The 125,536-nt window shown below is 53.6% G+C and overlaps 1 protein-coding gene and 1 long non-coding RNA gene across 6 annotated transcripts; both read left to right on the top strand.

Annotated features, from left to right (window-relative positions):
- Nucleotides 1-71,725: 71,725 nt before the first annotated feature.
- NFAM1 (NFAT activating protein with ITAM motif 1) lies at nt 71,726-108,294 on the top strand. 4 transcript variants are annotated; one of them, XM_042948009.1, is made up of 7 exons: nt 71,805-71,882; nt 81,681-81,923; nt 84,709-85,038; nt 86,234-86,346; nt 92,756-92,839; nt 100,652-100,739; nt 107,928-108,294. In XM_042948009.1, exons 3-7 carry the CDS (start codon nt 84,744-84,746, stop codon nt 107,975-107,977), a joined length of 630 nt encoding a protein of 209 aa, XP_042803943.1. In that variant the 5' UTR covers nt 71,805-71,882; nt 81,681-81,923; nt 84,709-84,743; the 3' UTR covers nt 107,978-108,294. The 4 variants fall into 4 exon arrangements, with proteins under 4 accessions (XP_042803941.1, XP_042803942.1, XP_042803943.1 ...); XM_042948007.1 differs by lacking the exon at nt 81,681-81,923 and having other exon boundaries at nt 71,726-71,882; XM_042948008.1 differs by lacking the exons at nt 81,681-81,923; nt 107,928-108,294 and adding an exon at nt 102,344-102,932 and having other exon boundaries at nt 71,726-71,882.
- A 6,278-nt stretch (nt 108,295-114,572) lies between these two features.
- LOC122223752 lies at nt 114,573-119,339 on the top strand. Of its 2 annotated transcripts, XR_006204457.1 has the most exons (3): nt 114,573-114,754; nt 115,407-115,603; nt 119,008-119,339. It is a non-coding gene; the product is annotated as an uncharacterized LOC122223752 (long non-coding RNA). The 2 variants fall into 2 exon arrangements; XR_006204458.1 differs by lacking the exon at nt 115,407-115,603.
- The last annotated feature ends 6,197 nt before the right edge of the window (nt 119,340-125,536 follow it).

The raw sequence follows: 125,536 nt of genomic DNA, 5'->3' as shown, positions 1-125,536 counted from the left end.
TGTGTATATGTATATACATACATATCTATGTATGTATATATATGTGTATACACACACACACACACACACACAAACACACACACATTTTGTTTATCCATTCATTTGTTGATGGACACTTGGGTTGTTTTCACCTGTGGCTATTGTGAATAGTGCTGCTGTGAACATGGGTGTGGAAGTTCATCTGTTCAACTTCTTGCTTCTAGTTCTTTTGGATGTACAGCTAGGAGTGCGATTGCTGGGTCACATGGTAGTTACGTGTTTAACCTTTTGAGAAAGGGCCAAACTGTTATCCACAGTGGCTACACCATTTTACGTTTCACCAGCAAGGCCCAACGGTTCCAGTTTCTCTACATCTATGACAATATTTGGTATTTCCTCTATTTTTGGTATGGCCATCCTAGTACGTGTGAAATGGAATCTCACCGTGGTTTTAACTCAGATTTCCCTAAGGACTGATGCTGTTGAGCACCTTTTCATGGGCTTTCATAGGCCACTTGTGTATCTTCTTTGGAGAAATGTCAAGTCCTTTGCCCATTTAAAAACATTCTTTTTAATATTTATTTATTATCTTTGAGAGACAGAGTGCGAGTGGGCAAGGGGCAGAGAGACAGGGAGACACAGAATTCGAAGCAGGCTCCGGGCTCTGAGCTGTCAGCACAGAGCCCCACGCGAGGCTGGACCATGAGATCATGACCTGAGCCGAAGTCGGATATTTAGCCGACTGAGCCACCCAGGCGCCCCCATTTGTGCGTTTGTGAATTGGGTTGTTTGGTGTTTTGTTGTTGAGTTTTAGGAGTTGAATATTCTGGATACCAACCCCAGGTTAATGCAGTGGGTAGTCAATAGGTTGTCTTTTCTCTTTCTTGATAATATCTTTTGATGCCCCAAAGTTCTTAATTTTAAGGAAGCTCAATTTTATTTTCAATTTTGTTGCCTGGGCTTTTGGCATCCTGTCCGTGCAAATGTCACATCCACTGTCATGATTTTTTTTCTCTTCTAAGTCTTCTTCTAAGACTTTTTCAGTTTTAGCTCTTCAGTTTTGGTGTTTGACTCCCTCAAACCCATTTTGCCAACTGCCTCCCAGATAAATTTTCCCGTGTGATTTAGCAAGTACTTAAAAAGTAACATGCCCATGATTAAATGTAATACTTTCCTCGTGAGCCCCGAACACCAGTGCACAGCCAATAAAGACGATGCAGGAAGATTTTCAAAAGGTGAACTGATTACATTTCAAGAAAGGCCACGTGTCCCGAGATTATGACTACCTTCCCTTTCTGGTGTTAAAATAGCCCCCCCTTGCAGCAATGAATTAGCTATGGGAGGTCTACATGGAAAGGAATTTTTAAGGTTTTGTTTTTTTTTTTTTTTTTGAAGCAGAACATAATACAGAAAAGTGCTCTCACTCCTCAGCGTACAGCTTGGTGAATGGTCACAAACTCAGCGCATCAGGAAGCGATAGGTGGATCAGGAACCAGAAAAGGAACCAGAAAAGGCCCCCATGGGGCCACTGGTGTTTCCGGCCACCATCCTCCCTTCCAGAGTTGCCACCAACCTGACATCTGACAGCATAGACTGGGTTTACCTGTTTTTCTATTTCATATAAATGGAGTCACAGAGTAGAGATTCTTTTGTGTCTCGCCTCTTTAATTCTTCACTGTGTTGGTGAGTTTCTGCCAATCATTTGTGCGTCTTGTGTGATATGTTCCAATATGAATGTTGCACGATGTACTTATTCTACTGCTGATAAACCTAAGTGGTTTCCAATTTGGAGTTACCATATTTTACTGCTAAGAACAGTCTTTTCATGTCTTCTGGTGAATCCACGTATGGATTTCTGTAGGGTAAATACCAAGGGGTGGAATTGATAAGCCATAGGAGGTATGGCTTAGCACTTAAAGAGTTTTTGGTGTTCTCACTGCTGTTGCTATCGTATTGGCCTCTGCGATCCTAAATCCGAGGACAGTTACTTTCCAGCAGAGGGATTTCTGCAAAACAATAATCTTGCCACGTCATTCCTTGGCCCACAAACCTCCGGGGCTTTCCCATCACAAAGCCCAGACTGACTATCCAGCTTGGCATGAAAGAGCCTTCACAGGTGGGGCCCAGAATATTTCTCCAGTCCCTTCTCCTGCAACACCTCCTGGTGTGGCCCACCCTCCAATCCCACAGAAGGCCAGGCCTTGCGAGACCTGGCCCTGCCCCTCGGTGACACCATGCCTCCCAGTCTCATTAGCCTCCAGGCTCTACCTCGGGCACACTGAGCATGCTCTTCCTGATTACGTTGACCTCCCTCGGGTCTTTGCTCAAAAGTTACAGCTTCCCTGACCCCTATGTGAAGAACAAGCCCCACCCTCACCTGCCATGACCACTCCTCCCTTCCTGGCTTTGTGCCTCTCTGTGGAACTTATTACCACCTGGTATACCCTCATGTTTATGCAATGTCTGTCTTCACAGTTGCCATTTCCAGGCTGAAATTGCATCCGGTATCTAGCAGATGCTGAGTAAATATTTGTTGAATGAATAAAGTTGTGACTTTTCTGACAATGTCACAACGTTTCACTCTCCCAAGTCTTGCGGACCTTACGACGTCAGCCTAGAAACTCCTACTCGACGCAGGAGATCCTCCTTTTCTTTTTTTTGTTTACTTTAAAAAAAAATTTTTTTTTTTTTTTTACTGTTTTAAAATTTATTTTTGAGACAGAGAGAGACAGAGCATGAGCAGGGGAGGGGCAGACAGAGAGGGAGACACAGAATCCGAAGCAGGCTCCGGGCTCTGAGCTGTCAGCACAGAGCCCGAAGTGAGGCTCAGACTCATGAATGATGAGATCATGACCTGAGCCGAAGCTGGACGCTTCACCGACTGAGCCACCCAGGCGCCCCCCAAAAGAGGTGTTTAAAGAGCTGAGAATACAACAGGCTGCTCTCAAGGAGCATAGTGGGTGCTGTGCTGTGCCACCCAGAATCCTTCCAAGGCAAGGCACCATCCTCCAGCTTGCAGGGTCCAGCGTCGCCTGTGACAGATCAAGTTCAGCTGAGCTCTTCCCTGAGACTTGCCCTTCACTGAAGGGAGCCGCCATGCCCTTGGAGTATGTCCTCCTCAGGGCAGTCCTCGGCCCTCACCGGTCCCTGCAGGGTTACAGAGGGCTGACCCCCTTACTTTGATTCAGGGCCAACCCCCAAGGGCTATCTCAGCTGCCGAGCTCCCTATGGAATTGGCTGAGGCTCCCATCTGCATGGCGGTCGGTTGCACTTCTTCTCCGACCCGCTCCCGCGCTGCTTCCTGAGAGCACTGCCCACTGAGCTGGCTGGCTGCACGTCTCAGAGACTCTGATTCGGTTTCCCGGGGAACCCAACCAAAGACGAGAAGTGTACAGCTGAAAGGGGCTGGTGGCCTAACAACTGACGGTTGCCATGGCGATGCGAGCAATTATTCCCATTGCGCCTCTCGGCTTCCCTGCCGGCCGGAGCGATGGGCCTCGCTAAGTTAACGTTTACTAAATGAAAGGTCGGCGGAGGTCAGGGTTGGTGATCAGGCCGCCTCGGGCATAGGTGCGGGAGGTCAAGTTTGGCCCTGGCACCTCCTCCTTTATTGGACCCTCCCTCACGCCGCCCCGCTGCCCTGGAGCCCAGATGGGACGTGCCCCCCGCCCCGCTCGGTTCATGCAACAAGCGCGGCGGGCCCACGAGGTGCGGGCTCGGGTCTCTCGGGCGCCCCCGTCTGGGTCCCTCGGGTCTGCGCCGCACACGTGCAGTAACCACCGCCAGCTGCCGCTGAACCCCGGCCCCTTGCACCTCGCGCCTGTTCCTCGTCTCGGCTGAAAGGGCCGCGCGGCCCCCACGTCGTCTGCAAAAGTCTCCAGGCTGAAGGCGGCGTAGACGCGCAGAGGCCCTTCAGGTGGGCTCCAGAAAAAAAAAAAAATGTCAACCAAGGCCCTCGGGTAGCAACTGAGGAAGCAGGGGTGAGTATTTTCACCCCTCCCGCAGCCCCCGGGCGGGCGGGGGGGTGGGGTGGGAAACGCTTCCCACCTGCTGAGATCTGACTCAATTCGTTTCGATTTTCCCGCCACCCTTCGCCACCCGCCCCTGGCCCTTTGGACGGTGTGGGGGCGCTGATTTGCCTCCAAGTGAGCTAGGGGCGCGGGGAAGCGTGGCGGGAGCGTGCGAGCGGGTACGCGCCCCTCGGGGGCGGGGCCGGGCGAGAACGCGCGGGCGGGTACGCGCCCCGGGTGGGGGTCGGGAGGGCGTGGCTAGTGCCGAGCGCGGTGGCGGGCACGCGCCTCGGTGAGGGGAGGGCGTGGCGGGAGGAGAGCAGGCGGGCGGGTACGCGCCCCAGGGGTCGGTGGGGGGGGGGGGGGTGGTGGCGGGATGGGAGCGCGCAGGCAGGCACGCGCCCCGGGGGAAGGAGGGGTGGAGGTCGGGCGGGGGGTGGGTGTAGGGGTGTGGCGAGAGCGCGCGGTGGGCACGCGCTCCAGGGCGCCGCGGCGGGGCTGTCTCTAAGGGGAGCTGGGTGGGTGTGTGTGTGTGTGTGGACGCGTCCTCGCTGCGCCGCCTCCTCCCCGGTCTTCCTCCTTCTAGAACTTCGGGAGCGGGGCCCATCTCCGTGCTGGTCGAGATTTGTGCCACCCTTTTCCGGCGAAAGAGAGCTTCCTGAAACGAGGACCGCGGGGCGGTGTCCGCTGGTGGCTTGTTGCCCTGGGGGATGGGAAGTAGGTAGAGGAAGATCCCGCCGCTGCCGACTCCGAATTCAGCCCTATTAAGCGGCTCGGGACGGGCAGGCGGTTCCCGGGTGCGAGGGTGGAGGCGGGAATGCGAGCCGAAAGGGGAAAGACGCGGCGGCAAAGGGCCGCTGCACAGTCCGCGACGGCCGGGGGCACAGCGGGACCCCAGGCTCTCGGGACCGCGCAGATCTCGGGCGGCGGGGACCTAAGGCGCCGGCGATGACCCCCTTCCGGGAGGACCCGCAGCAACCCCTGCTGGTCCCCCGCCTGACTGCAGCCCCTGCCGGTCCTGGGATCTCTGATTTTTCCGGAACTATGTCCAAGTGGGACACATAGTTGATAATTACGCTTCATCAAAGTCACGTAAGACAGAAAGGGGCTTCCGAATGTAACCCATTTAGTGGTAAGACCCACCTTACCTGCGTCATTTAGAAGAGCATACTTCTTGGTTGGTCGATAAAGGGCTAGATAGAAACAGATTTCTATTTCCTTGGTCTCATCCATCCAGTTTACCGTTATGGAAAGTACCAGGTAGATAGGAAAGGAGAGTGCATCGCTTGTCTTGTCCTCAGTATTTGATTATATAACATTTAATAAGAAAATAGGAAAACTGTAAGAAACTGCCTTCTGAACATCTGAAGTTGTAACCCTAGTCCCTGGCTCAGCGCCCTGTTTGTTTTCTTGTCCCAGTTTGCAGGTATTTTGTTTGTCTCTGTCCATTTTGCCACTTGGCTGTCAGCTCTCTGGGGGCAGTCAGCAACCCCTAACATTCTCCAGCTCGGTGCCATGCCTGGTGCAGAGCTGGGTCTGAGCAAATGGGGCGTTGGAGGCACGAGCCCTCTCAGAGGCTGTGTGCAAGGTACAACCAGTTTTCCTGGCTCTCTGCACCCCGTGTCCCCTCTCCCCTGGATCACCTCCAATTCCCAGAGGGAATGAGTTCTCCAGACCACATGGAATCTACATTATGCCATCTATCTGAACTGGACTTAGATTCGGCCCTGTGTTTTTTGTCAGGCCACCAAGTGTAAGAGACATACCTGACCTCGGCTGGGCTCTGCCATTGACCATCGGGGTCACACTGGACAGAGCACCACGTCGTCCTTCGTGGCGGGGCATAATAATCCTTCCCTCGTTGGGAATTATTAGGTGTGTGAAGATTGAGATCATAATAGCCAACATCTACTGAGCACTTGCTACGTCCAGCAGGGTTTGTACAACTTTGTGTGTGTTCAATCGTTAAATCAATACGATAATGCCAATAAGGTGCCTGGCTCAGGGTCCAGCATAGAATAAATGGTAAGAAATAGGTTTTTAAAAAATTATTCAACGAGAAAGATTATAGATGGAAAACTTGATAATGCCACATTAGCCAATTGGTGGTAGCACTTTTTTACACAGTCAAAGCACTTCTGTTTTACTACAATTCCTATGTAGATGCAAATTGATGTATAATGTTCAAAATTCATTTTTAATGGCTTTTTAAGCTTCTTGGTGTGATATATTTTAAGACTATGTTGTTTTTATGGTAAGCTGTATACCTTTCATGGGAATATTTATGTTTTGGCATAATTTACAATGCATAGGTATTTTCTAAATCAAGCTAAATACCTAAAAGCTACTGTAGGATTAAACAAAATAATATTTTAATTTTTACTAATTTATTTTAATATGCAATAATTTTCTAACATGTATACAGTGTTTAGCAGTTTTGATATAGTTCGTGCTTTCTGTGTAGCAGCTGTTATTATTATTACCGTTATTAGCTTGACCTCTGAGGTAAACAAACTAAAAATATTCAGGAGATATACAACTTATTTAAAAATATCCTTGGGGCGCCTGGGTGGCTCAGTCGGTTAAGTGTCCGATTTCGGCTCAGGTCATCATCTCACGGTCCGTGAGTTCGAGCCCTGCATCCGGCTCTGTGCCGACAGCTCGGAGCCTGGAGCCTGCTTCGGATTCTGTGTCTCCCTCTCTCTCTGACCCTCCCCCGTTCATGCTCTGTCTCTCTCTGTCTCAAAAATAAATAAACATTAAAAAAAATTTTTTTAAATATCCTTGAATTAGTTAGGGCCAGTAAGTAAATTGTGAAACATGAAACAGGAAACACTAGCTTGCTTGGCATTCAATATAAGACAGGACTGGGGCGTCTGGGTGGCTCAGTCAAACAACCAACTTCGGCTCAGGTCACCATCTCGCGGTTCGTGGGTTCGAGCCCCGCATCAGGCTCTGTGCCGACGGCTGAGCCTGGAGCCTGCTTCGGATTCTGTGTCTCCCTGTGTCTCTCTGCCCCTTCTTTGCTCGTACTCTGTCTCTTTCTGTCTCTCAAAAATAAATGTTAAACAAACAAACAAACAACCCCAGTACCGAAAGAGGTGCATCTAACTGCTCTATGAAGGCGGTAATGTTCATCTGTACAATTGGGAAGAGGTTTACTGCGTCTGTGGTTTCATATCCCGGATGCAGGCCCTCCTGGGGAAAGTTGGCATGTTTCATCTCGGTATGGCTTTTTGTGTGTTTAAACACGCTTTGAAATGAATAATCAGAAACGCTTCAAAATATTTGTTCCTCTTAAGAACGCAGGGTGAGGCTTGCAGGGTTGTAAACTTTGCGGAGGCAAGAAGTCTCACATCTGTGAAATAAAGGCTAGTTTATTTTGGAGGCCGGAGTGAGCCGGTTTTATGGCTGCTTTACTTCTGTTAATCAACAAATTTCATAATTAAAGATAAATCTAATCACGACTAAGGAAGCATGTTTACTTAAATGCCAAATGTGTCCCGTTTCCAGGAATTTGGGTTTTTGTTTAACTTGCTTTTGTTAGAGAAATTACTGAAATCTTCAACAGGCAGCCTGTGAGGGACACCTTTGTGAGGTTTGTCTGGCCCTCCCCCTTTCTTCATCTCCCTCCACCTCCTCTAGTCCTCTCCCCCCCTCCCTCCTTTCTGTCTTCCCCCACCCTCCTTCCCCTTTATATATATTTTTTTGTTTCATTTTCTTTGTGTAGAAACATACCTACAGAAGCTTAAGCAATGGATTTAAAAATTTTTTTATTTCAGGGAGAAAGAGAGCAGGAGCAGGGCAGAGGGGCAGAGGGAGAGGGAGAATCTTAGGTAGGCTTCACGCTCAGCAGGGCGGAGCTGGATGCGGGGCTCAATCCCACGACCCTGGGCTCATGACCTGAGGTGAGATCAAGAGTCAGACTCAGACGCTGGACCGACTGAGCCACCCAGGCGCCCCACAATGGATGTTCTTTATTTGGTTTAAAATGACTGTGCACTCCATACTTTACTTTTTTCAAACATAACAAATTTGTTACCAAGTGACTGTGGATGCTGTCCCCATGTCCTTATGAACAGTCTTGCTCTGCTGGAGACTATGTGGGGTTCAGGCCTGGCTCAGCCACTCACTAGCTCTGTGATCTTGAGCAAGGTACCCCGCCTTTCTGTGCCTTAGATTCTCATCTGTACAATGGGTTTGATAGAGTCAGCAGTCTGCGGGAGCCATGAGGATGGAATGGGTTAATCTGGCGGTTCCTTGCAGTCAATAAATATTACCTCCAATTACTGCAATATTTGTGCTGTGACTTTGGAAAGCATGGCTGAGCATGCTTTAAAACTGACAAGCATAGGGGCGCCTGGGTGGCTCAGTCGGTTAAGCCTCCGACTTCAGCTCAGGTCACGATCTCACGGTCCGTGAGTTCGAGCCCCGCGTCGGGCTCTGGGCTGATGGCTCAGAGCCTGGAGCCTGCTTCCGATTCTGTGTCTCCCTCTCTCTCTGCCCCTCCCCCGTTCATGCTCTGTCTCTCTGTGTCTCAAAAATAAATAAACGTTAAAAAAAAAATTAAAAAAACAACAACTGACAAGCATGAAGGGGCACTTGGGGACGTGCGGCCTCCCCCACGCTGTCCCCAGCCACCGTGCCCCACCTTGCAGTTTTCAGTCCACAGCCACAGTGTGCCTCATCAAAGATAAACCCAGGCGTTAGTTAATATGGTAAAAACAGGTTTTATTCAGTAACCACTGCATGGGCAAGTTCAAGGGTGACGGCGACATTTTAAAGGGAGAATGAGGGAGCCAGGAGAGGGAGAGAGTCAGACGTGAAAAATTACAAAGTGAGAGGTTGCTCAACGCCAAGGCGATTAGGCTGGCTGACTGGTGATTAGCCTCCCACAGAGACTGGGAGACAGGCAGGCATTTGAAGGGGGCTGAGGTCCTCACTGCCAAGGGCAGCCTTGGGCAGCTCGGAACCCTGCCTGTGTTTGTTCAAGTCTTTTAGTGTGCGGTGGGTGAGAGAGACTGTGCTGGAAGTTACCGTTCTTGCAGGCCAAGGTCAAAGCCTGGCAGAGAAGAGGGGTCAGCAGAGCCCGACCAGAGTCACGTGCTGCAGCAGCCAGTAAAGCCACCGCGGTCCTTTTCATGGCCGCCGGTCCCCTGTTGATGGACACGTGGGTATGGCGTGTTGAAGCTTTTATGGACCCCAGCTATTTTCGAGAAAACGAATATTCGCCGGACAAGGAGTTTCCAAAAATGATTAACGCAGCATGTAAAGAAACGGGATAATAATCAATTTGAGGCTGCGTTCTCTTTAAGGCTCCGGAACTATCTAGGACTCACCTCAGGAACGCGTGTGTGGTGAACTGGTTATTACCTCGCGCTCTGTGCCCTTCTGCTTGGGTTTAAATCCTGGCACGGACACTGACGACCTGTGTGGTTGTGACAAGTTACCCTGACCCTTGTTACCTGACGCCGGGTCGCCTCTTGGTGGATGACAGCCAAAAGACACCACTGAGCCAAAGAATAAGAAAAGCGAGAGTTTTACTCACAACTGGGGAGAACCCTGGGGATATTTCCCAAAGCAGTGTCTCCCCCAACAACAAACTGGGGACATTTTAAGTTGAGGATGCAAACATATTCCTGAAGGGGCCTGTGCAACGGGGACTACAGCAAAGAACGCGGGTAAAAGTCATCTAAGGTGACGGAGTCCAGGTCAGAAGTCCCCCCAGGGTTGGCAAGGGTCAGCATTGCCAATTCTCTGGCTCTAGTTAGTCCTTAGTCCAACATCTGAGTGCTCAGAGGGGTTTAGATCCTGCAAAGGTAGCTCAAGTCTTCGCTTTATGATTATTTAAGAAAAATTTTCTATTAATGTTTGTTTATTTTTGAGAGAGAGACACAGAGTGTGAGCAGGGGAGGGCCAGAGAGAGGGAGACCCAGAATCCGAAGCAGGCTCCAGGCTGTGAGCAGTCAGCACAGAGCCCGACGCGGGGCTCGAACTCAAGCACTGCGCGATCATGACCTGAGTCGAAGTCGGACGCTTAACTGACTGAGCCACCCAGGCACCCCAAATTATTATTTTTTTAAGTAATCTCTAGGGCGGTTGGGTGGTTCAGTCAGTTAAGCATCCGACTTCGGCTCAGGTCATGATCCCATGGCTTGTGAGTTCGAGCCCACATCCCCTCCCCAGTTCCCTCTCTCTCCTTCTCTCTTTCTCTCTCAAAAGTAAACATTAAAAAAAAAAATTTAAAATAATCTCTGTACCCAGTGTGGGGCTCAAACTCACGACCCCGAGATCAAGTCTTGGCACACTCCACCGACTGAGCCAGCCAGGCACCCCCAGTCTTCACTTCTGAATATGATTAGGTTATCCCTGGCCTGAAAGAATGTTCTTACATTCTTTCACAAGATGGCCAGGATCCTACAATGACTTTTCTTTTCTTTTTTTTTTTTTAAATTTTTTTTTTTTCAACATTTTTTATTTATTTTTGGGACAGAGAGAGACAGAGCATGAACGGGGGAGGGGCAGAGAGAGAGGGAGACACAGAATCGGAAACAGGCTCCAGGCTCCGAGCCATCAGCCCAGAGCCTGACGCGGGGCTCGAACTCACGGACCGCGAGATCGTGACCTGGCTGAAGTCGGACGCTTAACCGACTGCGCCACCCAGGCGCCCCATCTTTTTTAATTTTTTACATGTTTATTTATTTTTGAGAGAGAGACACACAGAGTGCGAGCAGGGGAGGGGCAGAGAGAGAGGGAGATACAGAATTCGAAGCAGGCTCCAGGCTCTGAGCTGTCAGCACAGAGCCCGATGTGGGGCTCGAACTCGTGAGCCGTGAGATCATGACCTGAACCAAAGTCAGACACTTAAGACCATCCAGGTGCCTCTGCGATGACTTTTCTTATGTCAAGAAAGCTATGTCTTATCTTTTTCCCTGGGGACCCCTAACTCTTTCTACCTATACCCTCTTTTTTTCTTTTTTTCATTTGATTTAATATTGATTTCTAAGTTCAGGTAACATACTTGGACACATAAAAATATTAAAGTGTAAAATTTTTTCTGTTTATATCGGACTTTGACCTCTAACAATAAATCAAAATTGAATTAAGTATCAGAAAAAAAGGTAGATTTGTAAATTTACTCCTTGTAAATTTTTTCTTCTGATTTTTCTACATTAGAAACATCACTAAACTTTATATTCACTGGATATAGTAATTCACTGCATATAAACATTTAATACGATCTCAATCCAGTTATAGTTAAAAATCGCTCATAAAGATTCAAACAGATCCCAAAATCAGAGAACTGCAAAACCATAAATCAAATTATCCACTTTACTTACTGAAGTACTATCAACCTTTTTTTTTTGGATCATTATTTTATTTTATTATTTACATTCAGGGCTCCTGGGTGGCTCAGTCGGTTGAGCCTCTGACTTTGGCTCAGGTCATGATCTCTAGGTTCCCGAGTTTGAGCCCCACATCGGGCTCTGTGCTGACAGCTCAGAGCCTGGAGCCTGTTTTGGATTCCGTGTCTCCCTCTCTCTGCCCCTTCCCCACTCACGCTCTCTCTCTCTCTCAAAAATAAATAAAAATATTTAAAAGAATAAATAAATGAATGAATTCAAGTTAGTTAACATACAGTGTAGTCTTGGCTTCAAGAGTAGAACCCAGTGATTCATCTCTTATATAGGAGACCCTGTGCTCATCCTGAAAAGTGCCCTCCTTAATGCCTGTCACCCATTTAACCCATCCCCCCACCCACCTCCCCCTGAGCAACCCTCAACTTGTTCTCTGTATTTAAGAGTCTCTTATGGTTTGTCTTCCTCCCCGTTTTTTTATATTATTTTTGCTTCCCTTCCTTTATGTTCATCTGTTTTGTATCTTAAATTCCACTCATGAGTGAAGTCGTATGATATTTGTCTCTCTCTAACTGACTTAGAGAGTGGCTGTACCAGTTTGCATTCCCACCAGCCGGGCAAGAGAGATCTCTTTCTCCGCATCCTCGCCAACATCTGTTGTTGCCCGAGTTGTGAATGTTAGCCATTCTGACAGGTGTGAGGTGGTACCTCATTGTGGTTTTGATTTGTATTTCCCTGATGATGAGTGATGTGGAGCATTTTTTTCATGTGTCAGTTGGTCATCTGGATGTCTTCTTTGGGGAAGTGTCTATTCATGTCTTTTGCCCATTTCTTCACTGGATTATCTGTTTTTTGGGTGCTGGGTTTGATAAGTTCTTTATAGGTTTTGGATACTAATCCTTTATCTGATACGTCATTTGCAAATATCTTCTCCCATTCTGTCGGTTGCCTTTCAGTTTTGCTGATTGTTTCCTTCGCTGTGTAGAAGCTTTTTATCTTGATGAGGTCCCAATAGCTCATTTTTGCTTTTGTTTCCCTTGCCTCTGGAGATGTGCTAAGAAGTCACTGTGGCTGAGGTCAAAAAGGTTTTTTCCTGCTTTCTCCTCTAGGATTTTGATGGCTTCCTGTCTTACGTTTAGGTCTTTCATCCATTTTGGGTTTCTTTTTGTGGATGGTGTAAGAGAGTGGTCCAGGTTCATTCTTCTGCATGTCGCTGTCCAGTTTTCCCAGCACCACTTGCTGAAGAGACTGTCTTTTTTCCATTGGATATTCTTTCCTGCTTTGTCAAAGATTAGTTGGCCATATACTTAACGCTCTCTCTGTGTCTAGATGCTCTCTCTGTGTCTAGATCTCATCTGTAAAAGGGATAATGATGTCATAAGGCTGTTGTGAAAATTAAGTTAGTTGATCCATGTCAAGCCCTTAATAATTGTTAACCAGTTTAATCCAAAATTTTCTTACCTCTCACACCCAGGCCTGGAGGAGTGTCAGGTAGGTTCAAGGATGGACGTGTTGCATTTTTTTTTTTTTTAAACGTTTATATATTTTGGGGAGGGAGAGCACACACAAGCGGGGTAGGGACAGAGAGAGAGGGAGACAGAGGATCTGAACCGGGCTCTGCGCTGAGAGCAGTGAGCCTGACACGGGGCTCGAACTCACTAACCGTGATCACGACCTGAGCAGAAGTTGGACGCTTCACCGACTGAGCCGCCAGGGCGCCCCTGCAGCGTCACACTTTCACAACTTCAGTCTGGAATATCTTTCCCCTTTGCATGTCAGTTTCATCTTTCACCAACATTCGCTGGTGATTCCCAACGTACCTGTTCCCTAAACTGCCCGAGAATCCCACTGACTTGCCATTAGGAGGAGCCACATTTGCCTGTGGAAGAGAATTCCTGTTTGGGGTCGGAGGGGTAAGGTGGAACCCAATGACGTGGAACTTTAGAAACTACACGCCTCTTTGGAAGTGACAAGAGATGGGGTACCTGGGGGGCTCAGTGGGCTGGGCATCCAGCTTCTGCTCAGGTCGTGATCTCACGGTCTGTGGGTTCGAGCCCCACGTCGGACCCTGTGCTGACAGCTCAGAGCCTGGAGCCCGCTTCGGATTCTGTGTCTCCCTCTCTCTGCCCGCTCCGCTCGCTCGCTCTGTCTCTTTCAAAAATAAATATTAAAAAAAAAAAATGACCAGAGAGGAAATAGCCCCTGTGTATCTTAAGCAAAGTCCTGGATAATTACAGCCTCCTACCACAAGCGCCTGTATGAGGATAATAAATAAGATTCGTGGCACTGGGGGCCTGGGAATTTTTCATGAGAAGCAAATCTCCTTGTAAGTGTTGCTGAGGTCTCAGTTTGTGTCCTCAGTCAGGAGGAATCGTGAGTAAAATTGAGATTGTGACATGTTTTAGTCTCCTCTTCGTGAAAAAAGCGCTAACCTCCCGACTCCAGTGACATCTGACATTGGCCTTTCTTTTATGGCTGAGTCTCCTCCATGAATCAGGAACCCAGTGCGGTTTCCCTTTCAATCACCCATCGCCGTTACTCAGCAGCTAGGCGTTTGCTCCATAAATGTTGAAATTCTCCTCCGCGCCGGATGCGGTATTAAGGGCAACAGATAAACAGGGAATCGCAATACGTTTTGTCTTTCCGACGCCTAGTGGAAAACTGACCTATAAATGCATAAATAGAGGAGGCCAGGGGTAGGCAGACTCTGTGTAGAAAAGTAGTAGAAGGCCAGATAGCGAACATTTTAGGCTTTGTGGTCGCCTGGTCTCTGTCACGGCTGTTCAGCTCCGTCACTGTGGCATGCAAAGCAGCCGTGGACAATGTACCCAAGCAAATACATGGGTGTGCCTTTACTCATGGACGCTGACATTTCAGTGTAACTTTCGCATAATTCCGTAGACATTTCAGACAATTCTCATGGGTCACAAAATACTCTCCTCTTGATTTTTGTTCAACCATTTAGCAATATAAAAGCCATCCCTCGCTCACAGGCCATATTAAAGCCGGTTGGCAGGGTTGCCCGAGTGGCTCAGTCGGTTGAGCGTCCGACTTCAGCTCAGGTCACGATCTCGCAGTCCGTGAGTTCGAGTCCCGCGTCGGGCTCTGTGCCGACAGCTCGGAGCCTGGAGCCTGCTTCCGATCCTGTGTCTTCCTCTCTCTCTGCCCCTCCCCCGTTCATGCTCTGTCTCTCTCTGTCTCAAAAATAAATAAACATTAAAAAAAATAACTAATAAAATAATATCAAACCAGTTGGCAGAGCAGATTTGGTCCGCGGGCCAGTGTCTGTTGACTCCTGGAAAGAACTGTAACAGACGGAGGTACAACAGGCAAGGAACACAGGCAGAGGTTCACGGTTCCTGCGGCACCGAGTTAGGCGCAGAGGATGCTTCCAGGAGGAGGCGAATTGTACTCAGGTTTTGAGAGTTAAGTCGTTGTTTGCACGAGGCCAGTTAAGGGGGTGGGGAGATGAGGGCAAGCCACAGGGCAGCCGGGTTGCAGACTACTGGAGCAAAGGCACAAAGTCTCAGGCCTGAAGGGCATGGCGTGTTTGGAACCTGCGAGAAGTTGGTGCAGCCCCAGCAACGGCGGCAAGTGGGCAGGGAACCTGAGCCAAGTTTTGCGAAAGGCCTTTATTGCCGCGCCAGAGTGGATTTCATTCGGAGGCGACGGAAGCCTTAGAAGTTTCCCAGCAGGGAAGTGATTCAAAGCCGCTCCGGATTTTACCCAGCCCTGGAGCGGGGAGGCCAGGTTAGAGAAGCGGGCACGGGAACACTGGGTGGGCGGGTGGGCTGGCAGCGTGAGAACTGGGCTGAGGGCCGTCCCCACAGGAGCTTGTGGGCACTGCAGAAACGAACGAGGCTTCAGATGGAGTCCAGGGAGTGAAGCCAAAGGCTGGGAGCCAGAGACATAGCCTGCAGGGCACCGTGGGGGCCGGACGGGGCACAGAACTGTCAAGATCCAGAGCAGGAGATGGAGGGCTGGGGAGGGGGGCAGAGCTGCTCCCCAGCACCTGCAACAGCGACCGGGGTCCCAGGGCAAAAGATATAGGACCGTACCTACCTATAGCTCTGTAGAGACCCGCCTTTTGTCCTCCCATTCCTAAGGGGACTTCCTGTCCACCATTTGGCGTGTGTCCTTCTGACTCCCTGTTCTCTGCCCGTGCAAATACACATATCACGTCTTTTCAAATAAGAGTGAAAGGCATGCATATTTTTATGCAATTTGCTTTTTTTTTTTAATTTTTTTTTTTTTAACATTTATTTATTTTTGAGACAGAGAGAGACAGAGCATGAACGGGGGAGGGTCAGAGAGAGAGGGAGACACAGAATCCGAAACAGGCTCCAGGCTCCGAACTGTCAGCACAGAGCCCGATGCGGGGCTCGAACTCACGGACCATGAGATCATGACCTGAGCCGAAGTCAGACGCTTAACCGACTGAGCCACCCAGGCGCCCCTGCTTTTTTTTTTTTTTTTTTTTTAAGTTTATTCGTTTCGAGAGAGATAGAGAGAGCAAGCGGGGGAGGGGCAGAGAGAGAGAGGGAGACACAGAATCCGAAGCAGGCTCCAGGCTCCGGGCTGTCAGCACAGAGCCTGATGTGGGGCAGCCCATCGTGGGGTTCAAACCCATGAACCACGAGATCATGACCTGAGCCAAGGTCGGATGTTTAACTGACTGAGCCCCCCCCTCCTGGCGCCCCTGCTTTAACCATTTTAAATGGACACTTTGGTGGCACCGTGTGCATTCCCGCTTTTGGGCAACCGCCACCACCATCCATCTCCAGAACGTTTCACCCTCCCAAACTGAATCTCTGTCCCCAGTTACACACCAGCTCCCCATGCTCCTGCCCCTCCTTTGCTCGCAGTCTTGTCCAAATAATAGAGCCGGCCCCCGGCTTCCTGGACCCGTTTTCCCTCCCCCTTCGGTAGTGTCTGCCTTTGGTGTCACCAAAGGCAGACGTTTTGCGTGCCGTCCACACGACGCCTGGTGCAGGTACTCAAGACACAGAGGACACACTCTGCCCTCAGGTAGCTTAGTTTTAGCCAGACGGAAACACACGATAAAATGAGATTTATGTGAAACTGTGTGTTCGTTCAGAAAATACTTGTTGACTGCCCTCCCCTCGCTTATGCGCACACACATGGGCGCTCTCCCTCTCAAAATAAACAAAAACAAAACATTTTAAAGAAAGAAAATATTCGGGGTGCCTGGGTGGCTCAGTCGGTTAAGCGTCCAACTTTGGCTCAGGTCACGATCCTGCGGTCCGTGAGTTCGAGCCCTGTGTCGGGCTCTGTGCTGACCGCTCAGAGCCTGGAGCCTGTTTCAGATTCTGTGTCTCCCTCTCTCTCTGACCCTCCCCCGTTCATGCTCTGTCTCTCTCTGTCTCAAAAATAAATAAACGTTAAAAAAAAATTAAAAAAATTTAAAAAAAAGAAAGAAAATATTCATTGAGTGTCGTTTTTTTTCATTGATTGTAAAATGCCCGTTTTTTTTTTGTTTTTTTTTTTTTTTTGCAGTTTAGCATCTCTTAAATTGGGATGCATGTCACTGTCAATGGATATCATAGTTCAATCGTCAGAGTTTTCTCTTTCTTAGTGGTACATAAATTAATGGTGCATTTTACAATCAAAGGCATCTTAGATGTGATGGAACACAGTGTGCGTCAGGTTCTGTCCAAAGTGCTGGAATCCAGCGGGCCAACAGGAACAGACCAAAGGGAGCCGGGAGGGTGGGGGCCATGGGTGAAATAGTTGAAGGGAAGGAAGAGCACGCTTTTCGTGATGTGCTCAGAGCAACGTACAGAACTGTTGTTCAATCCCATCGTGAGGGCGCCTGGGTGGCTCAGTCGGGTAAGCGTCCAACTCTTGACTTCAGCTCAGGTCACGATCTCTCGGCTCTTGAGTACGAGCCCCCAGCTGGGCTCTTCGCAGACAGCGCGGATCCTGCTTGGGATTCTCTCTCTCTCCCTCTCTTTCTGCCCCTCCCCTGCTCGCTCGCTCTCTCTCCAAATAAGTAAATTAAAAATAAAAAAAAGAATTGTTCAGTCACGTGATATTGTACCCCTGAAACTAATATAATGCTGTCTGTTAATGATACTTCACCAAAAAATTAAAGATGAAATTCAAAAAAAAAAAAAAAGAAAGAAAAGAAAAATATAAGATTTATAGGTTTCAGGTTTGGGGCAGTCTGGGATATCTTATGTCAGAGATAAAGGAGGATTCATGGGGTCATATCAAAAGGATACAGCTTGAGGGGCGCCTGGGTGGCGCAGTCGGTTAAGCATCCGACTTCAGCCAGGTCACGATCTCGCGGTCCGTGAGTTCGAGCCCCGCGTCGGGCTCTGGGCTGATGGCTCGGAGCCTGGAGCCTGTTTCCGAATCTGTGTCTCCCTCTCTCTCTGCCCCTCCCCCGTTCATGCTCTGTCTCTCTCTGTCCCAAAAATAAATAAAAAACGTTGAAAAAAAAAAAAAAAGGATACAGCTTGAGAGGTGCTTATGTATTGAACTTGAGAAATTTTGAACCTATAATTATTATAAATAATAGGTGAAATTAATGGTGGAAAGAAAAACAAGGGAGAGAAAAGTGGCGAAAAGCATTTATCACCACCGGGGGTGATCAGCAAACCATCTCCTTATTCCAAAACTTGGTAGTTCAATGGAGAGAGTTAAACATCTGCTCTGACTTTTCAGAAGCAAGCAAAAGCCTTCTTACAGGGGTGCCCGGGTGGCTCAGTCAATTGAGTGTTCCGAATCTTGATTTCAGCTCAGGTCATGAGATCGAACCCTGTGTTGGACTCTGCACTGAGTGTGGAGCCTGCTTGGGATTCTCTCTCTCCCTCTCTCTCTCTCTCTCTCTCTTTCTCCCTCACTCTCTCTCTCTAAAGTAAAATTAAATTAAATTACATTACATTAAAAAGTCTTACAGAAGCATACCAGCTAATTAAAAAAAACTGCCACCAACAACATAGACAGAAAAGGACAGTGAATCATACGTAGCAGGCACTCACCAATCTTTGTTCCTTCCTTCTTTTAAAACACTGCAAGGGGCACCTGGGTGGCTCAGTCAGTTAAGCATCCAACTTCGGCTCAGGTCATGATCTCGCGGTTGGCGAGTTCCAACCCCGCGTCGGGCTCTGGGCTGACAGCTCGGAGCCTGGAGCCTGCTTGGGATTCTGTGTGTGTGTGTGTCTCTCTCTGCCCCTCCCCTGCTCACGCTCTGTCTCTCTCTCTCCTTCAAAAATAGATACACGTTAAAAATAAAAATTCAAAACTAGCAGGTATGGCCTGGCTGGCTCAATCAATACAGCATTCGTGACTTTTGATCTCGGGTTGTGAGTTCAAGCCCCGTATTGGGCATAGAGCTTACTTTTTTTAAAAAAAGAAAAAACCGGCTACTATGTACCTAAAGCCTCGGTAGGACTTTGTAGGCGACTGTTCCCCTCTCCGCTGATGACTCAGCGTGCTGTCAGCCTCAGAGAGCTCGGAGAGCTGTAGGGTGAGATGCTCATGGCCTTTGCTGAAAAGTGACAATGTCTTTCACTCAGTCCCCATTTCACAACGTACACAGCATTTCTACCTTCTTAACTTCACAAAGATTTACGCAGTGAGGGATGTTCTCACTGGATCACGGCATCCCTTTGAGACAGGCCAGGAAAGTGGCATCACCATCTGATGGGGAGGAAGGACCTCTCCAGTGTCACCCCTCAAATGCAGGGCAGGCCCAGGTCTTCGGACTTTTGCGGGGAGACGCCGCTCGCCCCGCTCTCGTGAAGTGTCTCCTGGGTCTGAGCAGTAAATACGCAGGAATCGTGGCTTTGCGTCCCTTTAAGCGAGGCTCGTTTTAAGATGCCTTCCAAGCTTCACGGTAAGTGGAAGGACAGTTCAAGGATGGAGACCACTCTCTCTAAAAGAGGCCATAGAGGCTTCCAGAGGTAATCCCCTTTGAAACAGAAGATCTTTTCAATATGCGCCAGGCGGTAGCACTGATGATCTGATAATCTGATTTGGGGCCTCAAGGTGGAGTTTAAGAGCCACTGTTCTTGCCCTTTCTTTGTTGCTCTTTTTACTGGCCTGGTAAATGTGTTCTCTTTTCCCTTTATGCTTTTGTTCCTTCCCCAGGCTTTCCCCATCGTTTCTGACTCTCTTCAAGTTGATCTGTTTCTCGTTTTTAATCAAGAAGAACCACAAGAAATAAGAGATGTAGGCCCAGAGCCAGGGAGCCTGGCTGGAGCCGTCAGAGGCTGCCCGGGCAGGTCCACAAATCTCCCGCTTCACTCCAGTGCCCAAGAAAGGGCGTTCCGCAGCGACGCTTTCCTACACACCTCACGGGTGTTTTCAGCATCAGATCAGATCATGGGTGTAAACTATTAAATGCTACAAGAATGCAAGTTTATCTTAAAATAGATTAAAGTACATTATATTCATCTTCCCTGATTCGATGTCAAAAATTTACCAACCTTCGGGGCGTCCGACTTCGGCTCAGGTCATGATCTCGCGGTTCATGAGTTCGAGCCCCGTGTCAGGCTCTGTGCTGACGGCTCAGAGCTCGGAGCCTGCTTCAGATTCTGTGTCTCCCTCTCTCTCTGCCCCTTCCCCATTCACACACTCTCTCTCTCTCTCTCTCTCTCTCTCTGTCAAAAATAAAACACTAAAAGAAATTTTTTTAAATTTCACCAACTTTTTAGTTATTTGGAGAGGCCAGCGTAATTCTCAACTGCGTAAATTGGACAGATAATCCCGGCAGCCAAGCCAATCTAAGATGCTACGTAAAGTTTTACTCTTCCTAAATCCTGATAAGAATAGGATCAAGGGAAGGAGGCCCAGCAAAGAGCTGAAAGCTTCACCTCCTCCATTACAGCTCCCAAATTTGTACGTGATAACTGGATTTTCCTCAAAGTCCTAATTACTAGGTTTCTGGCCTTCTCCTTCTCTGGATGAAATGAACAAACATTTCTGCAGGAAGCAGAAATTGATTTTTTACTTCACCTTTTCTCTCCGCTTTCTCAGGCCTTGCTTTGCCACCTACGCCCGACAGCCCCCACCTTTCTATCTCTGGTAGGAACTTCTCCCCCGAACGCCCTCGCGCGCTCCGGTGCCTTCCCAGCATCCCTGCTTGCACGTGCGTCCCGCGCTGTCCCCATCCCCGCGCCTCCTCTTGCCCGCAGGCCTGCTCACCTGCCAGCCTTCCCCGCTCGGTCGGCTGCGGCTCTCCTCAGGCCCAGACCCCACAGTCACCCAAGTTTCCTTCTTCTCTTTTACCCCAGAGCCACGAGACACATTGGCTCTGAGTTACAATCAAGGCAGTCTGATCGGTCTGTCTGATCCCCGCCCTCTCGGTGCTGCCAGACATCACCCTCATCTCCCCTCTGAAACACTGCCATGGTGCCTCAACCTGTCAACCTCCTTCTCCTTTGTCTCCTGGGATCTATTCTCAACACAGCAGCTGGAGTGATGCCCTGTTCAAAACCTTGCAGCAGCCCCTCCTTTCCTTCCATAATGCCAGTGTTCTCTCTCTCTCTTTCTCTCTCTCTCTCTCTCTCTCTCCCTCTCTCCCTCTCTCCCTCTCTCCCTCTCTCTCTCTTTTAGGTTTATTTATTTATTTTGAGAGAGAGAGAGAGCCCCAAGCAGGCTCTGCAGTGTCAGTGCAGAGCCTGATGCAGGGATCAAACTCACGACCCTCAAGATCGTGACCCGAGCCAAAGTTGGATGCTTACCCGACCGAGCCTCCCAGGTGATACCAGTGTTCTTAAACAATGGTTTCTCAAGCGGCTCTTGAGGCCCCAGTGCCTCCCTGAGCTCCTCTGCTGACCTTGATCTTGTTCCTTGGTCTCCAGTCACACTGGTCTCTGGGAACATGCCCGGCTTATTCTGCCCTTACACTGAAGACCCCTCGAAGGGAAGCGTGTCCTTCCTAGTTACCCAAGTGACCAGCTCCAACGCCTCCTTCGAGGATTTGCCTGAAGGTCACCTCCTCAACCTGGTCTACCCTGACTACCTGACTGAAAATTGCTCTGCGCCCCGACATCTGGATCCCCCTCACTCCCCCTTGAGCTTTTCTTTCTTCTTCGTGTGATCACTTTGTATCATCGCTGCAGATCCGACTTTAAGGACTTTTCATGTCTATTCTTTGCTGTTTGTCTCCCTCTGCTGGAACGGAAGCCCTGCAAGGGGAGGGGTCGGTTTCATTCCCAGTGTTTTCTAAGCACCAGGCACCTAGTAGGCCCTTAATGAGTTGAGTGAACAAATGAATGAGGCTCCCAGCCAATCAGCTCGGGCTCTCCCACCTGCTTTCAGCACCAGCTCCTTACTGGGGTCAAGCCTTGGGTTTCAGACAGATATATGCTCAGACTTCCCGGTTTTTATTGGGGTGGAGTTTGGTGGGATAGAAGGAGGCAGGATTTTGCACAGGACATTTGGTCTTGAAGAACACGGTGATTTCCTTTTCCAAACTTTCTGGTTATTGGAATCAGGGAATCGAGAATGCCAAAGCTTGGGGGCCGGGGGGGGGTGGGGGGTAGGTGGGCGCCTGCGCGGCTCAGTCGGTTAAGTCCGTTAACTCTTGATTTCAGCTCAGGTCATGATCTCACGGTTCGGTTCGTGACGCCCTGAAAATAAATAAACTTTAAAAAAAAAAATTTCTAAAACTTTGGATGAGGAGAAATGCCGCTGGGGTGAGGGAGGGGAGCAGGATATACTCTTAATCAGGATCCCGTGCACTTTAGACAATCCGTGGCCTGTGCGAAGTTCTGTGTGTTTGCAGAGAGTGTTCTGGAGCCCTCACTAAAGTCAGAGGACCCGTCACCCACGGAAGGTAAGGAGCCCGGGTCAGGACAGACCCAAACGTGCCTACTGAGTGCCGCTGACCACCTGCCGCCTTGGCACCCGGGAGCGTTGCTGTTGGCGCTTTCTGCCGCTCGGAAACTTTATTGAAACGGCTCAGTAACTTTATTGACAGCTATTTTGTTTATTTATTTATTTTTTTTTTTATTTATTTTTGGGACAGAGAGAGACAGAGCATGAACGGGGGAGGGGCAGAGAGAGAGGGAGACACAGAATCGGAAACAGGCTCCAGGCTCCGAGCCGTCAGCCCAGAGCCTGACGCGGGGCTCGAACTCACGGACCGCGAGATCGTGACCTGGCTGAAGTTGGACGCTTAACCGACTGCGCCACCCAGGCGCCCCGACAGCTATTTTGTGAGGGCGCAGCATGGATACGCATTCAGGACCAAGAGCTCGACTGCCCGGGTTTGGATCCTAGTGCAGTGGGGCCTGCGCTGTGGCTCTGAGCGAGTGACCTCACCTCCGGGAGCCTCAGTTCCTTCATCGTAGTGTGGGGGTGAGTCACGTGCACAAGTTAATTCACGTGAGGATTCAGGCTGTCCCATGGCACGCGCGGGAAGGGCGAACACGTACATTAAGGGCCTCCTTTACCGATAACACGATACTTGGGGCAAAACGTCCTGTAGAAAGGTCTTGTGTTTCAACTCGAAAGGTGATTGGATATTGCACGATAGCACCGGGTGCGAAGGGCCCACTCAGAATGCACAGGCCTCAGTTCTGGAAACTTGACAATGAATCCATACCGTTACAGAGAACTGTACTGTGCCAGTGTCGGTAACCCCAGGACTTTGCACTTCAGTGAGTATCTGACTTGGAGAATTTGGTTCCTGGAAGGCTGTTAAAAACTAGGTAGAAAAATGGGGCGCCTGGGTCACTCAGTCAGTTAAGTGTCTGACTTCGGCTCAAGTCACGATCTTCGCGGTTCATGGGTTCGAGCCCCGCGTCGGGCTCTGGGCTGATGGCTCAGAGCCTGCAGCCTGATTCACGTTCTGTCTCCCTCTCTCTCTCTGTCCCTTCCCTGTTCATACTCTGTCTCTATCTCTCAAATATAAATGATCATTAAAAAACCTTTTTTTAAAAAGGAGTCAGACACTCAACCAACTGAGCCGCCCAGGCGCCCCACTGGATATTGTTATATTTAAAAATCGTTTTTCAAGTTTTTTCATTTACTTTGAGAGAGACAGAGACAGTGCAAGTGGGGGAGGGGCGGGGAGGGAGGGAGAGAGAGAATCCCATGCAGGCTCCCGGCTGCCAGTGCAGAGCCCGACACGGGGCTAGAACCCACGAACCCATGAGATCGTGACCTGAGTCGAAACTAAGAGTCTGGCACTTAACCGACTGAGCCACCCAGGCACCCCTATTGCTATATTTTTAAATCGTGGCTGTTACATATACGATTTTAGAAAGAAGGCTGAAGGCATGTGTTTGATCCTAACAGATTATCCCGGGCCTTTCCTGCCATCCCCGTTGAGGGTTTATGGCTCTGCATTCACCATAATTAATTCCTTTTCTCCTTTATAGCCTTTGAAAGGGCAAGACGGGGATTTTGTGAGCGCTGGTATATTTTTCTAATACATACCTGCAAAATTAGACACAGACCAGAGACAGCGGGGAATCAGCTTTTATGTAGGACTCGATCAGTGGTTGGTACACCCCGTTTTCCTATTAAAGACGGCTCCTTGTGTGCCTTTCTCAGACAGCCCGAGCAGATGTGCACTTCACCATGCCCGTGGCAAGCTGAGATTGGGCTCCCGTGTCCGTCTCAGAGGAAACCTTTGGTGTCCACAGAAGCACACGCGTAGCTCTAGGGTTTCTCACCTCCCACCATCCCTCTCTCCTTTGCTCCTAGCGAAGTCAGCCCCAAGTAGGAGATTGCAAAATACGTTAACGGGTAGATAGAAGAGAGGAAGGGTGAATTGCTTTAAAAGTCTGGCAAGTGTTCTCTTTAATGGCAGCGCTTTATAGTAGATGCCTGTTCCTTTTTCCTCACAATGCCACACTGCCACATCAGAGTAATTTGTCTGTGCTTTCCAGGGTCACTGATTCATTTAGCAAAAGTGCTTTGAGTCCGTGTGGAGCAGGCTTGCTCCTGTGGAGAAGGCCCATAGCATGAGGCTGACCTTAAGCAGAAAAGGAAGGTAATTTTGAACGGTCTTCCCCAAGTGAGGCTTGGGGGTTGGACAAAAAGGCTCAGCGAAAGGTGAGGTCGTAGATCCTGGTGTGAGCTGAACCCTGGACCCCGGGGAACGAGGAGTTAAGGCCTCGAGAAATGAGATGATTTGTCCAGGGTCTCCTGACTTCAGCCTGGAGGTTTTTCTCTTACACTATGCCTGCTGAATTCTTGATTTAATTTTTAAAAACTTGGAGGAGGGGCGCCTGGGTGGCTCAGTTGGTTAAGCGTCTGACTTCAGCTCGGGCCACGATCTCGCTGTTCTTGGGTTCGAGCCCCGCGTTGGTCTCTGTGTTGACGGTGTGGAGACTGCTTCGGATTCTGTGTCTTCCTCTCTTTCTCTGCCCCTCCCCAGCTCAGTTTCTCTCTCTCTCTTTCTCTCTCTCAAAAAGTAAATAAACGTTAAAAATTTTTTTGTTTAATTTTGAAGGAAAAGGAAAAAAATTTCATACCCTTAAAACTCATTGGATTTATGTGAAAATGCCATTTCCCAACGTGCATTTCATGGAATTTTTGTCCTATGAGATATTATTATATATTGCTGATTTAAAAAAAATTCTGTCTGACTTTGGCTCAGGTCAGTTTGTGGGTTCAAGCCCCGCATCGGGCTCTGTGCTGACAGCTCAGAGCCTGGAGCCTGCTTCAGATTCTGTGTCTCCCCCTCTCTCTGCCCCTCCCCTGCTGCACTCTGTCTCAAAAAAATAAGTGAAATGTTAAAAAAAATCTTTTTAAATAAAAAATAAAAATAAAAACTAGATAACCTTAGTCAGCCTTTTAAGAGAAGCTTGCATATAGTTGCTGAATTATTCAGCTCTCTGTGTGTCTAATTTAGTACTACAGACAGACGAGTGGGTGTGTGTGGAACACTCGAGGGCTTTGGCTTCACAGAGGAAAAGGACAGCTCATGTGGTCTTGACCACTTCTGTTCCTGGCTCAGTGCATGGCCTCTGTGCTTTAGTTGTTTTCTCTGTAAATTGGGTACTGACAGAGAACTTTGCAAATAGAAAACAAAAGAGACCAAAAACACAACTTGGGGTTAGTTAGATATTGAGATATGAATTATCCCATAATCTTTCCCCAAAATGCCTTCTGAAGATAACGATTTTAAGCAAGGTTTGGCCCCCATTTTCTGTAATTACACAATTATCAGGCACAAAGATTCTGGGAAATGTTTCTTTTGCATGGGAATATTTTTGAAATTTAAAAACCACAAAGAGGGACACCTGGCTGGCTCAATCAGAAGAGCTTGGCGACTCTTGGTCTTGGGGTCGTGGGTTCGGGTCCCACGTTGGGTGTAGAGATTACCAAAATAATAATAATAATAATAATAATAATAATAATAATAATAATAATAAGTGAACTTTAAAAAACACAAACATACGTCCCGTATAGGTTGTCTGTGATGCATGTCAGCAGACCTAATGGTTTTCCCTTAAAGGTGTTTAATAGATATTTTGCAACTCATAGTGGGCAGCTCAGTCTTGGAAAGAGTCCTGATGTTCACTCAGGATTGGTTTTTGCCTTAGTAAACTTTTTCTGCAGAAGCCTGAATAACACAAGTTAGATCCAGATGTAGACATTCTCAGAAAGTCCTACCTGCAAAGAGCGTTTAGTAAGAGATGTTCAAAGATCATGGTTAAAATGATTTCTCTGGTGTTGGGAACTTTATCTTCTGGGTAGGAAAGGATACTTTGGCTTCTAAATAGCCAAGTACCAAGCAGTGATCGGAAGTTGAAACGATTTACTTTGGTCCTCAATTGTATTTATAGCGTGAGCCAAAACATTTCATGCAACTCTGAGAGATAGGTACCAGGGGCCTCAAATTTACCCTCACGAAGCTTTTCTTCGCAATATGCGCTAGTAGTTTTGAATAAGATGGTAAAGAGGTCATTTAAAATGGTTACATTTTGGGGCCCCTGGGTGGCTCAGTCCGTCAAGCATCCCACTTCGGCTCAGGTCATGATCCCACGTTGTGTGGGTTCGAGCCCCGCCTCAGGCTCTGTGCTGGCAGCTCGGAGCCTGGAGCCTGCTTCGGATTCTGTGTCCCGTCTCTGTCTGCCCCCTCTCCTCCCCCCCCCCCCCCAATGAATAAACATTAAAAAAAACTTTTTTAAATGGTTACATTTCATTACACTTTGTTTAATTCAGACTTTTCATGATTCAGCCCTTCTCCCAAGCCAAATTGCCAGGTCATCGGACACCGTGGTCATCAGCACCAGCGTGTAGGGCCGGCATTAATTCCTGACCCAGCCGGTTTGCAGATCAATGATCAGAACAGCCTTGCTGGTTTAGCAGTCCGTTCGGAGCGAGTAATGTCAAGCTCTCGGTTTCTAAAGTTCCTGCTGGCTGGAACCTTTGGTGGCTTATTTTTTTGCTCGTTTCCAAGAGGAATTCTTAAAGCATGAGAAATGGAAGTTCCCTTGGGGGCTTCACGCTGGAGACCCCGTAGGGAGCCATCCGTCAAGCGTCAGTAGGGGTCGCCGCAGCGCGAGGTCCTCTGCCGAGCGCCAAGGGTACCCGGAGCCTTAAGGGCCTGCCCAGCGGGGGAAGAAAGGAGAGTGACAAACAGCGCTCTGGGGATTTTTGTAATCATGGTCCTCCTCTGCGGAGGGCGAGTTCAGTGGGAATAAACAGAGGCGACTTCAAAACAGGAAGGGGCATGCGCGGGGGAGGGGACATTGGAAAGGGGGGGGGGACACCAAATAGAGAGAATGCACGCGTTGCCCAAGGGCTGCACGGCCTGGGACCTGGGCTCATTTTCTTTCCTTGTAAAGTAAATTCCCCAAAGGGTTCCCGTGCTTTTGCTCGGCAGACCACGGGGAAAGACATTCAAAATGTATTCCATTGTCTTTCCTGGTGGCAGAGTGGCCTCCCGCAGCACCCAGCCCCGCAGCAGGTTTCCAAGTGTCTCTTTGTAACCATGGGGGAGCGGCCACTCGCTTCCCCTCTTAAAGCGCAGCACTAAGGAGTAAGAGGAAAAAGTAAGAAGGAAAAGTGCTTGTTGCAAAGCGCTGGCTACTATAGGTTCTCCACGCGCTGTGCGTCCACCTGCTGAGGGAATCGTGGCTTTGACGGTGGAGGAACTTGGCGCCACGCAGTTCATTTGCAAGTTCAGGAGGCCGGAAGGGTAGGAACTGACTGATGACTGAGGCCAAGCTGGCAGGGTTCGCAGGCATGCGACAAGATTTAAACGTTTGAAAATTCTTCTCTTCCGCTGTCTGCTGCCCACCCCAGGGGCAATGATGTCCCACATCCCCTGGGCGCAGACGGGCACATTTTCTAGGACCTGAGCTACTTGGAGGCGGGACCCTTGCTTGTTACAAGGCCAATGTAGACCCACTGATGGGAAGTCCTTCTAAGACTTGGGTGCAGACAGCCTCCCTCAGGCAGGGTGGGAGATTAGAAAGACAAATAGAGGCGTGATTCCAGAGCCTTCCTTTTGTCACGTACTTGTTATGGCCGTGAGGAAGTCCTATGAACTTCCAAGGCCCCTTGGGGCACTTGGCTGGCTCAATAGGTAGGGCGTGGGACTTTTGATCTCGGGATTGTAGGTTTTAGTTTCATGTTGGGGGTAGAGTTTCTTAAAAACTGAATCTTTTTTTTTTTTTTTAATTAAAAAAAAATTTTTTTTAACGTTTATTTATTTTTGAGACAGAGAGAGACAGAGCATGAACGGGGGAGGGGCAGAGAGAGAGGGAGACACAGAACTGGAAGCAGGCTCCAGGCTCTGAGCCATCAGCCCAGAGCCCGACGCGGGGCTCGAACTCACGGTCCGTGAGACCGTGACCTGAGCTGAAGTCGGACGCTCAACCGACTGAGCCACCCAGGCGCCCCTCTTTTTTTTTTTTTTTTTTTTAATGTTTATCTCTTTTTGAGAGAGAAAGACAGAGGGGAGAGGGGGAGGGGTAGAGAGAGAGGGAGACAGAGAATCCGAAGCAGGCTCAGGCTCTGAGCTGTCAGCCCAGAGCCCGACATGGGGCTCAAACCCACAAGCTGTGAGATCATGACCTGAGCTGAAATCAGACGCTTATCCAACTGAGCCATCCAGGCGCCCCAAAAACAAAATCTTAAAAAAAAAAATTTTCCAAGGCCCCACTGCCTCCTTTTCCAGAGGAGGATGGCCAGTGGCCTCCCTGGGTTCTAGGGCTTTCTGACTAACAGGATACAGCAGTGAGTGTCCACTGGGGGATGGCATAGGACAACTCAGAGCATTCAGTGTCCCCCTCCTTCCCGGAACCTCCTGCGCACTTTAGCCTGAGTCAGCCAGCAGCTCTAACCATTTGGTAGAGGGAGCTTGTGTGTATTACTAATTAGTTGGTTAAAGATCAAACTCCGATTCCACCCAGATTTTCTAAGATAAGCACTTTATGGGGAGAATGACCCTGAAAGGAGGTACCTGCATTCAGTCTGCTGGGAAACTGTCGGAGAAAGACTTACCGATAAAAATAGTCGTGACTGCAGTCACGGTCTGGGGGAAGGCTGATGGGGACAAAGAGGAGGGACAGCTTATGTGCAGACACACAACCAAGAAAAGTCGGTCTGAGAAGGTGGCTCCAGGCTAGGGCAGCTCCAGGAGAGTGGTTTGGGGGGACCAGAGAGGCCAGTAAGAGAGGTCATAAGGAACAGAAAATGCCCTGGCTTGAACCTAGTCCCTTAAATATGCGTGTCTCAGGGTACCCGGGTGGCTCAGTCGATTAAGCATCCAACTCTTGATTTTGGCTCGGGTCACGATCTCGTATTTTGTGAGCCCCGCGTTGGGTTCTGCGCTGACAGTGTGGAACCTGCTTGGGATGCTGTCTCTCCCTCTCTCATCGCTCCTCCCTCGTTCTCACTCTCTCTCTCAAAATAAATAAATTAACTTTAAAAACAAAAAAACAAATATGCATTTGTTACCCTCAACGTGCAAAGGTGTCCTCATTTAGAAATAGGACCTTTGCAAGTTAATAATGAGGCCCCACTGGGTTTGCGGGGGTTCCCAATCCAATGACTGGTGTCTTTATAAGAAGAAGGAAATTTGGACACAGAGACACTGACACAGAGGGAAGAAGTCCGTGTGAAGACGGAGGCAGAGATTGGACTGAGGCTCCCACAAGTCAAGGATTGCTGGCGTCTAGTTTGCTTGTGCCTCTGTAATAAAACACTGCAGACCAGCAGCTTACACAGACATTTATCTCTCACCGTTCTGGAAGCTGGCAAGTTCAAGATCAAGGTGCTGGCAGATTCCGTGTGTGGTAAGGGCTTGCTTCCTGGTGTTCAGATGGCTGTCTTCTTGTTATGTCCTCAACATGGCTCTTGTCTTTTCTTATGAGGGCACTAATCTAGGGGAGCCTGGGTGGCTCAGTTGGTTAAACGTCAGACTTCAGCTCAGGTCATGATCTTGCGGTCTGTGAGTTTGAGCCCCTATCTGGGCTCTTGTGCTGGGAGCTTGGAGCCTGCTTTGGATTCTGTGTCTCCCTCTCTCTGTCTCTCTCTGCTCTTCCCCTGCTCATGCTCTGTCTCTGTCTGTCTCAAAAATAAATAAACATTAAAAATTTTTTTTCAAACTGGGGGCCCTAATCTATCTCATCACAGGCCTCCACCCGTATGTCCTCAACTAAACCTAAGTACTTCCCAGGGGCCCCACCTCCTAACACCATCACATTGGGCTTTAGGGTTTCAGCATATGGTGGGAGGGCACAGACATTTCATCCAGAACAGCCCCAGGAACCACCAGAAGCTAGAAGGGGCAAAGAAGGAGCCTCCCCCAGAGCCTGAGAGGGGGCGTGGCCCTACTGATACCCTGATTCGGGACTCTGACTTCCAGAACTATGAGAGAATAAATGTCTGTTGTTTTCAACCACCTAGTCTGTGGTCATCCGTCACCAAGTCTGTTGTAGGAAGCTAATACAGGAGGAAAGGAGCCTTCAGAGTAAGCTGGGGCGGGGGGGTGGGGGGGAGCACACATCTGTGTCTCACCAACCCCCCCCCCCCACCTCTGGTCACTGCAGAGGTCCCTTTCCCTCCTCTGTCCTCTTCTACCAGAGTCTATGGACCATCCAACTGCAAACCACCCCCCCCCACCCTGCCGTCCCCAGGTGGGAGGTGACTCCCTCACAGACTGCACACACAGGACCTCACCTGCTTTCCGGGTACAAGTCCCCAAACCCTACCTGCTCACCGAGAAGGGCGGCAGCAGCTAGCAGACAGGGCACGTTTTTAAGTTGATGCCTGATACAGACCTTCTCGTCCTGAGCAAGTGAACGTTACCTCGTAAGAGCTGCGTGGACATTTTCCCAGTAAAATACCCGTCATCATCCCAGATCTTGTTCCGTTCGTTTCCCCGCAGCCCGATGGGTTTGCAAATAAATCCGCCCTTCTCTTCGAAGGGTAAGTCCGTCCATTCAGCAAATGTAAAAGGTGACCTTATCAATGAAGAACAGTTGCCTGCTGTAGACTGTCGGATCACAAACAACCTCGCAGAGCAAGCCCGCAAGGATCACACATTAGTAACGTGCAGCCGCTTCACACACAGAACCAAGACACCAGCATGGGAATCGTACATGACCTAGATTGGGAGAGAAATCCAGAACGTCTGCACTATCCGGTTCCTGTGTGAATATATCGTGTTGCACACAAGGGGGAATTATGGCTGCACAGGGAGTAAAATTTGCTCATCAACTGACTTTTTTTTTTTTTTAACCTTTTTTAATGTTTATTGATTTTTTGAGAGAGACAGAGAGTGAGTGGGTGAGGGGCAGAGAGAGAGAGAGAGAGAGAGAGACAGAATCCGAAGCAGGTTCCAGGCTCCGAGCTGTCAGCACAGAGCCCGACGCGGAGCTCGAACTCACACACTGAGACTATGACCCAAGCCGAAGTCCGATGCTCAACCAACTGAGCCACCCAGGTGCCCCTTGAGAGAGAGAGAATCTCAAGCAGGCTCCACGCTCAGCCCGACGTGGAGCTCGATCTCACAACCATGAGATCATGACCTGAGCTGAAATCAAGAGTGGGACACTCAACCGTCTGAGCCACACAGGCGCCCCAGGAACTGGTGTTTCAATGGTCAGTGTGCCAGTAAGAAATGTGAAACGAAATGAATCCAACAAATGGTTTACCCAAAGTCATTATAGATTCAGGGGCAAAACGGGGCCTCAGTCTGGGTGCCCCGATTCCACCTCTGCAGCCGCTGGCCAGGGGCGTCTGCGCCTCACATCCTTGGTCCGTCCCTTGCCTTTGTCTCTAATCTGGCGCCATAGTGAAGTCATGGCCTCGGGAGCGCCTGGGGTAGAAAGCAGAGGCACCAGTGATGGGGAGTTGATCTCACAGAGCGAAGCTCTAAGAACTCCTGATGGGAGAGCGGGACCTCCACCAGGAGCATCGAGATGGGCGGGAGACTGAGGGATGGGTCTTCCAAAGTACCTACTTCATCCCGATTGCACAAGGGCAGTCTGGCCAAGTTATCTGTCCTAATAATTTAGGAGGAAAGCATGAGTTTGTCTGAATTGTGTTAACCAGCTCCTGTTTCTCTTTCCTTAATTCTCTGTCCTCCATCGGAATTCATCCAGTAGTGCCGCCTGGTGAGATGCTGCGTGGAGCCCAGACAGGGCGGGTGGGAAGTCAGGAGCCGCGCGCAGCTCTGGGAGGAGATGCCACGCTGGTCTCTCTCCGTCTAGTTCAGGTATGGTCTCCACCCTGTTGCCACACACAAGCTTGGTTCTGTATGTGAGGCAGCTGCACTTTAAGAAAGGGTCATTTTTGGGGATTTGCTCTATGAAGTTGTTTGAGATCTGACAGTATTTTTTTTCTTCTTTTTCTTTTTTTGATAGAGAGGGCAAGCAGGGGAGGGACAGAGAGAGAGGGAGACAGAGGATCTGAAGCAGGCTCTGCTCCGACAGCAGAGAGCCCGATGCGGGGCTCGAACCCACGAACCGTGAGATCATGACCTGAGCCGAAGTCGGATGCTTAACTGAATGAGCCACCCAGGTGCCTAAGCAGATGACTGCTGCTCACTGAGAAGGTCACCTTTTAAACGTGCTGAATGGACAGATTTATGCCTCAGAGAGAAGGGATGGGCATATTTGACCAATTCTTACATAATTATCCTGAAACACTGAATATAAAAATGGGCAATGGCCAGAGCATATATAAAAATAGAGCTTTGATTCACAGGCTGCAGCAGCCTGCCCGGGAAACCAACCCCCTTACCTATAATAAACAACGGGGGAAGCCAGGCTGCTGTAAATCAGACTTGCAGGGAGCCGGATTCCTATCTCCAGCGGCAATCCAGGAAGCTAAACAGCTTCTATAGCAATTGACCCCAAATGGCCAGATCTAGATTAATAACTGACAGCTTCCCTAATTTTTGCCCCCCCCCCTTCCAATTTAGGACCAACCGGAGAAAGCCGAGCATATACCCCTAACCAATCATATAGGACACCCCATTGTAGTTAGCCGCTTCCCAGGCTAACAGCTTCCCCGGGGCCAACAGCCTCCAATCAGGTCACTCCTAAAGCCTTCCTTTTTTCCACTATAAACCTCCCCCCACGCTGCCTGCCTTTGAATCTTTGCCAAGATGCAAGTGACACTGGCCCGCTCCTTTGTAGCAAGTTCAGGAGAAATGACCTTTGCTTTTCCCGTGTGGTTGGTCTTTGTTTATTTCCACAGCTAACAGAGGAGTAATGAGGCTTAAGTACACATGCGCGTGTGCGTGAAATGTGTATGTGTGAATGCATACGCACACACATACAAACAGGCAGCCCTGAGTTAGATATTACTTTAAAAGTCAGTTTTGGGGGGCGCCTGGGTGGCTCAGTCGGTTAAGCCTTCGACTTCGGGTCTGACAGGTCATGATCTTGCGGTTCGTGGGTTTGAACCCCGCATCGGACTCTGTGCTGACAGCTCGGAGCCTGGAGCCTGGTTCGGATTCTGTGTCTCCCTCTCTGTCTCTGCCCCTACCCCACAATCTGTCTCTCTCTTTCTCAACAATAAATAAACTTAAAAAAAATTTTTTTGTAATAAAAATCGGTTTAATTTGCAAATGACCGAATTTTAATTCCGGGATTCTTTGGCAAAGAACTCCGTAAAAATGTGTCTAAACAGAACGCAGGCACTTTCCCAGGAACTATTGTACTCCAAAGGTCACGGTTCTAACTTTGCAGAGTTATCATCCAAGTGCGGTCTCTGCTTTGTTTGCAAATGAGTGGTGAGGAGGGAGGGGCTGGCCCTTGGCTTGAGGGTGAACCGAGGGCTGAACCCCACCCCCACCCCACCCCTCCACTCCTCCTCCGCTGGCTTAAGGGCTGTGACAAACCACAGGTGGGTAGAAAACCCAACGACTCCAGGCACTATGGAAAAAGAAACACAGAGAGGGACATGGGGTCAGATGGGGAAAGAGAAGACTGGGTGAGGTGGTAGTTGCTGGGAGGGAGGGGGGAATTAGTCAACCTTGAAAATGGAATTGAGCCCCTGTGACTGAAGGAAATAGAGGTAGCCTTCCAATAAGTCAGCTACGGCCAAGTACATAACATTTTTTATTAAAAATCTAAACTCTGGGGCGCCTGGGTGGCTCAGTCGGTTGAACGTCTGACTTCGGATCAGGTCACGATCTCACAGTTCGTGGGTTCGAGCCCCGCGTCGGGCTCTGTGCTGACAGCTTAGAGCCTGGAGCCTGCTTCGGATTCTGTGTCTCCTTCTCTCTCTGCCCCTTCCCTGCTCACGCTCTGCCTCTCTGTCTCAAAGATAAATAAACATTAAAAAAAAAGAAAAACAAACAAAAACAAACTCTTAAAAAAAAAAATCTAAACTCTCACTCTGGCCTCTAAGCCAACCAGATTTAGCAAATGACTTCCTGGGATGGGCATCATTTGCTTAGAGTCAGTGTCCGGCCGTTGTAGGCAGTGGAGACGGGGGCTGCTGCCTGGGCTTAATGTGCGTTGTAATCCTAAGGGCCTGGGACCAGGGTGAGCGCTCTGATGCTTTGGGATGTGTCTGTGCCACCAGCCTTCTGACACCACCCCTGTGTTCCTCTGTCCCAGATGCCCTCCCTGCCCTTCTCCATCCCAAGGCAGGCGCCCAGCCTCACCAAAGCTCTTCAAAGTGGGTGCTTTGTCACCATAACGTTATTGATTCAGTGTTTCCTTTTGGCTGGGACAATTTTGGGGGGGCAGGTGAAACTCTGTGTTCAGCCCCTGCGTTCAGCTTTCCAGCATGCCCTTTCAGGTGTCTGTGTTTTATTAAAATTGCCATTTTCAGGGCGCCTGGGTGGCTTCGTTGGTGAGGCGTCAGACTTCAGCTCAGGTCACGATCTCACTGTTCGTGGGTTCGAGCCCCGTGTTGGGCTCTGTGCTGATCGCACGGAGCCCGGAGCCCACTTCAGATTCCGTGTCTTCCTCTCTCTTTCTGCCCCTCCCCCACTAGCGCTCGCTCGCGTGCGCTCTCTCTCTCTCAAAAATAAACATTAAAAAAAAATTTTTTTTTAATTGCCATTTTCCCTGCTGAAGTTCACATCCTGCCTCCACCCCCTTACTCATCCACACCCTCCTCATGCAGAACGGCAGAGCTAAGTACAAATTTCATTGGGGGTGGTGAGAGGTTTAAGTGAGTCAGTGCTTAGTGGGGCACCAGGCACACAGTAGGCACAGCAGACGTCTTAGCTAGTGATATACCAATCTGTGCAGATGGGGATCGAGGTGCCCAGTGGTGCAACACTCTCTCGGGCCTCGCGGGCTGCGGACAGCTCTGGGCAACCCTCCCAGGAAGGCCTTGGAGATGTTACTAGCCAGCGCCCGAATCTGGCCTCAGCGTTTCTAAAGCCCCACTTTGACTGTGACGCTGGGGTAGCCTAGGAAACAGGGCGGTGCCTTTTGTGTTCTGGCCATCAAAGCGGTGGCCTGCTAGTTAGTGATGGGCCAGCCCAGCCAAAGGCCCAGCAGGCTTTGCCTTCCTGGCAAAGCTTCCCGGCTGCCAGGGCCGGCTGCTTGAATTTTGGGGTCCAGGGTGCGCTAGAAAACGCAGGCCTCCTGTTCAGAAAGTAAGAAAAAGTGCCGTGAAAGACGCTAACGTACAAAGATTTTTCTTTTCCTCTGAGGCTGGACAGGATGCTTTTTTTTTTTTTAAATGTTTATTTACTTTCGAGAGATAGGGAAGAGCACGAGCAGGGAAGGGGCAGAGAGAGAGAGACACAGAATCCACAGCAGGCTCCAGGCTCTGAGCTGTCAGCACAGGGCCCGACGTGGGGCTCGAACTCACCAACCGTGAGGTCATGACCTGAGCCGAAGCTGGACGCTCAACAGACTGAGCCACCCAGACGCCCCAGGATGCTTTTTGTTTGTTAATGTCGTGCCCCCGCAGGCGTGAGGGTGCTCGGTGCCCACCCTCAGAGGCTGCCAGGATCCCCCTCTTGCCATAGTGGGACCACGGTGCCCTGGCTGGGGGCAGGAAGTCAATCTCCCTTCCCATGAGCCTGCCACCCCAGCTTTTGTGGATGGGGAACCCCAAGGGAATGCAACTTGGTGCCTGGATAAGGAGCTGGGGGGATATGTGTCCACACCGAGTCAAACCACAGCAGAGGCACCCCAGGACAAGGACGGCTGCAACCACGTCTGTCCTGAGGCCTCTGCTAGGAACAGAGGGCTAGAGCAATCCACTGGCCTCCCCTACGCCCTACCCCCCAACTTCCATCAACATGACTGAGTCACCGGCCTGGGCTGAGAGCAGAGCAAGCTGGAGTGGAGAGGGGGAAGGCCAGGGGGCAGGTGGCTGAGAACCGTCTAGTGCAGAGAGGCAATGGGAGGTGGGACTGTCTGTGAGCCAGGACCCCAAGTCCCCACACTTCCATTGTCCCGTTAGACTTCACGTATAAAACACAGATTCAAAGGTAAAATTATTAAGAATTTCAAGATAGTCACCATGGAGCATAAAACTCTAAATACAGGCCTTTCTGGGCCTGGGGCCCTGCATGGCTGAACGCCCATGAACCTGGCCTCCTGACACCCAGCCCCCCTGGCTCCTTGCATGCTGTGCACGCCTCCATCGTGGGATAAAAATCTTCATGCTGTAAGCAGAGGTACACAGACATATAACTGAAAATGATGTGTAACTGATTCTGTCTGGCTCACAAGTCCCCATTCCCACCAAGGGCAGAAAACGAACAAAAAAATTAAAACACCATGAACTTGCTAATCAAAGCTAACTGCCTTTTCAGGCTTCAAAAGCTCCTGCATTAACTCAGATGCATCAAGATGATAGTTCAAGTACATTCAGGTTCAGGTTCCCTGTATTGATTGATTGATTGATTGAGACACAGAATCCAAAGCAGCTCCAGGCTCTGAGCTGTCAGCACAGAGCACGACGCGGGGCTTGAACCCACGAACCGCGAGATCATGACCTGAGCGAAAGTCAGACGCTTAACTGACTGAGCCACCAAGTTGCCCCTGGTAGGCTCCTTCTACTGCTTCTTCCCAAGATGGGGTCCAGGCTCCAGGCTTCTGGCTCTAAGACATGTGGGCTGAGGTGGTTCCTGGCTGCCTGTCCTGTGCCCACTGTCCTGCCTGGTTCTCGGGTTCCCCACCAGTATCCTTCAAAAACGCTGCCCAGCAGCCCCGTGTTCTGGTGCTACATTTGTGCTGGGCCTTCCCCCTGCTGTTTGGACTGGGAGGAGGGACGCACGATCTTCCTATCAGATCTCCTGTCTCTTCCTACCTGATGGCAACTTCCCCAAGTCACATCCTCTGGCCCTGTACCCTGATTATGTCCAAGTCAGCCAGACTCGGTTGCCATTTCTTAAAGGGGAGCCTTTGGAATTTAGAAAGTCCCTTTCTTCTCTGAAACAAGCTCAGTTTCAAGACTGTTGTCTTGTGCACTCAGAGTTGCTCTAACACTCAAAAGGCAAAAAGGTCATTTTTTTTTTTTTTTTTTTGTCTTGTTACCTTCCTTCCACGGAAATCACAATCCTCCCTGAGGCAAACAGATCCCGCTGGTTGAATAAGAGAATGAAAAAATATTAAGACATTAAAAAATGATTCCCCGTTTACCTCTAGCATAGCGCTTACTTGCCACAAATGTATTGAAATTGTTTCCTTATCTGTCTTCCCAAATAGTGTAGCTACTTAAAGGCAGGGGACAAATATCACTCATTGTCTATGTCAAGTACCTAAATATTGTGCCTGGCACTTTATAGGCTCTCAGAAATGACGGATGAATGGACGGGTGGATGGATGGATGGACGAGTGGATGGATAGATGGATGGGTGGATAAATAAAGAAATGTTCAAAAAATATGCCTAGCAAATGCCTATTTATAACTCATTGGCCAAAACTGTGTCACATGCCACCCTGAGATGCAGGGGAACCTGTAAATATAGTATTGTAGTTGTGGTCATTAAAAAAAAAATTGTTTTAAGTTTATTTATTTTGAGAGACAGAGAGAGCAGAGGAGGGGCAGAGAGAGAATCCCAGGCAGGCTCTGTGCTGTCAGTGCAGAGCCCAATGCAGGGCTCGAACTCATGAACCGTGAGATCATGACCTGAGCCAAAACCAAGAGTCAGACACTTACCCGACTGAGCTACCCAGGCACCCTTAGTCGTGGTCATTTTATTTTTTAAAAAAATTTTTAATGTTTATTTATTTTTGAAGGAGAGAGAGACAGAGTGTGAGCGGGGGAGGGGCAGAGAGAGAGGGAGACACAGAATCCGAAGCAGGCTCCAGGCTCCGAGCTGTCAGCACAGAGCCCAACATGGGGCTTGAACTCACAACCCGTGAGATCATGACCTGAGCCTAAGTCGGATGCTTAACTGACTGAGCCATGAAGGCACCCCAGTCCTCATTTATTTTTCAGTTTATTTATTTATTTAGAGAGAGAGAGAGAGAGAGAGACAGCGAGTGGGAGAGGAGCAGAAAGAGAAGGAGAGAGAGAATCCCAAGCAGACTCCACATCCCCAGCACAGAGCCTGATGCGGGGCTCGATCTCACCAACCGTGAGATCATGACCTGAGCTGAGACCAAGAGTCGGACACTTAACCCACTGAGCCACCCAGGCGCCCCTGAGCTATCCTTATTTTTCAATCTCTGCTCTGGCTGTGTTAGGTTCTTTTTGTCTGTTCCCAACATGCCTGGTGCCTTCTCCTTTATGTCCTCAGCCTCTCTTGTCAGAGCTCTGCCTGGTTGACCGGCCTTCTCTGAGACCCGGCTGTGGTTTTCCTCCCTTCGTTTCCCCCTTTAATTTCTGTCCTTTATTATTGCCTTATTTCTTTCCTTCTCCTTCTGTTTTTGTTGTTTTATTTTATTCTCTTTCTTTTCTGGGACTGGACACTCAGCTTATTCATTTTGAATGTTTCTTCTTTTCTTGTGTGTGTGTTGTGTGTGTGTGTGTGTGTGTGTGTGTGTGTGTCGGGCTGTAAATCTCCCTGTGCACACTCCTTTAGCGGCGTCTGTCTACTTTGAGCCCATGGTGATCTAATTATCTTTCAATTCTAAATATGTTCTGATTTCCCACTTGATATCTTTGACCCTTCTGGATGATCTATAAATTTAAATTTCAATACATATGGGTTTAAAAAAATGGTTTGGGATTCCTTTCTAATCTTACTTCATCGTGGCCAACTCTCAGTTCTTTGTATGGGTTGGAAGTGGCTTGGTGACCTGCTACACGTGTGGTTTTTTAAAAAGTCCCCTGTGCTCTTTGTAAGGTCTGTTGGCTAATTCCTGGACATAGGGGTCTATTATTGTCCATTCGTCTTTAGGAGAACATCTCTATTTTGGCCTGCTTGATCTATCAGTGACCGAGGGCCGTATGTTATGTAGAGTGTGACATTCTACTGTGATGGTGTCTGTGGCAGCCATGGTCGAATGCCGCTCAGATTCAGAGGAACCCGCCACAGGGAGTGGGGTCCACGGAGAGCTTCCAACCACGACACCTTCACACCTACTCTAGCACCGAAGCCCAAACCACATCCCCCCCTCCCACCTCCCCGGGCTGCTCCTGGCCAGTGGCTAATCACCAGGGGGTGCGAGAGCCTGAGCGGGGACCACTCCCACCCCAGTCTTTGCGTGGGGACAACCCACCTGGCCTGGACAAAGCTTCCTCTCAGTCACCGCGGTCCGCGGCTCCCTCCTTCCCTCTCCCATGTCACACTTGCGTTAAGTGGGCTAAGCCTGGCAAGCCTGCTTCCGTACCTTCTCCCCTTGGTCCTTCACCGATGTTGCCCCCAACCAATGTCTTGCGCAACCGACTCCATCTGGGCGTGTTTCTTGGGCGATCCGAACCAGCACAATGGACTTGTCAACCTCTCCGTGTAATTCTGACACTTCGTGACACGCTGTCGGGTGCATAGGGGTTCAGACTGCTTATGTCTTCTTGATGCTCGATTACCATACGCAGCAAGCCCGTTTATTTATAGTACATTTTGTTAGAAGTGTCCGTACCCCTGAACAATATGTAGTGTTGTTTTACATTTTTTAAACTTTAAGTAAAAGTTATCGTTCTGAAGGATCCCTCTGCCATTTACGTTTTTTGAGATGTGTCCATGTAGATACGTGGAACTACGGTTTATTGTGACTGCTCTGTAGTGCTTGGTTATATGGAGAAAATGCAATCGATTTATCTTCTCTGCCACCGAAGGACATTTGACTTATTCCCATCTTTTCTCGATTACACATAGTGCTGCCGGGAACGTTCTTACACACAGCCTTGTGCTCCTACGTAAGTTTCCTTAGGATACTTGCCTAGAAGTAAAACTTATGGGTCATAGCATGTTACTAGATAATGTCAAAAAAATTTTTTTAAGTAGGCTCCGCACCTGCCATGGGGCTTGAACTCACGACCCTGTGATCAGGAGTGGGATTCTCTACTGACTGAGCCAGCCGGGCGCCCCGATAATGTCAAATTGCTCTCTAACGTGGCGATCTCTCTTCTGTGTCTTTTAATCTCTCTTGAAGCTTTTCACATATTTACCTCTCTACATTCTGGATATATATTCTTTGAGTTCATTTATTTACTTTGAGAGAGGTGGGGAGGGGCAGAGAGAGGTAGAGAGAGAGAATCCCAAGCAGGCTCCACACTGTCAGTGCAGGGCCCGACGCGGGGCTCGAACTCACAAACCATGAGATCATGACCTGAGCTGAAATCAACAGCTGGATGCTCAACCGCCTGAGCCACCCAGGTGCCCCACATTCTGGATAATTTTTTATATCTTCTGGTTCATAAAATCTCTCTCTCTTTTTTTTAAGATGGAATACTGATCTTTTTTTTTTTAATTTTTTTTTTTAACGTTTATTTATTTTTGAGACAGAGAGAGACAGAGCATGAACAGGGGAGGGGCAGAGAGAGAGGGAGACACAGAATCTGAAACAGGCTCCAGGCTCTGAGCTGTCAGCACAGAGCCCGACGTGGGGCTCAAACTCATGGACCGCGAGATCATGACCTGAGCCGAAGTCGGACGCTTAACTCACCGAGCCACCCAGGCGCCCCTGATCATTTTTTTAAAGTATTTTTTTAAGTTTATTTATTTATTTTGAGAGGGAGAGAGCATGCACATCGGAGAGGGAGAGAGAGAGAATCCCAAGCAGGCTCCGTGCTGTCCGCGCAGAGCCCGACGCGGGGCTCGAACTCACGAACCACGAGATCATGACCTGAGCCGAAACCAAGAGTCGGACGCCTAACTGTCTGAGCCCCCCAGGTGCCCTTCAATTCTCTCTTTATCTGTGTACACTCTGCCTTCCAGACCTGCCCTGAGTTTTACATTTCCTTACTTCTCTTGTTCATTTCTAGAAATTCTACCTGGAGATTTGCATTTTGTTGTTTTTTTAATTTTCGTTGCGGACATTTTCAAGTGTATTTAAAATTAGAGACAATTGAATAAAAAGCCCCTACGTACTTCTTACTATCCACCTTCAACAGGTATCAGCCCGTGGCCGTTCCTGTGGACCTACTCCTCCCCACGGCTCCCCACCAGGAGATTATCTGGGGGCAAATCTCAGACACCGTATCATTCCATCTGTAAATGTTGTTCAACCCTGTTTATTCTTGCCTTCATTTCTTGTTGCCTTCATTTTCTTGGGAGTTTGACTCTTTCGTTTCGGCCTTCAATCACTCTACATATGCTCTCGTTTGCCAGCTCTTCCTCTGTCTCCGCGTCTTAGGGCTCTAATCCTCATGTTTGTGGCCCCTGCTGACACGTTCGGGACGACCTCTCTTTCTTCCCACATCGTCCTGGGACTTGATGTTGTGAGCTCACCTTTGGCGGAGCTTGTTTCTTCTGTGGGACTTGGAGACTGCTACCTGAGGTGTGAGAGGGTCCCTTTAAAGCCACTCTACATCTGCTTTACCAGGTGCTCTAGGATTGTCACCCGCTTGGGATCATTTTTTTTCTCTCGACCTGAGAATCCCAGACGACGCATGCAATCTAAATCTGGACCTCCAACCCACTCAAGGCGACAGACAGTTTGCAGTTTGCAGAAGATCCTTTTGGAAGGCGCCCGCTGCTCTGTGGTAGACGAGCCTCCTGTTGTCCCCTGTGCCCCGTGATAGGGTTTGCCTAGCCCCCCTTTCACTGAGCGATCAGCCCCTAGAGGATCTCTAAGGAGCCTGATTTCACAAAAAGTCGCGGTCTCAACTCTCTACCTCCGGTCAGCTGGAGATCTTCCTTCTCGTCTCTACCTTCACCTAAACGTGGAGGCCAAAGCCGGGGTCCCGGGTTGCTGGCTCTGATACCCTTCCACCCCTCTCTCACATCCCTCCCCGAGGGAGCCGTGGGTCAAATCTCAGGATTACCGCTCTGGTTTTTCCTTTCTCTGTTCTGGACCCTGGAGATATCCCTTTCTTGCTCAGCCACGTAATTACAATTTCTTCGCGTGGTTATAGTTTATCATGCGTTTCTGTTTTTGTAGGGAGAGTTTTTTCAGGTTATCCTCGTCAAGATTTTGTCAGAATTGAGTCCCCTTTATCGTGAAAGCTGGTTTCATTTGCTTTTGCTTTTGTTTCTGACTTGCAATTAAAAATAATAATAATAGGGGCGCCTGGGTGGCTCGGTCGGTTAAGCGGCCGACTTCAGCTCAGGTCATGATCTCACGGTCCGTGAGTTCGAGCCCCGCGTCGGGCTCTGTGCTGACAGCTCAGAGCCTGGAGCCTGCTTCAGAGTCTGTGTCTCCCTCTCTCTGACCCTCCTCCGTTCATGCTCTGTCTCTCTCTGTCTCAAAAATAAATAAACATTAAAAAAAAATTAAAAAGAAAATAATAACTTATTCAATTGTCATAGCATTATGCTGGGATCAGACTCACTGTCCCCAAAGCCACTGCAGAGAAGTCCTCATTCTCTCTGGGCCTTGCCTTGCTAAGGACTCCGGGTTTGAATGGGCCACCGGTGCTACCCAGAGGCAGGCCCGTTCATCGCCCTGGTTCACAGTGACCGTGCATTGGTCACCCTACAGGGCCTCTGAGGACAGAGCCCCTGCCCTTTTGTTGGGACAGACTGGCTGTGGGTTTTGCTACATAAACCATATGGATCGTGCTCTGTGCTGTTCCCATGTTGCAGAAACTTCAGAATTCTGGATTTTGCTGCGATATGGCCTCTCTGTCCATTTTTCTTTGTAAATGGGTAACATTTATCTTTAATACTGATTTATATCACTGCCACTAAATAGCCAGCCGGCAAAAACTGGCCCGCGTGTTCATAACCCAGTTCTCTTCCTGCCAAGGAATAAGAACCTAAGAGATAGACTGAATTTCCCCCCATTGCTGTCACAAATCTTTAACCCTTGTGCGCAGTTGCTACCGTGCCCATCACTTATGTCCTAGGCTCCACGAAGGGGCCAGGCTTGCCCCTCCAAACCCCTCTCCACTCTGCTGCCAGACTGATGGGTGGCATAATTTGGCCGGGCCAGGCCCCCATCAAAAAACCTGCTCAGAAGGTTTTTCTTTGGGGGATGATGAAAATATTATAAAATTAGGTTATAGTGACAGGTGCCTGACTCTGCAAATATACTAAAAACCATTGAATTATATAGTTTAGCCAGTGAATTTAATGCTGTAGAAGTTAAGTCTCAATAAGGCTATTTAAAAAAATTTTTTTAATTAAAAAAAATTTGTGTGGGGGGTGCCTGGATGGCTCAGTCAGTTAAGCGTCCGACTTCGGCTCAGGTCATGATCTCACGGTTCGTGAGTTCGAGCCCCGCGTGGGGCCCTGTGTTGACAGCTCAGAGCCTGGAGCCTGCCCCGGATTCTGTGCCTCCTTCTCTCTCTCTCTGCCCTCCTCTGCTTGTACTCTGTCTCTCAAAAATAAACAAACATTTAGAGACGGAGACAGAGCGTGAGCAGGGGAGGGACAGAGAGAGAGAGGGAGACACAGACTCTGAAGCAGGCTCCAGGCTCTGAGCTGTCAGCATACAGCCCGACACAGGGCTCGAACTCATGAGAAGGGCTATATATATATATATTTTTAAGTGCATGAAATTATATGGGGGGAAGACACCTGCTTGGGTACCCAAGCCCTGCTGTGACCTGGTCCTCCACATGACCTTAACCTTCTGCCAAACCAAGCTCCCCACCCCTCCTCCGGTGCACCACCCTGCTCCGTGCACCCGTGACTGCACAGACTGTCCCCTCCACCCGGGACACCCCTCCCGCTGAACGTTATTCTGTATGGTGGGTCTGTGGCCTGGCTTTCTCCAGGGAGTCTCTCTGACCCTCTGTGAGTCTCTGGTATCCTGGCTCACCTCTGCCACCGCTCTGGTCACATCAAACCGTCGGCCCCAGTACATCAGTTGGTCTCCTGGAACCCCTTAGTCATGCTGGCTTTCTAGGACGTGTGTTGGTGCCTGGCACCTTCCACACGCTCGGCCGAGGCTTCGCCTAGACCCAGCAGGCTTCGCGGGTCTCCCCAGTAAGTCTGAGTCCTCTGTAGTACGAATAAGCTTAGCCTGGGAAGGGAAGAGCCCGTAAGGAACTGAGTGCGCGGGTAAAACTCCCCCTGTGCAGTCCCGTTTCGATTCTTCTAAACCTCTGGTTGAGCAGTTTCCAAAGAACCACCTTCCTGGTCTTTCTGGAACGCTCCTCTGCTTGGGGTGGGGACCAGGGGATTGCACGTGCTAACTGAATGAGAGAGGGGAAAGGCCAATTAACATTCAGCTAAGAGAGAAAATGATTTCTCCCATCAGCAATAAAAACTGACAGCTTTATCAGAAAATGAACCAGGGGAGCCACAGAGCCTGGCGAGGCAGGTGGGGAGGGGAGCCGGGGGCAGGCCTCGCCAGGCGCGGTAAAGAAGGCCGAGGGCTGCTGGGAGTCAGGGAACGGCTCGGGCATCCAGGGGAGTCGCCTCGGGAGGTGAACCTCGTTCTCGCTCCCTGCCCCTCCTCTCTGATCCAGCCCCCAGGCGTGAGGACTAGCACTGTTCAGGTTTTAAACCGAAACTCAGAGCTCTGACTCTCCTAACGGCTTCTCCCTGTGCACTCGTTTCCTCTGACCTTATCATAAAAGGAAGCCACGTGATGTCTATTTATGGTAGCGGTATGGTCTGGGGAGAGGAGGCTCACAGTACGTGAATTCCAAGGGCTGATGAAATTGCTCTGGCCCTCTGGATCTCTCCATGCCACGAATGAATAAACGGGGGTGGGGGCAGGGCGGTGAAATCAAAGTCCCGCGTTATCCGACAGACAGGTTCCTTCTTGAGCGCACGTAGGTAATTTGTCCTATAAATCAGAGCTTACAAACCAGAGAGGAGTTAATAGAACTCAAATTGCATAGCTTTCGTATGAGAGGAAGTGCAGAGAGAAAAGACGGGGGAACCGCCCTCATTTGGCCTGGTAAGGAAGGGATTTCTCTTTTAAAAATACAACCCTTCCCTTCCTATTTTAAATACAATACACTTGGCTAAAAAAGAGGAGGCCAAGGAGACAGATACAGCAAGTGATGCAAAAGAGATCTAAGACCCCAACAGGGTCGCAGTTGTTGTTAAGTTTATTTATTTATTTTGAGAGAGAGCACAAGTGGGGGAGGAGCAGAGAGAGAGAGGGAGAGAGAGAGAGAGAGAGAGAGAGAGAGAGAGAGAGGATCCCAAGCAGGTTCCACACTGTCAGCTCAGAGAGGGCTCGAACGTGCGAACCGTGAGATCAGGACCTGAGCGGAAGGAAGTTGGATGCTTAATCCCCGGAGCCCCCCCAGGCGCCCCCAGAGCAGGTTGTTTTAATTGCAAACACACAGAGAGGCCGTTGGGGGCGGGGCGTGTTTTGTATGGGGTTCTGGACCCCGTCTTCTGTGATCTTCAAAAACAAAGCATAAAGACGCGAGAACAGACTCAGTGCCTAGAAACATTAGCTCCTTCCCCAGGCGTCTCCATACCCAGTGTGGCAACACGGGAAACAAACAATCTAGTGAGACGCTTTAGGGATTCTCAATTCTCCAAATGTTTGTCTTTTGCAGAAATTAGTGGGGCGGCTGGGGAAGGAGCGGTCCAGGCTGGTGATGTCAGAGACGATAGCTCCGGAGCTGTGCTTTTCCGAATCACTCCCAAATGGTTTTGAACTGGGAGTTCTGATGAGGCCTCGTGTCCAAAGTGTTCTTTTTTTTTTTTTTTTTTTTTTTTTTACGTTCTCAGTATAGTAGCTATAACAAGGCAATAAACTTAAGGCCTTTAATACCCAAGAATTGATTCTGGATCAAATCAGTAAGTTCAAGTACGTTCACAGATGCATGTCCTTAATGTGTTATTAGCAGGCATCTTTCAAGTTCCGCTGCTGAATTTTGAGGTTAACGGCAAAGAAATACTAGCTGTCGTTAGCACACACATTCCAGACTACAGGTGGCTTAATTCAAAAGACATGTATCTCACTGACTCAAGAGACCCATATGAGTGTTCACGGTTAGCGGAAGGCTTTTCTCCCCAGTAATTCAGGGACCTTCCGTCTCTGGACTCCACTAACTCGGAAGGCTTTGTCATCATTGCTTGCCTCTGTTAGAGGAAAGGGAGAGGGTGGACAAAGAATATTTACTTCTTGGGGCGCCTGGGTGGCTCGTTTGGTTAATGTCAGACTTGATTTTGTCTCAGGTCGTGATCTCATGTTCAGGAGACTGGGCCCTGTGCAGGGCCTGCTTGGGATTCTCTCTTTCCCTCTCTCTTTCTGCCCTTCCCGTGCTTGTACACATATGCTCTCTCTCCTGCAAAATAAATCAATAAACATAAAAAAAAAAAAAAAAGAATATTGGGCACCTGGGTGGCTCAGTCGGTTAAGCGTCCCAACTTCGGCTCAGGTCACGATCTCGTAGTTCGTGAGTTCGAGCCCCGCGTTGGGCTCTGTGATGAAAGCTCAGAGTCTGAAGCCTGCTCAGAGTCTGAAGTCTCTCTCTGCCCCTCCCCTGCTCATGCTCTGTCTTTCAAAAAATGAATAAACATTAAAAAAAATAATAATTTACTTCTTGTCTACATTGGCTTGGAAGTAACATACAGTACATCTCAAACTCCATTGGCAAGAGCTGTTCATCTTTTCTCACCAAAGGCAAGGACAACTTGGGAACATAATTGGACAGCTACTTCCTGGCAACACGTCTATGCCATTGAAGGTTGGAGCATGACTTTTGGTAGATAGCTGTCTTTGTCTCCTCCAAGCATCTCTTGATCACTTTCAAAAATAACCCTGTGCACAGTACTGAAAATGAAAATATACAGCGACTGGTGGGATGTAGGTAAGGTAGAGCCGATAGGGAAATATCTCACACAAAGTGTTTACGTTTGAAAAGAGGAAAGTCTCAAATCAATAACCTTAAATTCCTACTGCAAGAAACTAGAAAAAAAAAAGACTAAAATAAATCCAAAGCAAGCACTAGGAAAGAATGATAAAGAGTAGAAATCGATGCAATTGAAAACAGGAAAACAAGGGAGAAACATCAGTGAAACAAAAACTGGTTCTTTAGGAAAAAAAAAGAATAACATGTTATAAACCTCCAGAATGACTGACAAGGTAGAAGGACAGAAAGCACAAATCACCAATATCAGGAATAAAACAAAGAGTATCACTACAGATCCTACAGCCGTTAAAAGGATAATAAAAGAATACCGTGAACAACTTTACACTTGTAACTTGATCATTTATTATATGTTTTTTTTTATTTGAGAGAGAGAGAGAGAGAGTGCAAGCGGGGGAGGAGGGCAGAGAGAGAGAGAGAGAGAGAGAGAGACAGAGAATCTTAAGCAGGCTCCATGCTCAGCACGGAGCCCAACTTGGGGCTTGATCCCACGACCCTGGGAGCATCACCTGAGCTGAAATCAAGAGTCAGACGCTCAACTGACTGAGCCACCCAGGCGCCCCTGTAACTTGATCATTTAGATGAAATGGACCAATTCCTTATAACCACAGACTACCAAAACTCAACCAAGGAGAAATACATAATCTGAAAAGTCCTATAACCATAAAGGAAATTGAATTCATAATTGTAGATCTTCCTTAAAAAAATTTCTATGTCCAGGTGAGTTCAACAGAGAATTAGACCAAACATTTAGTGAAAAATTAGCATGAATATCACACAATCTCTTCCTGAAAATAGGAGAAATAATACTTCTTGACTCATTTTGTGAGGCCAGTATTACCCTGATATCAAAATCAGACAAAGATAGCATAAAGAAAACTACAGACTAATATTTCTCATGAACTTATGGAAATCCTCAACAAAACATTAACAAATCAAATTCAGCAATATGTAAAAAAAGAACTACATAACACGACCAAGTGGGTCACATTCTATGTGTGCAAGGCTGTCTCAATAATCAAAAATTAATTAATGTAAACTACCAGATCAACGGGCTGAAGAAGAAAAATCATATGATCATATTAATTAATACAGAGAAAGCATTTGATAAAATCTAACACCCATTCATAATTTAAGATACTTCCAAACTCTCAGCAAACTGGGAATAGGAGGGATAATTTGATAAAGAGCATCTGCAAAAAATTGAGAGCTAATACTCCCACGAATTTTGGTATATCATGTTTTCCTTTTCAGTCAGTTCAAGATACTTTGAAATTTCCTTTTGACTTCTTTTTTGACCCATGAGTTATTTAGAAGTGTGCTATTTAGGGCTGCCTGGGTGGCTCAGTAGGTTAAGTGGCTGACTTCGGCTCAGGTCTTGATTTCACATTTTGTGGGTTCGACCCCTGCATCGGGCTCTGTGCTGACAGCTCAGAGCCTGGAGCCTGCTTGAGATTCTGTCTCCCTCTCTGTCCCTCCCCTGCTCATGCTTGTCTCTGTCTCTCAAAAATAAATAAATGTTAAAAAAAGAAGTATGCTATTTCATTTTCATACATCTTTCCATTTTCAATTTCTAATTTAATTCCATTATGGTTAGAGAGCATACTCTGACTTGAATCCTTTTTTAAAAAAATTTTTTAACATTTATTCATTTTTGAGAGATAGAGATAGAGCACAAGTCTGACCGTCCCTCGTTCATGCTCTCTTTCTCTCTCTCTCTCTCTCAAAAAAAAAAAAAAAAAAAATATATATATATATATATATATACACACACACACACACACATTGAAAAGTAAATAAATGAAATAAAAACTTGTTTAAAAAAAAAAAGAGTTGGGCACTTAACTGACTGAGCTACCCAGGTGCCCAGAAGTATGTTTCTTATAGACAGTATACAGCTGAATCTTGCTTTTTTAATCCAGTCTGACAATCTCTGCCTTTAAATTTGAATATTTAAACCATTTATATTTAATATGGCCATCATTATGGTTTCTTCTGGGTTTTTTTTAGTGTTTATTTATTTTGAAAGAGAGAGAGAGAGAGTTAGCAGAGGAGGGGCAGAGAAACGGGGGCACAGAGGATCTGAAGCAGGCTCCATGCTGACAGCAGAGAGCCTGATGGGGCTCAAACTCACAAACCATGAGATCATAACCTGAGCCAAAGTCAGACACTTCACCAACTGAGCCACCCAGGCACCCTCGTTAGGTTTAAATCTAACATTTTGCTATTAATTTTTTATTTGTCCTATTGTTTTTTTGTTTCCTTTTTTCGCTTTTTCTGTCTTCTTTTGGCATAATTGAACGTTTTAATGATTCTATACTATCTCATTTGTTGACTTATTATAACTTTTGTTATTGTAATGGTTGCTTCAAGGTTTATAATACAATTTCAATTAATCAGTCTACCCTGGGGCACCTGGCTGACTCAGTCAGAGGAGTATGTGACTCTTGGTCTCGGGGTCATGAGTTCTAGCCCCACGATGGGTGTAGAGATTACTAAAAAATAAATAAACAAAATCACAGTCTACCTTTAAGTGATAACATACCACTTGATGGAAAGTATAAGAACCTTGCAATAGTTCCTCCATTTCTCTCCTCCCATCTGTTAAAAACACTTTCGGTCTCAGCATTACCACTGACAATCCCAGTTCAGGACTACTGAAGTTATCTTAGCTTTTCCTCTTCTCATGTTTGTATCTCCCTTCTCTGACAGATGGAAACTTGGCCCCAATTATTTCAACCCCTCCGTTTGATTTATCTCCAGACCTTGTGAGCTGCCACTCACCTTGAGTGTGGGACTGCATACACACCCCCAACCTGATTTGGGTTGCCCCCCACAGCCTACCTTGTTCACATCTGCCTACTGGCTTTTTGGTGAAGAAAAAAAGGAAAAAGCCAATGAGTATTTTCTAAAGCAGGGAAGGAAAGAGGGACAGCTGCAGTAGTCTGGAAGAGCTTTCTTGCTTTCTAGAATGACCCGATATTCCAGGCTCAAGCTCTCTGTTTTGCCCAGACTTGGAATCAACCAAGAAGCTCTAACTTCTTTTAGTGGAAAATCGTGTTTAGAGACCACAGTCTGGGAGCTGAGTGCTTTGCTACTGGTTAGTTATTAGTTTCTAGGTGTTTTTAGTGGATAGAGCTGAGAAATACTTTTCATTTTATAGGGAAAACGCACAATGAATTTATGCTTATATTTCCAGCTTAAATTTAGGGTTATAGGTTTCTACTTATCTTCTTTGATTTTATATATTTTTTTCTCATGAAAAATCTTGGTTCTTAAAAACATTAATCATGTTATTTATTTGTTGTATCCGCATGCATAACTATGTGTAATATACATTATATGATATGTGTTATAAATACAACGTATTTAATTTATACTATATATTTCAGAAAAATACCAAGATTATTGCTAACAATGTAATTACTGAAAACACTTTATGATTTATTTGCTCTTTTAAAAATGTTCTATTTATTTTATTTTTAAGTTTATTGTTTAGTTTTAGTAATCCCCACAACCAACATGGGCCTCGAACTCACGACCCCAAGGTTAGGAGTCTCATACTCTACCAACTGGCCAGTCAGATGCCCGTACTGAGCATTTTATATGCCGTATCAGTTACCTACAGCCGTATAACACACAACAGCCAACATCTTAGTTTGAAACAACAGACATTTATTATCTCATGGTTTCTGTGGATGGCAGTCTGGGCGTAGTTTAGTTGGTTGGGTCCCCTAGCTCTGGGTGTCCCGTGAGACTGCAGTTGAGGAGTCGCCAGCCAAGGCTGTGGTCATCTTCAGGCTTGGCTGGAGAAGGACCCAGGCCAAGCCCGCTCAGTGTGGTTGTTGGCAGGATTCAGTTTCTGGCAGACTGGTGGCCGGAGGCTGTCCTCAGTTATCTGCTGTGTGGACCTCTCCGGAGAGCCGCTCACAATATAGAATCAGAGTAACCAAGTGAGCAGGAGAAGGGGCGGGGGAAGGAAGGGAAGATGGAGAGGACCAGCAGGTCTTTTACAGCCTGATCTCGGAAGTAACACCCTATCAGTTCTGCCACGTTCTGTTGGTTAGAAGCAGGCAGTCAATCCAGCCCACCCACAAGGGGAGGAATTACACAAGGCTGTGAACGCAGGAGGAGGGGGGGTTCCGAGAGCCTTTTAGAAGGTGACTACTACCCATGCTTTACATCTTCAACAATCGCAGCAGCCTCATGAGGGAAGCATTACTATCCCCACTTGATGGATGAGAAAAATGAGGCATGGAGAGCACAGGCAATTTATGCAGCGTCCCAGAGCCAGGAGAGGGCGGAGCGGGGTCTAAGCAGCAGCCTGGCCCCCAGGAAAGTATCAGCAAGGATCACACAGACGCTCTCAGTGCCGGGTCCGCCGTGTGCACCAGCCACTTCAATAGAAGCGTCTTGGAATTTTGACCCAGACCACGTATCTCAGAGCATCTGACTCAGCAGAGCTCCCGCTCAAGTCTCCATTTTTCTGTGATTTACGTGCGGTTCTGGATTTCCATCAGGAATCATTGGTCCCCATCATCCCTGCCGAGGATGCAGAGAATCACAGCGGATGGTGTTTTCTGGTGCTCTGCTTTCTGAGTTAGTCCGAAAAGGCAAAACGCTGCCCTTCCCATGTGCCTGCAGAGATGCATGGCCGTTTAAACTTTTTAATCATTTACGTGAAATTCTCAAGTGCAATTGTAGTCATTTTTCTTCATCTAGCACATCTTTGCGAGGACTCATTATGTACCAAATACTGTTCTGGTAGTGAACAAAAGAGATTCTGGCACTTTCTAGTAGGGGGGAGACAGACAGACAATCAATCAATCAATCAATCAAATATATAGTGGAAAAGGTGATGACAGCTTCCATGGAGGAAAAACATCAAGGAGGGGGTGGGAGCAAGCTGTGCAGATACAGGAGGGGTTGGGGGAGCATTCCAGAAATGGGGAACGGCCCGTGCAAAGGCCCCGAAGCAGCAATGTCTGGCTTGTTCCAACCCAGTGAGGAGGGGGGCGTGGCTGGAAAATGTGGAGGAAAGTGTTCGTCCTGGCCGGAAGGGAGGGCCTGGTCCTTTGTTGACATGGGGTGGTTGGGAGAGGAGCATGTTGGTGAGGGAGGGACACAGCGATGGGCTTGGAAGTGGAAAGTCTCAGGAGCCCACTGGACCCCAAGCGGAGGTTTTGAGTAGGACACTGGGCAGTCATGTCCGGACTCAGGGCAAGGTCCTGGCCAGAAGTCTGAGGCCGAGAGTCAAAGCCCTCCAGTGAGATTTATCACGGGAGCGAGTGTGGGCAGAGCGCACTCGGTCTTGCCCCCGTTTGGAGGTTGGGGCGACCAGAAGGAGCGGCCACCAAGAGAGGGCAAACCAGGCGGGAGGGGACCCCTGTGCCATGTAGGGTGTGGCCTGGGACAGGGCTGCTGGATCGCAGCCCCAAGATCCCTGCACCTTGCCAAGGGCGTTGAGGAGAGAGGAGAGGGGGAAAGCCCCTCAGAGAGAGATCTGGAGAGAGCGGGAGGAGGCAGAGCAACACAGACAATGCAGACATTCTCTCAAGGAGTTTTCTAGATCAGAGGAATGGCGCACTTCTTGGAAAGCGATGCTGGGCCGAGAGAGGCTTCTGTGGGGTTTTGGGTTGGTTTTTGTTTTGTTTTTTTTAGGCAGGGAGAACTGACAGGACGTCTGCGTGTTGGCATACTGACGGGAGGGAGCGGGTGGCGAGGGGGAAACGGTGCAGGATCGGGGAGCTGCTGAAGCATCGGCCCGGAGTCAGCAGGAGGGGGTGGGATCTGGACCCAAGTGGAGGTGCGGGGTGGGCAGGGACACCGAAGGAGCACAGAGTCTTACTGGGTTCCCGGCACGTGCCAGACATTGTTGTAGACGGGGTGGGGGGTGGGGGAGCCGGAAATGAAACAATACATTTGTTCGTTAAATCAGTGAAAATAACGAAGTAAATGAATACACGAGTATGAATAAATGAGACGAAAACTGTGTGTTCTCATGGAGCTTGCATTACTGTACGGGGGGACGTTCACAAAGTAAATCAAGCTTTAAAACAAGACAGCGCCCTAAATGCCAGGGGGAACCCACAGCAGGGAGGGAGATGCTGGGTTCAGGGAGGGACGCATTTTAGATGCAGCGGCCAGGAAAGGCCTCCCTAGGACGGTAATACTTTCTCAAAGCTGGGCAAACAGGGGCACCTGGGTGGCTCAGTTGGTTAGACGCCTGACTTTGGCTCAGGTCATAATCTCTTGGTTCGTGAGTTCGAGCCCCGCGTCAGGCTCTCTGCTGTCAGCACAGAGCACCCGCTTCAGATCCTCTGTCTTCCTCTCTCTCTGACCCTCCCCCACTCCCCCTGCCCCCACCTCCTGCCCATGCCATCTCTCTCTCTCTCAAAAATAAATTAACATTTAAAAAAAATTTTTTTTAAAGCTGCACAAACAGCGACAGGAGGGACACTCTTGAGTTTGAGGTTGGGGCAGGGCTCCAGGCAAAGGAACAGCAAGGCTCAGATGGGAGCGTGTGGCTGGTGAACCAGTAAGCAGGCTGGCTGACCAGTAGGCGACCTGAGAGAGAAAGGGCAGGGGGGAACTGGGGACTGGGCAGAAGGTAATCTGCTCCCAGCATCGGCGGGTGGCCGAGGGAGGTTTGATCCCCAAAGAGAAGAGAAGCCTCCGCTAGGGTTGGCAGAGGTGATGTGACCCGGCTTGTGTCTAACTCCATCCCTCTGGCCGCTGTGTTGAACAGGCTGGGGAAGGACACCGAAGCAGAGAGCCTCGCAGGCAGTGGGAGGCAGGGGTGCAGAGGGCCTGTATCCTGGTGACATTTTGCAGGCAGAGGCGGCTCTGTGAGAGATGGTTCCGAGGCCCCTCTGGACAGACAGAGAAATGTGGTCAGGAGAGCCTGCGGGGGGCTCTTTGCTGACGGGCCCCCTTTTCTTCAGTGCAATGGAAGCAGGCTGGGGCAGGAGAGAAGGGCAGACGGGAATATTCTCCGAGGAGCGGAGCAGGGACTGGGCCAGGAGGCAGTGGGTCCCAGGAAGGAAGGTGGCCTGGGGGTGGAGGGCACCCAGGTGAGCACTTCTGGTTGTGAATGAGACCGGTCAGCGGGAACGTGTGCATCTCCGGCCACTTTCAGGAGCACAGGGCGGAGGGTGGGGGGTCCCCCAGGTGGTGGGATGAGAGTAGAGAGAGGGGTCCAGGAGTGAGGACCGGATGAGGCCACCTTAGGACTGTGGTTCACAGGTGCTGAGGTGGTCAAGGATTGCTGGGAGGCAGGAATCTAGAAGCGAGAAATGGGTAGTCGGAGATAGTGGCCTGAAAGTGCCGGAAATTGGGGGTCTGAAGGATCTGGGTCCACTTGCCAGGCCTAGTGTGTGCTCAGGAACCAGTTACTGAGCTGTGAGGACGACCAAGCCATTGGAAGAGAGGAGGTGAAGGACGGAGGCCGAAAGAGCCTCTGCAAGGATGCTGGAGTCACCAAGAAGTGAGCAGGGCCCAGCACTAAAATCTTCCAGGATTGAGGGGCACCTGGGTGGCTCAGTAGGTTGAGCGTCTGACTTTGGCTCAGGTCATGATCCCACGGTTCATGGGTTCGAGCCCGGCGTCAGGCTCTGTGCTGACAGCTCAGAGCCCGGAGCCTGCTTCGGATTCTGTGTCTCCACCTCTCTCTGCCCCTCCCCCACTCGTGCTCTGTCTCTCTGTCTCTCAAAAATAGATAAAACATTAAACAAATTTTTTTTTTTTTTTGTAAAAAATAAAATAAAATCTCCCAGGATTGAGAGTAGGTGGGCTGGAGGTCTGTAGGTGGCCGGGGTGAGGAGAGGTAGCAGGTTAAGAAGATCTGACAACAGGAGGTTCAGACGTCAGCCTTCACGAGGAGGGTGGAGGAGAATATTCCAGAAGCAGCATTGAGGAGCAAGGACGGCACAGACCCTATTTCCAGGCTCAGTAGCAGCACGGGACTAGGAGGAAACAGGTCTCCGCAAGAAGGCTGCAGCAGAACCCTGATGGAATGACCCTGCAAAACTCGTGTTTATTCCCCGAGGGGACAGGGCTGGATGCAGGGTTTCTGCCGACAGGAGCCGGTCGCCGGCTGCCCACTACCCTTGACCCCAGCTTGGCCTGCTGTCCAGCAGCAAGACCCGGGCACGGCGCCGGCAGCCAGGCCTGAGAAGGCGGCACCTGGTGGCGCACTGCCTGGGAGGGCTTCGGGCCTACCTAGCAGGTAGGGGCCCCCCGGTTCCTGCGATCGATCGTTCGTTTCACACGTGACTTGACTGAGCCATGAGCCGGGGCGGGGGCTGGGGGCTCAGATATTTGGATCAGTTGACTGAGTAAAGTGGATGTGGGCCTCCCTGATGTGGGTGGGCCTCCTCCAATCTATCGAAGGCCTGAATAGAGCAAAAAGGCAAAGGAAGGGGGAATTTGCTCTCTCCGCCTGTCTCCAAGTGGGGACATTGGTTTTTCTCCCGCCTTTGGACGAAGATTCAGGCTGGGACTTACACCATCGGCTCTCCTGGCCTCCAGCTTGCCGCCTGCGGGTCTTAGGGCTTCTCAGCTTCTGTAGTCATGTGGGCCAATTTTGTATTGTCTCTTATACTCTTACACACACACACACACACACACACACACACACACACACACACACCCTATCGGTTCTATTTCTCTGGAGACTCCAGACTAAGACAGTTTCCAAGACTCTTCTAGCAATAAGAACAGTTTGAAAAATGGCCAGAGCTGTGGAGACAGACAGGGAGGCCAGCTGCCCCCCCCCCACCCCGAGCCGTGCCAGGGCACATCTGGGCAGAATCGGGACTCGGGGGCAACGGGGCAGATGGCTGTGGCTCCAAGCGGGAGATTTGGAGCGAGCCCAGCAGACCGAGTCTCCTGGTCTGGGAGCCCTGCGCAGGGTCACCCCGACCCAGCCTGCTGTCATGACGCTGTGCCTTCATCTGACGTGGGGACACGGCCTCTTCACCACGAGAAAGTCCCTCAGCTGTCGTGTTCAGGGCAGGATGGATGTGCATAATGTGTTGTGATGGAGAAAAAATCGGGATATAATGACGATTTTCTTTAAGACTTTGTTTCGTTTGTTTGTTTTGGGGGTTTTTTGGCTTTTAAGGTTGATGACCAGTTACTTGGGACTTGACCATCCTGTTCAGGGACTATGGACCCTTTTCTGGGCTGTTTTGATTCACTTTTGCATTCTTTCACCGCTCTCAGGCATTTCTTCACGTTTGTGGAACTAGAAGAAAACCAGAACAACGATATCACGTTCTGAGGGAAAAGGCACAGAATCGGAGGAGGCTGAAGTGACCGCTAACGTGGCGACTGACCTTTGTCACCCCCATGCTGCTGACAGGGCCCCGGAGCTGACCATGTGGTGTTCTCCCCAACCTAACCTTTTAGCCAGCCTGACTTGGAGGTCATTTGAAACCTGACGGGGACCCAGAACCTCACCGCCAGGGGTCTACCCCAGAGAAACGAAAACTTAGGTTCACACGAAAACCCAGACATGAATGTTTCTGGCAGTTTTGTTCATAGTCACCAGAATCTGGGGACGTGGCCCACATCCTTCACCTGGTGAAGGGACGAACAGAGTGGGTGGGACGCACGGTTTACTCAGCAAGATGGTGGGATCATATGCGATACGAGGGGGGTCCCCACAACAGCACGGAAGAGCCTCGGGAGCATTACGCTTGGTGAAAGAAGCATCCAGACCCCCAAGGCCACATGCCGAGTGATTCCGCTTCTCTGCCACCGTGGAAAAGGCAGGAGGAGAACAGACCGGTGGTCGCCAGGCGCTGGGGGAGGAGCTGACCTTAGGGGACAGAGAAAGGACGTGGGGGGGGGGTGGTGACAGAGGGTTCTTTATATCCGCCGTGGTAGTGGCTCTGCATTTGTCAAAACCCAGAAAGCTACACCAAAGGAGGTACACTCCACTGCACGCGAATTCCAAAGTAAAATTTCAAAAGTTAAAAAAGAAAAACCATCATTGTTTCCAAATAAAGGAAGAGAGTTGTGATACATCCAAATTTAGGGATTTTATTTTTTTTTTAGAAATTTTTTTTTTTAACGTTTATTTATTTTTGAGACAGAGAGAAACAGAGCATGAACGGGGGAGGGGCAGAGAGAGAGGGAGACACAGAATTGGAAGCAGGCTCCAGGCTCCGAGCAGTCAGCCCAGAGCCCGACGCGGGGCTCGAACTCACAGACCGCGAGATCGTGACCTGAGTTGAAGTCGGACGCCTAACCGACTGAGCCACCCAGGCGCCCCAAAATTTAGGGATTTTAAAACGAACCAAATGTTGTCATTTTGGAGTTTTTTGTTCTTGTTTTGTTTTGCGTTGTTTTTTAATCAGGGAGGGGAAGGAACTAGGAATCAGTGAGCATCTTAGTGTGCTTGGGTGAGTAACCAGGTGCATGCTGGGAACTCGTGTGTGTTTTCTCATTTTCTCATGCTAACAAATTTGGGACGGCAGCTAACTATCCCCATTTTACAGATGAATAAACCAAGGCTCGGAGAAGTGACTTAGCCCCAAGCCAAAAGGAAGATGACAGAGGAGGGATTTGAGCCTGGGTCTTGCAGGGTCCAGAGAGGGTGTTAGGGGATAACGGGTACCTGTTCTCTTCTATTTTCCAGACTTAGCACAAGGTTATGTGGCTTTACAGTGAAAAGTTACTTATTTCCTTCCTCCAACTCACTGCTTGTAAAAGAGCTGGTCCTGTCGTGGCCTCAGAAGTACTTAAAAGTGTTCACCTGCCTCCTGGTAAGGAGATTCACCATTTTTTCTGCTGGTGCTGGCTGGGTTTCTCTATTCAGTGTATTCGTTCCCTGAGGCCACGGTAACAAAGCACCACAGACTGGGTGGTTGAAAACAACAGAGGCGCCTGGGTGGCTCAGTCGGTTAAGCCTCTGACTTTGGCGCAGGTCATGATCTTACAGCTTCTGAGTTCTGAGTTTGAGCCCCGAGTCGGGCTCTGTGCTGACAGCTCGGAGCCTGGAGCCTGCCGCGGATTCTGTGTCTCCCTCTTTCTCTGCCCCTCTTCCGCTCGCGTTCTCTCTCTCTCTCTCTCTCTCTCTCTCCCTCAAAAATACATAAACATTAAAAAAAAATTAAAACAACAGACATTCCTTCTCTCACAGTTCTGGAGGTTGGTTCTGGAGTCTGGTAGCCCAGGATCAAGGACTCAGCAGGTTTGTGCTCCTGCTGAAGGTTCTGGGGAAGAATCCTGCCCCCAAGGGCTCCTTGGCCTGAGGCTGCGTCCCTCCCGCGCACTCGAGGTCTATCTTTCCTGCCTCTCTGTGCGTCCCTCTCTTCTTATAAGGACAGCAGCCATTGGGTTCAGGGCCCACCCTAAACCCAAGATGATTTCATCTCGAGATCTATCTATTCATTTCTCCAAATAAGGACACATTCACAGCAACAGGGGTTAGTACTTGAACATATCTTTTGGGGAACTTAACCGTGTTCAGTGAGACTTTCTCAATGAGGGCAGAGGCAAGCCGGAGCCCTGATGCTCACTGGGGGGCCTGCAGCCCTTCCTGTCCTCCGCTGTCACCCTGGAGTGGGGAGAGGGGGGCTGGGGAGGTGAGCTAGAGTCTCCACTTAGCGGCAGAGAATCACAAATTCCCCTTTCCTAATAAACCCCATTGCTTCTCCCTCCTGCCAGCAATCTCCCCAGTGATGTCTGCGGTGAAACCAGCTGACCCGGAGAAAACGGAGGGAGATGATTATGGATTAGAAAAGTGCCTGACACAACATCCTTTTAGGAGTGGAGTGGTTCTGCCAGTTGTTGCCTGCCTGGCGTCCTCCCCCAACCCCCCAGGAACAGCCTAGATTTTCTGGTGGGGACTCTTGGCCTCCCAAGGTCATTTGGTTGGGCTGGGCCAGCCCCTCCCCTCAGGTCCTACCTCTGGCTTTTTTCAGCTCCCTGCCCTCTCCTTCCCCACTGCTGGGTTGCTCTCCCATAGCCTTACCTGGCCCTCCCCGCCTGGCTAGCCGACCTGCCCAGCGCTGCCCCAAGCAGGATGCATTGAAGTGAAAAGAGCAAGATTGGCCCCCAACTGTGGCTTTATTTATTTGCAGAGTCAGGAGAGTGAGGAAGGCTGCAGCTGAGTTTGAGGGTGTAGATGCTTTTGGGGAGAGGGACTGGGAGTGGTAGAATGGGGGCGATGAGCTTTTCTTTATAGGTCTTTGTGTACTGCTCTCTCTGAGCTCTGATATCGCTCTGCCCCGCCAGCAACCCTGGCTGGGTCCTCAGTTTCCTTTTCGCTCTGTTCTGCCTCCTTCCTCACCCTTGGGAAATATTTCAGGGCTGTCGTCCTGAGCCCTGGTCCAGAGTCCTGCCGCCCACAGCCCTGCCTTCCAGGACCCCTGGCTCCCTGGCCCTGATGCCCGCAGGCCCCCACCAGGTGCCCCTGACCTTTCCCATCGCTTGACCGACTGACCAAGGCCCTCCTGGATAGTGACTCATGAACTTGGCAGTTTCTCACATCCCCGTTCCCTTCTCTGAAAACACAGGGAGCTGCCACCCCACAGGGTTCTGTGCGCAAGGGAGAAAATGGTTGAAAAAATGCTCCATGAGACTGGGATTTGCTACCCAATGAGAAAGCTTATTATTAAAGACACAGGACGCACAACACTTAACCAGCACTCAGTCGGTGTCCTTGACTGTCAGGAAGGCTGAGTAGGGCAGCTCTGGGTCCAGGAGGTCAGGACAGAGAGGCCACCTTATCCTTCTCCCCCTCCTACCCCTTCCTCTCTGACCTCCAGGGGGCACCAGATCTCCACCCAGTGAGGGCAGGTCCCCGCCTCTCTAACTCCCTCTTAAAGGCTCAGGCAAAGGTGGAGGGGGGGGGGGGGGAGCACTGGCTGGCACAGAGCAGGGAATCCACCCAATGTCCGATTTGGGGCCACACCGATATATTCTCAGGGCGCAACATTTGCAGTCCTGCAAGATTCAGAATACCCCTAAATCCCACATTTTCAGAAAATGGATGAAAAGCTGATCAAACAGACTTTGATGCCAGGATGAAGGGCCGAGTCCCCGCGTGATTGAGCTGGAGGTAAAGTGTGGGCTGGAGTTCTCTTTGGCTGGAGGAGGAGTCTCCTGTCATCTGTCAAGCCTGAAAGAGAAAATGAAATGGGGCCTCCCCGTGTCTCCTTGGAGCCTGGCTTGCTAATGTGGCCTAAGCTGGCTGGGTCGAGCACCGCCAGGTTGTGCCGGGGCAGACTCAAGGCCAGCGCGATGGGGATTCTGGGGGCCTAGCTTGCTGGTAAACCACAGTCCTGTTTGGGATTTGGCTCCGAATCCTGCTTCAGAAACACCATCCCTTCTCCGTACCTGGGGAGGTGGATGAGCTCCTCCCAGCAGAGCCCTACAAGGCCTTATTCCCCCTACAAGGCCTTATTCCCCCTACAAGGCATTATTCCCCAGACCCGAGTTGGCTGCCTCTCTAGGGAGCATAGCCCCAAACATATCCACGGTCTCTTACTTTTCTGCTCCCTATAGCCTTTCCTCCTCTCATCAGCCTGGCCCGGCAGGGGAATACGAACTGCTCTCAGGAAGTGCCTGGCGAGGAAGAAGGTGAGCCTCAGAGGCCCTCATGACTGGCCCGAGCCCCCTCAGGTAGGAAGTGGCAGGCCCGGGCCTTGACCTCAGATCTCCCGCCTCCAAGTCCAGGCTCGGGTTCCCCTAAGGCGGAGGCCACACCTACCCACCCGCAAGCGTTGTGTCGCAGGCTGGGCCTCAATGAATGAGATCAAAAACTAGCTGGAGTTTGGCTGCCCGATCCTCTTTTGGAACTTTCTCTCCGGAACAGCCAGGGAGTGGCTTGGTTCCACCTGCCTGGATGTACCTGCTTAATCAGCACCATTCGATTAACACAAATCCCCCCCCCCCATCTTTTTTTCTTTGCCACCGCATCGCAACGTGTAATTGCAACGTGTTCACACGGTCATACGTTTCTATCAAGTTTGCAAATGTTGAGCCATTTTAACCTCAGGTAGTTCCACCTCTTTCCATCTGACTCCCTCCCTTCCCAAACCTCTCCTCCAGGTGGGTGGCGTGGGACCGGCCGTGGGCATTCAGTTGGGAATGCGTTTGGCTTGGGCTCGTGGGATATTTTATGTGGTTCACTTCCACCCACAGTTCTGGGCAGCCGAGGGTATGGAGGGCTTCCACAAATACTCACTGACACTGACGAGTACAAGAAAAGGGAATCCAGCGAACACAGTAGAGAAAGATTTGCATTTCTTGCCGATTTGACCCGAAATAGCCACATCAAACAAGGATAACACAAAAGTCGCTATAGGTCCCTGCAAAGAGGGCGTCAGAGCCACGCTGCGTGCCCGGTGCCGTCCATCCAAGGGGCCTTTAAAGTTAGTCCCAGCATGAGAAAATGTGGCGTGCCCTGAATTCTTACAGCTCATGTATGAAGGAAACTCGGCCGAAGTTTATATGCTCTCCGCAGGATTGGGCATCGTAGAATCCTTGTCGGAAAAGGAGGTGATCAGAGTGGGCAAAGTCAGCAGCGGTAGGGGGTCAATAGGAAATATCCTGTTATCCTGAGTAGTCGCTTGATTGTTTATGGTATTTGTCAGCCTTGTAGAGTCTGTAACTTGTGAGTTCTAGCTCGTTAGAAGGGACGCTAATATTCACTGTCATACCTAATTTAGGCTTTGTAATTATGGGTCTTTTTTTTTTTTTTTTTGCAATGAGACCCCCCCCCACCCCCGCCTCAAAACTGCGTAAGCCTCAGACCACGACTTTCTCTCTGCTGAAAACAGGTGGTTTATAGAGAAGAGAGGTGCTTGATCCTGCCACTTCCTCCCTCCGGGACGCTGGCTGACTTACTTTTCTCAGCCTGAGTTCCTTCCCTATCAGTGAGTCAGGCCCCCCTCAATGGGGCCATGAGATCACACGTATAAAGTGCTCATGGTCGTCCTGGATCCTTAACAGATGCCAGTTCTGGGTCCCCTTCCCTCAATCTTTTCCTGATGTCCACAAAGACGCTTTCGGTTCCTCCCATGGGCCGTGCTAAGTGTGAGAGTGCTGTTCTTGCCTACGCTCGGAGCTTTCCCACAGAGAGTGGGTGCCAGAGCCTGAGAGAGCCTTTTTCCCGAATCAGAATCACCAGTAGACAATCTCAGCCACTGATGCAAGGCACTGGGCTGAGAGAGGGGCAGAGGGGGTGGGGAGGTGGGTCTTCTGAAACAGTCCCGCCCCAACAGGCCATCCTGATGGGCCTCTTCCAGAAAGGGCAGGGCTTTGCCATGCGGGAAGCAAATGTTAGTCACGTCATGGGTTCCTGGGAAAGAGCACCCACGTCCTGGTGGCTCCCACATTCCTGGCGGAAGGAAAGGCTTCCCTCCAGGGGATGCAACAGAGGGTCAACCAGCAACTTGGAGGAAATGGGGGACCCAAAAGGAGCTAAGCGCTTTCAGGAGGCATCTCCAGAATGTAGGGAAGGTCATGGTCCTACTGACCTGGGCACCAGGGCCATGCCGGCTGGAGGAGCCTTCTGAGGGGAAGGGTCTGGAAGCCAGCTTGGGGGGAATGGACAGGACAAAGGATGTCTTGGCCTGCACAAGGGGAGGCTGGGGGCCACACATCCCTGTTCTTAGCTGTGGGAAGGAAAGGGTCATAACCCCAAGGGAAGACCTTTCATCCGGGGGAGAGCTGCTCTGTGAGGTTCGAGCCTCCAGTCACTGGGGACATGAGCAGAGAGGAGTGGCGGGGGAGGGCCAAGAGAGGGACGGGATAGAGAGGGGAAGTGGCAGGAACCCCAGGTCAGGACCCCAGGAAACGCACTGAGCCCATCCCCGCCCTCCTCCTTCCACCATGTTCCCCAAACAGCCAAGGCCTCCTGCTCCTGCCCCTTCCCACCTGTCCCCTTGGCTGCCCCTGTGCCCAGACTGTTCGTTAGAGCCCACCCTCCCCCTTAGCTTCCACACTGTGTCCCTGAGAGTGGCCTCTGTGACAGGAGGGAAGGGTTGGGGGGGATCTTATTTTTCCTGTATTCTCACCACTAGGCTCAGCTCCCCCCACACCCCCCTACCTCTGCCCCTGCAACATGTCAAACACCTGCAGGACTGGATTGAAGGAAGAACTTCATTCTCAGGCCGACTTTCCTGTTAACTTCATATTTCTACATGTTAGCCAGTTCTTTCCTAAGTTGGCCCAAATTGTTTTCAGTCTCTGACGTGCACTTCCTGCGAGTTCAAAACCAAGGTCATTTATTGACTATTAATGTGATGAGAATTCCCTGTGGAGCCCGTTTCACCTGTGTTAGAGAAAGGGTCTCACACAGGGACTCTTCCCAATTCCTTCCTTCCTCCCTTCCTTCCTTCCTTCCTTCCTTCTTTCCTTCCTTCCTTCCTTCCTTTCCTTATTTCCTTCCTTCCTTCCTTCCTTCCTCCCTTCCTTCCTTCCTTCCTTCCTTCTTTCCTTCCTTCCTTTCTTCCTCCCTTCCTCCCTTCCTTCCTTCCTTCCTTCCTTCTTTCCTTCCTTCCTTCCTTCTTTCCTTCCTTCCTTCCTTCCTTCCTTTCCTTCTTTCCTTCCTTCCTTCCTTCTTTCCTTCCTTCCTTCCTCCCTTCCTCCCTTCCTTCCTCCCTCGCTCCCTCCCTCCCATTTTTTTAAATTTATTTTTGAGAGACAGAGTGCAAGCCGGGGAGGGGCAGAGAGAGAGAGAGGGAGACAGAGGATCTGAAGCGGGCTCTGCGCTGACAGCAGAGAGCCTGATGCGGGGCTTCAACCCACAAACCGTGAGATCATGACCTCACAGTCAGACGCTTAACTGACTGAACCACCCGGCCGCCCCAGCCCCCAATTTCTCATTCATTCATTCATTCATTCATTCAAGAGGTACATGTGCTTGGCCTGAGCACCTGCTAAATGGAGGTGTCCTCACCTGGGAAGGGAGGGCGGCTTCAGGTAGAACAGGTTGGGGAGGCTGCAGGGGGCTGACAATCTAGCCAGGGAGTGCACACCCCCAAGGTTGTCACAAGGCAGGACCAGCTGGCAAACTGGATTCAAACCCCAGCTCTGCCCTCACTGGCTGTGTGGCCTTAGAAAAGTGACTTCCTGGGGCACCTGGGTATCTCAGTCGGTTAAGCATCCGGCTCTCGATATCAGCTCAGGTCACGATCTCCAGGTCGTGAGACAGAGCCCCGCGTCTGGCTCGGTGTTGTGGAGCCTGCTTGGGATTCTGTCTCTCCTTCTCTCTGCCCTCCCTCCCCCGCTTGTTCTCTCTCTCTCTCTCTCTCTCAAAATAAATAAATAAACATTTTAAGATGTGTTTTTAAAAAAAGAAAAGAAAAGCGACCTCCTGTCTCTGAGCCTCGGTTTCCTCATCTGCAAGATGTGGTTGCCATAGAGCTGAGCCGGCAGGGTAGCTGAGAGGGTGGCACTGCCCAGCATCTGGGCAAAGATGACTTTCCACTTCCTCCTTGGGCTACTCCCCCCCTACACCCCCTGCCCTGCCCGCCTCCAGACACCGGCCGGGCCCAGCTGCCGACGGCTGGACGCCCCATGAGTGGTGGTGTCATAAGAAGCTGGGGGTGAGGAGTGAGGGGACCCCTGTGTGGGTCCAGGCGACAAAGGGCCTCCTGCTGCACACCCAGCAGGGAGCCCAGCCCCGTCCCATGGGCAGCTCAGGGATGGCCATGTCCTCTGCGTGTCCCCAGATGGTGCTGACACAAAGATCAGTAGACAGGTGCGGGAGGAAAGGCAAGCAGGGGGACAGCTTAGGAAGACTTTCTCCCAAGTCAGAGGCAAAAAGCCTGAAAATACTTTCCTTTGGCCCTGGGTGGGGTGGGAGGATTCCCCTGGGGAGGAGGCTTCTGGGTGAGAGAAATCTCTGGGCCATTGGCCTGCTACATCTGCAGTGACCTACGGGAATATCACGGTCCAGCGATCCCAAGATCTCCACTCAGCTGATGTTTTCCCTTCCTCCTTCTTTCCGGGGACGAAGAACAGACCACGGTTATTGTTGATCGGCTTGTCCTCTGGAGACTTCGGGTCCTAAAAAGACTGCCACGTCCTTCTGGGGTCGCAGGGCGTTTTGTCCAGAATGGGATTTTCACCCCAGCGAATGCCGGGAGTGTCTCAACTTCCAGACAAGCTGTCTTGTGGAGAAGGTCTTTCTACTCAGAAAGCCTATCGTAAATGATGCCAGGCTTCCAGGAATGGCCAGAAAGCTGCTCGACTCAGATGTGGCTGAAAATCTGTACACGTGAAATGAAAACAGTAGAAGTCGATACCAGTCGCGATACCGGTAATCTTTTAATAAAAAAATAAATGGTTTTTATTCATCTGACCGTTGTCATTGGAGAGCGAAGGTTCTTTCAGCAAAGGGTGGAGACGACCGAGGCCTTCCCCGGCCCGGCTTTCCTGGGTCCTGCTCAGGACGTGACACCCCAGTCCCTCTGGCCAGCTCATGCTGAGAAGCTTCTCACTGAGTCCTTGTGAATGCTGTGGCCTTGGCTTCAGTGGCAGGCTCAGCCTGGTCTTGACCTATGACCCAGGTCTCCCCAGGCATGGAGTATTTGAGGGAAACGGTCCAGCACAGTGCACTGAAGAGAAAGAAGTGGGAAGAAGAGAACCTATTGGGCAGAGGAGAGAGACAGCTTTCCCGAGGAATCAGGCCAAGCCGGTGGGACAGTCCCCTGAGAATCCTTTGCCCCTGCCCAGCCCCCTGCCCCCATCTCTGGAGCCCTAACACGGGCCAGCTGTAAGTCCAGACTCGGCGCGGGGCGGGGGGTGGGGGGGGGGTGGGGGGGGATGGGGAGGATCCTCCTCTCCTGCCCCTCCTCCTGTTCCCACCTGCCTTCCCGAATGTCTCCCTGCTGCCCCTCCCAGACCTGCCACCCTCCACGGATTCCTCGTCCATGACCACACACCCTCGAGGTCTGTGCGTGCCCCATCACCCCTTGCTGGACCCTGGTGGCTCTCTGCCAGTTCCCCATCCCCACCTAGAGACCTACGCAGCTCCTTTCAACCAACATCTTATTCTTTGCAAAGCGCTTTCCCCTCTGTCACTCCCAACTGTTTGTCATCACGTCCATTCAAGGCAGCTAGTTCACCCCCATATAGGTAGATGAAGACAGGACTCCCCGTTGGCTTAGAAGATAGGGGGGGAGAGGCACTCGGAGGGGGCCGGGGGGGGGCTTGCTCTACATTCCCAGGGCACCTGCTGGCCTTCCAGGGGAGGGGGAAGGAGGAGAGGGGAGGAGGGGGGGGATCAGATCTCTTTGAGGGGCTCTCCCTGGTCCCTTCAGAACGGGCCTCCTGGAAGGCTGCCCACGGCCCTGCCCACAGCCCCTTGGGAAACTGCCTTGAAAGTGCTTCAGGCAGTTTCTCCAGTGTGAGAACCACAGGATGTCAAAATACTGATCCCCTGGCCTCTCTGGGGTGGGGCCAGAAATGCACATAATTACTGGTTGCCACACACACCCCTCTGCCCATAGGACACCGAGGCCCTCTGGCTCCTAAAACCAGACAACTGTGAGGGGTGACAATGCATGAATTAGCCTCAGGGGAGGCTAATTGTTTCCTTAATTGGCTGATCTCACTGTGGGAGCCCAGTTGTCCCTGCAAAGCCGGGGGACTGGTTTGCCTGGTGGCCAATAGCTGGCTCCAGTCAAGTTTCCCCGAGTGGATTTTACGAAGTGTTCCCAGCAAAGCAGCAGCCTGTTAGATCACAGAGGCAGGTTGGGGGGTCTACAGCCAGCGTGCCCTGCACTCCGTTCCCACAGACCACCCCCAGCACACTTCCGGTCCCGGCGGCCCCTGACGACCCCCCTTCTCCGTCCTGCTCCCTCCTCTCTGTCGCGTTGCCTCCAGCTCCAACCTGAGCTTGCTGGGAAGCGGCCTCTGGCAGCCCAAGACCCTAGGAAGGGGAAGAAGGGGCATGGAGCATTCCCCCATGTGCCACCAGGTGGCGCCATTGGCACAGGACAACCCGGGGCTGTCCCCAGTGGCGGGTCGGGACAGGGGTGGTGCCAAGGCTGCGGTGCCTGCCACCTGAGGACCTGCAATGATTAACCTCCTAGTCGGTGCTTATGTCTCCCAGGGACACAGTTGTTCCAAGGGTCTGAGCCGAACAAGGCCTTGGCACATGGTGAACGTGCAACAAGTGAAAAAGGATGCCATCTTTCTTTTTCATTCCCACCCCCCCCGCCCCCCCCCCAGATCTTCAGGACTGTTTTCAGCATGGCAGAGGCTGAAGAGGGGCCATTACCTCCTTGCCGCCTTCCCCCAGCAGAATTAGCAGGGAGGGGCTTGTCTAACTGGGGGCCTGTGTCCATTAGGAAAACCCCAGCCTCTGGTCCCAGGTACGCCTCTGATCCCCTCTGTGACCTTGAGCAGGCCATTTACGTGATTTTTCTCCGTCACTAAGTCTGTAAGGTGAGAGTTATAATACCAGCCCTGCTGGGAGAATCAAAGCGAATTGCAGGAGAACATAATGATTAAAAGCACAATCACAAGAGCTCATCTCCCTGTCCCCGCTGCCTCCTCGCTGTGTGGCCTTGGGCAAGTGGCTTACACTCTCTGATCTTCAGTTTCTTCACCTGTAGAATAGGGGCCCTAATGATACCCACCCACATAAGGTTTCTGTGAGGACTGAAGTCAATACGTGAAAAACCTTTAGAACCATGTCTGGCGTGAAACAAATAATAAACGGGCGGAAATACTGGCTTGAACCGAGAAGGCACTTTGGAAATGGGCCCTGTGAGCACTCCATCCAGGGCGGGAACCTCCTAGCAGCGTGCAGGGACAATGACCTCCAGGAGGGTGTGCACGCGTCCAGTAACAGCTCATTTTCTCCCGAGAAAGGAGGCTGGTCTCCTGTGGGCCAGCCCAGCTCACGATTAGATGGGTCCCCTCAACTGAGTCCGGGCTGGATCGCGTCCCTGGCTTAGTTAGTGGTCAGGTCTACTCCTAGCACGTGGCAGGAGGTTGGCACCCAGGCTGCTACATGATACAGAAAGGGGGACCCCGAAGGCACAGCTGGGTGGTGTTAGGAGAGGACCCGGAGAGTGGACGCTCCCCATCTTGGCCACCAGGCCAGCGCAGAGGGTGGTCTTGAGGGGGCTCCTCCACGGGTGGGCCTCCTGGTGCTGGAGTCTGTGGGGAGGAAGGAAATGACTTCCTGCAGCTGCTCGCTATGCACGCAGCCGGCGGAGGGAACACAGAGAAGTCGGGCAGCTCCTGAGCACGAACCGACCGAAGCAGCCTGCCCGCGGGGGCCTCACTGCCACTCGCTCACTCCCCTTTGCTCCCTCAGGGCGACTGGAAATCCTGCCTGGGGGTTCTGTTCTCTTGTCTACAGGGGAATCAACTGGAGGGCAAAACGGTGGCTTATGTTCTGTGCTTGCACGACCTGGCACACACTAAGCACTTGATAAGTGCGTGGGAACTACACAGAAAAGAAAAGAGCACCCATTGTGGTCCAGTTCGGAAAGCTGTAGTCTTCAGGGGGTCAAGGCACCTCCGGACTGCAGGGGACTTCTGCGCTCTCCCATTTCCTCCTTCTTCAGGCCTGCCACTTCCTCCACGAAGCCCTCCTTAGTACGCCTTCGTTCCCACGCCCTGAGTAAATAACCTCTTCCCCTCTACCCCCCCACCTCCCTCTTCGCTCTGTACACACTTGTGCCATTAAGGCAGGCTGGAAGAGGGGTTAGGGCCCCAGACCCTGGGGCTATCTTCAGAGTCACTCCCCCTGGATACCTTTCTCAGCTGTGTGACCTTAGGCAGATTTCATTTGAACCTCCCGGTGCCTCGCTGTTCTCATCTGTAAAATAGAATTCATCATAGTACCTACCTATGGGGCTGTGGTGAGGGTTAAGTTGAATTGTAGATTAAAAGTGTCTTGAAAAGTGTCTGCTGTTTAGTGACTGCTCCGAACCGCTATGTTATCGCTCGGTTATGCTGGGATGATTACTCCTCACCCAAACGTGGGCTTCTCGAAGCCTGGGTCTTTCACTTCTGCATCCTCCTGCTGAGGTCAGTGCCCCGTGTGGAACAGGCGCTCAGCAAAATGTGAAGGCACGGAGGGACGGACGGAGGGACGGACACAGGGACATATGTCTGGATGAGCACAAGTGCTCCAAGGGACCTCGCCCGCGAACTCAGCCGCAGAGGCCTGGCCCGTGGATCCCCACCGGGGATGCCACCCGGGCCCGTGTCCCCTACCCTCCTGTCCCTGCTTACCCAAAGCTTCCACTGAGTGCGGGGAGCGGGGACTGAGAGGGGAGGGAACGCCATCAGATTCAAGTGCAGCAGGTTCACTGCGCGGCGACCACGTGGGTGACAGCAGGTGGAAAGTATTGGTCAAAAGGAGGTTTCTGGATGAGCTGTGGTCTCATTTCCGTCCCCCAGTTCCTGAGGGCCTGACGACAGCACAGCCTGGCCCCGCCGGTTCCCTGCCCAGGGCCCCTCCCTGCCTCTCGCCAGGAGTCCCACCGAGGCCTGTTGGGAGCCTGCTCTGTGTCGGGGTTGAGGTTGGGCACCCACCCTCATGGCAAGCTTGGGAAGAAGGCACTGTACCCCATCTTAAAATTTTAAAAAGTGTTATTGTTTATTTTTGAGAGAGAGAGAGAGAGAGAGAGACAAAGCTCGATTGGGGGAGGGGCAGAGAGAGGAGGAGACACAGAATCCGAAGCAGGCTCCAGGCTCTGAGCTGTCAGCACAGAGCCCGATGCGGGGCTCGAACCCACGAACCGTGAGATCACAACCTGAGCCGAAGTCGGACGCTTAACCGACTGAGCCACCCCGGTGCCTCAAGTGCTGTATCCCATCCTAAGCTCATTCATCCGTCCATTGTACACCAATATTTACTGAGCACGTACTAGGCGCCTGCACTGTGCCCAGCACAGAAGAGTCAGAGGTGAAGAGGTGAAGATCAAGGCCTGCACCGTCTGGGGGCCCAGGCTGCAGAGCGGCACCTGCCAGGACAGACAGGCGCGGGGGCAGAGCCCGCGTCCGCGTCCCGAGGCAGCTTGGCGCTCGGCCGCCTCCCAGTGCCAAGTCGTAAAGAGACTCCTAGAGGCGCAGACCGATGCCTTTATAATGCTCCCTCCGTGCACAGAGGCATTAACATGACGTCTATCACCATGGCATCGAGGTGCTTAGACAACCTGCTCCCCCCGGAGGTCGGAAACAGCGTGAAGCAGATTATGTGTCTCCCTGTGACATATGCGATCATGTATCACCGTGATGGATCAACAGTCAATACCGCCGGGGTCCCCGCCGCCCCCCAGCCAGTAGGAAGTGGCTTGCGTTTATATGTCTTCCTCACCTGGTAGGCAGTCCCTGCTCCTGGGGGCCACCCTCCCGGTGCCGCCGGAGTCGGTGGGAAACCTCTGCCGGCTTTCATTGTTCATGTGCAAAGCCGCCGAGGGGAGAGCATTTGGAAGAAGGACGGAAACCGGACCCCTTTTGTGCCGTCACTGGGGGCTGCATGCGGCCGGGCGGGGGTGGGGGGCAGGCTCAGCTTTCACACCGCTGGCCATTAAATGCTGGCCCCGCGTACCTGCCCTGATCTTGAGCAAGCTGCGTTGCCTCTTGGGGGGCGTAGTTTTCTCTTTTATAAAACTGGGAGCATCACATTTATCTTGAGGGTTCATGGACACTGGTGGAGAAAGGAGGTGAAGGGCTAGCAGGTGCCGAAACTCGGCCGCATTTACCCCAGCCTCCTCTGCCAGCAGGCATGCTGGGATCCTCCCCACGGCCCCCAGCCCCTTTCCCTCTGCCTCTCCGGATATGCAGGCAGACGTCTAGCCCCCTGCCTCATCCAGCTTGGCCCAGTGCCGGGCTCCTGAACGCCAAGGGTAGAGGCTCCATCCTGCTGGGGAGAGGGGTGCGGTCAGCAAACATTACTGTCCCGGAGGCAGTGCCTGCTGGAGGTGGGGAAAGGGACTGTGGCTCCGGGCCAGATGGGGAAGCAATTCATTTGTCTCCTGGCGGGGGAGGGGATGGGCTCAAGCCGAGGGCCGCTTCAGCAGGGGTGCGGGAGGGGAGGGAAAGACATCTCAGGTGAGTCAGGGAGGCCTCTGCGCTGCTCCCACGGTGGCCCTAGCTGTGCCGATGACGGGCAGCTGGCCTTCTGGCACCATTCAGGGCTGGGACCGTGTAGTTCCTGCCCTCACCCTCGCTGCCGGCCCCTCCTCCATCATGCGCCCACCCCACCCGAGCCCTCCCAGCCCTTTCCACCTGGAACCCGGCCCTTGGATGAGCACATCCATCAGGGGGGCCCTGGACCATCTCTGAGGGGAAGTCTGTGTGAACACAGTCATCTGGGGCTGTTCCCGCGACTTGCTCAGAGAGTCCAGGGTTATTTTTTAAAATGTTTACTCATTTATTTTGAGACAGACAGAGAGCAAGTGAGGGAGGGGCAGAGGCAGAGGGAGAGAGAATCCCAGGCAGGCTCCGTGCTGGCAGCACAGAGCCCGACTCGGGGCTCGAACTCATGAATCGTGAGATCACGGCCTGAGCCGAAACCAAGAGTCGGATGTTTAACTGACTGAGCCACCCAGGCGCCCCAGAAAGCCCAGGGTTATTGAGAGGAGCAGGCCCAGTAAGGCCCCGAGGAAGCAGAAGGGTGGCCAGGGTGGAGCTTTGTGAGGACGCAAAGGGGAACTGACGGCCAGCAGGCCGTCCCCTCCTGTGAACCAGAGAGGAAGGAGGAACGCTGACCAGGAAGCCCGGATGGAGAGGTGGCCTCCGTGGTGTCGGGCCCCGCCAGACCCGCTCTCGGGCCCCCAGCTCCTGGGTTTGCTCCTGTTTCCCTGGACCCTGCAGCTCGCAGGTACGGCCTCCTTCCTTCTTCCCACGCGCTCCCTGGCTCGCACATCAGAGTGACTTTCATCTGCCCGAGCAGCTAATTCCTGGGGACCTGTCTCGGGAGATTTGCTGGTTGCGTTTGAACATTGCAGACTTCACAGGGGAAGCCTTCAGGGACCCAGGAGATGTTTAGCTAATGCCTTGCCAAGGTGGCTTTTGAAGGGGTGGGGACGGTGCTCCCCCCCCCCCCGCCCCCACTGCTATGTTCACAGTCTTCTTCCGATAGCCTGTACTTTGGGCCTTAAACAAGGTGGGGGGCAGGCATGCTGCGGCCAGGGGGCGTCAGAATAGGCGTGGGGTCAGTGGGGAGGGACAGCTCACCCCCAAGGAATCTTACGGTGGAGCCACAGAGTTGACCCTGCAAAGCCGCAGAGCCACCCTCAGCCTTGTTCCCCGTGTTAGCCAGGGAGACGAGGGGCAGCCAGGGGCTGGCCACCAGGAGCACTGTGCCTCGGGCCACAAAATTGTCACTGTTGCCAGAAAGGGTGGCACTCTCCACTTCCTCAAGTCCAACCAGAGGCCGCAACGGGAGCTTATGCCGTTCCCAGGACCAGCGCTGTGCCCCCTTTCCTGGCCCCAGATCCCCTCAGAAGCTGGGTGGCCTGGATCCAAGCCACCCCCAGGAGTGTGCCTCACCGGGCTGTCCACACCGGGGTCCCTCTTGGATTCCCAGGCTCCCCCCGCCCCACTGTGCAGCCGAGGAATGTTTCTTCCTCTTCGTCTAGACTTTTATGCCCCCCTTCTGCTTCGTCCTCTACCTTTTTCTTTATACCGTAAACAACGGCAGCTATCCTTATTGTCGTGGATTAGCCTCTTCGAACACTTAATCTGGACTTTACTCTCCCACTCAGCCCCGCTCCGGCCTGCCTTGGGGTACTGTCCCTGCCAGCCACTCAAAAACAGGGAAACTGAGGCCCAGGGAGGCCAGGTAGCTTTCCTGAGGCCTAGAAGGTGAGGACAGGTCAAGGTTAGACCTGAGTCAGCCTGAAGCCCAAGCCTGGACCCTTGGCAGCGGGCTCGTGGGGCTCCTCTCCGCTTTCTTTGTAAAGAACATTCCTCATAGAAAAAATTCTCTCCCCTCCCCTCAAAAACGCAAGAGCTGACTGTGGTACCTACTGTAGGTTTCCTGGGCTGGGCCCCTTGCGACATCATCCCCTTCAACCTTGTGCCCTTTGCACCTCTCCCGTCCCCCAGAGATGGCCGGCTGGGAGATGGTCCGAGGAAACGCAGCCTGCTGGTGGGACTCACGCTTAGTCATTTCTAACTTAATTTCCTTCCAATTCCCGTCATTTCTTTTTGTGCGGCCCCTCCTCCCCCGGAGGGACCCTGCACGCCTGGGTAACCGTGGATGACACTTTGCGGGATGCTGCCGTGAGGAGCGCTTTTGTAACTGTCTTCACTGTCAACACGCAGCACCGTTCCCCCCAGTGTTGCAGCGAAGTTTGTGCAAAAGAGAAACTCTGCTCTTTCACAAGAGGTGGAAAAGCCTGGGGATCCTCCAGCACCTCCTGGAGCAGCAGACGGCACCCCATTTCTCTTGGTCCTGCCCCTGCGGGTGCCTGGCTCTCTCTGTCACTGACGCCCAGGGTCACCGTGCCATTTTCCTGAACTGCAGAAAGACGCAGGGTTGAGTGCGTGCGAGGGCATTCAGCCTGAGTTTCGATCTGAGCTCTGTAATTCGCCCCAGGACCCTGGGCACAGGTTCCTAATGTCGCTCTGCCTCCGCTGCCTCATCTGTTAAATGGGTGGGATGGTAGTACCTGCCCCTGGTTGGGGCTCAGAGGATGTCCTAGCTGAGCCTAGCAGAGCCCATCGAAACTGAAGATTCAGTTGGCCAGCTGGATATCTTGGCGAGCCCACTGGCCCCTTGGGGTCTTTCTGACTTTTCCAGTGGCCTCTAGCACAGCATCCCAATAGAATGGTGTGTCAGAACCGCTATTGTTCCCAACCCTCCTCCCGTCGTGAGGCGGGACTCAAGCTTGCTCTCCTCTGGTCTTCTGAGCTCCCTGCCAATTCTGCTTTTCTCAAAGGGTCTGGCAGCCACTGTGGTCTCATGGGCAACTGCTCTCCCCCAGGGGTGGCTCGTCAGTCGCCTGCTGGGGGTTTAGGGCCAGACAGGCCAGGTTCAAGTCCTACCTTCTTCTATTGACTGCTGTGTGACCTTAGGCAAGGGACTTAACCTTTCTGAGCCTCTGTGTCCTCAACAAATGTCAGTCCCCTTTCTCTTCCCGGCCTTCCCAGAACTCTGGGCTATAGTGATTTCTCAAGTGTCCTTGGAGGAGGACCGGTTCTAGGCACTGGCGGCGGGGGGGGGGGGGGGGGGGGGGGACCCGGAGGTGAAGAACCCGTACCCCGCAGCCTGGCAGAAACGCTGAGATCTGCCCAGAGGACGTGACGGGACATGACCCAAGGAGGGAGTTACCGATGCCGGCTCGCCCTCTCCCCCTTGGCTCTAGACTCAGGTGTCCCCGCTCGCTTTGTTGTCCTAAAGATGTTCAGGAGCCTCCTGCCTTCTTGCCCGCAGCTCTGAGCCTCTGTCAGGATTGGCCTCTGCTTTTCATCTTTGTCTAATCCCAATAAAGAGCTTGCGAGGCAGGCGGAGAGGTGGGGCAGGGGGAGGGCTGGAGGGGGCAAGGGAGCCGAGATGGGGAGGAGGCAGAGCAGGTGGGTGGGTGGCAGGCGCAGCGTGAGAGGCCAGAAGGCAGAGGCAGGGGGAGGGAATGGGGAGAGGTTCAGTTTGACTGGAGAGGAGGGGCTCTCGGCGGAGCAGTGGGTTACGAATCCCACTGGGCTATATTCGGGTGGATTTCAAATGCCTGTCAGGTAGGGGTTCCGGTTGGCCCTGTCGTCATTGCTTTCTCTTTTTAACTCGTGAGCTATAATACGTACACGGAAAAGTACAGTGTTCTAAAACAAAGAGCTGTGAGGCTCCCACACGGCCCCTGGTCCCCCTCCTCCCCCCACCAAGACACCCCTCTCTCCCACCCAGACTTTTAGGCCAATCGTGTCCCGGCATCTCTTTATAGTTTTGCCCTTCGGTATGTGTTCCTGAATGGTATAGACTGGACTTGCTTGGTGTGGAACTTTGTATGATCAGAACGATGCCGTATATTCTTTTGTGACCTGCTTCTTTCGCTCCAAGTTATGCTTCTTAAGATAGATCTAGTTGACGCTGTGGCTGTGGTTTGTTTATTTTCATTGCTACCGAGCAGGGATCACAAGCAAAGGCCCCAGGGCTAAATCCAGCCCGCTGCCTTTTGGCCTGCGAGGCGTGAGTGGTCTTTCTGTTTTTTAACGGTTGGAAGGAAATCGAAAGAAGACCGTGTCGTGACACGTGAAGATTATACAATAGTCACATGCCAGTGTCCATAAATAAAGTTTTATCGGAACAAACCACACTCATTCATTCGTCGATCGCCTGTGACCGCTGTCACCCCACGTCGGCAGCGTTGAGTAGTTGCGAGAGAGACCAGCTGGCCCACGAGGTGTAAGATGTTTACTCTCTGGCCCTTTACGGAGCACATCCGCCAGCCCCCGCTGTGGAGCGTCCCATTGGATGAACTCACTGCAGTCATGGAAGATGTGGCCAAGTCACCTGACCACGCTGAGCCCCCCACTTCCCCGGCAGGGCGCTCGGCACCCTCCCGTGCAGACCTCTTGCTAAGGTGACAGGAAGATACCGCCAGGACCACCGGTGGCCCTGGGACCTCCATCAGGGAGCCCTCAGGAAGGGCCCGTGGGGCGGGGTGCCTGTAAGAGGTGGTGTGGTGAACCTGATGTGTGTCTGCTCTCCTCAGGGCCGCACGGGCCGTGCGGAAGAAGGTGAGGTCAGAACCAGGTCTGTGCTTGCTGTCGGTGGCCCAGGGGAAGGGGACGCCAAGCCAGGCCAACCCACAGGCTGGTATCCCACAGCCCGCAGACGCCTCGCCTGCCGCTCTGCTCATAGGGCCCAAGGCCTATTTCTGAAGGCCCCTCGGCAACTCAAAGCAAAACTTAAAAGTTTAAAAGGGTACGTGCCCTTTGAATCAGCAACTCCCCTTCTTGGACCAGAAAACCTTTATATACGAGGATGGTCGCTCACGGGTCCGTGGACCACGGCCGGAGACTAACTCGCTGACATCGGCTGGCCCCTTGCTGCGGGGGGTTTGGATAAGACCCTCTCCCACCCCCTGGCCCTGAGCTGTCCTTTCCTCCGGCTCCTGCCTCCCACACCCACAACCCACTTTGGAGCCATGCTGGAGGACTGCCTGCCGCTAACCCTTTGCTTCTGCTCCCTTTTCCTGGAAGGGGTCCTCTCACTCCCCCACCTGGTGACTCCAACCTGTCAGCCAAGGTCGAACTGTGCTACCTTCTCTGTGGTGCCCATTGTGGCCCACTCAGCCAGGCCCCGACAAACCCAATGGCCGGCTTGCCCCACCAGTTCACCTGTGGTTCTGAGCCTCAGGAGCTCAGAGGTCTGAAGGGCACGACTGGGCTCACCGGGGCAGGCGAGGGTGCCGATGGCACCAGGAACACATGCCCAACCTTAAGAGGTGAACTGTGCACAAAAAGCCGGAGAGAGGCCTAAGAGAGAAGGTGCAGGCTGGGGAGCTCTGGGGGGAGGAGGAAAGGTCAAAGAGGAAGGCACCGGCAGGTTAGGGTCAAGGCCAGATGCTGCAGGAGCCACAGCTTAGCCTCCAAGGTCTTTGCTGAGCTCCGCTGGTGGTGGGAGGGGAGGAGGCCTACAGGAGGCAGGGACAGGGCTGGCCGAGTGGAAGGAGAGGGTGGGGAGGACAGAGGGCAGTGAGTGATTTTGTGCCTGGAGGGTACCCGGTCTTTGGGGAGGTAGAGATTTAAGAGAAGTCAGGATAAAAGTGATCTGGGGAAGGCGTCTACAGGAAGGAGTTAGTGTGTTGACAGCCAGAAGCATTTATATTTTAAAAGGAGGCTGGAAGAGGAGGGGGTCCCAAGCCCTCAGACCGAATCACTAATGCAAGGGGCTTAGGCAGCCGAGGAAGACTGGAACTCTGTAGTATTTCTCTTGTTGTCTTTCTTTTCTTTAAATTTTTTTTTTAACATTTTATTTATTTTTGAGACAGAGAGAGACAGAGCATGAATGGGGGAAGGTCAGAGAGAGAGGGAGACACAGAATCTGAAACAGGCTCCAGGTTCTGAGCTGTCAGCACGGAGCCCGACGCGGGGCTCGAACTCATGGACCGCGAGCCATGACCTGAGCCGAAGTCGGCCGTTTAACCCACTGAGCCACCCAGGCGCCCTTCTCTTGTTGTCTTTCTAACACAAAATGTGACTGTGTCAATTCCCAATCCAGAAGCCCACAGAGGCTCCCCCGGGGTTTCCAGGATGACTTTTGCCACCTTCCACCTCCCGCCTCCCTGAGCCCCCAACCCTTACGACTCCACTGCGCCTTGTTGAGCCCCCCAACTACCAACAGGACGGGTGTCTGGTTTCCAGATTTCTCGAAGCTTCATCCGAGAGGTTTTTGCGCTGAAAACCCCCTCTCCGCCCTCCTCCCCCAGCCGGCTGCCTCCGATTCCTCCTTCAAAGCCCAGCTCGTAAAGGGATGTGGACGAATCGTCACGAGGTCCACAGCCGTGATGTCACGGCGGCAGAACCGCAGGCCGGTTCAGTGTTCTTGATCTTTCGCTGCAGTGTCTAGAATTTCTACAGTGAGCATGTCTCGCTTTTATAATGGGGGGAAGAGGGCCTAAAGAATCATAGTTTGAAAAACAATGGACCCCGTCCAAGGGTCATACCTCCAGGAAGTCTCTGCCCCCTCCCGGCTGGGTTGGGTCCCCTCCTCTGGGTTTGTGCAGGCTCTGAGACGTCTCTTTATCTCCCCACTCTCCAGCTTCACCAATCAGCTCTGCCCAAGGGCAGGGCCCGGTCCTCCCTGGCAGGACTTGGAGAGAGCATACTGCGGTGGGTGCCGTGGCGGGGTCTACCCTCTCACCCTTCCTCTTTGGTCCACTCCGTCCTGATGCCCTTCTTTGCTGGCAGAGGAGGGTACAAAGGGAGAAACGGAGTCCAAACGAGCTCCAAAGTTTGAACAACTTGCCTCTTCACAAAGCCGAAGGAGAGGTGATGCCGTAAAAATGCCAATTAAGACCCACGAAGCTTCTACATTTCTGGGACCAAACATTTGACATCCTGCACTTGGTCTGTGTCCCCTCCTGGCCGCGGTGCACCCCGGGGTCCAAAGATTGGAGGCTTTAGAACAGAATGCAGGCAGGCTGTGGAAATGGCCCCCGAGGCAAGCCACATCCGTATGTAGCTTTGTAATTCGGAGGTGTTGAAAGATGTGACAGCCAGTCTGATGGCAGTGTTGGAGGGCACCAGCACTAAAAGCTTCATAACACACGCTCTCTGTTCAAAGGTTGCCTTCCAACGCCTGCTATACGCTTCTCCCTAATCAGCCACTTGGCCACGCGCCGTTGTGTTTGATGCCCGTGTCCTGAAGGACTCACCCGTTTTTCTGCGGCATCCTGGGATGCGTGCTCAGGCAAATGGCCGGAGCCCTGTGATAAGACCGGCAGCCCCACTTCTGTGTCTTCCCGGGAGCCCTTCAGATGGGCCTTGAAAAAAAAAAAGGCATGGTCTGAGAAATGCCAGAATTAAATTGGAGGGCAAAACTACATGCCTCAAATAAAGACCGTGGGAACGGCTTTCTTCTGTAGCTGGGGAATCAAAGTATTTTCCTTTAAAATTGACCTGAGTCGGGATGGATACCTTTGATCGGCACGTCTGGCTCTCACACCCCTCCTGGTTGACGATGCTGACGCTCGGGGGCTGTGGAAGGGATTGAGTTCCGGGCAGAGCGGGGAGCTGGGGCCAAGGCCTGGCCTAGGAGTGGGTGGGTCAGAGGGGCCTCGAGGCCAGGGCAGGTGGAAAGAGTGGGGAAGGAGGGAGCACCAGATTTTGGGGGTGGAGGGATGTCATTGGTGGAGTGAAGGAGGGACACTGGCTGCCTCTGCCACCGGACCAGTCTGTGGAGGGCTCCTGGGGCCCCTTGCTTTCTGCTCTGGGAGCCACAAGCTCTCCTTGAGCTGGACAGCAGTCGCTGTCCCCCGTAAGCTGCAGGGTCATTTCTGATGAGTACCTTCGTCCCCAGATCCCATAGGCTGCCAGACATGTCTGCCTATTAGATGACCCAAATCTAGGGAAATGGCCTCCGAATTTTTAGCTTCCTTTAAAGGGGTGCAGCTCTTGGGGCACCTGGGTGGCTCAGCGGGTTGAGCGTCCGACTTCAGCTCAGGTCATGATCTCACAGTTCAAGAGGTCGAGCCCTAAAGCGGGGCTCGCTGCTGTCAGTGTGGACCCCCCTTCGGATCCTCTGTCTGCCCCCCTGCCTTCTCTGTACCTCTCCCACTCGCACTCTCTCTCTGTCTCTCTCAAAAAAATAAATAAACTTAAAAAAAGTAAATAAAGGGGTGCAGCTCTTTCATTTGAGAAATGTTTTCTTTTTCTTGCTCTCAGATTTTAAAACTGTAGCATAGACCAGTGGTTAAGAGTGTGGGATTAAGGGACACCTGGGTGGCTCAGTCAGTTGAGAGTCCAACTTCGGCTCAGGTCGTGATCTCGTGGGTTTGTTGAGTTCGAGCCCCACATCGGGCTCACTGCTGTCGGCCTGTCAGCCTGTCAGCGCAGAACCCACTTCGGATCCTCTGTCCTCCCCTCTCTGCCCCTCCCCCACTTGCGCTCTCCCACCAAATCGGTAAATATCAACAAGAAAAAAGAAAAAAAAGGGTGTGGGGTTAAGGACCAGCTTAAAATCACATCCCCACTCCTGACCAGCTGTGATGCTGGGCGAACCTCTTCCTTTCTCAGAGCCTCAGTTTTCTCATCTGCAAAAGGGGAGGCACCGGTGACCCCGGGGACATTAACGTGTCTCATCACGGGGCTTACCAGCAATGCCTGAGAAACTGTGCCAAGCAGGGGGGAGTCGGGCACCCAGGAGTGGCTCAGGAAGGAAGGAAGCCCTGCAGATTGAGAGGGTGACGGCACAGTCCTGGGAGAGGAAGGGGACAGGAGGGCGTTCTGAGCAGTGAGACTAGCGTGGGCAAAGACTCAAGAGCCTGGCAGGCCTGGTTTTTGGGGGTGAGTGAGCAGAGGGCAGCTGAGCTGGGCTGCGCAGGGCCTGGAGGCACGGATTGGATCCTCCAATCAAGGGACTTGCAATTTTTATGTTTTAAAGGTGGCCCAAAGCTAAGGGATGCGTGTTACAGCATGACCCCGTCTGAACCCAGTTACGTGAATTTAACTGAAACCAGGAGGTCACAGAAATTGCCTTTGTTATGCACAAAATGCTTCGTGTTCTATTTTTTTTTTAGCTGCTGGTGTTCACCATGTAAATTGGTTTCAGTCTCCTTCCTGGGTCTCCCCTGGTGGGGCAGCCCAGCAGGGTGAGCAGGATGGTTTGTGGCTCCCTCGGGAGCAGTGCAGGGCAGGTCTCTGGTTGCAGGGGAGAGGAGCCCAGGGGAGGGGAGCTGTCGGGCGAATGGGGGCGTGCGATGTGTGGGGTGTGGGGAGGGCAGATGGAGCGGGCACCCTTCCTGCATCGAGTCAAGTTCTTTGACCGCGAGCCCCTCCCCCAAGGGACTCAGCACAGGGTCGCGGGGCCAGGACGGCAGTGAGACGCCTGCAGCTGGCTCTCCAGCCTGCGGCTCAAGCGGCCACAGACTCAAAAGAAGAACCAGAAAAGGAAGGATCTGGTGACAGTGGGTGGCAGACAGACTCTTTCCCAACAGGGGCAACAGATCCTCAGGATGGGGGGAGGACAGAGGGACACTGCCGGAGGGAGGGCTCTCCGGGCTCTGAGCCCCTGCACTTGAACACGACACACCTGGCTGGGGAGCCTGGGGACGAGGCCCAGGGTCTGCACCCCGGGGTGTCACCCACTCCCTTGTGTCCAGGCCAGGCCGGGGCCCGGGGAGCTAGACAGGCTGTCGTGCTGGCAGGCCGCCCCGCTGCGGGCCTGTCGCTTACACAGGCAGAGGGTCAGGCTGCATTTGGCCTTCCAGACTCGGCGAGGACTCCTCTGACCTCCTCGCCTCTTTCTGGTGCCCGGGGAAGAAAGGCAGCTTGGCCTGGTGGCCCCTCTGATGTTCCTGGCCCCACTTAATCCCATGCCAACCCTCTGCTGCTCTCCCCGATTTTCAGGGGCAACACCAAGCTTCGGAGAAAGAAAGCCACCTGCCGGAAGTGGCACAGCCTTCGGGTGGCAAAGCCAGGATCCAAACCCAGGCCTGATACCTCAAGAAACTGGGCTTTTCCCAGGCGCCCCCACCCACATTTCTGGCCAGGCCCCAGACTTCCTAGCAGTCCTGGGAGCTACAGAGAAGTGAGGGGTGGAGGGTGTGCCATCCCTGAGGACACCCGTCCTGCCAAGGGCTGGTGGCGGGGCGGGTGGGGGGTGGGTGGCGGAGGGCTTAGCTGTAGAACCTACGCGGCCCAGCAAACCGGCTGTGCTTGTAATGGTGTGGGGGAGGGGAGGGAAGATCTTGGAGATGCCTTGGAAGTAAGCAAGCTCCGGGGCAGGGCTGGGCTGGGCTGGGGGCCCTCGGGAGCGGGGTCCTCTCAGGCCGGGGTGGTGGCCCTTCGGAGTGGGGTCCTCTCAGGCATCACACTATTTCCCAGTCCCATCTCTGGCCATCCTCTCCTCACCACCGCCCCACCTCTGCCTCGGCTCCACGCGAGCGTCGTCCCCAGGCCCTTCTCCCTACCAGGCAGGGAGCTCTGTGACTTGGTCGAACCCATCTCCCTACAGAAAACAAGCCAGGCGTCTCCCTCCTCCCTGCCTGAGTCCTGGCCTGGGCTGCACCAAGAACCCACCGGCCTCCCGGAGGATTATCCAAAGAGCGACTTGGCGGGGCTCCCGCGGCCCCGTAGACCTTTCATCGCAGGGAGACGTTGCGGGGGAAGCCAAGCCAGCCCGGCCGCTCCAGCCGCTCTGCCCAGCGGTCACTCGCAGGCAGACTCGAAGCCCCGGTTCTTCGTCTCTCCAACCAGGGTAACAGCCAAAAGGCTGAACTCGGTGCACGCTGAAGCAGCGTCTGGGGCATGTGTGAGAGTGAGGGGTGAGGGTCCCCTTCTCTTCTCCCCCCTGGAGCCCCCTCGGCGTCCTTCCCCGCGTGTCAGCTGGGTCGAGACAGGGGACAGGGAAGGGGCAGGGAGAGGGCAGAGGAGCCCTGCTGGTGGGTGCTGTGACAGCTGGCCCTGTGCTCTGGGTACCCACAGGGCTGGCAGTGGGCCCCCTCGGGCACTTTTGTGCGCCGGCTGTGCTCCTGCGGCTCTGCCTCCCTCCTCAGCCCCAGGAATTTAAGTCCCGCCCTCAAGTCCTCCTCCCTGGGCCGCGTGCCCCTCTGGGCGGCCCATGAAATGCAAGAGGGTCCCCAGGGAGCTCGCTCTGCCCCAACCCACCTCGTCCGGCGGGGGACACACTTCCTTTGCCTGAACGAGGGCCGAAGGGTGATACGGCCATCAGCAGGTGCGAGGTGGACACCAGCCACCGTGCCACCCGCGTGGGCACCCCGGGGGACACACTCCAAGCTTTGAGAGGGTCCCACTGAAGCCCCTCTGGGTCTGGGGTGAGGCCTAGGTGCCCAAAGGGCAGGCGGGTGCCCTCTCCAAGCCTCTCGGCACCCATGCTCTCTGTCACGCAGCCCCCTGGCCTCCAACTCTGGGAAGCTGGGACTTGGGCCAGGGATCTGCATGTGGCATTGGTGCCACCGTGAACCAGCCCCAGGCCAGGCCACACTGGACTGTGTCCCTGACTCGACTACCCGCCTTGTCCGGGGGCTGGTTTCACGTCCTCAGCACAGACAAAGCCTGGGCTCAAATCCCGCTTGGCCACTTAGGGACTCCGTGGCTCCGGGCCTCTAGGACCCTCTGGGGTCTTTGTCTGCAAAATGGGGCTGCAGTGGTGGCCTCAAAGGGTTGTTGTGGTGTTTAGCTGTGCCCAGCCAGGGCAGGGGCTGGCACAGCCTAGGTGGCAGCCGGGCTGCTGTGGTCCGGGCTCCGGGGTTGCTAACACCCCAATAAGAGCAAGAGGCCTTGGAGGCGGTGGGCTGCACCATCCGGCCAGGACCCAGGCTCCTTCTCGGCAGTGACAGGCCTGCCCCCCTCCTCCTTGTTTTTTACCCGCTGTTCCCAGGTTGTCCGTCCTTCCTGGTCGACAGAGACTTGCCTCCTTCTTCGCTGCTGGAGAGTGTGGTTTCTCTGAGGTCTGGGGCTCTCCTGTCCGAGGCAGACCTGACCCGGGACCACGCGCTGTCGCGATCCTAACCTTCTGACCGTAAAATAACGAACCCTGGCAGAATGCAGAACAAAGGCCATCTCTTTTTATAGATGTCCCCCGAATTGTAAAGATTGGCCTAATCACACTAGCACGTTAGATCATTTTCTAGAAGGATACCTCAAACGGGGAAATAATTTTGAAGACAACTGGATGAACGTCTTCCTGCTTGGACAAACAGGAAGGTGGCCTTGGAGTAGTGACAGCGTGTCTGGCCTCCCCAGGCCTCTTAGACACACAGAGAAGAGACGCGGAGGCCCTGGGGTGGGTGGGCGGGGGGGAGGCGGAGAAGCCTCCTCGCCGGCCCTGGCGAGACCACTTTCCTGGTGGTTTTGGTTGGCTTCCAACCTCCCGGCCCCCAGGAGGAAGCACTGGCCTGGTGCCGTTGCCTGGAGGGCCAAACGGGACAATGTGGCTGAAAGGGTGGATCCCGTGCTGAGTCTGGGGACTGGGTGGGAGGAGGCCAGATGAAGAGGGGGGAGTCCCAGGCCCAGGGGCCTCAGGGGTGGACGCAGAGCGGGAAGTGGCCGTGGTGGGAAGGGGGGAAGGACTCCAGCGTGACCTTGCTAGGCAGGGCAAGGAATGTCCCGACAGAATCTGGGTGCGACAGATGACACCTCCCTCACAGAGTGACGGTGGGACACAGATGAGAGCAAATGCTTCTTTCTTCCTTCCTTCCTTCCTTCCTTCTGGGGAGCTGGGGACCCAGAAAACCCAGGACAGGGGCTCCTGATCTGGGGAGCTAGAAATGTTGGCATGTGGGCTTGAGGGTTCCACCAGATACCCAGAAGGGCCCATGACCTGGAAAAGGCTGAAGAGCCCTGGTTTGGAGCAACGAGATCGAAAGGCAGGGAAGGGGTTCCTAGTGCAAGAGGCCAAGGCCCACTGGAACACCGCGCCCCTGAAGCCGCAGGGAACGGGGTGGGGAAACAGCGCCGCTGGGTGCGACAGACTCAGGGCAAGGTTTGTCCCTCCTGATGCCTGGCGTGCCTCCTCCTTCAGGCAGGGGAGAGCCATGGCTCCCCTCTGTGTGTCTTCTGCCAGGAAGTTCTTCCTGCCAGGAAGGGTTTCTTGATTTTGTCTCCTGCCTCCTTCCTCTTTTACTCCTTGTCCTTCGGCAGCTTTGGGTCTTTTCCAACCGGTACTTTTATCCAACGTGGCTTCCCGGCCTTTGAGTAGGGATGCGGTTAGGAATGTGGGGTCTGGAGTCTGCCTGCCTTGGGCAGGGCTACAGCTCCACTCCCTACCTGCTGAGAGATTGAAAGCTAGCAGGGTGACCTCCCTGACCCTCGGACTCTTCCCCTCTGTGAACTGGAGCTCTTACACACTTTGCCTTGGGTGTGCCGAGAGATGCAGGGTTGTACGTACAAAGCACTTGGCTTTACCGCACGCCGTGGCTGCGTGGCAAGGTAGGAGTGTGAGCTGAGGCCTTCAGGAGGGAGAAGGGACTGAAGCGGCCCGGAGGGTAAGCTCCCGCTCTCTCCTTTTCCTTCCCCTGCAGGAGGACAGTTGGTGACCCACATCGGCGCCCCCATCATGGTCTCTCTGGCCAACGAGGCCATCTCCTTTGGCTGCAAAATCTCCTACCCGCACAGCCCCGAACTGAAGAACTTCACAGCCTGGTACTTTCACGTGGACCTTCAGAGTCAGAGGAGCTCTGAGAAGCAGATCAACTGCTCATCCCACCCGGTCAAAGAGAACCAGACGCACAGCCTGAAATGCTGGGTCACGCCCCAGCTGCCCAATGCGTCAGCCACCGGTACCTACTACTGCTCCGTGCACTGGCCAGACTTGATAAGAATCAGCGAAGGAATCTTCATCCTGGTCAGAGGTGAGGCTCCCTCGCGGGGTCTCCCCAGGGCGAAGGGCCCAGAGAGTTCACACTGCAGGGTTTGGGGCCCCGGACCTAAAGCGGGGAACATCTCATCTACCAGCTTTGGCAAAACAGAACAGGGTGTCCTCGGGGAGCCCCTGGCCGCACAGGCGTGCCGACACCCACCTCGGTTCGGGAAGGACAGAGGCCTGGGATGGAGCTATGCCTCTGGCCACCCCACGGGATACCCGAGAGAAACCACTGGGCCCTGGGTCTCGGTGTCCCTCCGGCACAACGTGGCGGGGGGGCTGGGCACAAGTTGGGCTGCTGTGTGTGTGTGTGTGTGTGTGTGTGTGTGTGTCTGTGGCAGCCCGTGACTGAGCTCTGGGCTCATGTGCGTATTTCTGGGAAAGCTTCCTAGTTTCATCACATCCTCAAAGGAGCGATGACTATAGACAGTTAAGAACAGCCTATCAGCAAAGCCATGACTCTCTGACCTGCCCCGGGGCCTCCCGCCAGCGGGGGCTGGGGGCTGGGAACGCCACGGAGCTGGGCTGGCCAGGGTGCGGCTGTGGGCCTGGCCTTCATGGCAAAACCCTGCCCGTCAAGGGCTCTTACGGGGAAGAATGAGATCCTGTGTGCAAGGGCTGGTGTCTGGTAATAGGAAGTGTTTGATAAATAACAGACACTGATGTGCCTGGCACGTGGTTGGCACTCTGCAGTTTTCTGCCAGCCAGATGGAGGGAGGGAGGGTGGGAGGGAAGGATAAAAGGATGGACAGTGCCCTTCACCTACCCCTGGTGCAGGCCAGCCACCGGCTAGGCCCAGGACAAACCCGGCCCCTCACCCTCACCGCACCTGCCCGCGTGAGCCCCGTCTCACCTGCGGCAAACAGGAGGCCCTGGGAGATGGCATGACTCACCCAGGGTCCCACAAGTGGCAATCGGTGCCCGAGACAGGGGCACTTGAGAAGCAAAGACGTGGTCCTTGCCCTTAACCAGAATCAAGGCGGCAAACACAGGGGCTTAGCCAAAAGCAAGGACCTTGGTAGAGGTGGGGGCTTGGGGGGGGGGGGGTCCCTCGGCAGGGAGCGTTGTGAGTGGAGTCCTGGGTAAAGGAGAACATAGGAATTGGGGGCCCGGGGGTTGGCCGGGTGGGGTGTGCCCAGCCTTTCTGGGGGAACTAACCCTCTGCTTCCCTGCCCTCCTCCTAGACACAGGGTACCAAGAGCCCCCACAGGGCGCCCAGAAGCTTCTGCTCTTTTGCTTCACGGGCCTCCTGACCCTCCTGAGCATCTTGGTCACGGCTCTGCTCCTCTGGAAGAAGGTAGGGGACGCACCCACCCAGCGGCGCTGTTTCCCCACCCCGTTCCCTGCGGCTTCAGGGGCGCGGTGTCCCAGTGGGCCTTGGCCTCTTGCACTAGGAACCCCTTCCCTGCCTTTCGATCTCGTTGCTCCAAACCAGGGCTCTTCAGCCTTTTCCAGGTCATGGGCCCTTCTGGGTATCTGGTGGAACCCTCAAGCCCACATGCCAACATTTCTAGCTCCCCAGATCAGGAGCCCCTGTCCTGGGTTTTCTGGGTCCCCAGCTCCCCAGAAGGAAGGAAGAAGCATTTGCTCTCATCTGTGTCCCACCGTCACTCTGTGAGGGAGGTGTCTCCCCACCGTGCAGCCCTGGGAAGTGAGACCCAGAGAGGGGGGTGACTTTCCCCTGGTGGTGCAGAAAGCACGTGGCCATTAGGGCTGGAGGGCAGGTGGATTGAGCGGTTTGGTCCAGCTCCACGCCTGGCCGACTCCTGCTGGGGTTGCCTCCCCACAGGGGTCTTGTCGCGGTCCTTGTCACCCAGCCCTGTGGTTTCTCGTTCTACGCCTGCCCGCCCTCCCTGCCAGGCAGCAGGTGCCATGAAGACAGACACCAGGGCAAGCTTGTTTCCGTGGCTCCGCGCGTGCCCAGGCGTGGTGGGTGCTCGGTAAATGCTGGGTGAAAGAATAATGCGTTACCCAGTGGGTGCCAGGTTCTGTGCAGCTCTGGGGTGCAAAGATGGCCATCAGGGCCCCGGGCTGTGGTTTGGACCCTCTGTCCTGGCTCCTTGAAGGCTTTAATCAGAGCAGCTCAGGCCACTGCTCCCCCCTCTAGGGACCAAGAGCTTCTCTGCTCCTCGCCTTGGGGGCCGAGCCTGGGGAACATCTCAGTCAGCTGAGGCCCTGAGTGTGGGGCGAGGGCTCTCGCACAGCCATGTGGGCTCCTTGGGTCAAGAAAGTTTCAGCAGCTGCACCCAAAGTGCCGGTCCCTATCTACACCCAGGGAAGCACCCCGCCCCCGCCCGGAACCCTGAGATGGGAATTCATGCGTTCATTCATTCAACACTTATTTATTGAGCACCTACTAAATTCTGGGTCCTGTTTAGGCCCTGGGGCTACAGCAATGACTAAAATTCATCCCCAGGAAATCCCTGCCTTCGTCGAATTTGTATTCCAGCTGAGGGGAGACAGACTATAAACAAATACACAAATAAGTAGCATAACGGATGCGATCAGTGTTGGGGGAAAATATAGCAAAGCAAAGAGAGTGGTGAGTGTGGAACGAGGGAGCTTGCTATTTTAAGCAATAGCCAGGGAGGACCTCCCCACAGCACACCCGGAAGGATGGGGGACAGGCAGACACCAGGAAGAGTGTGTCCCGCAGGGGAACAGCAGGCGTGGCTGCTCTGAGGCAGGAGCTGCAGGGAGACCCACGTGGGTCGCGTGGCCTGAGTGCAGGGAGGTGGGGGGAGAGATGGCAGGCCTGGGACTTGAACCCGGGCCTCCGTTTCCCACCTCGTTTCAAGGCTGGAGACATAATCGCTCTCCCAGAGAAGGCTCCAAGGTCTTAAAAAAGGTGGACGCGGCCACTTTATCTGCCACTAACTTCCAGAGGCTGCCTCTCCCGCCAGCTGTGGGCCAGAGCCTGGTGACAACCTCAGCTGCCCCTCCAGTTCCTCTCCTGTCCTGTGATCTGCTTTGGGACGCCACAGATGGGGGCTGTGGCCTTGGCATGGCCTGTTCCTAATTTGGCTCATCCTGCCGACAAGCTGCAGAAGGGGTCCACTCTGCTCTGGCCAGGTGCGGACTCTGCCATGAGGTCCGAGAGGGCCATGCCGGCTCCGTGGGCCCTTGCCCTCCACCCCCCACCCCCTGCCCCTGGCCTGGCCACAGGGACAGCTGAGCAGTGAAGGCAGAAGATGGCAGGAAACGCTTCTCTGGGCCTCGCGGGAATCCCAGGATTAGGACAGGGACCCACCCGCCACTGGGCCCACTCTCCCTCCCTCCCTCAACCAACACGTGCTGAGCACCTACTGTGTGCCAGCTTGGCTCTCATCCTGCACCACTTCTGCTCTTCCCATGACGGCAACGGGCAGGGCGGCTCTTGATTGGCTTGCCCCTCAGCGAACGTCTACTGGAACTGGGGTGTGGACCCAGAAACCGTGCTTCAGGCGGGGGTGGCGAGGGACCCACACTCCGTCTGCGGACCCCCACGCCAGGCTTATGTGAGTGACTGCACAAGCGGCTTCTGTGGGCGCAAAGCACAGCAGGTGGAGGGCAGAGCCGGGTCAGGGCGAGACCTTGACCCTGAGCCTCCGCTTCAGCCGCTGTTCTGCAAAACAGGATTGTGATGAGTGGGTCTAGGGTCCCGCAAGGCCAAGGAGGCACCAGGCACAGAGTAGGTGCTCAGGGAAGTCTTGGGAGGCGGGGTCAAACTCAGCCGATCCCAGTTTGACTTCCAATCCCAGCCCCTCACCCCGCTGCCTGGCTTCAATGACTCCTACCTTCCCTGCCTCCTTCCAGGAATAGCTCTCGAATATCTAGTATATGCCAGGCACTGGGCTGAGTGCCAGACACAGTGGAAAGCAAGACAGATGCAGTCCCTGCCCTCGCTTCGAGCCATAGCCCTCTCTGAGCCTTGGTTTCCTCCTCCAGAAATCGGGAGAAGGATAGATTTTCCCCCTCACCTGGCCAGGGTGGAAAAGACAGCGTCTGCGAGGCACCAGCTGGGTGCCTGACCCCCAGGGGAACGAAGTGCTTAGACACGTCCTGTCTTCCCTCCGTGCACGTATGGAAGGAAGGGCTGGGGCAAGACCCGGCCTTGAAGGAGAGAGAACTCGGAAGGCCACAAGTTCCTGCTGCCTTCGTGTTGTGTCCCCAGAGCTCCCTGGAACTGGATCCAAATTTGGGATGCAGACCCCGTGGATGCCGCTCCAGAGTTGGATGGCCGCCAGTGGCCCGTCCCCTCGCAGGCCAGCATGGTTTGAACTGAGTGCAGGAACCGAGCATGCAGGGGGCCCTCCCAGCCCGTGACCAGGCCAGGCAGTCGGCCATGGGGGCCAAGAGGCAAGAGGAGAAGGGAGGGGGAGGCACAGAGGACCCCAGGAGCACAGGCAGCTGTGGAGAAATGAATCGAAGCCAGGAGCCACTGGCCCAGAAAAGGCCGATGATTTCCTGCCACGAGAGCAGGCTGGAGGGCTCCCACCCGGCTTGGGGATGAAGGCTGGCTTCCCCGGGAGCAGGCTGATCGGTCCTCAGCCCTGGAGGGCATGTGACGCAGCAGGTCTCCCTCCTCTGCCACAGGCTTCTTCCCCGGGTTCCAGGACCCCCGGGGCAGCCCTGGGCTGGTCACACATGTCTAAACATTGCACGTCTCAGGCCCCCTCTTCTGTGCTCTCCCTACTTGGTCTACACTCCCTGGTGATGGCTTTGCTCCTGAAGTGATGTTCCTCACCCCTGACGCTGCCCAGGCTCCTCCCCGAGCTCCAGACCAGGCCCGCTGTGTGAGGCCCACAGGCGTCCGCACCTGACATCACTCTTTAGCATCCAGATCTGCCCTGTCTCTGCAAATGGCACCATGTCCCCAGATGCTCAGCCCAAAGCCTTAGAGCTGTGCTGGGCTCCTCCCCCTCCCCCACAGCAAGCCCTGCCCACAATCTGTCTGCGATCCAGCCCCTTCTCCCCTGCCCCGCCCCCCAGCCTGGGGCTGCCGTCACCCCTCACTGGTCTCCCTGCTTCCACTCTTGTCCCCTCCGGCCCTGCTCCCCACACCTGTGCTTTGTGTTTGCCACTGTTTCCGCCACCGTAACTTAAGCCCTAGAGGGCAGGGACTTCGTCTCCCCCTTGCCAGGGGGAAGCCTGACACATGCTCAGTGCTTGTGGGAGGAGTGGCTGAGTAAGTGAGCACTGAGACCTGGAAGATGAGTCGAAGACGGCCAGGCTGTGAGGTAGGCAAGGCGACGGGATTGTTCCCATTTCACAGAGGGGGAAGCTGGGGCTCTACAGGTTTCCTGAGCTGCTGGCGGCCACACGGATTGGTGTATTCATTTGAAAAGCCCAACTGGAAGGGCACATGTTGATGGCAGGGAACAAGGCACCTGGGTAGGGCAAGGCTGGCTCCAAGGGGCGGAGCCTCCCCAGCCCCGAAACAAAATGCACTCATCTGATTTTTCGGGGGGCACCCCCTCTGCGCCACAGCCCAGGACTCCCCCCCCCCCCCCACTCCTGGAGATCTCTTGCCTCTTCCCCTTCCCGCCCCTCGCCACTTGCAGCCCACCCAAACCGGCGGGAGTGGAGAAGCCTTAGAAAATGCAAATGTCACCAAATCTGGTGGCTTCCCTGCCCTCCGAGGGAAGACACTGTGGACCCCGCCTCGTGTGGCAACGCCCTCGCCAGCCTCCTGCTCGTCTGCTGCCTTCGTCTTTCACTTCCATCGGCTATTTTCCATCAGACAGTCCATCCTCGAGCGTGTCCCCGACACGGGATATTCCTGCCCTCATGCTATTCCATGCGTTGTCCCCGTGGCCTGTGACACTTTCTCAGACTCTTCTCCCATCCTCGGGAGACAGGGCAAGCCCTCCGAAATCTGCCCCGGCCCCCTGGCAGTCTTGGGGCTCCCTCCCACACCCCCACAATGGTACTTACCTGCCTGGTGGCCCCACTGGTCTCAGGAGAAGCACCACGAGGACGGGTTTGGGTCTTGCCCCTCCCCCCCTCCCCCCCCCCAGGGCCCAGAAGAGCCCCTGCCCATGAGCTCGCACCCACCAGCCTTGGCAGGGTCAGCGAGGGGAGAGGCACCAGGCCCCCGGCTGTCTTGAGGTGAGCCATGGCCTCTGTGACAGATGGTGCAGGGGAGGGACACTAGATTTGGAACAGGACGCCTAGGTTCCGTGCAAAGGCGGTCATTGACTAGCTAGACATGCCTCAGTTTCCCCCTCTGTAGGGTCTACTTCCGCAGGCAGTAAAGAGAATCAAATGAGAGCAAGTCTCAGGGCTGTTTTGTAAGCTGTGAAGTGCCACGCGGGTGCCAAGGCCTATCTAACCGCCCACGAGACCCGCACGTTCGGACAAAACAGAGAGGCGAAAACTGATACTCCCAGGTCGGCCGTCTTGGTGAATCACACGGACCCAGGTTCAAATCCTACCTCTGCCCCTTCCGGCTCCGGGGTGGGGGGGGTCGCTCAGGCGGGTCGCCTGCCCTTTCTGAGCCTCCCCGTCCTCACGTGGGGAACAGAGGTGACGTGAAAACCTGTCTTGCCGGTGTGTTGAGAAGCACATGAGGTAGGGCGGGGGAAGCACGCAGAGAGGGCCCCACCTGGCATCCGGTGAGCCTTCCTCTCCTGGGCGATGATTAGGCTGCGACCGGGGTGGCGCCGGCTTCTGCCTGACAGTTGAGGAGCTCTGGAGAGCTAATCCGAGTAAATGGGCTGGGGACGGGCAGGCGGCCAGGATTTTTCATCAGCCCCTGCCCCGAGACGAGGCCGCCGTGGCTCCATTGGTGGCGGTGTGGTGCCTGCCACGAGGAGGGCCGTCCTCCCGCTGGAAGCGCTCAGACGCTTTCCACCGAGACCACACTTAGCTCAGCCCTGGTCGTTGCGACAGGTTCGCCTCTCTCTGGCCACGTTGACTCTCTTGAAGTTCCTCGAGACCTCAGGGCCTTGGCACATGCCGTTCCCTCTGCCTGCCTCCCCTCCCTCTCTTGCCCGACGTAGCTCCTCAGCGTTCAGGGTTAAAACCCCCTTTCTGCCAGGTGAGTGGCGTGCCCCCCCCCCCCCCGAGTGCGCCGGAGGCTCTCTGTCCTGTCGGTCAGCGCATGAACCCTGTTTTGGCAAAACTGGGAGTTTATTGTCCGTCTCCCCACGGGGTCCTCGGTTCCAGGAACGCGGGGATGGCGTCCACCTCTTTGGACCACCCGGCCAACAGGAGGTGGCTGACGGGCGTGTGTTGGTTGGCTGAGGACTGAGTGCCAAGTACTCGTGCCCTGGCCACCTCCCCGCCTCTCTGCAACAATCTCGCGAAGGAGGGTTCTTGCTGGAGAAAGTGAGGCCCGGAGGGGGGAAGTGGCATGAAGGAGGTCACAGGGCCAATGAGGGGCAGAGTGGCACCGGACATCGGACCACCCACAGCAGTCAGCTCCGTAGCCAGGGGCCCTGTCACCGTGTCCTGCACTGCCTGTCTCCCCTGAGCCGGGCACTGGCTGACCCCGTGGGGGTCTTGACCGCTCCGTAAGCGCAGGCAGATGGGTGGCTGGACGTGGGTCTTGGCGGCATTTGCCCCGTTTCCTGGGGGAAGGTGGGTGGGAGGAGGTGCTGAGTGATCAATTTCTGAGCGGCCTGGTGACAATCTGCTATTTTTCCCCCCCGGGGCGGGGGGGGGGGTCTGCGCGGTGGGAGCTGCCCATCCCCCGCCCTGACGCCCGACTCCTTTCCTCGAAGGGACAGATGCGGGCTCCCCCGAAGCACCTGGACCCCGGCACCGCCCACGGCCAGGAGCAGCCTGTGGCCGAATCCATCTACACAGTGAGTCTTGGGGCCTGGGCTCCCTCTGCCTCTCTCAGGCCTGGCACAGGGGCCGGGGCCGGCTCAGCCATGCACCGGCTGCGTGACCTCTGAGCCTCCAGTTCCCAGCCCGCAAACTGGGGACAAGAATTCTAACCTGGCGGGATTTCTGCGAAGATGAGCAAGCGTGTGGCCCCTGGCCCCTGGCGGGCAGGGAGCTGTGAGGTGGCCCCGGGCCCCGCTCCCTGGCACGCCCCTCCGCTTCTGGGACAGGGGCCAGCCGGGGCACGAGGTGGGGAGGAATGAGTGACGTTGACCGGCTCAGCAGCTCTTTCCTGTTTTTATTGCACGAACAGCATCACAGCAAACAGCAGAAAGAGGGAAAGGTCAGGCGCCATCGCAAGCCCTTAACACATCAACGCTTTTCAGTTTTTCACACCTCCCTTCCCCCACACGCAGGCATTGCTTCTCCTTAAAATCAAGCAGAGACACGAGCTGGGATGAGCTGGGATGTCGTGTCATAAGCATTTCCTGTCGCTGTACCTGTCTTCGTATCTACCTGGGGGAGGCTCAGCCTGGCGCTCCCGCGGGGTGTGAGTGAGCCCGCCCACCGGTCCCCACGGTCCCCACGCAGCCCCTCTCTGCCCAGCGGCCGGGAAGGTGACAACCGTGCCTTTTCAGCTACGTCTAGTTTAGTTCCACAAGCAGCGTATGCTCACTGTAGAGGAAGTGAATAAATGCCACCCAGTGTCAGCTGGGCTCTCGGCACCATGAGACCGACAGCTGCCAGGTCAGGATCTCGGCTCCACACCTGGAGGTACCAAGCCCTGCCGGGGACCTGCGGGCTCCCCAGGGGCGTGTTCGAGGGCTGTCCCTGCACGTTTCTGCCGGGACCTGCTGTCGCTGGTCTGTTCCCACCACCCGGACACGCAGGAGACGCGGGGCCACACAGAGGGCACTCAGAGTATGGCCCTACTTCCTGAGGATGGGGACAGTTGGGGATGGGGCAAAGGCAAGGTCCCTCCAGCACCAACAGCTCCAAATGGAACAGAACACGGCCAGCCCTCCAGTCCGGGGAATTTCCACCAGCCACTTTCCCACGTGGTCCCAGACTTCCCCATGTCCCCTCTGCTCTCTTGACGACTCAGGGTATTTTCCCTGTGAGGGATGCTGGTGTCAGCTTTTGAATAAAAACATTTCTCTCTCTCTCCACACACACACACACACACACACACACACACACACGATCTCTCTCTCTCTCTCTCTCTCTCTCTCTCTCTATTATATATGTATGTATGTCTATGAAGAAAATAACCATCATCCTAAGCCTATTTTCTTCCAGGATAAATACGAGTAACATCGACTTCTATACCTTCCAGTCTTTTTTCTATAAATACATACAAAGAGACCCATATACACACTCACACGTACTTTTTTTTTTTATTGGAGTAGTACAGCTATTTTTGTTCGTGTTGCAGTATCTCATGAACATCTTTCCACATGAATAAATATCCTTCTACCAGCGTGGTTTTAATGGAAGAGACTCACTTCTGCACGGAACATCTTTTTCCTGCCCGTGTTTAGATTTCTCCGAGGCTCAGGCAGACTTCTCCAGGGTGTGCAAAAGAAGCCCAACGGCCCCGCGGGGTTAAGGGGTGGTTTCAAGAGATTTCGGGACAAGAAAGGAGACGTGAAGGGAGGCCACAGACTTTGGGAGTCCTTGAGGCCGGTCCCTACCAGCTGGGCAGGTAGGCATGACTTTAACGACAGGGGTGATGACTTCAGGAGCGTTTGTTGAGTGCCTACTATGTGCCAGGCACTGTGGTAGGATTCTACACCTGTTATGTCATTGAGTCTCACGTTAGGGATTTCAGATACAGGTGCTAGCCCCATTTCAATTTTATTTCCTAATTGTCTATCGTAAGTATGTAGAAATATGATTGGCTTTTGCATATTGACTTTATATAGAGTGACCTTGTTGAATTCATTAATTCTGGTTTTTTTAATGTTTATTTTTGAGAGAGAGAGAGAGAGAGAGTGAGCAGGGGAGGGACAGAGAGGTGGGGGGGGGGGGGGACAGAGGATCCAAAGCAGGCTCTGTGATGCAGGGCTCGAACTCACGAACCGTGAGATCATGACCTGAAGTCAGACACTCAACCGACTGGGCCACCCAGGTATCCCAATCTTTCTTCTTTTCTAATCTATGCACTAAAAGCTATGAACTTCCCTTTAATTATGGCTTTAGCTGTATCCCACAAATTTTGATATGTCATACTTTTATTATCTTTCAGTTTAAATTTTCTGTTGGGATTTCTTCCTTACCCCATGGGTTGTTTAAAAGTATTTTGTTTCATTTTCAAACGTTTAATTACTTTCTAGTCATTGTTCCATTTTTTATTTCTCGCCAATTCCACTGTGATCAGGGAATATAGTCTGTATGATTTTAATCCTTTGAAGTCTCTCGAAACTTACTTTATGGCTCAGCCTGTATTGTGTGCACTGGCAAAGAACTTGCATTGTGCACGGCTGACTAGGTGTTCTACGTGTGTTAATTGGGTCGAGTCTGTTGATCGTGCTGTATAAAATATTCCATTTCCTTATCACTTTTTGTTTTTGGTCTATCAGATGTTAAGAGAAGTGAGTTAAATCTGTCCATCTCTTTGTATATTTGTATATTTCTCCTTTTAATTATGTCAAGTCTTCCTTTTTATTCATGTGGGAAAATACTCATGATATATTGTGGCATGAGGAAAAAAAAAAAGCTGTACCACTCCAATTTGTTTTTTTAAAAGTAATCTATTCAGGGGCATGGATTTGGACTGGGTCAGGCAGACTGGGGTTCGAAGCCTACTTCTTTTGCTCATAGGTTCTGTTAAACTTTCTGAGTCTTGGTTCCCTAATCTGTAAAGTAGGGTTTAACAGGAGAATATTGCATTTACAGCTTGCAAACGTGCTATGGTTTCTTCCATCCTGGATTTCTTACATCGAGCCCACGTCCCTCTCCAGTGACCCTGCCCTTTCTCCACGACTCGTAACAGAAATGTCAAAACTCTCTGTCTTCAGTTCCTCTCTCTCCTTTTCCGACCCCCCTCAGGAGGGCTTCTTGCCCAGGTATTCATCAAAATCTTCCTCCTCAAGGTCACCATCAGCCTCCACTTTGTTACATCCAAATGTCATTGGATTAAATCCTGGTCCTCATCTTCCTTAATGAATCAGCAGCATCTACCAAACTCTCTTCCCTCCTTGACACACTTTCTTTCCTTGCTTCCAGAACATTCTACACCCTCGTGATGCCCCCTCCTCAGACTCACTGCCGGGGCCTCCTTAGCTTCTTTCACTGGTTCCTCGTGGAACCCTGACTTCTCAACATCAGAGTCCAGTCCTGGGACCCTTTCTCTTTGATCTTCTTCCCCATCTTCAACCCCTGGGTGATCTCACTCAACCTTAAGGTTTGACACCATCTATATTCTGACAACTCTCACGTTTCTACGTCCAGCCCAGACACCTCCTCTGAACACCAGAGTCCCTCCATCCGAGTCACCGGCTTCTCTCTCAGACCAGCCTCCAGGTCTTTACCCACTGAGGTGCCTCGACTCATGGTCCTCGTTGTAGGGACGGACTGCTCCAGCCTTCCAGTTGTCCAGGCTGAGCCCTGGAAGTCGTCCTTCCCTTGTTTCTGTCACGGCTCATATCTGATCTGGCAGCGCATCGCGTTTCATAGCATGTCCGGAATCCCCGCCCCCCACCACCCTTTCTTGTCTGCTGCCTTGCCGTTGGTTTCTGATCAGCTGGCCTATTGTTATCCTTGTCCTTGGGCAGCAGCCAGAGCGATCTTGCTCAAGCACAGATCACATTCGCTCTGCTCGGGGCCCTTGGGGAGTCAGAGAAGCAGCCACAGAGCTGGGGCGAACCTGAAATGGTCTTAGTAAGGAAACCACCTGTGGGAGAAAATGGGGAAGGCTGGGCGAGCCATTAGACCAATGCAGAGCTGGTCCTGAGTGAGGAAAGTGGGAAGGACGGCAGAGAGGAAGTCCCGAGGCCGCACGGTCTAGGGAAGGCTCGGCAAGGCCGGTGGGAGTGCGCACGCGCGTGAGAGGAGGTCCTTTGCCAGGGCAGGAGGCTGTGCGGGCACCCCCACTGTGCTTGGCCACCGGCTGGGAGGAGGCCCCAGGGCCTCCGTGGCCTCCGTGTACCCATGATGATGGCTTCCAGAGCCCCGCAGCCGGGGCCCCTGGTCAGTACTGGTCCCTGGGCCTGGAGGTCTGGGGAGCACGTTCTCACAAGTGCCACCAACCTCCCAAGTTTCCTGCCTCACTCAGAGTTGATGTCAGAGCCCCCGACAGAGCCTCCACGAGCTCTGCCCTCATGGTCTCCCCCTCTCTCCTGTCACACTGGCTTCCTTGCTGTTCCCAAACACCAGGCATTCCCTCACCACGGGGCCTCGCTGTCGGCCATGCCCTCTGTTCCGGAGTGTCCTTTCTGCAGCTGTCCATGGGGGCTGCTCCCTCCCTCCCTGGCACCCTGCTCAGATGGCACGTTGGCCATGAGGTCTTTCCTGACCTCCCTTTTAGAATACAAGCTCCCCACCCCCTCCACGACCCCAACCTCCCTATCCTCCTTCTCCGTGTCCCTCTGTGGTCCTTATGGCCACCTCTTACTTTTGTGACTGTGGTTTGTCTCACACAGTGGGTGCCTAGCAGTCAAGTGCCATATGGACAAGCGGAGGGCCGTTCTTACCCTCCAGATGCCTGGGTTTCCACGGGGCTCGGTGCTGGGCACCCCGGGGCACATGGGGGGCATCTGCTCTGCGGAACACCTCCCTCAGCTCTGCTACATCCTCAGCCTGGCCTGCTGCCCTCCTTCCTGCCCACTGCAGCGGGGGGACCTCACTAACACACCATCGATGCGGTCGCTTCCCACTCAGAAGCCTCCAGGGACTCCCCACTGCCAGCTCTTCAGCCTGGCAGCCTTCGTTGGAGGGCTCTTCCAGCCCTGCCTCCCCGGACTCCTGTCCCCTCAGTGGGCCATTCATTTCAGACATGCCAGGACCTTGACCTACAGCAGAGGTACTTCTTCTCCGATGAGTGCTGCCCCTTTTGGCACAACACCCCCAAATTGCCCCCAGCTGCCCCCAGAGTGCGTTGTGCAAGTCTCTAAGTGCAGGTGCCCGCAAGAGTGCAGCTCCTGTGTTTTCCTGGTCACAGGGAGGGGTAGGTCTTACAGGGGGACCTATGTCTAGAACCCTCGTACTAGGTCCTGGCCCCGGGGCAGCTGACTTCAGCTTTGGCTTCAGCTGACCTGGAGGAAGGCTTTGCCACTGACTCCACACTTCAGCACTGACAGCCATTTGGGTCAGCACTGTGGCCCACAGAGCAGCAGGAAGCAAAGGACTTGGGGGGCCCGGGTCCCAGACAAACAGCCCTGGCCCAGCACAGCACAGGCCAGCATGGCCTGAGCACAGTACGTTCCCGAGCCGCCCCAGCTCAGGCCAGCCTAGCTCAGCACAGCCCTGCTGTAGCCCAGCCCAGCCCGGCCCAGCCCAGTGCAGCCCTTTGAGAGGCCAGGGCAGTCCTCTCCCAGCAGGCACACCCCGAGGGAGGCAGTTCCCATCACCAACAAGGAAGGCTAGGAGGTGCGGAGCCCCCAGGCCGCCAGGCATTTCACAGCCCAGCGAAGCGGGTCACACCCTGAATGCAAATGCAGCCCAGCAGGTCAGGGCTTGTCAAAGGCTTCACTCAGCAGCTGCTAACTGGCAGCGACCCCTGCAGCCTGCCCTGCCCTCAGCCCCCCTGCCTCTCCTGCCCTCAGCAGGGTCAGAGGCCGGTGGGGTCCCGCGACAGGGTGTTCTTCTGTGTCTCAGAAGTCCCCCAGCCGCTGCCTGGCCCAGGGGGAGTGCATGGAGCTGGGGCAGGAGGCCTGAGTTTCAATCCTGGCTCTGCCACCCAAGGGGGCTGTGTGACCCGAGACATCTTTGAGCCTCTCTGGGCTCATGTGTGACAGGCAGCCCACGTGGGCTGGACGTGAGGGAGAAGGGAGCCACCCGTGGGACCCCAGACCGGCTCCCCTGCTGAGATGTCAGCAGGGAGGCCCTTTTTTCCCTTCACTCTGTGACTGGAAATGTCCAGCTTGGAAGGGCTGCCAGCTCGGAGGAGATCCAGGTCTGGCGGACAGAGGCTGGGGGCACAGGGCTGCTGAGTAGCAGATGCCTATTCTGTGTGCCAGGCAGGCCTGAAGACCAGAGAGGCCTGAGCAGGGGCCCTAGAGGTCGCCTTGCACTGGAGATGGGGCTTCTCCTTGGGGCAGTCTGGCCCCCTTCCCTCCCCGGAGGAGGGTCAGAAGCCCCTCTCCTCAAGACCCCTGACTCAGGGCCCCTTGAACTGATCCCCAGGGCTGCCTAGGCATCTCTGTGTGTGATGCCCTTGAAGTGAGGGTCTCCGGAGCGCCAACGGTTTATTACTCGGGTTTTCATGCACTGCTACCTCTCAGCGCCTCCCTCCCTCCTCTCCTCCCCACCTCCCCCCTCCCTTGCCTCAGAGCACCACCTGTCTCTCCAGCCTGCCTCGGCAACCCCTGCTTGCCTGTTGCCAGGGAAACCACCTCCTTGGCAACCAGCCGGCTTCCATATGACATGTACGCGCGCGCGCGCGGGAAGGGAAGGTTCCTGCCTCTCGCCGAGGCCGTTGGTGGCTCTGATGTGCCAACCCCGAAGAACAGCGTTTGCTCCTCGCATGGGACCCGGGTGCCACCGCAGAGTCTGGAGGAGGGTCCAGGCTCTGACCGCAGAGAGGGGAGGGAGGCACCAAGCCTCCCCGGACGATTGCTCAACTCATAGTCCTTCAGTAGGTGTTCAGCACCTACTATTTGCCAAACCCTGTGCCAAACATACAATCTCTCATTTAATCGTGCTTTGAGCCTGCAAGGTAAAATATGATTATTCCCATCTCGCAGGTGAGGAAACTCAGACACAGAGAGTTCCAGGGGCTGTCCAGGGCTGGCACATGGTCAGAGCTGAGAGCCACGCTTACTCTTGTCTGATTTCAAGGCCTAGCTCTTTCTACCATCCTGACACCTCTGGCCAGGCTGTTCATAGCTAGGCCAAGAGTAACTGTGGCCTCAAGGCACACGCCCTGGTGAGCAAGGAGCCCCCTCATCATAGCTCCTGTGGTGCCAGTCTCCAAGCATGCCCAGCAAGCTGTAGGTTCAGTGACCCAGACACACACCAGGTACAGCTTAATGGGAGAGGTGTATGACCCGGCAGGTGCCTAAGTCATCTGTGAGCAGGGGCCGCGGTGGGGGTGTCAAAGGAATCCTATAGGGGTGGATGGGTGGCCAGGACCCTCATGGGTGCGGCGGCTTTGGACCCAGGGAGTGAGGACAGGTGCCGGGAGGGCATCCTATTGGAACCACGGCCATGGGTGTCATGGCTGGGACTGCTGGCAACCAGGCTCTGGAGGGCCTAAGGACCGGCAAGGACTGTGGGAGTGGCTCTGGGCCCCTGGCAGAAGCCTGTAGAGGGCCCACCCAGGCTGAGCAGAAGACCTTGAGATGGTGTGAGGCAGATAACAGGGGGCACAGAGAGGAGAGTGTCCATGAACAAGTGGGAAAGGGCAAAGCGGTTCCGCGAGAGAGAGGAGGGCAGGGGCAAAGGTACAGTGGTATGGCCGTGCGTGACGTAGCTGGGCGAGGTAACTGTCCCCTCACAGGCTGTGGCCCAAAGGGCTCTGTTTCCTGGGTGCCCGCAGGCAGAGGTGATCATAACGGGGAGGCCTGGCTGCTGGGACCCAGTCCCTGCCCCCCAGGTCACCTTCCTCTGACCCTTGCCCTTTCCCACAGTCTCTACAGGGCAGAGACACTGAAGTCTACTCCTGCATCCAGACCGTGCCCAGCAGCCTGCCCCCCAAACCAGAGCTTTGTCTCCCAGGTATGCAGGGGGGTGGGGCAGCGTGCCTGGCTCCCCTTCTTACTCCATGGGACCTTCTCTCCTCATCTGTGAAATGGGGGTAAATGGGACCACAGGAGTGAACCTCTTGCAGTCGAATCAGAGCCCTCTCCCCTAGGCAGGTGGCCTAGTGGTTAAGAGGACTAGTGGGTTTGAACCCCTGCTCTGTCCCCAGGCAGCTGCGCGGCCCTGGCCGAGGGGCTTACCTCCGAGCCCGAGTCCCCTCCTCTGTAAACTGAGTCACAGACTTGCCATGAGGGTCAAACGTGGTACTGGGGCCCCGTAGGGTCTTTGCGGTGTGAGCAATGTCTACACTGGTCGATCGGGCAGGGGTTATTAGGTTTCCAGCTGTCCCCAGGCTGACACTGGCTAAAGTTGGAAGCTGGTGTCGGGGCTGGTGCCAGCCTGAGCTGGCCCGGTCAGGGGTCCGTGTTCATCATGATGGAGGCCAAGGCATATCACTTGATCGTTATTCTTTCTCTCCCTCTCTCTGTTTTTTTTTTTAATGTTTATTTTTGAGAGAGACAGAGCACAAGCGGGGGAGGGGCAGAGAGAGAGGGAAGCAGGCTCCAGGCTCTGAGCTGTCAGCACAGAGCCCGACGCGGGGCTTGAACCCACGAACGGGGACATCATGACCTGAGCCGAAGTCAGACGCTCAACCGACTGAGCCACCCAGGCGCCACTGGTCATGGTTTCTCTGAAACCTGTTTGCTCATCTGTAAACTGGATGAGTGACCCTTTCCTACAACACCAACTGCCCTGAATTCGAATGAGTTCCAGGTTAAGTAATGTCGACGCCCGAGCTTTGGGCATCATAAGGTGCAGGGGGTTCATCGAGCCAGTACAGGAGCCCTTGGGTAGTGGGTGGGCCCACGGGCATCTTGGAAGAGCCGTCAGAAGTGAGGGAGCTGGAACTTGGCCTCCCCTCCAGCCCAGGAGGCCCAGGCTGGCATTGTTGATGCCTCTTCTCCAAGCCCGTGCTCTACTCAGCCCTGAACTGGGCCCTGACTGGAAGCAGGGCTTCCCCATGCCGAGACCCCCAAGGATGTCTGGGCCATCCTAGGCAGTGCCCGCCCTGTGCCAGGCTCTGAGGTGTCGCCAGGACGGCTGGCCCCTTCGGGAGCCTCGGGTCTGCAGGAACAGTCACTGACAAACAGAGGCATTTGCCGCCCCCTGTGAGGGGTGTGCTGGGGGGAGGCATCGGACTAGGGCCAGGGGAGGGGGTTTTCGGGGGCGCTGAACCAAACCCTGCAGGGGGAGTAGGTGGTGGTCGGGGAGTTGGTGGGGTGGGGGAACACCCAAGGCAGAGGGAAGAGCATGTGGGGAGGCGGAAGGGCTGGAGGGCAGAGAGCAAGGGTGGGTGGAGTGGAGGAAGAGACTGGTGAGGTGGCCTTGGGGACAAGGACAGGCCTCCCAGTCAGAGCTGCGCCTCTGACTAAAATTGCATTAGTACAACTTTGTTCTTTTCCTACCTATTCTTTGTCTTTCTTCCTTTCTCCACTCCTTCTCTCCTGGTGTCCTACCTTTCCTTCCTTCCTTCCTTCCTTCCTTCCTTCCTTCCTTCCTTCCTTCCTTTTTTTCCCCAGGAGAAAATGCACAGACTTACGAATGACAGCGAATTTAACCTGGTCTATGAAAATCTCTAGGATGAGCTCCACGGGCCCTTCGGTCTCGCCCTGGATCAGATGCCCCACAGCAGCTCCTCCTTCCACAGGACTTGTCCTATCCCAGGAGTGAGGCCCCAGGGGCATCCCATCACCTTGCCCCCACATTCAAGGCACTTCCGGCCTTGGCCTGCCCCCTACCCCCTCCTTCTGTGTCCCAGCCAGACCCACCGGTCACAGCGTTTCACATCTGGCCCTTGCCCAGACTGTCCCTTCTGTCCGGGAGCCCTTCCTCAGTCCTCACAGGCTCTCCTCGACACAGCCCCTCCCCAAGCCCTCCGTACCCTTTCATGGGCTCTCTGGGCACCAGCCTGCACCACGGCCTGAGCCGGCGAGGCCAACCGTGAGCTCCTCGGGGAGGTTCCCAGCAAAGGACACTTGTTGGTGCCGTGAGCGCGCGCATCCGCGGGGATGAATAAAGGAACGACTACACAAATACCCCACCTCCGTGCCCCTGCCCAGCTAGGTCAAAGGCACAAGGCGGACGCACAAAGTAGAGGAGGGGGCTGGCGCAGGAGGAATGGGGTGTGGGCCCGAAGGAGCTGTGCAGAGGCGGGGCTGGGCTCTGGGACAGAGCCAGAGGCCAAGGAGGTGGCTGAGGGCCGGTCATCAGGCTGGGGGCCTGAGGCAGGGCAGCTGAGGAAGCAGATCCGGCACGTTTGGGGCAGATGCTGGCCAAACGGGCTGAACCTCCCGAAGCTCTCCATCCCCCAACGGGGACCCCAAAGCCGTCTCCCATCGGCCTGGCCCTCTACACGCTCTGCCAACACCTGCAGCCCTCCTCCACCCTCAGGGCCTCAGCGACTTCTCCTTCCCCCAGAGCCCTCACCATCTGATCTCCGCGGACCCCACCCACCTCCTCCCTCTGTCTGCCTTGTGCACCTGCCCCAGTGCTTCGGGGCACCTCCTCACACGCTCTAGCCTAGCCGAGTGGTTTGGTGCCTGGGGCTCCTCTGGGCTGCAGGAGGGCCCCCTCGATGTGGCCGCAGCTCAGGCCCCGTGCAGACAGTGGCCCTCAGTGCTTGCACAGAGCCGTTTCTGGGGCTCCAAGTCCTCAGCAGCCCTGCTGGAACCCGTTACACAGGCAGGAGGGGGCTAAGGGTGGGGATCACCTGGGCTGTTGGGCTCTGCTCCTTCCCTCCCCTGCTCTCCTCCACCCCTGCTGCTCTCCGCAACCTCATTTGTAAAATCCTCCCTCCCACCCCCGCGCTCTTCCCAGAGGTCCTTGAGGGAGGGGCCCTTGCACACAAACCCCAAACGTGTCTAGAGGCGCTGGGGGGGGCTCAAGGCATGAGCCCCGGCCCTGGGCCCTGGTCCCTGAGCCGTACTGGGCAGCTTGAAGGCAGCACTGGGTCTGCAGGTCAGGCCCTTCCCTCAGGGTAGATGGGCTGGGGGGTCTTGGGGGAGGGGAAGCAGCAGACTGACATTCGAAAGAAATCCCGGCCCCTCTGCTAGGTTGGCCCGCAGCCTCCTTGGGCCCACAGGACAGGGCAGCCCACAGCCTCTAAGCTTGGTTCTGAGCCTGGTCTGTGAGCACAGCGCAAGGAAGGCTCTAGTGGGATTATAAGGCTGAGTGGAGAGGGCCCTGCTCACCAGGAGGCTGGAGTTGAATAAATTCCTTGCCTGTTCAGGGGGCGAAGCTGCCTGCAGAAGTGTCTTCCAGGCTCCGGGCTCCAACAGGCGGACTCCAACGGCCAGAGGCAGAGGCCAGGGTTGGGAGTTGGGGGGAGGGGAGGCATACTAGGGGGGAGGGGAGGCATGCTGCTCAGGGTACAGCAAGACTCCCCAGAGACACCAAAGCCAGCAAGACCAGGAGGAGGCTACCTGCTGGGCCTGGGCCTCTCTCTCCTGGCCCCAGGACCCCAGCCCCTCAGGCTGGGAGTCAGACTTTTCCAGCCAGCCCCGGGGGTACCGGGGAAGCCTGAAGGGGCTACACCCCCTTGCCCTGGTCCAGGCTGCCCTGCCCCGCCCCCTGTCTCTTCTCCACAAAGGGATAAAACCTACATAGGATCTCGTCCCTCCTGGGCTCAACAGTTCCCACCTGAGCCCGAAGGGCTGGTGCAGGTGGAGGGGTGGCAGATTACTTTAGGGGGGTGCAGGTGGCAGTAAGGGAGGAGAAGGGGACAGAGAGGGCTTCGAATGGCACTCCTTGAGGGCAGGCAGGCTTGTGTGGCCTCTGGACTCTGAATGGGCACAGGGGGAAGAACCAACCACACTTGGGAGCCCTTTGAGGCCGGGTGGCTGCTGGCCTCTCTCGACCCCAACTCCACCTCCCAGCAGCCATGTCCCCCTGAGCCTTGCTTTCAGTGACAATCAAGACCTCTGGGCGTGGCTCAGAGGGGACAGAGGGGAACTCTGCTCCTCCAGAGGCTCAGCGGGTGTGCGTTTTCTCCGCACTCAGCCTCCGGGAAAAACAGGCTATCACGGAGCAGTGTGGAGGGGGTCCGCTAAAAGAGGGGTTAGGTCTCCCTGGGGGAGATGGGGACCCAGGCTCTGTAGCCCCCACAGGGAGCACCCAGGGGTGGGGGCAAGGCAAACAGAGAGGGATGGCATGGGGAGGGCTGTTCCTGGCCCAGGCGGGACAGGAGTGGCCGGAGGAAGAACGGTCAGCTTGGAGCACCCCGAGGGAGTCGGATCGGAGGGGAACAGGTGAAACCCTGGTGAGTGGAGCCCTAGGGGGGCCTAGACCCAAAGGGTGGATGGCCACATCCTGAGGGCGGATTCCTGGCCTAGCGCTGTGGACCCCCCTCCCCCCCCCCCCCCCCCCCCCCCCCCCCCCCCCCCCCCCCCCCCCCCCCCCCCCCCCACCCCGTAGCCCCTGAGGGCCAGGCCCTGGGCACCGCCTCTTCCCACCCAGACCCTGCCCCAATTCAGGGGGACAGTCTCCGTCTAGCCTGCCTGGCTCTGACGGGGATTTCCTTCCAGCTCTCAGCGGAGCACCCCCTGGCCTCCTAGGTCGGGCCTTGACACCCTCTACTGAGCCTCAGGCGTCCGAAACAGTTCAGCTTACTTCTGGCACCCTCCACCTCCTCTGGGGCAGCCCCTCAGAAATGGCCCCCGCTGCCCGTTCCCTCCGGGTTTCAGCCTCCAACCCCCTTTCTGCTCCTGCTCCTCTCAGGTGCTTGCCTGAGAAAATCATCCCTGGAAACCAAACCCAGGAACACAAAAATGGGTGTGGGAAGCGGCTGCCCCTCCTCAGCGACAATTTCCAGAGGATTCTGCAAAGCAGAGTTTCCATGGGAACATGTGCGGTTCCACACAGAACCTCGGTGGGGCCGGGGTTCCCCTCACACCCAATACTGCAGGACCGTGTGGCCTGGGGGCCTTGGCCAAGCAGGGCCACTGCGCTTTGGCCACCAGCCCTCACCAACCTGAAATCAAGTTACTGGCAAATCTGCCTTTTTTTTTTTTTTTTTTTCCCCTTCTAATTTAAAGGCGCCCTCCATGCTAAGGATGCCTCTGGGATTTCCAGGATGGATTTTTATGTAGCTCAATAGGTTCCTTGGCAGACTGCTCAGCCAGGAGAGGTGGGCCATGGCCCCAGCCCCGCCAGGCTGCCACAGCGGCGTCTCTCTGTCCCTCCTTCGTGCCAACGGACGTCATTTACCCGCCTGAGGGGCTTCCTCAGACCTGGATTCAGACTCCAAGAGTTTGGGGACATCAGCAGCACAGGGCCCTGGGACGCTTCCCTTACTAGGCTCCTCTCTTGACCTGCGGTCATAATCACGGCCTGCGAGCATTGGCGGGGCATGGGGCCGACCCTCCTCTCTGCACTCTGCGTTTAGGATGTGTTTATCCAAGCAGGTGATGCAGGCGTAACAGGCATAATGCAGGCTGTAAAATTCCCTCTGATGCTCCCGCCAGTTACAGCCTCCATCCCGGTGCCCCCGCCCTGAGGTGACCACTGGGTCATTTGGGTGTGTGTGTGTGTGTGTGTGCGTTTTCTTCCAGACTGTTTTTATTGCATCCACGTACCTATATGCATGTACACGAACATATAAAATGTATGGTGCTTGCGGGGGGCTCTGAAGAGCTTACATGGAATGATTCTGTAGGTGCTTGCTTTGTTCATACAGCCCCACGTGGTGGAGATCCGCCCGTGACAGCCACGCAGAAGCTGCCAGACTCTTTAATTACAGCAAAGGATTCCACAGGACCGATGGATCCTAATTTAGCCAAGCCCCTAGAAACGGCCTTTTCCGTTGTTTACAATTTCCAACCTCACAGAAGGGGCCGCAGGAAACATCCTTGGGCGTCATTTGCAAAAACTTTCTCCTTGGGGAAATGACGAGAAGGAATCCCCGGGGCCTAGAGCGTGGACATTCACTGTTTTAACAGAGGCTGCCAGAGGGGTCACGCGTGGAGTTTGTACCGGTTTCCGTTCCTCAAGCCTATCTACAAGAGCTCGTTGAATCCTGAAAACACCCTGCCAAGTGGGGGGGGGGGCATCTTCCCTTTTTACCAAAGCAGAAACCACAATTCAGAGAGGCTGACTGGCTAGAGGTTATATAGCACAGAAGGGGCAGCGCTGGGGTGCCTCCAACTGTGTGTGGCCCTCCTGACTCCATGGGTCAGGTGAGGGGGGGGGTTGCATAAAGTGTCTTAGATGGACTCACGGCCCCCAGGGCTGGGGAAGTCCTTGAAGGGACAAATTTCTGCCAGAGATCAACGACCAGGCTTATATCGCTCAGAATCGTAGGGGCGGGGGGTGGGGGGGTCCTCTTTGGGGTGGTCTGTCTTCTTGGGGAAACGAAGGCAGGTCAGTAGAGGTGATGGAGTCGGGGCTGCCCAGCAGCCCACCCACACTGCGGGGCCTGGCTTCAGGCAGCCTAGACATTTGGATCCCTTAGCCTCCCCTGGAAATTTCCGGGCACAACATGCCTGGAGGTGTGAACTGCCTCTTGGAAGCTTCATAATCCGGGATAATGCTGCTGTAATTGGCATTGTTTTTGCATTTACAATCCTCTCGTTACCTGAAAACCTGCTTGCGATGGCTGTATCTGGAGGGGGTTTAATTTTACCACTTGGCGGACCTTGGGGGGCTGAGGAGCACAAGCTTTTCCTCTGGGCCCCTTGGCCCACCCCCCGCCCCCATTCAGACTCCCCAGTGAGTGCCACAGGCCCTGGGTGGCCCAGGCTGGCTGACCTCGCGGCCTTGGTTCAGGGTACAGCCTCCCCACAGGAGCCCCAGCCTGATCAGGGGACTGCTTTTCTCCCCAATTCCCCTTCCTTCCTGGGTCCAGCCCACCCAGCTCGTCTCCCTTCAATCCTTTCTCCTCCCAGGGGCTCCTGGGTGGCTCAGTCCGTTGAGCATCCGGCTCTTGGTTTTCAGCTCAGGTCATGATCTCACAGTTCGGGAGCTCGAGCCCCGCGTCAGGCTCCGTGTTGACAGTGCAGAGACTGCTTGGCATTCTCGCTCTCTCCCTGTCTCTCGGCTCTTCCCCTTCTCTCTCTCTCTTTCTCAAAATAAATAAAGAAACTTAAAGAACATCCCTTCTCCTTCCAGCCCTTCCCAGTCTCTACCACCAAACTGATCTTCCAATGGCACGGATCTGACCGCACCTCTCCCCTCTCTCAAAACCCTGCAATACCTCCCATTTATTCGTTTCAACAAAGGAGCCGAGATAATTCAATGGGGGAAAAAACAGGCTTTCAGCAGACAGTGCTGGGAGAGATGGACGTCCACACGCGGAAGGAGGAAGTTGGGCCCCTTCCTCACACCCTCTACGAAACCTCACGGTGCCTTCCTCTGTCCACGGGATGGAGCCTTGACTCCTCAGGCCAGGACTCAGGGCTCTTACAATATTTGTCCAGCTCCAGTGCGTGTGCTGAGTCTGGGACAAGAGACAGATGGTTCTGTCCTCGTGTTATCGTCAGCCTCGTTTCTTTTTTTTTTTTTTTTTTTTTAATTTTTTTTTTTTACGTTTATTTATTTTTGGGACAGAGAGAGACAGAGCATGAACGGGGGAGGGGCAGAGAGAGGGAGACACAGAATCGGAAGCAGGCTCCAGGCTCTGAGCCGTCAGCCCAGAGCCCGACGCGGGGCTCGAACTCACGGACCGCGAGATCGTGACCTGAGCTGAAGCCGGACGCTCAACCGACTGAGCCACCCAGGCGCCCCACGTCAGCCTCATTTCTGACCAGCTCCCGCCGGCCCGGGCACCCCAAGCCCCAGCCGTGCTGCCATCCGCAGCTGCTGTTCCCCAAGATGCCAAGCTCCCCCACCTCCGAGCCCGTGCTTCTCCCACTTTCTCGGCCCCAAGGCCCTTCACCCCGTTCTTTGCTCGAGGAATTCCCGCTCAAATCGTACCTTCTCTGGGAAACCTCCTTCAAAACCCCTCCCCCACCGAAAAGTTTATTCGTTTCTCACCTGCTCTGACCCCTTTGAGTTGAAGCCGTTCACCCACATCCATCTCCCCGACCCCCCGGCCGGCCCTGAACCTTCTGAGCGCGGGCGAATGTGCTATGCGTTTCTCTTTGCGCCTGACGCATCGCAGGGGCCCAAGAACCATTTGTTTGAAGAATAAATGAACTTCTTCCCCTGCTGGCAATTTAGTGCCCCCGTTCTCACTGCAGGAGGAAGGACGACTGTATTTTCCAATTTCCGGGAAGTGAGCCCTAGTAGGTGATCCATTTTACGTAGGTGAAAATCGAGGCAGGCGTGTCGCACCATCCGCACCAGGAGAGGGGAGACTGAAAGCGCGGGTCCTGGAAGCCTCCAGCACCCTCCCTCCAGACGGGAGGGGCCGGGCTCCGTGTGGAGCGGTGGGAGACCAGGCCCGGGGCACGTGAGAAAGAGGCGAGCGGCGGGCCCCTGGCTTCACCTCTTGGCCCTCAAAGCTGTCAGAGGCTCGATCGAGGCCACGTGCCTGTGGGACATGCGTCAGGGGCCGAGAGCCCTGTTAGGGTGGTTCTGTTAATTGATCCCAGAAGCCCCTGTCGCTGCCAGGGAATGCTTCAGCCGGCTCAGCAATGTTCTGACCACTGTCCCTCGCCTCACCAGATGGCCTTCCCTCCTGCCTCAGCTGCCTCTAGGCTAGGCCAGACAGTCCTAACCATGCAGGGCCTAGGCCCCTCCACACAGCCACTGATCCCATGGCAGCGTGAGGGGTGGGAGCACAGAAGACGCCCCTGCTGTGTCCTCATGTTCCGGCCAGGTCAGAGCCCCCCCCCGCCCCCCGACAATGGCTGGATGGGTAAGGGAGAGTCAGGGATGCTCAGGCCTTAAAAAGGCCCCGTACTGGGGCGCCTGGTGGCTCAGTCGGTTAGGTGCCCGACGTCCACACCCTAATCCCTGGACCCCGCGAATGGTACTCTATACGGCAAAGACTCTGCGGGTGTGATTAAGGGTTTTAAAATGGGGAAATTATCCCGGTTATTACAATCGCAAGCGTTCTTATACGAGGGCGCGGGGGAGACGACAGACAGAAGGCAGAGAGCAATACGAGGATGGGAGCAGAGAGACGTAAAGTTGCTACATTGCCCACTTTGGGGGAGGATGGAAGAAGGGCCCAGGAGCCAAGGAATGCAGCTCTAGAAGCTGGAAAGGGTGACGAGGCAGATTCTCCTCAAAGATCTGGAGGGGACGTGGCCCTGCCAACCCCTTGGTACCAACCTGGTAAAACTGATTTTGAATTTCTGGCTTCCGGGGCTGCCAGAGAATCAACATGCACTGTTTTAAGACACCTGAGTTTGTGGCAATTTGTTACAGCAGCCCTAGAAAATTAATACACTTTTTGGGCCACCCCGGTGGCTCAGTCGGTTAAGTGGCCCACTTGGGATCAGGTCGTGATCTCGCGGTTCTTGGGTTCGAGCCCCGCATCGGGGTCTCTGCTGACAGCTCAGAGTCTGGAACTTGCTTCGGATTCTGTGTCTCCCTCTCTCTCTCTCTGCCCCTCCCCCACTCACACTCTGTCTCTCTCTCTGTCTGTTAAAAATAAATAAACATTAAAAAAAAATTTTTAAAAACATTAAGGGGTGCCTGGGTGGCTCAGTCGGTTGAGCGTCCAACTTTGGCTCAGGTCATGATCTCACAGTCTGTGAGTTTGAGCCCCGCGTTGGGCTCTGTGTTGACAGCTCAGACCCTGGAGCCTGCTTCGGATTCTGTGTCCCTCTTTCTCTCTGCCCCACCCCTGCTTGTGCTGTGTCTCTCTCTGTCTTTCAAAAATGAATAAACATTAAAAAAAATTTTTTTAAATAAAAATTTAATTTAAAAAATTTAATAAAAAAAAAAAGAAAATTAGTACACTTTCCCTACTGGAAAGGTCTATTCAGTCTTCCAGGCCCCCTGGTCAGGTGGCTCACCCTGTGCTCCTCATGGTTGCATCTCACAGCTCTGACCCTGGAGGTCGCCACTGCCACAGCCGCTGTGCTAACCCCAACCTTGACCTCTTCCCTCACTCCTGGCATTGACATTGCCAGGCTGGCATCATCCTTCAGTTGCCCAAGAGTAGGCAGCTCTGGGGCATGGCAGAGGAGAAAAGTGAGACTCAGAGAGGGGCAGCAGGTGCCCAAGGTCACTCAGCAGGCAAGAGGCAAAGCCAGGTTTGAACTTGGACCTGGCTGATTCTTACTGGTGCTACTAATGACTGTCCTCTCAGCGGACACTCAAGAAATGCCCCTGAATGAGTGACAGTCAATAAAGTGTTCCTGAAAGACAGGAAGACACAGAAACCCAAGGAAAACACATTGTGGGAAGGCTGTGGGAGCCTCAAGGAGAGTAAACCAAGCTTGAGCTAACCAAGGAAGGCTTCCTGAAAGAGGGGACTTTAAAAGGCATTCCACACAGAGAATATCATGAGCTAAGGCCTGAAGGTGGAAGGACGTGTGAGGTGTTTGAGGGAGGCTGGGGAGATGACACCAGTCCCAGGTTGTGAAGGGCCTTGGGTACCAGACTGAGGCCTGAGGGGCACCCAGAAGTCGGGGAGCAGGAGAGCAAAACCCCCTACACTGTTCTTTAGGAGGCAACTTGAGCGAATGGCTCTGGGGAGGCCGGCCTGTTTCATTTGGAGGCTGCTGAGATCGTCAAAAGTTTGGAACTGGGACTGAGGCCGAGGAGGTGTGGGCTAGGGCAGGGGACCAGACTCCAGAGCCACTTTGGAAGGGAGAGGCCGACAAGACCTGGTGATCTGCTGGTCTCAGATGTCCATGCCCCATCCAGTGGACAGAGGCTGGTTCAGTAAACGCAACCAGAAGTACCAGAGTGGAGCACCAACTTGGGGAGAAATCCCGGTGGCAACCAAGAGGAGGCGTCCTGAAGGCAGCCAAGAGAATGGATCAGGACTCAGGAGACAGGTTGAGGCAGCAGACCCATGGTGAGGAGAAACCGGGAAGGCTCTGGCGGCTGGAGCTGTGGGAGGAATGAGGCAGTTAGGGAAGATGTGCCAGGAGGTGACAAGTGCACCCATGGTCAAGGACTCTTAAGAAAAGGCCCTTTCCCTCATCTGTCGCTGCTGCCTCAGGGCACCAACCCCAGCACCCATCCGGGCCCATATGGAATTGGACCTTTCCCCGTGGGCTTCACTTTAGGCAAACTGATAGCAAATCCTAAGCCAATAAGAGCAAATAAATGAGGGGTGATTACCGACAATAGAAGAGGGTACACCACGGGGTGCCTCCAAATAGCATCTCTTCCAGTACATTTTAAGTGCTTTATAGGTCATTAACTACTTGACAGAGAGAGCCTGACACTTAAAGCCAAGAATTCTGCGCCTCTGCCGGGGAAAATCAATCAGAAATGAAGATCGAGCATTGTCGACGTTAAGATGTTCGGTGGGCAAACGGGATTTGATTTACACATAATCTTAAGGCCCTCTCCATTGGGTGAAGTGGCCACACTGGTATCCGAGGCTGTTTATACATCCCAAACTTAACCTCCCCCTGCGATATGTTGTTGTTGTTATTGCTAATGAAATATTTCAAAGACATGGGAAAGCACGGGGACGAGCTTAAATGTCTAAGCCTGCCACCCGGCTCTGTCAAATAAAACATTACATCTATGGTTGGAGGACCCACTTTGTAAAAATGTGACTTGCTTTTTCTTCCGTCTTTTCAAATCCTTTCTGTCTTCCAGCCCCACCTTTTCAGGGAGACCGAGGCTGACCACCCATCCCTGCCCAAGACATTGCTCCTTCCTCTGAAATCTGAGCGCAATTACTGCCTCTTTAATTAACTTGGCGATTAATCACCACCTGCTTGTGAAACAGCTTTTATTGTCCTTGTCCATCTCGCATGTGGGATGTGGGTGGGGGTGGGGACCAGGCAGGCAGAAAGAGGAGGGACAGGCAGGCTGCAGAGAGTCTGCTTGAAGAAGAGGCTGAAAAGACTTGATATCCAGAAGATCAGCTTGCTCCTGGCTCCATTTAAGCAGTTGCCAGGTATCAGGAACTGAGAGAGGCTGGAGATAGGACCCCAGAAAGCAGTGGGCACTAGGAGGGTAATCTGCTGTTGCCGTTCCCCTCTGGCCAGAATGTTCTTTCTTCACTGAGCCTTGTTGCAGGCTGAATTGTGTCCCCCCAAAACATATGTTGAAATCCTAACCTGTGAATGTAACCTGATTTGGAAATAGGGTCTTTGCAGATGTAATGAAGTTAAGGTGAGATCATACTGGATTAGGGTAGGACCTACAACAAATGACTGGTGCCCTAATAAGATGGCCATGTGAAGACAGAGACACAAGGAAACTCCCTGTGTCACCAAGCCAGCTCCTCTGCCTGAATCTGAACATCCAGGATCTTAGGTAGCATTTCTCTGGCCAATTAATGCTCTCACCCAACTCCAGGAACAGCTCCTACACCCGCTTTTATCAGAGGAAGCCTTTTCCCCAATCCCATCTCAGATACCACCCTTCAATCAAAAGGACCAGCCTAGGAGCACCTGGGTGGCTCAGTTAAGCCTCTGACTTTGGCTCAGGTCATGATCCCGCGGTTTGTGAGTTCAAGCCCCGCGCTGGGGCTCTGTGCTGACATCTCAGAGCCTGGAGCCTGCTTCAGATTCTGTGTCTCCCTCTCCCTCTGCCCCCTCCCCTGCTCACACTCTGACTCTCTCTGTCTTTCAATAACAAACAAACGTTAAAAAAAAATAAAAAAAATAAAAAAAAAAAAAGGACCAGCCTGGGACAGGGTGGGGTTTTCCAAAGACTCGCTTTACCCCCAGAATAGCACATCTGCTCAAGTCAGTTTCCCTGTGGCTCCCCCCAGAAAAATCCTCCCACATGCTCCCAGACCCTCAGTGCTGGGCATAGTAGCCTGGTTGGAACACAATGCTTTTAACTTTCCCTGTGATTTGGGGAGGAGGGGGTCCCAGCAAGGGAGAGGACCCAGAATTTAACATGGAGGCTAGGGATATCTCATTCATGCTGCCAACCACAGTGCTGCGTACAGCACATGCACTGAAATAATCTTCCAAACCACCGTTTAATCACTCCAATCCTTGGACAGATGGGGAACTGAGGCCCTGACACTCCACAGAGCATCGCTGTGTAGAGATCTGAGGTCCAGTGATGTAAGCGTGTCCTAGTATCAGCTCAGCCATCACTCCCAGGTAACAGCATTTCTCTGCACGTCAGTCTCCCCATTCTTGAAGAAGAAGAATACTATCTTCTAAAGATGTTACCAACCTTACAGACAGCTCTAAAAACCTGTACGCACCTTTTCCGTTAATTCAATCAACACATGCGTTTGAGCACATCCTGTATCCTGGGGACACAGTGGTGAGCACCACAAACCCAGTGTCCCGACCTCAAGGTGCTACCTATTTGGTAGAAAAGGGCAAAGAAATGCAGCTATACTCGGGTGGTTAAGTGTTAGATGGGGTGCACGGAAGCAGCGATGAAAAGGCTGCGGATCTCAGGAGGGCTCAAAAGAGCAGCGGCGGCCGCAGGAAAGAAAAGGCAAAGAATGAAACCCGCAGCCCCCACCCACTGCCTGAGCCCCTTCTTCATCTCTGCCAATCAGGCCTCAGCACCGCCGGCCGGCCGACCAATCAGAGCTGGAACAGGAGCGCTTGGAGCAGGGCCCGGGCTTCCCGCGGGAGGGCGACTGGAGCCCGCACGCCCCGCCCCGCCCCGGCCCGGCCCCGCCCCTCCCCGCCCAGGCCCCGCCCAGGCCCCGCCCCGCCGCGGCCAGCCGCGCCTGCCTGGAGCCCCCTGGCCAGCGGCCGGCCGCTGGGGCCGAGTATTGTCCCAAAGGCCGAAAAGAGACGAAAGCGGGGAGATTGGGGGACAGCCACGTGACCGGGGGAGGATTTACAATATTTTCTTTCGCTGTCGACAATATTGCAAAATGTATGGAAGGGACCGCACGGCCAGGACAGGAGCGTGAGCGCGCGGGCAAGGTAAGAAGCCTCCGGCCGGCTTCGCGGGACTTGGGGACACCGCGAGGAATCGCGGCACCACCGCGCTCACTGAGCGGCTGCCGCGGGGTCTGCGCCCGAGGGCGCGCTCTGAGCCTCGTGGGCCTTGAGCGGTGTAGACGCGGCCCGGGCGCTGAGGCATCTCCGAGGCGGCGTGGACGCGGCCCCTGAGCCGAGGAGTCCTCGGTGACCCGGGGGCTGCCGTGGCGGTGTAGACCGGCGCAGGCGGTGCGGCTGGGGCGCCTCCGAAATCCCGACGTAGTCACGGCTGAGGTGGGCAGTCAGCGCAAGTCGCGGCGGTGAGACCGTGGAGACGCGGAATGTGCCCCGGGCAGCCTCCAGCCCCCCGGGGGCAGGAGGCGCCGCCGGGCCGCGTGCAGGTGTAGACGCGCGCGGGGGGCCGCCGCGGAAAGTTTGCTGGAGTGCGCTGGGCGTGCGCCAGAGGCTGGGCGCTGGGGCTGGGGCGCGCTGCCGGCGGGTCCCCGCAGCTCCCCGCCGCCGGCCCCGCGGGGGACCCCGACTCCCCAGCCTCAGCCGCCGCGGCGGGGGGGGGGGGAGGGGGCGGTGGGGGGCGGGGACCAACTGAACTGAGCGCTGGAGGGAAACGAGAGGAGATTGACTTGGAGCCTTTCAGACAGGTTCTCGAAGCGCCCGCGCTGTGCCCGCCGGAGCCTGGGGTCTCTCCATTTCACCCGGGAGGAATCTGAGGGGCAGAGGCCAGCTTACCGACACGACACACGCTGAGGGGACTCAAACCCGGTCTGGTCCGAGCCCGGAGCCCAGCTCCTTCCCTCCTTCCACTTCTGCCTCGGCGGCGAGGAGAAAGGCGTGGTAGTGGAGGGGGGCAGTTGGGACTTGGGGGTGGGGTGTAGGAGGACTGGGACTGCCGCATCTGCCTCCCACTGCCTCTCTGTGGCTCTGGGCGGCCCCTCAGCACCAGTGGAGGGAAGAACGGAGGAGGGAAGGCAAGGATGGGAAGGAAGGGTACTGGGCAGGTGATGCCATTCCCCCACCTACCTGGTTCCCAGGGGTGCTGTGCCCGGGGCGGATCAAGTGGGGCAGAGTACCTATGTGACACTCCCCTGTAGGGGAAGGAGGACACCCCAACCCAGTTTCTGCCACAAAGGCAAGGCAGAAGGGAGCCCAGAGGAGGGAAGAGATACCTGTACACCCAGGGAGGCTCTTGGGGTGGCTCAGTCCCCTCTCCCACCACTCCCTGGGACTTTTGCCCACCCCCCCTTACTCCTACACCCTCCCAGTCTCTGTGATCCCTCCACTGCGGGTCCTTTGCACATGTTGTTTGTTTGTCTATTGATTGATCAACAAGTAATCATCAAACATCCCAGGCATAGGCAACTCAGTGGTGAGCAAGGCAGACCCAGTCTGGGACTTCCAGACCAGCGCAGGGACACAGATGATGAACGACAGTCCAGAAGAGAATGAGGCATAGGAATGGGAGGCAACCTTGGGTGGGCATGAAGGAACGGTTCACTGGAGAGGTGACAGTGAATCAGAGGGATTAATGCCTCCTCAAACTTTGGGTCCCAGTCACCTCCTCCTGGAAGCCTTCCCTGACCTCACTGACCTGACCCTTCCCCTGTTGACAGGCTGTCATAACCTGGGGACCACTCCCTCCACGGACATTTTTATGTCATTATTGGGTTAATGTTTGTTTCCCTCCATCAAATGTAAGTGTCACGAAGGCAGGACCTGAACCTCTTTGGGGGCAGATGGTAGACAGAATGAATAAAGGATGGGTAGAATTTCCCCAGAAAAGCACAAGGAAAAAAAAAAATCTCAGCCAGGTCAGGTATCCAGATGGCAGAAACTTTTCTTTCCCCTTCCCTGGACCGAGTCCTGGGCTCCACACCCCATTTGCAGTTCACAGAAACAAAGTAAAAGAAACCAGCAGGCCTGGTAAGGAAGAGAGCAGGGAGAGGCCTGGTACAGTTGGCCCACGGAAGCTCCGAGGCTGTTCCACTGGAAGGGAAGGAACCTGCAGAAGGGGAGGCCTGAGGACAGGTGCCTGTCCTGTTCAGACCAGGCAGGACCAACCTAGTCATTCTTCTGTCCCAGCTCTCAGAGGCTTGGTTTCCTTTAAATGCTACTCTGGAGAAGGTGGTGGCCAGCAGGGTCCCCAGGGTGGCCACGGGACAGGGCCACAGCAACTGCCCGCCGTCCCCTGCCCCTCCCCCAATCTGGAGTGGACAGGACCCGGGGCAGCACCTGTCTGACCCAGGGTCCGGCCTCTGGGCCACAATTAGCCGTCCAGGTTACCTGCAGTTCATTTAAACTCCTGCCTGGAAAATAGGACTCGGGCTTAGAGGGACCGACTCTTTATTTTTCGTAGTTTCTACACGCAGTGAATTTCTCCCTCCCCTGGCTCTCTCAGACCTGTGCGCCTGGCACCTTTCCTGTGGCAGATTATGCTCTCACAGATGCCCAACAAAGCTTTTAGCTTCCCCCCCTCTCCACTTCAGGGGATTGAACTGCCTCCATGCACGGCTAGGGAGAGTGTCTACATGCTTTATTTAGGCTCTGGCAGGGACAGAATAAAAGCGGCCTCCCCAGCCAGCCAGCCAGCCAGCCCTCCTGACTGGAATTGCTTTAAAAAATTAATTTGCAATGATTTACGTCCTTGTGTTCTGCGGGGATCACCAGCATTTTAAATATGTATTTAAATCAGATTCACTGCTCCCGGTTAAACCTTCACTGCCCCCCCCCTCCCCGCACCCCACCCAGCAGAAAGGCCACTGGATTTGGAGTTGGTGAAACGCAGAGGTTCAGGCCAAGTTCTGCTAATGACAAGCTGTGTGACCTTGGGCAAATTACTTAACCTCTCTGCGCCTCCATTGGCTCCTCTGGTAACTGAGGTTAATGATAATCCTTCCCTCACAGGGTGTTGTGAGGATTAAATTAGATAACGTTCAGGGAAGAGCTGTGCAATGCCAGGCCTGTTTTCTGTTCCCCAGTACAGGCTGTGCCGCTAATTAGCCCGGTGACCTTGGATGGGCCACTCAGCCACTCCTGGCCCTCAATTTCCCCATCGGAAAAGCACAGGGGTTGTTCTGGAAGATGAGGCCGTAGAGCCTCCCCACCTCCATCCCTGAGCCCCCTGCTCACCTCCTCCGGCCCTCTGCTAGACACCCTCCCCTTGGCCACCCCCCTTTTACATTATCCAAGCACGCACTTCTAATTGGAGATTGCTCCCCTCCCCAGCTGCCTCTCCTCCTGGCTCCCCGCGAAGCCCCCGCAGGGTTTGGGCCCCGGGGGCCTGCAGTTCTTGGCTCATTTTCAGAAGCAATTAGCCGTGATGTCACAGGCCTCCGTGGTGGCCTCCGTGGGCGTGTGTGCCTGGAAGCCTGGAGGGGCGCTCTGCGGCCTTCGGGACTCCCCTAGGCCAGGGGGTCCCCACTACCAGTTGTAGGGAGGCGGCTTCCCAGGCAAAGCCGGTTCCATGTGTGTACTTTATGACTCCTTGAAGCCCCGAGTCTCAGCGTAAATTAGTTCTACCCTGTGCTTTTGTTGGCACTGTCTGTTCCTTGGAAGCGAGGGGCTTTGTCAGGGAGAACAAAGCTGTTTGGTGGTTTTCTGATTTGGGGGAAGCGTGCTCCTGGGGGAGGGCACATCGCTTCTCAGTGTCAGTCTCGAGTCCTTGATTCTCAGACTCACTGGTTTTTGTTTGGGCTTTTTAAGTCCTATGGCTTAAGAGTCACATATGTTTGTGTGAGTGTTGGCGAGGGGATTTCTTTCCTCCTTTTTGGCGTATAGAGTGTGTTCTGTGGAAGCTAATTCCAGGGACTGAACTTTTCAAATCACTGCTTCAACAGCTTTTAAAAATCTGGACCTAGTTACTCCTGTCATCCATGTGTAAAGATTTAGAAGAAAATTCCAAACCCGAGGGTGGGCAGCCTTGAGGATGTACAGCTCCTAGCAGCAGACTTGAGGTCAATGCTGAAATGTCGAGTGCCTCTGGGGACAGGAGCGGGGGGGGGGGGGGGGGGGGGGGGGGGGGGGGGGGGGGGAGGGGGAGCGTGCTCTGCTCAGTGCCAGACATCTGGATATTTAGAAAACATCTGGGTGGCTGGATTTTTCAGGTTTCTGCCTGACATTTAATATCACAAACACGGAGCCTGCCTCCCGTCCCTCACCTCCCAAACACACCCAGCCCCTTCCCCGCACCCCACCCCCCTTCCCTGATGGGTAAGAAACATCCATTCTTTCCAATTCCCCAGCGTTTCCCCCCTACCGGAAATCTGATGGGCTTATGACATCATGGCTGGCTGCTGAGCGATGAAGTGGATGCCACAAAGAAATCCGACATATCAGATGGATTCTGAAATCAGTTTCCCTCTGGCTGCGGTAACAGGCGTGAAGTCAGGAGAATGTGAGCTTTGTTTAAGAAACAAAAAATAAAACTAAGCCCTGTCCCGTATTCGATACAATTTTTTTTTTTTTTTTTTTAAGCAAACAGACCTTTTGGACATCATCCGATTTTAATAAAGACGCTGGTGTGTATGAAATGAAAGCGGCTAATAAATCAGACCTGAAGCTGCCTGTGAACATTCCCTTTTGGCTGAGTTTTTGTGTGTCCTTCTTCACTAATAAAAGAGGAACTGGGAATGGTTTATCTCCCTTCGTTATTCAGATGGGGTCGTTTGGGGGGTGTTTGTTTGTTTGTTTGTTTGTTTTGAGGCCAATAAAATTCATCAGGTAAATTGCTGGTTTATGTTTTTTTCAGGATTCCATTTTTATAGAGTGACCATGGACCTGACCTGGTCTGCAAACATTGTATTTCCCTCTGCTGGTTTTTCTGGCCGGGAAAGTGTGAAGGGGATGCAGTTCAGCCTGCTTTCAGTCTCCCCTTCGCAGGGCAGGGCAGGGCAGGGCAGGGCAGGCAGGGCAGGGCAGGGCAGGGCCAGGACCAGTGCGACAGGGTGGTTTGGGGGATGAAAACCTCTCTGAAAGGACAGACAGTAAAGGGGCCTGTGACACCAGTCCAGGCAACCCGGGAGTAGGGGAATCTACTGTCTTTCTCTGTCCCTCCAAAAAGGATCTCAGACCTCAGAAAGAGCTCCAGACTGAGGGAACTCACCCCTGATGCAGGCCCAGATTAAAGGAAGCTCAGGGTTCCATGTGCCGTGCCCACCAAGCCTCCAGCGCGGGGATTTGGAGTCTAACAGATCTGGAGTGGAGTCCCAGCTCCAACGTGGACAGGCTGTGGGGCCCTGGACAAATCACATCACCTTGTTGTCTCTGCTCCTTTGAACTGACCCAAGGACCCCACCCCACCCGATGGGAGAATCAGACACCCCTCTGATGCCCGGCCACTTTGTAGGGTTCTGGGGTCAGTCTCGGAGGCAAGGGAAGCCAGTGTAGATTCTGGACTTTATACCCTGGCTCTGGCAGCTTCTGTCTGCATCATAGTAATAGGACCAGCCTCACACCCGGGGCCGCTGTGAGGACTGCGTTGTAAGCGATTGCCCAGCATAAGCTGTTATTGTGAGATGTGCCCCTGAGCCCAGCAGGCGGGTTGCCAGGCGGGACCGTCGGGCACGGCACGGGAGGGGATGTGTCCAGCCGAGCACAGGTGGAGGATAAGCGAGGACTGAATGGAATATTCCTCATTGCTCTGCACAGAACTTTCCACGGGCACCCATTGCCTGAAGGGAATAAAGCTCTCCTCTTGATCCGATCCGCGGGTACCTGACGCTTGGCCCTTATACATCCTTCTCTCCCCTTGTTTGGCGGTCCTCCAGGGCTGGAGGATGCTGCCTTCTTTGGACGCAATACTAATGGGTTTAGGTCACATTTTTGAGCACCTGCCATCATTTTATTTGGGGCACTTTACCTAGATTAACTCATTTGATCTTCATAGCAATCTATGCAGGGGGACAGTTATCATTCCTATTTTAGAGGCCAAAACAAAGATGGCAAGGGTCTTCCCCAAGGGCGCAGAGCCCAGATCGCAGCCAGGGCTGGGTGCCTGCGCCCGTCCACTTCACCCCTGCTCCACTGGCTCTGTTGAGGCTCCCTCTACTTGTTCCCCCCTCCCTGCTAAAGCTGGAGCGCCTGCCCTATCTCTGCCAAGAGTCTCCCACTACCCCACCGAGAGGCCTTCCTAGATTACCCTCCAGCGATGTCATCCAAGGAATGCGGGCAGGTGTGCGTGGGCCCCTCACCCGGTGTGGCTCTGCGGTTGGCCCCGGGGCCCGTGTCTACCTCTCCTAGAGGCCAGGAGTGGGGCTGCGGCCAGTTTTGTGTCCCCCACAAGGCCCTGAAGGCCAGGTGAGCCGCCATTTACTAAGGACCTACTATGTGCAAGACATGGGGACCCATACAACAGGTGCCCACACCCAGCTTGGACTCCTCTCCCAAACTACAGACCCACGCAGCCAGTGCCTTCTGGGCTCCAAGTGCACGGCCACTGAGCTTTCTACATCAGGAGGTCAGCCCCAAACCCGCCCCACTACCAAATCTTGCCCATCTCAGGTAATGGCACCTCCATTTTCCGTGACTTGCTCAGGCCCCGAACCTTGCAAATGGTTTTTTTTTTTTTTTTTTTTAAGTTTCGTTTTTTTTATTTATTTTGAGAGAGAGAGAGAGAGAGTGAGCAGGGGAGGGGTAGAGAGAGGATCCAAAGCAGGTTCCGCACTGTCAGCGCAGAGCCGGATGCAGGGCTTGAACTCATGAACTGAGTGAGATCATGGTCTGAGCCGAAATCAAGAGTCGGACGCTCAACCGACTGAGCCACCCAAGGCGCCCCACCTTGTGAGCATTTTTAACTCCTCCCCTCCCTTTCTCTCATTCTCTCTCCCTGCTCATCCCTCATTCAATCCGTCAGCAAATACCACTGGTTCTATTTTCAAAATATACAACTTGGGGCGCCTGGGTGGCTCTGTCAGTTAAGCATCTGACTTCGTTTCGCTCAGGTCATGATCTCACGGTGCTGGAGTTCATGCCCCGTGTCGGGCTCTGTGCTAACAGCTCGGAGCCTGGAGCCCGCTTCGGATTCTGTGTCTCCCTCTCTGTCTCTGCCCCTCCCCCCATTCATGCTCTGTCTCTCTCTGTCTAAAAAATAAACGTTAAAAAAAAAAAATCAACAACTTGACCATGCCCACTGCCACGGTGCATGAGTGTAGCAGCCTCCTCATGGGTCTCCTGCTTCCCCCTCGGGCCCCTGGAATCCATTCTCTGTGCAGTAGCCAGAGTGATCCTGTTAGAACTTAGGTCAAATTCTGTACTCCTTAGCCCAGAACCCTGCAATGGCTCCCGGCTCGGTCAGGGTCAAAGCAGAGTCCTGCCTATGTCCCCTGCTGGATCCCTCTCTGACCTCGATTCCTGCCGCCCCCATCCTACTCATTCACCTCCTTGCATTTCCTCCACCATCCCATGCATATTTCCACCTCAGGACCTTTGCACTTGCTGGTCCCTCTCCCTGGTATACTCTTTCTTCTGATGTTTATATCACTTTCTATTTTGCTCCAGAGGTCTGATCAAATGTCACCTGCTCAGAGAGACTTTCCCTTGCCACCTTCCCCTGTCCTTTTCCTACTCTGCTATCCTTTCCCTGCTCTGTCGCTCCTCCTAGCACTTATCCCCTCTTGTATGTGTGTGTCATTCAGGGCCCTGCCTGTCTTCTCATTGCCGTATCCCTGGTTCTCAATAAGCATTTGTTGAATGAAAGGATCGACGTATGGGCGCCGCGCAGGAACAGCAAGATTGAACACCTGTGCCCAGGTTCTGCGCTGGGTGCTGAGGCGAAACATGTGAACAAGGCCCCTCCACTCCCACCCCGTCCCACCCCCAGAACCCTCATCTAGAGAGACTGACATTGAGCAAGAAATCGCAAAGCAGGTGGAGGGGGGTGGTGTCGGGGAATGAACTCAGTGGAGACATGGGTCCAGCTGGCCGGAGGGCATACACGAGGTGACCGGAAAGGGAAGAGGAATCAGAGGGATGGGGGTGGGGTGGACCGGTGGGGCAGTATGCCCTGGGGGCCGAGGACAGGGCTGTGGGCAGGGAAGAGTAGTCGGTGGGGCCTTCAAGGTCAATAAGAACCTGGTGGGTGGAGAGAAGGGCAGGTCTTCCCGCCTGGGGTTTCCCGAAGCGGAACGTACAGGGCATGTATGTGCACAACTTGGCTGGCGGGGGACAGATTGGGAAAGGTCTTAAGTGCTGCCTGGAGAGACGTGAAGAGGAGCGTCCGAGCTCGCGTTGGGATCCCGGCTCTCCCTCTGCACCCGTGTGATCCTGGACTCGTTGCTTCTCCTCTCTTGGGCTCAGTTTCCAGTCGGTGGACTCCTGACCACGTACCTTTCCTACTTCACAGAGAGGGAGAGACTTAAGCCTGGAGGGACCCAGGGTAGAGAGGAGTCTGCCTAGAAGAGCATGCAGGGGGAACAGAAGATGCGAACAGAACATGCGAAGACATGGGGCCCTTCTCTGGGCTGCACTTCTCCCTCAGTGAGCGGAGAGTCAGGGAAGGCAACGAGGGGGGCGGCCCGGCTGTCCCCAACAGGGGCCTGGGGCACACCTGTCTCTGTGCTCAAGGAGCCGGCCAGCCTTGACCTCAGACTCTGCTGAGCACTATGGCCCTTCCTTGGAGCTGAAGAAGCCAGGGCTCAGAGAAGCGAGGTGACCGGCAGGCACATTACCAAATAGCTGGTAATGGCAGATGAGGAACTTGATCCCACACCCTGCTGTCCTTCAAAACCAGGCACCTTTGGGTGGGGCAGGTGAGCTCTCGCGAGGTCTGGGGGGAGCCAGAATCGTACGGGTGAGGAGCCCCTGCCTGGCTCAGTCGGTAGAGCATGCGACTCTTGATCTTGGGGCTGTGAGTTCAAGTCCCATGTTGGGCGTAGAGCTTCCTTAAAAAAAAAAAAAAATTGTATGGGTGAAACCCTGCTCCTGGCAGGCCCTGAGACTGAGTCCCGGCTCGCCCACCATGAGGCTGCCCTGATCATGGCCACTCCCTCCTTTGGGGAAGGTGAGTCAGGCTCTGGAAACCGCCCCCCTGAGCCTCTTTCCTTGGCTGGAGCTTCTCTGAAGATTCTGCGTGCTCCTGGAAAATTCCCAGGCTGTTGCCTCCCTGAAGCCGCACAACTACCCCTCACGCGGGGGCTGCTGTTATCCCCGCTGTCCAGCTTGGGAAACTGAGGCTCAGAGAGAAGCACTTGTCCAAGGGAGGCATGCTGGTTAATTGGGGGATGTCCTGTCCTGCTATGCTCAGTTTCTGAAGGCCGCCTCAGGGAGAGAGGGCCTGGGTCCAGGTGCCGCTGACAGCTGGTGCTGGGGCCTCAGGTGGAAGCTTCTGGGGGCCAGTTTCAGCCCACACCGAGAAGAATGTTCTCTCAGATAGGCCCGCGATGAGGCCTTTGTGAGAGCGAGCTCCCCATCACCACTGAAATTCCAACAACCTCTGCACTGGGTAGGAAGGGAGATTAAAGTCAGAGGGGCTGTTGGACCGAGGAGTTCAAGTTTCTCTGACCTCTCCAAGGTTCAGTTTCCCTACCTGTGAAATGGGAGTATCAATACCTAGCTGTAAAGCACCCAGCCCTTTTCTGGCCCACGGAAGATGCCCAGTAAGTGCCATTGTCCCCTCCTGAGACTCCCAGACTTCTTCTGTAATGGCCAGGCTCTGAGGGCAGGGGGAGAAAGGGGCCCTGTCACCAGCCCCGCTTCCGTGGAGCAGCCCCACAGACCCCTGCTGCTTCCCCATATGGGGACCTGAGGGGTCCATGCAGAGAGCGAACTTCCCTGGACATCTGCCTCCCAGTCTCATCTGTCAGATGGGCCGGGCCATGATGGAGTAACAACACGGTGCGGGGATGGTCCCCACAGTGACTTTGGGGACAGAGTGGACCTCTTGCGACCACAGACTTCCTGGCCCCCGTGAGAGACAGGGCTCACATTTTGTCTTTGTGATAATTTCACTGCTCGGTCATAGACCCACCCAGGCTACACTGAGAGCCTCGCTACCCTCCAGGGCTTCTTGGTTCCTGGCTAGGAAATGGCTCAATGCCAGGACCCAGAGGGCTGGGGGAATCTCACCCAGAGATGGTGCTCCCGGCAGCCGGTATTTACTTGCTGAGCATCTACTCTGGGCTGGGGAGTTTCCTTACGTCAGCTTGAATAATTCTTGAGGGGGGTGGCTACAAGATAATTATTGAGGCGGGGGGGGGGCTACAATCTCATGTGGTAGGTGAGAAGGCCCCACATTTCAGGGAGACGAAAAAAACTGGGCTGAGCAATATGAGAGTCAGAGTTCTACCCCAGGGTATGAATATCCTCTGTCTATACCCTGCCATCCCCTGGGCGGGGCGGTGGAAGGAGCATTGACTTCAGAGCCCTAGGGTGTGATGGGGAGACTCTGAGCTGTATACCAGGGCAAAATCCTGACTCTGCCCTCATATCTTTGCACATTCTGTTCCCTCTGTTCAACTTGCTTTTCCAGACAGACTCCCCTCTACCCTGAGTCTCTTCAGTCTTAAGTCTCTCCCTCTCTATGAGGCAGAGCAGGGCAGCAGGAAAGGCACACTGTTGGGAATGCACAAGCCTGTTTTCAAATCCTGCCCTGTCACCAGTGGAGCTGGAGGGAAGTAGAAGGGAGATGGCATGCAGACAGGGGACCGTGTTGACGAAGGCAAGAGGGTGTGAGTGTGGCTGCATCAGCTAGGAGGGTGGAGCCAGGATCTGGGGGGGCAGAGAGGGTTGGGCTGCCCTTTCCTGACTCCAGGCTTTTGCTCGGGCTTCCCTCTCCAC

This window comes from Panthera leo, chromosome B4, assembly GCF_018350215.1.
Source record: "Panthera leo isolate Ple1 chromosome B4, P.leo_Ple1_pat1.1, whole genome shotgun sequence".
Lineage (NCBI taxonomy): Eukaryota > Metazoa > Chordata > Mammalia > Carnivora > Felidae > Panthera > Panthera leo.
This window is presented reverse-complemented; position numbering and strand designations above follow the sequence as displayed.

Bases quoted from the DNA above. Each gene is read 5' to 3' on its own strand.
- NFAM1 (XM_042948007.1), top strand. From the start codon at position 71,783: ATGGAGAGGTGGCCTCCGTGGTGTCGGGCCCCGCCAGACCCGCTCTCG. The intron at 85,039-86,233 runs GTGAGGCTCCCT...CCCTCCTCCTAG, and splicing joins AATCTTCATCCTGGTCAGAG to ACACAGGGTACCAAGAGCCC. The intron at 100,740-107,927 runs GTATGCAGGGGG...TTCTCCTTCCAG, and splicing joins ACCAGAGCTTTGTCTCCCAG to CCCTTCCCAGTCTCTACCAC.